The sequence below is a fragment of the Mytilus trossulus genome, chromosome 4, assembly GCF_036588685.1.
Source record: "Mytilus trossulus isolate FHL-02 chromosome 4, PNRI_Mtr1.1.1.hap1, whole genome shotgun sequence".
Taxonomy (NCBI): domain Eukaryota; kingdom Metazoa; phylum Mollusca; class Bivalvia; order Mytilida; family Mytilidae; genus Mytilus; species Mytilus trossulus.
Genome location: NC_086376.1, coordinates 73,386,279 through 73,530,457, shown reverse-complemented (window position 1 = coordinate 73,530,457; position 144,179 = coordinate 73,386,279). Strand labels below are relative to the sequence as shown.

Here is a 144,179-nt window from a genome sequence, read left to right as displayed (position 1 = left end):
TCCAGTTCCATTTATTGACTGATTTGTTTTTTTTCTGTTTTTTGTTGTTTTGTTTTTTTTATTTTTGCTAAGGAAATAAACATCAAGGTAGGACTAATTAATTTTATGTCTATACAAATCGTTTGTTCAAATTCATACCATTTGTTTCTCTATTTATAAATAAAATGTTTTGTCAGCTCCCATATAATACAAAATGCTTATGCCACTTGCTTTGTATAGACAGGGATACAGTTTGTCCTACCAGGTGTTTTTTTTAGCCTAAATGTTTCAACTGGAAACAATTGACGAATAGATAATTGACTAAACGCATGTCTGTTCTCGGATAACTTCATATCATCGTTACACTGTCTTTTCTATTAAAGTTATCAAAGGTACCAGGATTATAATTTAGTACGCCAGACGCGCGTTTCGTCTACATAAGACTCATCAGTGACGCTCATATCAAAATATTTATAAAGCCAAACAAGTACGAAGTTGACGAGCATTGAGAATCCAAAATTCCAAAACGTTGTGCCAAATACGGCTAAGGTAATCTATTCCTGGGATAAGAAAATCCTTAGTTTTTCGAAAATTCAAAGTTTTATATTCAGGAAATTTATAAAAATGACCACATAATTGATATTCATGTCAACACCGAAGTGCTGACTACTGGGTTGGTGATACGAGTTTACCTCCAGTAAAACACCTAGACAGACATGTTCATGCTTCATATTTTTAACTAAAGGATGTCTTTCAAAATATTGGTCAACAAAAATGTGATGGTGTTAAAATTCTTTCGAAAGGATGACTTCTACATTACCTGGTGTAGAAGCTGAAATGTCAGCAAGTGCCATGCATCCATAAAAACAATAATTATGTTGAAGCTTGATATTGTAAAAGTATTTGTACACGTTTATATATACTTATAATTGTATTAAGGGTGTGTAGGATTTGCTGCTTACCCTTCCGGAGCACCGGAGATCACCCATAGTTTTTGGAGTTCGTATTGCTATGTCTTTAGTTTTCTATGTTGTTGTGTGTTTACTATTATTTGTTTGTTTGTCTTTTTCATTTAGCCATGACGTTGTTAGTTTATTTTCGATTTACGAGTTTGACTGTCCCTCTGGTATCTTTCGCCCCTGTTAGAAAAAAAAAAGTTCTGGAATATAGCATTTGACTGAAAGGTAAATATATTCCATATACAGACGTATTGCTGTGTATTTTATTTTTTCTACATTGGCTTAAGGTATACATGTAGGAGGAGTATTGAGATCTCAAATACCATGTTTAACCCCGACGCATTTATGCGCCTGTCTTAATTCAGAAGCCCCTGGCATTTGTTACTCTTGTATGCCAACAATGGGTAAGCAAAATAAAAGACTAAAAAGGTAAAGACGCCAAAAATTGTGGTTCAGCAGTCAAATTTGTAATATTATCTTAACCACTATAAAAACAAAATGAAACATTCAACAAAGAAACACTAATGGCTTATAGACAAAGTAGTATGTATATGCACCAATCAACGTCAAAAGTATTGAATCAAAACTTTAACACATAATCTTTACTCATGAATTCTATAAAGAAATCTGAGTTGCAGATACAAGCGGTATAAAGAATGTTTTGTTTTCCGATATCAGAAGCGTCTTGAATTCTTGACTATACATATAGTCATCTATCAAAAACCGATAACGGCTGTTAGTTAATAGTTATCAAAGGTACCAGGATTATAATTTAGTACGCCAGACAGTTAATTTATTTTAAAATATACAAAAGATCTGTTATGGTGTAAAAGTTACTTTTTTGTTATGTTTCGTTTTTAAAGGTCGGCTTCCGTAGTACATATTCTATAAAACCATACATACAAAAAGTGAAATGTGCAATTCTCATGCTATGATTTTTTTTCAAATTGTTCAATTGCTTTTCAAGGTTAGTTTTTCGTTTTCGTCCAAGTTTATTGCTCTACGAAACAGTTATTCAGGATATGTTTAAAAACTTTTCTTGTTAACACAATAAAGGAAGCATAATTTTACAAAGAGCATCGTCTATTGTCCATCGTGTACCCATCCATCTAAAAAAAGGACATGTATTATCGTAAATTTCTTTGATTATGATTTAAGTTAGTCTTTAGATTCTTATAATTTCGTTGATTTTCAATTTTCTTGCAAATTTTGTCCTCGTTACCTGTCAAAAACGATAACAACACGTTGTAAATTTCATGCTCCCTAAAAGCTTTTCTGCATTTAACTTCATCACGAACGCCCAAAGCAAAGGATGCATAAGAACCTAAACAGTTGTCTGTTTTCAACCTTGAGATTAATTCATTTGAAATTCATATACCGATATAGTTTCCTAACTAATGTGAAAACAACTACCTACCGTAATTCAATTCAAACTTCAAGAATTCAATTTTAGACACGAAGGTAGGTGTTACTGCATATTATATGTAACTGGTAGAAAGCTAGTAAGTTTTCTTTTAGCGAAAAATATTCGAAAACAATAAAAAATATCTTGCAACCCAACGGCTCTGGGTTTTCATTCGGTTTAATTTTGTTTGGAAATCTTAAACATAAGAATCATTTTTAACGTGTGTAATAAGCTTTAATAGCAAAGCCTCTTCAATACCGTAATAACAATCTTATTCACGGATCATGTACAAAGTAGTGGTTGTATTACACTTAATTTCTGATATCTGAATTTTTTGTTGTTGTAGATCAGAACGCAGATTTTCTGTTTATTCTGTATTCCTTTGCGTTGCTAATTGCATTTTATTCAAATAAAGGACTCTTTTTAATGACGTATAATTAGAAACACATTTTAAAAGCCAATTATTTTTCATCACTGCAAACAAATTACTACTTGTCTACTCAGGTTTGTTCGATAAGGGTTTTTCATAACACAAACGAAAATCGAAATTGTGCTTTAAAATATGCATTCATTATGTAATGTAAATGAAATATTCAACAACATAAGTATGTCTAAAACTAATACAATAATCTATTCACTAAAAGTTAAACAACAGCTGCATTTGAGTCTTTTTTTTTCTTCTTCATTAAAGTCTATTAAAGTGCGAATTAAAAAAGAACATATTTTATGTAGATAAGCGATAGTTTCTTTTGTAAACGAGATGCGTTATGCAAAAATCGCGGACGAACATAATCATATTCGTGTTTAAGTACAATAACTTTTCCTCGTGCTCATGTAATCTTCCATGTTCACCGATTGCAATTCAATTGTATAATTCGACTTAAAAGGCTCTCCATTAAATCGCAGGGCAGACCAGCCATAGTTTATCAGCGGATCAAAGCAGTCGAGCATGTCTTGATTCATCAAACTACAAATAAATTAACTACATTTTGCAAAAGACATTTTCAAGTATTTCTGGTATGATTTCTGGATCTGCAAATTGTCTTGTGTGTTTATAGAATAATAAAATTGAGAATGGAAATGGGGAATGTGTCAAAGAGACAACAACCCGACCATAGAAAAAAACAACAGCAGAAGGTCACTAACAGGTCTTCAATGTAGCGAGAAATTCCCGCACCCGGAGGCGTCCTTCAGCTGGCCCCATAACAAATATATACTAGTTCAGTGATAATGAACGCCATACTAATTTCCAAATTGTACACAAGAAACTAAAATTAAAATAATACAAGACTAACAAAGGCCAGAGGCTTCTGACTTGGGACAAGCGCAAAAATGCGGCGGGGTTATAGAAGCACATTAACCGAGACACGATTTCCATTCGATGATCCGATGAAGTCATAATGTATTGATAACTATAATGCACTGATAACAGATTGTGTAATGACCGTCTGTGACCAGATAGGTTGCACTGATAAACTTGCTTTATGATATTTGATACAGAACATTAATCCATTTAATCTTCGTTCACATTTCACACAAAACACGTAGTTTCTGACATCTGTTGCCAGGGTTCAATCCAAAAAACAATTAATTCGTGCTTTCATTATATATAAGTTATTAAAACCAATTTTAATTATATACTTTTTACAGATTTACGGATACCATAAGGCCCTTTGTTCATGAGTTGGTAACCTACAGAAGCTGTGATCGGACTTCATCAATACATAAATATGATATCCGGTTCAATATTTGGCAATTTAAAAACCAAAAACTAGTTTACAAAAGGGATGACTGCAATATGATTGTTTTCCTATAAAGCAATAACAAAACAAAATGTTGTGCAGATTGAATACGCGGGTTATTTTAAAGTGCGCACCACATTTTTAACTTTTTAACGATAATACAGCAGAAATATTACAGTCATTCCTTGTAAATAAATTCTAAATTCAAATTTTAAGGCGGAGAAAATCATTAAATTACGTTAATGACGTCACAGTCGCATGACAAGGTAATGTCTATGATCTGATAAACATAACACTGTCAGCCAATCCGAAGACGCGTTACATCCAACTATAATTTATTAGCATTTGTTACTTTCTTCTAGAACTCATTCATTCAACAATATATTTTATAATTATTTGTTTTTTGGTATATTTACAGTACATATCTCAATATCATAAAGAACAAATTTAAAATAAATCTCGTGTCACAAAATATATTTATGTTCTAATTCGTAACCTCAACCGAACATAAAACATTTATCAATATAAGACAAAATTCTCACATGGGAGTAGCCACTTGTCAAAGTCAAGTGCATTTTTATTCAGGTAATAAGATCACGTAATTCATTTTATATCAATAAGAACTATGAAAATTGTCTGTCTCTAACTAGAACTGCAACATCAATATTTGCGACTCTCTTTGGAATATCAACCTGTAAATAAATAGTTTTCATAATTATTTATTTGGGAAAAAGCATCTAGAGCACTTGACTGCAATGACTCGAATGACATTAACTACTATCAAACCACCCGTGCATGAAATTCTTCCCGCATACTTTATATATCCAATCAAACAGACTTTTCTATAGATAGCATAAACACATGTTCCTTTAATACCAAACATAACAAACAAACATCGACATATGTACAACTTTGATAAATATAAATACAGAAAGAATTTATCCGTCTCCATTTATTTCTTCTAATTAATATATTTTAGGAAATTATAAAATATCAAAATTAAGGTTTATGTACCCTTTTGTAGCCATTTTTGTACGAACTTTTCAAACTTCAATTGTATCAAAACTACAAATATAATAAATAATAGAGATAGGTCATTCTGTACATATTCTTAGGGGAAAACTGATGCAAAGCATAAGTTTTTACTGTTCCATTGCATTTAATAGAAAAAGAGGACTCTATGGCAAATGAATCATGGAAATTAGGTCTACGTCAGTTGAAATCTGCTTAAAATCATTCCAAACACCAATAATATAGTTCATATACTTCTTAGAATATATATGCGAAGTAGACCTTATCAAGAAATTGCAACCATGAACTTGGATCAACAATGAACAAACCCTAATAAACGGACTAGCAGAATTTAATTATAACGTATACTAAATAAAGTATTTCCAATGCATTGTGTTCATAATTGAGATTTTCTATCTTCATTATATATTGTAGTTCATGAAATTTATGGACATGGACACACGACAGTGTGGGTTTCCATGGAGAGTTATATGCATGAATAGCAGGATACGTTTATCAAGTCGACGCCCGGACTGGTTCTTTTAACTTTGATTTATAAATGTTTGAGATTTAAACATCAATAAACTACTGTTGCCTCTAAATTGAATAAAGTTAACTTTATCTGAAAGAGTTGCAATATATGTTCAAGTACTTGTTTTATTGTTTAGGCTTTGCAAGAAGCCAGGAGACAAATACAACATTTAATTAATATTTTAGGACGACTGCAATTAACCACAAGGACATTCTAAAATGTAGAAATTTTAAAGGGTCTGTTTTTTATTTCTTTATTTTGAATGTATGACTTGTAGGACAAACGAATATTGAATATGAAAATGATCAAGCATTTCCAAAATTTTGTAAATAATTGTATATTTGAACATACATTCTAAAACTGAAGGCACTTCCAAAGACAACACGCTAAACACTCTAAAAGCGGAGTAAGCAATATTCGTATCCCTGGTTTAACTTTGTAAATTATTCGATGCTGCTCGCAAGATGATATATTCTTAAAGGCATGCTATATTCAACAGACGTTTATGTTCTGTAAATATAAAATAATTATCAAAAGCTTGTTGGTTGTAGAACTTTTTTCAGATCAAGAGGCATAACTCACATCTTTTTATGTGCATTCTCATTACTATCGTCCTGGTTAATAGTAGTATTCATTAAAATAAAAACGATAAAGGTCTACTTTCATGATCATTGATGATATTCATTATGACCTTAACGGTAGAAAATAGAATAATTTGAATACTGATTTTGTATCTATGATACTAATACGTATTTATTTACATCATCTTGTTCTTCCTTAGACGGTTTTGATGCATTGTTTATTAATTGAAAAAAAGAATAACCTTCAAAACAAACGTTACGTAAGTGGAATAAGTACTACTACACATTGTCAGCTACTGTCGTTGTCAGTTGTTTATTTTCGATTTATGAGTTTGACTGTACCTCTGGTAACTTTCGTTCCTCTTTTTCTTCTGCTGGTCTTTATTTAAAATATACAAAAACATGTAATATGCTAGAATATTATATATTAGAATATCATATAAATAAAAATATACATAGAATATGAAATCCTATATAACAAGGAAGATTTAAATAAACTCATCATAGATACAAGGACTAAATTTTGTAAGTACGCCAGACGCGCGTTTTGTCTACATAAGACTCATCAGTGACGCTCCAATCTAAAAGAGTTTAAAGGCCGAATAAAGTACGAAGTTGAAGGGCATTGCGAACCAAAATTCCTTATTTTTTTCCAAAAACAGCCAAGCACTCGCCGTTCTTTCCTTGAAAAAAATGAAATTTTTTTTTTAAATTTTGTTGTCATCATGTAAATTTATATTTGTAAGGTCTTGCATAATTGTTTCATTTTGCATATTATTTAATGCATGATATGACAATGGACGTGTTTTCAGTTCAGTAGTATAACACGCGCATACAGTTGTTTTCTTCACCAACCTAATTTTGTACTGTTATTGAAGTGTACGCTTGAACCAATTTTATCGACATGAGAATCATCACTTGCGATCGTATATGTAAAAAACCATGAAAGGTTTAGGTAAATTATATATCCTTGCTAATATCCAATGACATCCAAATATAACGTTAAGAAAAATTGGCACACATACATGTATCAATTAGATTGTTATGATGGGTTTTTTCAAATATATTGACACGAAACATATCTTATCTACCAGGATTGTTAAAAATGCGGCTTCCCAAATTGATTCAATGGCATTGTACTTTTATCTTGTTTTTTTGTAGGACCTTGGACTTTGTTTAAAGTCATTTTGGAGAACATTAGTACTAAATTCGGTCATTTAAACTTTGCTTTATTGATTTTATCACTGTTATGTAGACTAAACTAGGACAAAAATAAAGGTGGTGTAGATAGATAAAATAAAATATAGTAAAAAAACCATCAATCTGATTAAAACTAAATTCTGGCATTGCTTTTGTTCTGATATGCGCGACATATCAGAAAAAGAGCAATTGAAGGATTAAACTTTATACACAATTTAAGTAAAAATGGGATTGAAATGGGATTCAAGTATGTTTACATTACTAGGAATAATCTTTTCTGACAATTTGCATGAATTGAAAGTGTAGATCTCTGTCCAAGAATTGAGAAATTAGAAATATAAAAACAATTTGGTCTGTAAAAAAAACATGTAATCCTGTTATCTATGACGAGTTTATTTACACCAGTTTGAAAATCAACAATCATTAAGACACGGACATTTGAGAATTGAAAACCTTATTCTATTTTTAACATTACAAGCGCAAAAAAACTTTAAAATATCTAACTGACGACATGTATTAATGTTTTTTGGGAAACAAACCTGTCAAGATGAAAAAAAAACAGATGTAGTATTATCTGAACATAAATTATAATAAGAGGGCTGAAAATGATAGATATTGACAAATAGATCAAAGGATTGAAACTAACATGGTTAAGACGGTTGTTTGAAACAACCTAAAACTAAATAAGCTAGTAGGAAGTAATGTACAATTAAAAATTGAAAACCTAGTTTATCTAGTCCCAACAAAAAGATGGAAAAACCCCTTTTTGAGAAGAGTTGTTTAAAAAAAAAGATTGAAAATATGTTCAAAATAAATATATACCAAAAAATCAATGACAAAATGAATAAATGTTAAAATTTGATTGAAACACCACTTATGTATATTGCAAGAACACATAAGATTTCAATGTTATAAGATATTTATTTATGTTCAACCTATTATTGCACCATCATACATATTCAATTGTTGTTTTATTATTTAATACGTCTTTTGTGTGAAAATATCATTCTGTATACCTTTGTTCATACATGTTGTGCTAGTCTATTTGTTACAATAAAGAAAATTCATTATAAGAAAAAATCAATGACAAGTTTGTATCAGATTCGCTCAAGAATAATAATATCAAAAAAGGTACAACATCTATTTGATATAAGGACACGGTAGAATAAGGAAACAATGATAGTCATAAAGAGAGAGCCATATTACTTGCACGTTAAAGACACCCTTTTAGATTTCGAAAAAGGACAGGCTAATGGCGCTACATGGCATCAATCGCACCCACAAAGTGGAAAGGGATATTATTTTGCTCAATCTACTATCAATACATATGTTTAAACTAATTTATTTTAATGGGATCTATTTGATAGAATTTCTATAAGACGATGAGGGAAAACGTTTTTAATCATTTATAAAATAAAGTCAAACTTTCTTACTTATTATGTGGTTATTTCATCCACAAAATCATATAAAAAGCTATGAAGAACGATATATCTATGAACAATCTTTATTAGATACAAAGACCAATTGTTCCAAATATTATAAGAATATCTTATTTTTCAAAGAAAGGCCCGAAAGATATGAAGAATGTTTTATCAGAAATGTTTTTACTAAAGTTAGCTGTGAAGAAAAATGGTCCTTCACACTAAACAAAAATTTTGATAGGTAAACCGTGCATAATAAGTCTTTTTACTTCGCCAAATGCTCAATATCACTAGTTTCAGTATTGTTGAGATACACAGAACACTGGGCACAAATAATGTTTTATTTAGAATAAAACAAAGCAAAGCGAAACATGCACTTTCTGCAATGAAGTTACCGAAGATATTTAACACATATTTTGAACATGCTATGAAATAGCAGATATTCGGATAAGACTCGGTGAGTGGATTAATAATCAAACACAAACAATTTTCAAATCCACGTGCATATAAGTTTATTTTAAAAGTTAAGAAATAGTTATCAAAAACAGAAAAACAGAAAAACAGGGAATAAATGAAATAAAAAATGTATTAAAATTATTTATAAATAAAACAAAACAAAACTGAGCATTTACTGTATATATTGTTTTAACCTTCTCCACACCACCATATATATGTTTTATATAATATATTGTTATATGATCTTTATTGTTTTTGATCTTTTGTGTACCTACAACCACATGATCGTACGTTTTTAAAAATCTTTTCTGTGTTGTATGACTTGTTTTAACAATGCTAAAACACTGCCAAAAACCGAAATTTCAGTGATTTTAATTTTTCTGTTTCTGTTTTTGTTTTGTTTTTAACTTATTTTGTTTTTTATTTTAATTGTCATCTTCTCTCTTTTTCTTTTCCTTCTCTCTAAAAAAAATTCTCTCTTTATTGAACAATATGAAAATAAGCGGAGGCAAGATATCGTTCCTTTCTGTATCAATCTCACAAATGTGATTTTTTTTTATAAAGTATGAAAAATTAAATAAACCTAAATAAATAAAAAAAATCTAAAAGGTTAAGTCAAGTTTTACTTCTTGCTAATTTCCAATGACATCTAGATATAACGTTCAGATTAACGAGCACATATACATGTTTCAATAAGATTAAGCTATTACAATGACAACATAGAAAAGATATGCTTCTTACAGTGGTGTAGTGAAATTGTACTTTTATCTTAGGACCTTGGACTTTGATCGAGACTATTTTTAAGAACGTTCGCCCTAAACTCGGTCATTCGAACTTTACTACATTTATATGATGACTTTGATGTATTAAATAATAAGTTATGTTTGGCATCCTTTAATTCAATTACATAATATAAATCTCTTTTAAAATTAAATTCAAAAACCCTAAGAATAGAAAAAAAAATTAGAAAGAAAACAAACAAACAAAAACAAAAAATGCTTTTATTTTCCTTAATCAGTAATGAACTAATTGTGAATATAATATCAGATCAGTTTTATTTAATGCTAAATTATTCAAAACCCTTAAAATGATAGAATCACAACTCATTATTTGAGGATGGAGTGACAAAATCATGGAAATAAAACTACGAAAACACAAAGCTGATGAAAAACGAATAACTCTTCCGCAGCCACAAACTAATCTTGTGAAAAATAAATGCATATTCTGGAATAAAGAACAGTTTACCAAACGAAATAAAAATGAGTAATACAAATTTTATGATCGTTAAATATCGCTTTTTTTTTTAAGTGTGCACTCAAATATAAATTTCTTGTTAGAGTGAAAACATGCAGTGTTTTTAAACAAAACACTATTGCCTAATAGGTCGCTGAACGGATGTTAAGTAAAGGTTATCCCATGAGAACACAGTGTGTCAGTATAAGATCATCTCGATGTCCAAAAGTCAGAGGGTGATCTTACACTGACACACCAAGTTCGAATGGGAAAACTATTTTACGTCCCAAAAGAAGACAAAAAATAATTTACAATTCATAAAATCTAGTTAAAAACGCCACACAACCATTATAATATTATTCATATTTTACTATATAATAACATTAACGGTACCAATTTTCCTGCACCAGATGCGCATTTGGATAATACATGTCTCTTCAGTAATGCTCGTGGCCAAAATATTTGAAACCCAAAGCTTATATAAAAGATGAAGAGCTATAATCCAAAAGGTCCAAAAAGTATAGCCAAATCCGTGAAAGGAATCATATATAAATCTTATGACCCCAAACACGATATTTTAATATAGGTCCACGTCAAGTCGCCCAGCTGGTCAATCTGCCCCACACTGTATCGCAACTTTTTTTTTAATTTGCCCCACTTATGAAAAATTATAAACTATATTGAGTCTAGCAACTCGCCTTATTTATGTAAGTCAACTCCCTCCACTTGTGTCCAGTCACATAGTTTAGGGGTTTGATTTATGGGTTTATACGCTAAAGGCCTTGAATTACAATCCTAACATTGTCACTGGATTTTTTCTTCATGAATTTTTATAGTTAGTCATTTTCGTATAAATTATTCTAATTTCATGGTGGAATTGACATTCCAGCCAAAATATTACTGAACAAAGGAAAGCATTCAAAACAAAGAAACTAAAGCTGAGGTGATCTGGCAGGGGCAATCCGGCTCAGATCACCCCTGGTAGAACAAACGAGCTGGGATGTAATAAACCCTTTTGAATACTATTGTGATTGCCAAATACACGGATCACCATATGTAACAAAAAGGATCTTAATTATTCATTAAATACCAAACAGAAAACAAAAAAATGCGGATAAGATGGGACACCGCAACAAACAAAAATTGGTATTCTTTTATAAGTAGTACTAGTATTTCAAACTGATATCTTAAATTGGTTTTTTTATTGATATTCCCTTAAGTCTTTTTTGTTTATGTCCCTTCAAAATATCGTACAGTGACAGAAGCCAGTACAAGAAGAATCTGTAATGAAATTATTGTTCCTTAAAGTGAATACATGATATGTGTATGATAGAATAATGATAGCATTTATAGACAGGTAAACTTTGTACCTAACTACTTGAAATTGCATGTCTTATCAATATCACCGTGATTTGTACTAAAATAAATAAAAACTTCCTTGCATATTTTTGGTATAAAAAGCGTTTATCAGCGTTACTGTTCTTCATAATAATTTATTAATAGTTTGCTTAAGGTTATATTAGTTTATGCAGAGTAATAATGTATTCATATTCTATACTTATATATTTCACAGTTATATTGTCAGCTTATGGAACCATTCCATTTAAATGGAGTGATTGCAGTAAGTAATATTTAATTATATAAATGTTAGTTTTTCAACCAATATTGGTTTGTAAAGTCAAATGTACTAACTTTTGATCATGAATGCACTTATTAAATGTTTTTCAAAAATGTTCGGTTTTAGTATGAATAATAATTCATATTTTATGGTCATACTTGTATAATCGGAAATATTGGTTAAAGCACCATTAGTTTGAAGTTGCTACACACATGACAACTTTACTCACATCATGCATTGATGATGTTATCTGTCAACGAAAAATAAAACTAGAACCTATTGAGAAGATTATCATTTTGATATGCAATGTTTTTTTTTTTTATTTGCTATAAAAGTTAAATGCCAATGAGTTAAATATCTTATGTAAACTATCATAGTTAAACCATAAAATATCTAATCTTACAAAAAAACGGTAAATGTTAAATTTCAATGCGCAATATAAATGTACTAAGTCTTGGTATTATCATAGGTACAGACAAATCTTCACAGGCCATCCAAGTGACGTCAATTACTGCCAGTCCAGTTCCACTGTTGGCTCCAGGACCTCTTCATCTCACATTTTCTGCCAAAGTCTTAAAACCAGTACCTGTATTCCAGTTATCATTTGAAATGAAGAGACATGGATTTCTAGGAACAAGAATACATATTCCTTGTGTTGGTGGAATTGGCAGCTGGTTTGTATCTACAATCTTTTGATATTTTATCACGCGGGTTGTTTTTAAAGAAAATTTGATGTATAAGGCATATTAATATCGAATGAGTTGGTTAAAAATCCAGCTTAACATTTTGGTACAGTACAAAACAGAATTGATATTTTCATAAATATGTACTCGTCCTAAATGTGCATTTTGTATGGAACATAACTAAACGTTTAACAGACATAACTAATAATATCATCATCACGAATATTATCATCATCAACATTTAAAATATGAAAGTTATAAACAAAACAAAAAAGATAACTCAAATGACATAATTAGTAAAATTAGGAATTATTGTGGATGCGTTTATTTTAAGCTCAGCACTATCTATCAAGATCCTCCTGCAAATAATGCAAAGTTTTGTCTTAACAGATTTTATTTATATATAATATAGCATTATTTCTTTGTTTCATAGTGTCTTCGATGGATGTTCATTTGTTGACAGTTTGTTAAACTCTACTAGAACTAGTGCACAAAGTATAGCACATCAGGCTTTACAGATGATAGAATCTGCCAACGCAACACTGAAATGTCCAATACCAGTTGAAAGCATAGATGTAAAAAGCTACACGATAAATGTTCCAGATCTCGGTCCAATTGCACATGTTATTGGAGACGTAAGTGTATACCATACTAGTACCAAGTTCAATTACACAACAGATAAACAATTTTATAATCCGACATCCACAATTATCATTGTCATAGCAATCATACATAGATTATGTCAATTGGTACACAATTTGAATAACATCTTTGAACAATATGCAGTTGTGTAACTCTCACCTCTTTTTATCAGTTGTTTTGGAGAATTTTATTGCAGCGATCATATCAGCCTTTTCATCTATGTAATCTTTAAACTAAGTTTGGCACGTTTGTCTTCAACCAAAGATCGTTAAGTTAAGTATTTCTGTTATATTTGTATTCATGAATATTCTTTAAATCTTCTAAAAGTCTAAAATTGTCTAGAACATAACTAAGTTTGTAGAAACACCTAATACTTAATTTTTTTAATAGCATTGCACACTTTCATAACCATTTGCTTTTTTTGTCCTATGTGGTTTGTTCGACATATTTCAATTAAGTTGATATCAAACATCTGTTAATGCATTGTCTACATTTTTACAGTGTTCGTGAAAAACATATGAAACATGACATATTTGTATAAAGAGCTTTATGCCTGTTCTATAAGTTTTCTTTATCAAGAATTTCACGTCGAACAGTGCAATTATTTGCTCCTTTTATATTACAGGGTGATTACACAGTTATAGTGAAAACAAAAGTTCCAGGAACCAATGCACCCCTTGGCTGTTTGTCATTAGATATATCTCTTGGAAAACAATGCACAGGATTGTTTTGTGGTATTGGAAGGAAACGAAAATAAAACAATAACTTTGAAACAAAAACTGTTCTTATTACATATTAATGCTTCTTAATAAATATTAAAACACCAAAGTTGATATTGTACGGACATGTTTTCTACTTTATGTTCTATAAAAGTTGTTATATATATGCAACAGTCATATAACTGTCTTGGTACATGAACTCTAAGACTGACCCTTTTTTTTATCGCGCAGGCCTTACATATGAATGAAACAAAACATTAATGCATATATTGCTCCACAAATCAACGGAATATTCAACATGTTATATAAATTATTTAAAACGAAGGTTTTTACACAAAAAAAAACAATTGTAGCTATAATAGAATGTGTCTTTACTAGATTATTACGATATTTCTGTTCAACGGCGTGTTACATTTGAGTGTCCTCTCACTAAATAATTTAATGCTGGACGCATCTATCACATCGAACTGGACGTGAACAAAAGCATTAATTATGTCAGTCTGTTTCTACTACTCTTACCCTGTCTTTTCATAACACATTTTTTTGAATAATAATCATATTTCTAAGACGTGCGGAATGTAACCATTTGTGCACTTTGGTTTATTTTTTGTAATCTAAATATGTAGGTTAAATAAGATTTGTTTTGCTCATGTCAGTTTGCTAATTTAGTTTTGTTGACCCCAAATTCAAAACTGAAAATGCTTTATCAAACAGAAAAATCATAAGATCAAACACATCAAACGAATTGACAAAGTGAGAAGTTTAGTTAGCTTTAAATCCAACTTTAATTCACTGTTTTCTATAAACGAAAATGCCTGTACCAAATAAGGATTATTACAGTTGTTATCCATTCATTTGATGTATTTGAGATTTCGATTTTTTCATCTTATTAGTGACTTTCCGTTTTGATTTTCCTCGACGTTTGGTATTTTTTTTATTTTACTTTTGACAACGATGTGTGAACAAAACAAACAGACAAAACGAATAAAAATGTCGAAAATTGGGGTACAGTAGTCAACATTTAATTATAGTCTTAGTCACTATAAAGCAAAACAATTGAAACAACAAAATACAAAAAGGCATGAAGACATAGCACATATCATAAAAAGAGAGACACAATAATACAAACAAAAATACCATGGCACAATGACGGGATGCATACGTTCAGAGCAACGTCATATGTAACAAAAAAACACAAAAAAAATGGCATATAAACAAAGCACATTGGCAAATATGAAAGACACGAATACTAACATTTAACATAGCACAATATGGTATAATATTAGTTTATTTGATCTTTGCAGATGTAAATACCATATACATCTTTACATGTGCATATTCAGTTTATATGTATCTCAACAAATGAATATTTCATGTGAATCTCAACAAATATACAGTTTATATACATCTTAACAAATGTACAGTTAAGAGATGTAGAGCAAGATTACTTGTACTAAAGCAGGTGTTTATCTTAACCGATTACAAGTTAATCGACCACTTTTGAGTTATCAGGTCCAAATACATATAGTTATAGTCATCTATATTATCTTGTTCTCTCAATGAAGGTGATATATGACGAAAAAGCTTTTCTTTTTGGATAAATAAAGAATGGTAAACATTTGAAGTCATTAATTCATGTAGCTGTTTAAAACAAAATTTACAACACGGCATCATTCTATATAACAAAGACAGTCATTTCTCTGCAAAATATCCTGTTTACCTTAGTGAATCTGAATTATATGCCACTTACAGTGTTTTTGAATAGACATTTGTAAAGTCCGGTTTTATGCAGTCTGGTCTTTTAAAACAAATTTACCTAGAAAAATGGCAGTTTATTGTTAACATCTAACTTGGTAATTTTATAAAGTGAAATGTAAACTGTATTTGCCTTCAACAAAAGCGTTTTAAAATGGGTTTTACATAAATTTGATTAACTGACAGTGTTGAGCCAGTAAAGTTTACTGATTGTATGACGCAGACAAAACGTCCACCAGCAGTGGTATCAACCCACTAATATAATTAGTTATCAAAGGTACCAGGATTATAGTTTAGTACACCAGACGACGCGCGTTTCGTCTACTTAAGACTCATCAGTGATGCTCATTTAAAGCCAAACAAGTACAAAGTTGAAGAGCATTGAGAATCCAAAATTCCAAAAAGTTGTGCCAAATACCGCTAAGGTAATCTATGCCTGGGATAAGAAAATCCTAAGTTTTTCGAAAAATTCAGAGTATTGTAAACAGGAAATTTATAAAAATGACCACATCATTGATATTCATGTCAACACCGAAGTGTTGATTACTAGGGTGGTGATACCCTGGGGGACAAAACGTCCACCAGCAGTGGTATCGACCCAGTGGTGTAAATAGTTATCAAAGGTACCATGATTACATTACAAAGGTAATACCGGTGTGGTTTTGTTTTATCCAATTACTTGTCTAATTTTCTCCCAAAATACAACATTCCCCTGTTCATCATGCGGATATTCAATGTAGGATTGCTGTTGCACATGTTCTAATACAATAAGCGGGAGTTCCTTCGGTAGCATCTGCTCGTAAAACACTAAGAACAAAACATTTTGTCCGTTCCTGGAGTATATACTTTCCATTCGTGCCATGTTAAATTCAAACATACAAAAATGAGAATCTAAAAAATCTTTTGTTATTATACAAATTGTCTTTTTACTTTCATGGATACTTCGTGTGATGTTGTGATTTATTTCTTCACCAGGAATAAAATCGTGTTGATGAATACATAGCTTCTGATTGCTATTATTTTCTATCTTTGGTATCCATTCATTTATAACAAAATCTTTGTCGGTGTCAGCATAGGATATAAATGCATTGTACGTATGGTCGTTTTCTGTTTTCAAAGGCATGTATTGTGTGTATCTACTTTTTGTCATATAATACATGTACCTTATTCTCCAGCGGTATCGATAAACTAATCCAAAAACTAAGGTTATACATGCTGTTGATATAGCAATAGAAATGCATATTATAAGAGCGGTATGACTAGCGCAGTCTATTTTGAGCTGAAGGGCTATTTTTTCTAACTTTTCTAAAACAATCACCGTTCCATTGTCGAATTTGCATTTATACGATTTACTGTTAATAAAACTTGGAGAATTGTCAGCAATCCATTTTATGAAGTATTCCGAGTGGCAGCTGCACTGTAATACGTTCATAGATAGATCAATCATAAGATTGTTTGTCTTCATGAGAGTTGTCAACGATGCAAGTATGTTCTTGTTAAAAATGCTTATCTTATTACTTGATAGATCGAGCCAAAGAAGCGCTTTTAAACTTGAAATATTAAAAGTGATGTCTTGCAGAGCATTGTTACTTAAATTAATTTTTTCTAACAATGAGTGACCGTCAAATATCGAAGCATTTAACGTATGAATGTAATTTGATGACAGATTAATTTCTTTCAATGTAGTTATGTTGCAGTCCATATATGTATTTGTAGCAAGAAATTGCCCCAAATTATTATCCTGTAGATCAAGTCGTGATAAATATGTCATCTTGTACCGGATTTCTTTTAAATGGTTCTCAGAAAAATCTAAAACTTTAAGTGTTTCAGGAAATTTCCCTAGTGTATAAAGTGTAGCAGGTATTGCTTTTATAAATCTGTTATTGTTTAAAAGTAACTTTTGTACTCCTGTATGGTATAACAAATCGAAAAAAGGTTCTGGTAATTCAATTTTTGTAGACAGTATATCGGTCATAACTAATGTTTTAACTGAAATTGCTTCGAAATCGGCAATGAATCGCCAGAATTCGATGTAACCCAACTCTACCGATGCTAGACTTAAAAAGTTAATTTTTTGTCCACACATTGCACATCTTTCATACGATTTCACAATACATCCATATAAGTCTATTGAATCTAGATAAGGAAGAGCAGCAAATGTGATATTACTCAGAGTATCCAGGCTACAGAATTCTGTTTTAATTTTTCTTAGCGAAGTTAACTCTGAAAACCTTCTGCCGAACGGCACTGACTTCTGTCCAGAAGCTATTATATCTAAATTTATACTTTCTAGGGACGTTAATTCTGAGATAACATCGTCGGGAAACTTGAAGTGTTTATTTTTGTTGTGCATATTGTTGGAACCTACATCTAAATATTCTAGTGACGACAAAGGCCTGAAGATTTTACTGGGAAAGGAGATTGAATTGTAGTGTAAATAGTTCTTTCTCATCATTAACCGTTTCAAGTTTTTAAGTCCAAAGAATGCCTCCGGTTCTAATTTTTGCAGCATATTGTCACTTAAATCAAGTTTTACTAAATGACTTAGATTTTCCATGGACCTGTTTTGAACAGTTTTGATAGCATTGTATCGAAGATCAAGGCTACATACGTTCGACGGAAATATTGGAATTTTGTCCAGTACCATCTCGCATGTTACTTCCAAAAAATCTGTATTATTCAAACAACGACAATGTTGATTGAATGTGCACGGATAGGCATTTCCAGGGCTACTGTTGTCAATACACTTTACCAATATCGTCACAAGGAATATTGTGTGAAATTCCATGCTATCCTGCAAGAGTTTATAAAATAGTTGTTGTATACAGGAATATAGTTTACAGCTTAATTCATTAAGTTGCAATCATTTCCTTTTTTTTGTGTTTGGTAAGCAGGACACCTGAATCGACATGTCTCAATGTTAATCATATATGTGTTGTGATTGTGAGTTTGTCTTCATGTCCGTAATGTCGCAAAACAGTGTTAACGTTGTTTCCCGTATTTTTGACGTTGTGTGATAGTGACGTGAGGGAGAGAGATGTGTTGCCGGATGGACAAGATGGCTGAATGTTTGTACTATCGGAGTGTATGCCGTGTATTTTGTATTTTATGTAACGTCTGTATAGTACATGTCATACATGTAATGTGAATAAATCATCAGGACTGATATTTTCTACAAATATGGTGTTTACTTATAAATCATGAACGCTCGGAATTTTACGTTCACAACATATGATAAAAAAAAATAAAGGTGGAAAACGAAAAAAAAAAAAAGGAAACTAAACGATATCTATCGTTTGATATAAACTTAATTTAAACTCCATTCAAAACAGAGAAATAATAAATTGAAAATTTCACTTCTAAAGAATACGTAATATTCAAAAGCGAACTTACGGTTCATTTGTTGCTATAGCTTTCAATTGACATTTTTTTTTATCATTTTTTTTTTCGGTATAACGCGTCAACAAGGAAGTTAGAATGGATTCACCAATAAATCAAAATATTTGTTATGTCTTCCTCTTTGAAAATTAATACACCACTACTTTGTACTTTAGAAGAAATAAGGAAGGAGCTGTGTCATCCTTCTATAATGCAGGAAGATTAAAACTATTTAGGTATTTTGCTTACTAATATTAGTAAATTTTGTAACCAAACAAAAAACGAACTTGTGGAACAAGATACAAAATACAGACACAATTTTAAATGTTGTGTTTCTGGAACAAACTAGTTAGAAAAACAGAGAAAATGTCTGGTTAAATGTACAAATTACTGTTCAAATTATATAAAAATGGCAATAGAAACATGCTCTGGCCTAATTATGACAAATCCATAATTAGCCAGCCAAGGTCGTTGAAAACTTCCGTTTGTGTTGTCTTAAAAAAATTGAATGAAATGTTGAAAATATGAAATACACATTTTCCTACACACCTCTCATGGTTGCTTTAAAAGATATTTAAACGCTAGTAAAGTCAAACTGTAAAATTCACCTTACTTCATGATCTAGTACTCGGATAATACATAATCAAAGGCTTATAATTTGATACGCCAGACGCACATTCATTCTACATGAGACTCATCAGATAAAATTAGATAGAAAGCCAAACAGGTTGAAGAGCATTAAGGACCCAAAATTCAAAAAAGTTGTGACAAATTCGACTAAGGTAATCTATGCATAGAATGAGACAATCCTTCTTAGTATTTCGAATCATTCATTCTCTTGCCAACAGTTATCAATAAAAATTACATTTAAATTGATATTCATGTTAGAACCGAAGGGCTGCTTACTGGGCTTGTGATACCCTCGGGGCAAAACGTCCACCAGCAGTGGTATCGATCTAGTGTTTCAAATAGTTATCAAAGGTACCAGGTTTTTAATTAAGTACCCTAGACGCGCGATAATATATATATATATATATATATACAACTCGTCTAAACATCAACCTAACAATGTTAGATCTGTAGATTTGCTTTCGCAAATTTTTGGTTCTTCCCTCGCCGGGATTCGAACCCATGCTACTGTGATATCGTAACATAAATAGTTTGAGTATGAACTTGTGTATAACCTTTTGGAATTATATGTTATGAAATATTTATAGTTACTTTTAATAGATATGTTCTAATAACCATACATACAATACCTATGAATCATACACCCATCAAGAGAGTTAATGCATACAAAGGTAATTGTCAAAGTTGAATATGTACCAAACCATTTTTTTTTCTTATCTCATACCACATCTTATTGTGAAAAAAAACCACTGCATTACCATACATTACTTAAAACTCTTACACAATTCCTTAATAGATACAAAATGTGATTAGTAAATTTGACTGTACCAACTTAGAAGTGACATTAAGACCTAATGTGTATTTTTCTTTATTTGCCAAAACTTATGATATTCATAGACACACTTCGTATATATCATACATTAACATACATCGAATAACAACTGTTTATTTGTGAAAAATAATTAAAATTTATCGTTTGAAGATTTATAGAAGTTAGACGAACAACTAAAGATAAAAACGTCCATGTCGTTTATTTCAAAAGGAAAATTGTAAAGAAATAAATTGTTTAAATTCTATTTTTTATGTTTAAATATTGCTAAAGAGATGTGCATCAATATTGTAATAAAATGCACGTCCCCAGACTAATAAATTATAATCAGGTTCACGTTGTTAGTATTCCTAAGTAAAAACGTCCACGCCCTTCATTTTGAAAGGTAAATTCAAATGTTTGTTTTTATATTGTTTTGAGTCTTGTATTATTATTTTGATAAAAATTTACATGCCTATGCTATCACGTCCATGTACTTTATTTTAATAGGAAAATATGAAACTTTGCAATCTTAACTAAGGGTTTTTGCTTTTAATTTCAATAATTTTTAGAATATGAAAATTACCAAAACTAGAGGCTCTAAAGAGCCTGTGTCGCTCACCTTGGTCTATGTGCATATTAAACAAAGGACACAAATGGATTCATGACAAAATTGTATTTTGGTGATGGTGATGTGTTTGAAGTTCTTACTTTACTGAACGTTCTTGCTTCTTACAATTATATCTATGATGAACCTTGCCCATTAGTAACAGAGAAAAATATTTGGTAAAAATTTACATAAATTTACCGAATTAATGAAAATTGTTAAAAATTGACTATAAAGGGCAATAACTCCTTAAGGGGTCAATTGACCATTTAGGTCATTTGACTTATTTGTAGATCTTACTATGCTGAACATTATTGCTGTTTACAGTTTATCTCTATCTATAATAGTATTCAAGATAATAACCAAAAACGGCAAAATTTCTTTAAAAATTACCAATTGGAGGGCAGCAAGCCAACAACCGATTGTCCAATTCATCTGAAAATTTCAGGGCAAATAGATATTGACTTGATTAACATTTTAACTTCTTGTCAGATTTGCTCTAAATGCTTTGGTTACAGAGTTATAAGCCAAAATCTACATTTTACCCCTGTTCTATTTTTAGCCGTGGCGTCCATCTTGGTTGAATGTCCAGGTCATCGGACACAATTTTCAAACTAGATACCCCAAAGATGATTGTGGCCAAGTTTGGATTAATTTGGCTCAGTAGTTTCAGAGGAGAAGATTTTTGTAAAAGATTACTTTGATTTATGAAAAATGGTTAAAAGTTGACTATAAAGGGCAATAACTCCTAAAGGGGTCAACTGACCATTTCGGTCATGTTGACTTATTTGTAAATCTAACTTTGCTGAACATTATTGCTGTTTACAGTTTATCTCTATCTATAATAATATTCAAGATAATAACCAAAAACAGCAAAATTTCCTCAAAATTACCAATTCAGGGGCAGCAACCCAACAACAGGTTGACCGATTCATCTGAAAATTTCAGGGCAGATAGATCTTGACCTGATTAACATTTTTATCCCGTCAAATTTCCTCAAAATGCTTTGGTTTTTGAGTTATAAGCCAAAAACTGCATTTTACCCCTATGTTCTATTTTTAGCCGTGGCGGCCATCTTGGTTGGTTGACCGGGTCACGCCACACATTTTTTAAACTAGATACCCCAAAGATGATTGTGGCCAAGTTTGGATAAATTTGGCTCAGTAGTTTCAGAGGAGAAGATTTTTGTAAAAGATTACTTAGATTTATGAAAAATGGTTAAAAATTGACTATAAAGGGCAATAACTTTAAGGGCAATAACTCCTAAAGGGGTCAACTGACCATTTCGGTCATTTGAAATATTTGTAAATCTAACTTTGCTGAACATTATTGCTGTTTACAGTTTATCTCTATCTATAATAATATTCAAGATAATAACCAAAAACAGCAAAATTTCCTCAAAATTACCAATTCAGGGGCAGCAACCCAACAACAGGTTGACCGATTCATCTGAAAATTTCAGGGCAGATAGATCTTGACCTGATAAACATTTTTACCCCATGTCAGATTTCCTCTAAATGCTTTGGTTTTTGAGTAATAAGCCAAAAACTGCATTTTACCCCTATGTTCTATTTTTAGCCGTGGCGGCCATCTTGGTTGGATGACCGGGTCACGCCACACATTTTTTAAACTGGATACCCCAATGATGATTGTGGCCAAGTTTGGTTTGATTTGGCCCAGTAGTTTCAGAGGAGAAGATTTTTGTAAAAGCTAACGCCGGACGACGACGGACGACGGACGACGGACGACGGACGCCAAGTGATGAGAAAAGCTCACTTGGCCCTTTGGGCCAGGTGAGCTAAAAAAACAAGTCTAAGGACAATTTTCCTAGATACATAAGTGCCACACTACTAGCTAGAAAAACTTTGTTCTGGGACTAACATTCCTAGTTAAATAATAGCCTTGAACAAGAAAAAAGTCTGGTGAACAAATTTTGCTACCAGACTAATATACTATTATCCTATTTTATTTTTCTGCATTTTGTATTCAATATTCATCATAATCCACGGTGTTTATATATCTCAACTTGTACGATTCGCTCGTGTATGTAACAATGTTTTAGATTTTAACGAAAGAAATTTATGTATTACTATCACAAACTAGTCAAAATTTTATTTTCGGTATAAAGACATCATTCGTAAATATAGCTCAACATGCTACTTCTAATACGTTCAGGTATTTCACATCCAATTTTTTATGGAAATATTCTTTATAAAGCACAAAGGTGTCAGTATTCACCTCAGAAACTTACAAAACCTTTGAATAGACTTATTAAGAAGGGATGTAATTACGATACTGTTGTCAAGTCATTAAAGATTGCATATTTTGGCGTTAATATTGAGTCACTGATAAGGTCTTTGCATCGGAACTAAACACATTTATTCTAAAAACAGTTGTTGGCATGACACGGGTTGTGTTCTTCTCATATATGTTATGATGGTATGATGCTAAACCCCTAACGGGAAGGGTTGTGCCTGATGTTCATATGATGAAATCATAATCTTTCAGTCAGTTTAATTGAAGTCTGGAGCTGGCATGTCAGTTAACTGCTAGTAGTCTATTGTTATTTATGTATTATTGTCATTTTGTTTATTTTCTTTGTTACATCTTCTGACATCAGACTCGGACTTCTCTTGAACTGAATTTTAATGTGCGGATTGTTATGCGTTTACTTTTCTACATTGGTTAGAGGTATAGGGGAGGGTTGAGATCTCACAAACATGTTTAACCCCGCCGCATGTTTGCGCCTGTCCCAAGTCAGGAGCCTCTGGCCTTTGTAAGTCTTGTATAATTTTAATTTTAGTTTCATTTGTACAATTTGGAAATTAGTATGGCGTTCATTTTCACTGGACAAGTATATATGTGTTTAGGGGCCAGCTGAAGGATGCCTCCGGGTGCGGGAATTTCTCGCTACATTGAAGACCTGTTGGTGACCTTCTGCTGTTGTTTTTTTATTAGGTCGGGTTGTTGTCTCTTTGACACATTCCCCATTTCCATTCTCAATTTTAAATATATAAAATGAAATATTTTTCTGAATTATGGGAAAAAGGAAACAAACAGTAACTTCAAAAAATACAGTAGCTCTTTGACCAACTTATTTTCAAGTCTATTTTAAACAGTGAAAACATAAATTGAAAAACAAACGTTCCAATAGAATAGAAATATACAAGAATGCACTTACGTTTCATTTGCTATTGTTGCGTTTAATTGACATTTTTTATCTTTGAACCTCGTTATCATAAAACGTAAACAAGGAATTCACGTGGGAATTACATTGTAATCAAGATATATTATAAGTCCGCTTCCTCTTACAAATGCTGAAGTAAATTGCACTTTGACTCTTTGTGTAGTTTTAACAATGTATTAGGAGGGTTATAAATGCTTCATACTATTATAATATTCTGCAATTGGTATTCAATATTGATCAACATCCTTCAAAGATGGGTCACGGGCCTTTTTTTCTTGAAAATTAAAATAAAAATAAACTTTGTCTTATTAAATTCAATATAATAATTTGAATTTTGTCCTTGATTTTAAATGATTTTTATTTTACTTTTTAGTGAAACGACACATTATTTTAATTATAAGTTTTATATGTTTCTTTTGTATATTGAATGATCTTGGTAAAATAATTTTGGCCAGAAAAGATGTTCAAAGAAAGAAAAGTGTTACTACATGGACATATTATATGCAATATAAAGGATTAAATATCTTCTACATAATGGCAAAAACGAAATTATAATAAATTAAAAAACAATCTCCGTCTTTGGTTGACCCAAAGAAGTTGTTTTAAAGCCTATTTAAAACAGAATAAAACAAGAATGTGTCCATAGTACACGGTTGCCCAACCATCATAATTATTTTTCTTTTATTAGTGGACCGTGTAGTTGGGGTCAAAACTCTAATATGGCATTTAAATAAGAAAGAATGTATCATAGGAAACATGTATAATAAGTTTCAAGTTGGTTGGACTTCGACTTCATCAAAAACTACATGCCAAAAACCTTTATCCTGAAGCCGGACAGACGGACGAACAAGATATCGACACACAGATTAAAAAACATACACCCCTTGGAAGGTCATAAAAATTAATTGAAAATAACATTTAAAAGAAATACAAACAAACAAAAATTCATTTACAGTTCATTTGGTCTGGTTGCATTAAATGGACAGTTTTATCTTTGGTACTTAAGCAAACTTTGGTACTTAAATCAAAATATATTAAAAGTCTTCTTCCTCTTTAAGCGGAAATATTGAAGTACTTTGGCACTTTGCGTTGTGTTGCCAATGTATATGGAAGGTTTTGTGTCGCAGTGTCATAAATTTCTACAATTTGTATTCAATATTTATTATAATCCATTAAAGCACAAATTGCTCAATTAAATATAATATGATTGTCTGCCCTTTATTTTAAAAGATTTTTATCTGAAATTTTTTATGACACTTATAGATTTGAATCTTGTTAATTCTGTTGTGTATTGAAAATAATTCAGTTGAAATACAATTAATTTACCTAACTCCGAGGAAAATTCAAAAAGAAAAGTCCTTAATCAAATGGAAAAATCAAATCCTCAATCAAATCAAACGAATGGATAACAACCATATTTCTAGTCAATCATATTCCTGACTTAGTACTGACATTTCCTTTTGTAGAAAATGCTGGGTTAAACCTGGTTTTATAACTAGCTAAACCTCGTACCTGTAGGACAGCCGCATAAAATTCCATTATGTTGACAAATAGTTTCAAACCAATAAAAGTATTTTTGTAACATGCCCAGAAAGAATGTTAAAGTCATTCTACAGTATGGGGAAAAGGAACAATAATCTATAAAAAAAATCTTTGGCGCTCCCCTGATGCAAAATTTCTATTCTATAAAATACAGAGAAAAACATTCCGACTATATTCAAAAATATTCATGATATTTTTGCTTTGAAACTGCAACAAATATGTTGTTTTAGTACTAAAATAGATTCTTTATTACACATATTGCTGATTAACAACAGATACAATGTATAATTGAACAAAGATAAAAATCCATGTTCAGTAATATGTCCACGCTCCCTTTATAAAACACCTTTTGAATCAAACATCACCCTTTTAAAAAGCACCTTCTGAATCAAACATAACCCTTTTATAGGCCTTTCGAATCATACATTACCCTTTTTAAAGACATTTCGAATCAAACATACTAAATGAAAATGACACAATACTGCAGGATAAGCCTCAAATGTTGACTTACTTCTAGAAATAGACAACAACGGCCGGTGGAAAACAAAACACCAAACTTCAAAAGACATGATTTCAGCTTCAAATAATAAACACTCCAGGTCGATGCACCAACATTGCTGCATGCAGGTCCTAAATATGGAGTGAATATCATCCTCAATTCGTTCTAATATTCTCGAGCTTCAGTTTCCTATTATGGATATTTTGAAGGAGAATTGTTTCCAATAAAGAAGGCGTTGAACCAAGGTTCCAGTTAAGTGGTAAAGTTTAAGTCAGCTGTTTAATATTTCTACTGAAGCCATAACAATGTAGTTGATTGTAATGGAATAAATTTAACAGATGGCCACAAATAGATTCGTATATTAATGTTTGTAACAACCACACTACCTTCTTTTTCTTGATTATAAGACAAGTTTTGATATTTATCACCGAATTTAACTTACCATGAGCAACACAGCACATGCTTCACGAGAAGCAGGATCTGCTTACCCTTCCTGAGTACCTGATATCACCCCTTTTTCATGCCATTTAGTTTTTAGTTGTTTCAGAGTGTTTTGAAGCCTTTGTCTTTTTGTCAATATTGTCCTTTGCCATTGGTTGTGAGATTCTATTTTACATATGAGATTTTGACATCCCTTTCGTATCTTCTCCCACTTATTTAAGCCAAGTTTGCAATAGTCAATGTAGATGTCCTAAATACAATCATGGTGCAGCATAAAAATAGGAACGAAAAAATGAAATAACATTTTTAATTTATTGATACAACAAAAAATAATCAATAACAAAAACATTTACAAAAACATAGCTTTTTAACATATAAGGACTATTTAGTGAAAATGTATAAAAGAAATAAAACATATTACAAAACATTGTTTAGCTGACCATGCAAGTGCTGAATAGCCAGGCAATGTTGTTAAAAACTAACATCTTTGTCAACACATTGTATTTACAAACAAAATTTTTCCAACTCAAACTGACCTAAGTTATTGTTAAAAACAAAATCTGCATAAATTTTATAAACGTATAATGTAAAACTTTTACTGCAGGACAAACCAACTTGTGCACTCTGCTATGGTCACATTTCTGAAATCCTCCTTTTTTAAAAATGATGTTTTTTTTAATCTAAGACTTAATTAAATTTAAAATTTAAAATTATACCAATAAAATATTAATCGCATGATCACAGTAAAAGTTTTTCATATTTACTTTAAATTGTTATCAAAGGTACCAGGATTATAACTTAATAAATAAAATATGGAATATTGATTGCAAAATGTTGAGTCAGCATTTCATATGGAACTTATATGTTAGACAGTTCATAAAAATTATCTACAAATATTTAAATAACAATGTATCACTCTTAAAAACAATGACAATAAAAACTGATGTATCATGAAGACACTTCATTCATCATGCTCGCTTTATTAATTTACAGTAAAAGGAAAACATTACTCTATTTCTTATCACTCTTCAGTACTTTCAACAGATTATCATATGTTTTACTATGTTTTTGCTTCAGTTTTGGTTGGTATCTGTACCCATTGTCCATCTGACGGTACTTTAAAGAAATTTCTGACTCCTGTGTAAATGATTTTACATCAATTTTTCTGCTTTCACTCATGTCCTTATTTCCTGAGACATGTGTAAATCTATAGCGTATTGCACCTCTCTTGGAATTCATTAGATTCTCATTTAAAGCTTCAAACAAAGATTGTTTTTGTAATTTTCCATTGGTCTGTAAATGTTCGACTTTTTCTTCATACGTTTGTGCAAGTTCCATGTCTTCTGACTTGTTTATAGCTTCTTTCAGAGCTTCAAGCTGAAAATTAAAAAAAAACGTTTGACTTATTTACCAACTCAGTGTATCATCAATTAATCAAAAAGATACCTTAAATCTTTTAAGAAGAGATAGTGAGAGGCAAAATATACTAGATGGACATTCCAACTTAAAAATTGAAAATAAACGTCATTGCTAAAAAGGAAAATACCAACAGACATACAATAGTACACAAAACACAACATAGAAAACTAAAGACTGAACAACACAAATCCCACCAAAAACTGGGGTGATCTCAGGTGCTCCAAAAAAGTAAGTAAATCCTGCTCCACACAATCTTTTTAGGGGTCTTTTAACCCCATGTTCATTCAAATGAAATATTTGTGAACAAATTAGGTATAAATGTTAATGAAAAAAAGTTGATAATTCAGTATAATTATAGTTTTTTTTTCTAGATTAAAACTTAAATGCATTCTTACACAGTCTGGGAATATATACAATTGTTGTGCCACCGTCCCTACAGATGTCATTCGTACCAGTAGATCTAATGCTTGGTGTGCTCTGTCTAATTTTGACAGGATTATTATCTGAAATTGGAAAAAAAATAGTCTACACTAAATAATATATTAATTGCTTTTTTGTTTCTATTACAGATATATGTTGTTGAAAAGAATTATTACAGATAAACCAAAGAGTATCTATATATTGTCAGTTTGCTTACTCCTATCTTAATTCATCAAGTTACTCTCAGCTGTTCAAAAATTTGTGTATGATATTCATTGACAAAAGGTTGTTGAGAAAAAAGTTGAAAAAGCACATTTATTGCATTTGTCAATACTGTGCTTCAAAAATAAGTCAGGAATATAATGTTTGTTATCCATTCGTTTGATGTGAATGAGATTTTGATTGTGCCGTTTGTTTATGAACTTCACATATCAAATTTTCCTCAGAGTCCTGTCTTTTTGTCCTTTTACTAAATATTTTTTAGTATCAGATTTTATTAATAAAGTAAAGCGTGCCCCCCCCTCACTTGCAACAAAATAAAATCAGTGGCATTATTAAGATATATAGATTCTTACACTGCAACAAGTGTATTACGATATTTCTCCACTCAAGACAGTTAAATTTTATTAATTAAAGCGCGAGGCTTGCCGAGCCCATTAAATAATAAAATTTAACTGTCGAGAGTGGAGAAATATTGTAATACACGAGTTATAGTGTCAGAATCTGTTTCTCTAATGCTTTTTATCGTTCTTTTCAAAGATTTAAAAAAAAATTGTGCTCTTTATATGCTACGTCATCAGGCAAGGTCTCCTTTTTTCATGACGTCATAATAGGAAAATTAAAAACAAAACAAAACATTTTAACGTCATAATCAAATTTCGACTAATCATTTGCCGAGAACAGATTTTTCACTAGTGAGGAAAAATATTTTTCTCACACCAGTCAGGAAATGTGAAAACAGGACAAAAATTAGAGAATATAAAGTAAAACCATGCATGTCAAAACAAACTCACCTTAAGACTTTTGTTAAATACAGAAGGGTTGGTTTCAGACATGTCTATAAAATCTAATGCCAATTCTGTTTCATTCTGTAAAATAAACATAACAACTGTGAGCTCTAGCTAATTCATATAGCAAAAAATATTAAGCCTTTACCAAATTGGCTGTGATTTGAAGTTCCCAAGAAAAATACAATGACAATTTCAGTAGATGTATCTTGGAACAGAGGAATAACTGTTCAGATTAGGTGAAAGTTTAATATCAGTAACGTGACGGTACCCAAATTGCACCTATTTTGACAGTTTTTTCACCTACGTTTTTAATGATCAAGAAAAAAATGTCCATACTGTGTTTATTTTGTAGCCCTATCCTTCTTCATTGTATAGGTACACCAGTTTGATTTTTAATCCATAAAGAGTCATAAAAAATTGGGGTTGAATCAACCTCCAAACTATCCATGATTCTGTAATGAGGAGTACCCAAATTGCATCCATGCTTAAATTCATATCGTCAAAAGTCTAATAACCGAGCTTTTGTTTAATTTCTTCAACTATTTTGAACAATTGGATATTAGGCCATGCTTACTCTTCATATTCTATGAAATGGATACTTATAATATATTGTATTTGCTAATTTTAAAAAGATGACGTTTTGATGACGTCGCATGGTGACGTTTTCGTACATTTTGAATTTTCAGTAAACAGTCCATCTGTTGATAAATACTGTGAACGTTTTGTGCATATCTAAATAAGTTTACCTATGTTGAAATACGTGCATAGTATCAAATCCTAAAAATACAAATTGTTTAGTATCTAGGAAATGTTGTAAGATTTCCGTTGCTATTTTTTCTGAAAAGTTGCAATTTGGGTACTCGGTGCAATTTGGGTACCCTTACATTAGACTATGACTATTAATATAAGGGAGAGGGATGAATAATCTCCATGTCAAATGCAAATATAACTGTATCTCAAATATAATTATTTTACAATTAGTAGTTCCTCTTAAACTGACCTAATTTCAAACCTTATCAAATTGTTGTTAATCAAAGCTACAAAAAAACAGCAAACCTAAATCTTGTTGATACGAATATGTACTGACACTGATGCAATTATTCTTGTGTGATTAGGTTTCATACCTGATTAAGCGCCAAAGCTGCTGCAAATGCCCTGGTGCGATTAGATAAAAATCCTTCATCATCATGTAACTTTCCTTTAAGTAAATTCACTACTTTTTGTAATGACTCTTGTGAATTCTGAAAAAAAAATCATAACTAAAACATGATTACTGTCCATTTTGCTTAGTACTGTGTTCTGTCAAATCTAGTGACAAATGAAATAACTCTAACATACTGTAACGGGCCGGGGGAGGGGTGTAGTGTGTATTTTCTGGTTGTAAATATTACAGCTTTCTGTTTAGATACTGCTACACTGCTTTTCAGCTGGATAATGTACTTTGATATAACTGGATAGCTGTCATACACTGGAACTACTGTCTAGGATACTGTCAGCAGATGATATCTTGTTTTAGTTTGTGTTCGTAGTTCGTTTGACAAATATAGATTTGGGAGAGGGGTTGTAAATCCTATCTCTTAACTACTACGGAATAACACAAGCGAACTCATAAAAACGTAATGCAAATATAGAATAAATAACTCTTTTAATTTAGCAATAAATAATATTGCTAATAACCATCAGATGTAAACAATTATAATAACAAATATATTAATATTTAAAACCTCTTTCTGCTCCAGCTGCCTATGCCTATATAGAAATAATAGTGATTAAACAAAATACTTCTCTGGAATCTATTGTAGCTAAAACAGGGAAAACGGGGAAAGCTCTGGTTAGGAACAAATAAATATGGACATAAGACACATTCAAATATAACACAGACAATAATATAGACAACTTGAACCTCGAAAATATATACCCAAGAATATTATGCTCAATAATTCAGCGGAAACTAAAACTACAACTATTACTTTATACTTTTCTGACCAAAAGATGAAACAACTCAGCTTTACTAACAACGATATAAAAAGCAGGAAAAAGCGCCAAAGTGACTGACAACAATAATTATCTCGAATTTCAGCTTTTAACTCTGTTTAACTATTTCTCTTTAAAATTAATCAGGAAACGTTTTCAGGAAATTCAGCAAAAATAAACTCTGATTCTAACCTTTCTCTATCTAAATATAAACTCCGCAACTTTTTAATAACTGCTATAGGTCGTGCCCAGATGAAACAAGACTAAACTGGAACACTAGCTGTGCTTACTTTTATACTTTTGAAACGACACAATTTTGACTACAGACACAAACACGACAACAGTTTTGACGTTTAGACAACAGTTTGAGTGACGTCATGACACAGTTTGCACTTAACGTTCAACATACGGGTATTTGAAATTCCAACGTTATGTAAACAAACACAACAACATGGCGACGTCCATCTACGGAAAAGACCAGAGCTATATTTTAACAAGATTTCTTTCCTAATTAAAGTTTGTACATTCGGACATATTTAGTAACTACAATAAGATACCAGAGAATCACGTTAAATGTTTTCTCAACTGACATATTATATTAAACAAAGTAATTTTCACAACGTAGTTTTTAACAAGATAAAAGGGGGTTCACTTTCACACAAATAAGTTACATTCAGTTACATAATTCTCACTAGTCTATCACACAAAGTTACAAATTCATTTATCAGCAATCATTCATACTTCTTCAGATACGTTCAAATCATGAAAACCCCATTCCGTAACATTACCCCCTTCTAAAAAAAATATGTTCGTCCTCGAACAAAGTATTTTCATGAAATATCCTATACTACTTACTTGTAATAATTTTATAAATGAATTTAGGCAGCTGGTAAGCACATTAAAATAATAAATTTAAAAACAATTAAAAAGTTCTTTCAAAATGTCACATTGGATTCCTGTGTCTTCTGTTTGTACATCTGTCTGTGTTTCTTTAGCTTCCGTGGACAATTCTACCAATTCAAATTCTTCTATTTCAGATGCCATGTCTTGATCTGTTTGTATTCCCATATTCCTCCTTTTCAAAATTTCTGGATCAGGAATCCATGTTGATGTAAGTAGATATATTGCACCTGTCCTAAGTCAGGAATCTGATTTACAGTAGTTGTCGTTTGTTTATGTAATATATACGTGTTTCTCGTTTCTCGTTTTGTTTATATAGATTAGACCGTTGGTTTTCCCGTTTGAATGGTTTTACACTAGTAATTTTGGGGCCCTTTATAGCTTGTTGTTCGGTGTGAGCCAAGGCTCCGTGTTGAAGGCCGTACTTTAACCTATAATGGTTTAATTTTTAAATTGTTATTTGGATGAAGAGTTGTCTCATTGGCACTCACACCACATCTTCCTATATCTATATATGGTCCCATCAGGCAAAATCACTTTCTCTTCCTTCTTCACTCCTAAGTATCCGTCTGGTACTACCTTTATCTCTGTGTTGAACTCCCTTGCTTTATTCCTTATTTTCTTTACCCATGTTGCGTCTTCATTTTTGATATAGCTAGATGGGGGGCAACTTAATTGTAATCTGGGGTCATCTCTGCATTCTTCGCTGGGGAGCTGAAGGTGTGACCAGTCATAAGTTCTTCCATAACGGCTATTCAGATCAATTTTTCTGGGTGGGTAGAACGGTATCTCTTCCTTGAAGATTACTTCACGTCTGTCCATCCCTGGTGCCTCTGGATCATACGGTTCCACTTTGGGACTAGCAGGTGTGGCTGGTGGATTTAGCGTCAAGGGTGACTCGTCTAGTACAATGATCTCTTTGCTTTTCTTAGGGTTGTAAAATTCATCTATTGGAATTGCTGTAAAAATGGGTTGACTTGGTGGAGATTTCAGGGGTGTAATGGGAGCTGGTAATTGAGTAGTAGTTGAGTTGTTGTTGTTATAATCATTGAGAAGACTCAACAGAGAGACTGGACTCCCTGTCTGTCTTGGCATCTCAGGAAACAAGTTTGGCTGTATTATATTTTCTAATTGAAGGTCATCTGGTATCCCTAAGTATATTGGAGTAGGACTGGCTATTGGTGTGAGCTGAAAGTTCTGCACTGCTGGTGTTTCAATTTTGGCTGGAGGATTCTTCTTTTTGTGCTCTACCTCTTTCCTTTTATTGTCATGCATCTTTTCTGGGTGTTTTCTCTCTACATGGCCTTTCATCCTGTATTTAACATTTGTTGGGATTTCATATGGACAATACCTGCACTTTTCAAAGGTGTTACTATGTGCATACCTAGTATGTCTCTTTAACTGTTCTTCATCTTTGTAGTTTTTGTAACATATATCACATGTATGCATCTGAAGAAAAAAATATTAGACTCATAAGTTCTTGATATCAAGATGATAAATTTGGAGATTTGAAACTGCCTAACCAGAGCTATATGGGACGTTACAGGGCTACTAGACTTGCCACTGGATTCATTCAGTCTGTAACAGCTAGAAAATTGTGTTAATACATCAGTATTCTGGAACAATACTTGAAATCTGTATATCAGGAAAACAAACAAGTTTATATCACCTATAACTATCAGATACTGCAAACTACAACTGCCTAATAAAGCAATAATATCTATATTATTCTTTCAGCATGAAAGCTAAAATAAAGTATTAATATACATAAAGATATAAATATACAATTTATGAAAACAATTCAGACAGCTGGCGACTATTATATACATCTAAAACGGATGGGATTGCTATGAACTAAATCGATCGGGAGGTTTAGAATGCCTATTACTTCTTCGGGGCATTTTGACATGATCTTTTTCAGGTTCTTCAGTATAAAGACTTTCATCTGCAGTCTCGAAGATTGAAACTGACGACTTATTATTACTTTTCAGAAGCCAGTTGTCAAAGCTACCAATAAATGGTTTCATCCTATTATGATGTATTATTATTTCTCTTGAAAATTCAGACTTCTGAATTTTGTAGATTAGATCTGTAAACACTGCTATAATCAAATATGGGCCAGTCCATTGGCACTGCAGTTTTGGACTTTTCCCCTTTGCTTTAGATGGATTATAAACCCACACTACATCGCCAACTTTGTATTGACGGGCATATATTTTATGATCGTACTGCTGTTTTTGTCGGTTACTTGCAGCAGCCATTTTTTCTCGTGCAATATTATGAATTCGCCATAAATTTGGGATTAATTTGGCAAGATACTGGTGAGTAATGTTGTCCGAAATTTGAGGGGATTGCCCATACAACAAATCGACTGGCAACTCTATTTCCCTTCCAAACATCAACATGCTTGGGGAATATCCTGTACTTTCATGTACAGAGCTCCTATAAGCCATCATAGCTAATGGTAAGTGCAAATCCCAATCTCGTTGGTCTTTTGCAATAAATTTACTTAATATGTCTTCTATGGTTCTATTCAACCTTTCCACCATGCCGTCACTTTGGGGGTGGAGTGCGGTTGTTCTTGTTTTGTCAATTTTAAATGTTTGACATAATGACCGAAATAGATGAGACTCAAACTGTCTCCCTTGATCTGTGTGTACTTGTCTTGGTAGACCGAAACGGGCTATGAATTCGTTAACAAAAATTCTTGTTACAGTTTCTGCTTCTTGATCAGGCATTGGATACGATTCTGCCCATCGACTGAAATAATCGGTTATAACTAAAATATATTTATTTTTGTTCTTTGTTTCTGGTAAAGGACCGAGAATGTCTATAGCAACACGCTCCAGTGGGGCTCCAACTAAATATTGTTTCATAGGGCCTCTAGGATGACGCGTTGGGCCCTTTCTTGTACTACAGACTTCACAGCATTTACACCAAATTTCTATGGTTTCTTTATAACCTGCCCAGTAAAACCTGCTCGAAACTCTCGCTAGCGTCCTATGTATACCAAAATGACCTGCCACAGGATCGTCGTGTAACATTTTTAATACTTGATCATGCAAGCACAAGGGTAAAATTAATTGTTGGACATTTCCCTGAACGTTTGAAACCCATTCTCTATATAAGAGACCATTTATAACTTTTAACTTATCCCATTGAGCCCAATATGTTTTAACCTGTTTACTCTCAAGAGAAATGTCTTCCCACTTTGGTTTTGATTGATTTTCTAATTTCAATTTCAAGATAACTGCAATTGAATCGTCTTGTTGCTGGGCGGCTAATATTTCTTCTGTTGTCTTACTTTGCATCCAATTTGCTCCTCGCTCTGTACTTTCAATTTCAATTTCTTCTCTGATTGTAGAATCGAGTTTTGCTGTTTTAACTGCGCGCAAGTAACAACTCGGATCTTCTTCTGCATTAGACTCTTTTGTCTCTTGTCGTGTACAATGGGTGCATTGTGTACATGGACGACGCGAAAGTCCATCTGCATTTCCATGTTGTCTACCTGCCCTGTGTTGGATTTCAAAATTATAAGACGACAAAAACTCTAACCATCGGGCAGTTTGGCCTTCTGGATTTTTAAAGTTTAGAAGCCATCGCAGCGCACCGTGGTCTGTTCTAACAAGAAAGCTTGTACCATACACATAGTGATGGAAATGTTTGATTGATGCTACGATAGCTAACAATTCACGTCTTGTCACACAGTATTGCCGTTCTGTTTTACTAAAACTTTTACTGTAATAAGCTACTACCCTTTCTCCATTTTCATGGACCTGGGATAGCACAGCTCCTAGACCAAATCCGCTAGCGTCAGTATCTAAAATAAATTTCTTATTCATATCTGGGTAACTAAGTATGGGAGCTGACATGAGAAATTGTTTCAACTTTTCAAAAGATTCCTGGCAATCACTAGTCCATTTAAATTCTCGACCTTTTTCTGTCAATTTATGCAAGGGCCTAGCTGTATCAGAAAATTTTAAAATAAACTTTCTGTAGTAGGAACAGGTACCCAAGAAACTGCGAATGTCGTGAACAGAAGTAGGTGTTGGCCAGTCTTTTATCGCACTTATTTTAACAGGGTCAGTTGCTATTCCTTCTCGAGAGACTATATGACCTAAGAAATGTACCTTTTCTTGAAATAAGGCACACTTTTTAGGAGATATCTTTAGCCCTGCTTCTCTAATTTTAGATATGACCAACTCTAATCTTTCGATGTGATTTTCAAAAGTATCTGAAAATATTATAACATCGTCTAGATAAAGAAGACATATCTGCCAATTTAAACCTGCAAGTACACATTCCATTAATCGCTCAAAGCAAGCCCCAGCATTGCATAGGCCAAATGGCATGCAACGAAATTGAAATAAGCCTCTTTTGGTAACAAATGCAGTCTTTTCTTTGTCTGCAGGGTCCATCTGAACCTGCCAGTAACCACTCTGAAGGTCAATAGTGGTATAAAATTTCGCGCCTCGTAGTGCATCTAGACAATCTTCTATGCGAGGCAAGGGGAAGCAATCTTTTTTTGTCAAATTATTTATCCTCCTGTAATCTATACAGAATCTAACGGAAGTAGGGTCATTTTTCTTTGGCACGAGTACTATCGGTGATGACCAGGGACTTATAGACGGTTCTATAACTCCAATATCCAACATTCGTTGAACCTCGCGATCTGCAACTTCTTGTTTGGCCAATGGTAGTCTCCTCGGATTCTGTTTAATAGGAGTAGCATCCCCTGTATTTATCTTGTGTTTTATTAGGTCTGTACTACCTAATTCATTCTTGGAGTTTGCAAACGCATCTGCTTGTCTTTTTAAAACTCCTTTCATTTGTAATCCTTGTTCCTCTGTCAAATTAGAAATACTGTTTTCGAATAAGGTAACTAAATGTTCTGGAACCTCGTCTGATTTGCTCTCTTTTATTTTAAATACTTTACGATTCATTTGTTCAGCAGTATTTTCAATTTCAAAAATATTGCCACAAAGATGACATTCTGCTAAACATGTGCTCTTGTATAAGGTTCTCTCGAAGCTAGTCAAATTTGCTATACGTAATGGAATCCGCCCACTACTAGGGTCCACCAAAGCTCTAGCTACTAAAATTTCATTGTCCTGTTTCATTACAGGTTCTATCATTGCATCCATTAAATGACTAGAATCTCCAAGTACTTTACTCATTATAATAGTTTCTGAGTTAGGGGGGAGTATTACATTCTGTTCTGAAGCTATTTTAAAAATACTAGACATTTGACTTTCTTTTTGACATACTATTTCAAAATCTTCAATAGTTAACTTACTATGTCTAATATCAAGCTTACAATTTTTAGAATATAAAAAATTATAACCAATTATTGCAGGGGCATCAATTTCGGCGATCACAAACCGCTGTTTCCATATTTTACCATTAATTTTAATATCGAAATCGGCTTGGCCCATAGTTTTAATAATTTTACCATTAGCAAGTTTTAATTGAATGCCTTCATAAATTTTATCTGGTCTCTGTGATTCTGGGATAGATAAAAATTTTCTTATATGGATCACTGATAAAGTTGATCCTGTATCAATTAAACAATTAACGGACATCCCATTAATTTTTAACTTAAAATATAAACTATCGTTTAAATCATCATTTAATTTGAAAGATTTAAGCGGTCCTTCGTTAAATTCAATATTGGCTAAAGGTAGACCGTCAGCTTTAGCCTCTAAAAGTTTCCCGATTTAGTCTGGCCTCTGGTATCAGTTTGTGTTCCTTGTGACCATTTATTTCCCGTTCTATTATTTGGCACGTATTTGCCACTGTTTCTCATTTCTTGGAACTTTCTGCAATCTCTTTTATAATGTCCTTTAATTCCACAAAAATAGCAGGTAGCTTCTGATTTAAAACTAGGTTTCTGTTGGGACTGACTATTTTCAATTTTTGCTAATCTGTCAATTATACTATTCATGTTTATTTCGGGACCCTCTTCATCGTCTGATATACTTGACTGCATTCGTAATGCAGCTCGGCTATTAAACTTCCTCCTATGTCCTGAATTAAACGCTTCAAATTCTAGACCCATTCTTACACTGTCGTCTATAGAATTTGGCTTACCCTGAAATATTGCCCATTCTAAATCTGCGTCATTCAAAGAATCTATAAAACAGTCTCTAGCTAACTGTTCTCTTACCTCTATCGGAGCAGTTGGATAAGCTAACCTAGTTACTCTCTTAATGTCCTGGGCAAGTTCGGGCAACGACTGATCTTTATTTCTACTTTTACCTTTCATTTGGGCTCTATACAATTCTGCTTGATTACTCGGTTGAAACCGTGAGGTGAGTGCTGCAACTAAATGTGCGTAGCTTCGTCTTAAATCTGGCCTTAAATCACTCAAAATAGCTTGTGCCGACCCTCTGAGGCATGTAGCCAACTCTAAGGCTTTTGTATTTTCGTCCCACCCATTAATTTCAGCGATCATTTCAAAATGTACAATGTAGTCTTGCCAACTACCCAACCCGTCGTAAGTTGCCGCTGCTTTCTTATTACCCCGTGCATATGCACTATTACTGTTATGAGCAAAATTAATCAAAGGATGTGTCCTTAAATTATTTTCATATCTATTATTTGTTACATTAGAACCCTGGCTAAACCCTTGATTATCGCGATAACCAAGTACGTCCTCGTACCCTGATACTATCCTAGAAGACTCCCGTGCATGGCCATTGCACTCTATGGGATCTTCTGTACCAGTGCGGACCTTCCATGGATTAACCCGCATGCCTCCGGATGGCATTGCATTGGTCCATTGGGGACCTTGGGAGATACCCTGCAAAATACTTGCACCCTCTACGTCCATAGGGACTTGGCCCTTAGTAAAAACTGGACTCGAGAAATTTTCACGCTGATGGTTAAAACGCTGATCACCAAAACGATCTTGTACGGATGAGTCAGCAAAATAACCTGAAAATTTATCTCCCCTTCCATGGGATACCTGCTGATTGACAGTGCACTCGCGAGTCACTGAACCAGCGGCGGTTCCATCTCCTGAAGCCGCCCCGCCATTAATAGGTTCCTCCATTAAAATCAAATTATCTGCATTTTTGTTTAGTCTAATATTGCCCATAACTTGTCTTTCATCTCTCATTTTCACCCGCACCTGTACTTCTCCTGATGGGGTAGCGTCCATAAAATCATGCTGTACAGATGTGGGGAGTCTTGATCCCTGGGCACGTCCTTCTGGTATTAATTCTGCTTCTGGAGTTAGCAAGTGGTCAGATTTATCTGTGCCTGTCCAGTCCAGTGTACTATCTTTTTCTGCCATGATCAGTTATACTTACTGTCGGGTCCGTGAAGATAGCTTCTTTTTAATTGAAACTATCCCACCGCTGCCACCAGAAATGTAACGGGCCGGGGGAGGGGTGTAGTGTGTATTTTCTGGTTGTAAATATTACAGCTTTCTGTTTAGATACTGCTACACTGCTTTTCAGCTGGATAATGTACTTTGATATAACTGGATAGCTGTCATACACTGGAACTACTGTCTAGGATACTGTCAGCAGATGATATCTTGTTTTAGTTTGTGTTCGTAGTTCGTTTGACAAATATAGATTTGGGAGAGGGGTTGTAAATCCTATCTCTTAACTACTACGGAATAACACAAGCGAACTCATAAAAACGTAATGCAAATATAGAATAAATAACTCTTTTAATTTAGCAATAAATAATATTGCTAATAACACTGGCAGACCTATTTGGCAAATCACCGCGATTTTTGTAAAATATTCGGTGTTTTTTGGCCAATCTCCGCGGAACGGATAATAAATAGAGGTTCATCGTAGATTTTCCGTTTTACAGAATATTTTGCGGTTCTCCGGAGATTTTCCGTGTCTCAGGGAATTATCCGTTTGTCCGATAAAACGGGTGTGTATTGAGTCATTGATAGAACCAGTGATGCGTGAGCGACGGTTATTAAAAGGTCGGTTGTATAATCCGTTATGCGTGAGCGACGTTCAATCATTAATTGATCGTTGTAATATCCGTTAAGTGTGAGGGACGGTTGTATTGAGGTACAGATTGTAATATATGTAGAAGTTTACAGAACTATCATTAATCGATTGAGATATACGGAATTTTCAAAAATTTATCACATAATGTTTCTGTAAATTTAGAGAGAAACAGATTATATATTTCTCGGGGTTAAAGGTTTACTTGTATGATTGAAAAATACATGTGTATGTCTGAGGCAGAAGATCATTTAAACTTCATTGGCAAATAGGAATTTTTAAAACGATCTTGATCACCTGCTGATCCATTAATCTTTCAGAATGAAATGCACATTTATACCTCTTGGGGTTGAAGGCATATATTAGCAACATTAACAATATGCTACGATGAGATAATGACAAGTTGCGAATTTTAGTCCGAATGTGTATATATATGAGCATATGGACATACATTCATCTTTATAATTAATCAGTTCATCTGTCATTTGTTTTATTAAATTACTTTTCAATTGTGGTATAAATACAATTTTATCATTGTGTAAGACGATTTGAGAATAATGCTTTCATCGTAAATACTTCAGAAATTATAATTGATTCAAGAACCGTTTATTGGAACAAAAATAAAATGAACGGCCTATAGGAAGTTCTAACCTTAGTTTATATCAGGGGTCAATTGGTATAGCAGTATGTAACGTAATACAACGATCGTCGATGCATAATGTGCATATGTAAGTATATAGTATGCATGCAACTGGATTTCGACAACTCGTGGGTTGTCTTTTAGACAAAGAAGTTCCATTTTAAAGATATGAAAGTACGTCAATGCACGTCTTGTAAACTAATCTGTTACTTTTTGAAATATAAATAAGTTATATTTAAAAGATTGGATGGTTATTTCACACGTATTAAAGTTCTTCTGTCATCATTACTGTTTTTCAATTATTTTTTGAGAGTTCGATCTTAAAACTAAGTTCGTCCTGACATTTATGGAATATTTGTCACTGGAAGTTAAACAACCAACAATCAATCATCTTATTACAAAATTTAAAATATGCCTGAGCGATAATATTCTTTTAAATTTTAATGTGAAAGACAGTTTCTCCTTTTTATAAGAAGACACTTCCAGGTCTAATTTTAAGTGTATCTACATTCCGGGACTGAGATTTATTTACTATACTAGCAAAAAAAAAGAAAAGAAAAGAAATGATGATACGTTTTTTTTTTAATAATTAAATAATTAACGTTAAAAATATATGTAATTAACTTGATCTAAAACTTGACCTCGCTCATGATAGAGAATGTTAAAAATCAATTGTGTCGACTGCACGGGATTTTCCAACGGCGGGAAATACCCTGTAACTATAAACACAGGTGATGTTATATACTGACCGATTGTGGAATGTCAATTCAGGGTTAAAGTGATGTGTAATGATTGACATTATCGTGCGCTTGGAAGTTGAGGCTCTAGTAGGTTCATTTCAATTGATAATCGAAAATCTAAAATCCTTTTTTTTTCAAATCAACGATGAAGTTTTGGATATTATGGAAGGGATTTTTTTAAAGACACCGGAGGTACCTTAAAAGTCTATAGGAAAATATACAAATAAAATAATATAAAACAATTTCGAAGGTCACAACTTGTATCTTATAAATCAATGATAAAGCGACTTCATCAGTATTAACAGTTATAAGATTGCAATCAGATGACTTTTAATTTTGTTTGTGTTTCAGGACTGGGAGTGTATAAGATTACCTTATATTACATTGTATTTACAAATGTTTGTTTATATTGCTTGACCCTTATGGGTGTAATTTTGAAATAAAGATTAAAAATATATACTTAGGATGTTCCATTCTCGGCATTGTTTCTTGTCTGTCTGTTCGTTTGTTCGTTCGTCCGTCTGTCCCGCGTCAGGTTGAAGTTTTTGGTCGAGGTAGTGTTTGATGAAGTTGATATTCAATCAATTTTAAACTTAGTACACATGTTCACAATGATATGATCTTTCTAAATTTAATGCCAAATTAGAATTACCTCATTCCGTCAGTCCACTCAGGGACTTTCTAGTCCCTGGTCTGTTAAACATAGAAAATGATAGTGCGGATTGGGCATCCGTGTATACTAGTGACACATTCTTTTTTTTAATTTATTAAACTTGTTCTCAGTGGCAGATCCAGATTTTTTTTATATATAAGGAGAGGGGAGACTAACTGATAATGTCATGAGAGGACCAGCTCCAATCATTCTCAAGTGATTCCCTACATAATCAATATTTATTTTTCAACAAAAGGGGCGGACACCGTGTCATTCCCCCTTTATAGCCGACTGAGAAACTCAAAGGGCTGTTTAGGCAGTCAATGTCGTCAAAAACTTCTATGTGTTGTATAGCCAGTCATTGTGTCAGTGTAAAACTTCCATGTATATCAATCAATCAAATCAAGACTATTAAAAACTCCTATCAACGCCATTCCCCACTAAATCCGGTTCTATTAATTTCATTACTTCTTCAGCATACTAGTATCGGTAGCATGTGAGTATGGTAGCACTCCGTAGATAGGTCTGTAGTTTTGCATGTATCACACTAACAGTTGGCCTAACGTATTAGAAGGCCAGGGTTGGAATGTCATTCAACATTCTGTGGCTCAATTGCAACTATATTTTCTGTGAAGTGCTACCTAAGCCGTGGCCAGCTGAACCCTACCCATTTTTTTCAAAGGATTTTCCAATAGCACATCGAAACACTTCAAGCATTCTATATTTTTTTCACCAAAAAAATTGTACCTCAGCATAATACAGGTCATGAGGTACATTTGTTTGAGGAGGGGGTTTCAATTACTGTTCTTAAGTTTAATTTTCGGGATTTTTTTTTTATCAGATTTGCCCTGTTGTCTTTTCTTTTAACTCCGTGTAAACCCTCACACGCGATGTTTACAAAATTATTTAATTGTTTCAAAAATTAAATTTGTTGTATTACCTCTTTTAACAAAATAATATTTAGTTAGCTTTATTTGCGCCTTTTCAAAGTCCAAGCATTGAACATTGCAAACACATATAGATATTTTCAAATGAATTAGAAAATATCTTCCCAAATCGACAGAACGTACACAGAGATATTTGCCACTGGTCTTTACCCAGTTAACGATTCACTCTTTAATGCATTTCTCAAAAAACGATGGGAAACAGAAAAAAAACAGACTATATCTTTTGGATAAACAGCCAGGGACATTTCCAGACATGAATATAACTGCATGGACCATCGCTTACAAGTTTTGTGACAGAACAGACTTACAACTTTACTATAGTACATGTACAGTGCTTAGAACTGTCTCATAATTTTACTCCAGTTTACATAGTGCATTCTTTTATGTTTTATGATAACAGAACTGTGTTTTATCAAGGTTTATCATAACTTGTATGGTTTTATGATAACTGATTTCTGAGGAATATGTTTAATAATGCAAACTTTATTTAAAGATACGTTTTTTTCCAATTGGCGCTAAAGAAAAGCACCATATGAATATTCATGAACCTACAACGATTGCTCAAAATCGTTATTTGAAAATCCTGTTTGTGAGATGTAGATTCATTTCAATACCGAAATTTCGTCTATATATTAAGTTTCACAAGTGTATAACACGGACAAGCTATCAGAAGGTACATTACTCCCATTTTGTTTTGGTGTGAACCATCGATGTTTACAGCAATATCAAAGAATAAGACGATGATGGTAGAAAGAACTATGGGCGTCATGTGGCAAATATTACATGCATATCGGACCATGAGTTGTCAATCTGTATGAAAATATTTCCAATACAACCATATTATTGAGAAGGAATGTTTACATGCTATACTCTCGTACTACGTATTACAGGGTTCTTGTGTCGTTCACCTTAAGGGAGCTACCATTTGATTTTTATGGGGGGGGGGCTAGGATGAAAATTTTTGTCCTGCATTTATTTTTTAGCTGTAATCTCTGTCCTGCCTTTTTATTTTTCACTTTGTTCGGTCCTGCCTTTTTCTTTTTAGTTTATCCTGACTTTTTTTACCTAAATTGTCGTCCTGACTTTTTTTTGTGCAAGTGTCTCATCCTGCCTTTTTTTTTACTCGAAACTCCTGTCCTGCCTATTTTTTTCAAATTTCATCCTAGCCCCCCCCATAAAAATCAAATGGTAGCTCCCTAAACACATGTATCTTTTTAACGATGTATAAAAAAAAGACAGAACCAATTTAATGTCATATATCCCTATTTTTTAATATAACTATAACAAGAATACCCCTATTTAGCGGACAAACTGTTTATTCTTTCTTCTGTTATTGAATATTGAATACCAAGAAGGAAAATAAATCCCGAAATTAATTTGAAACTTTGATACTCAATAGTTTTCCAGCAAAATATTCACATCCCTTGGGGATAATTAGTGTTTGTCCAGTGGCATATATAACATGCATGTCGGAACAGGAAATTTGGCATAATGTACTTTCAGAACCATGTTCACATCATTATACATTATAGCCAACAATTGTGATGACGAACTCCTTCCTTTGTTCGAGAACAATCTTGTTGAAATAGAAATCTGTGATTTTACTATGTCCATAACTTCGATGAACCCAAGGCAAGTTAAATATCGACCTGTATTTAATTCAAATAAGTTCTCTTCTTCTTCTTCGTCCATCGACATCCCATGATAACATACTGTTGTCATACGAGGACTAGTTTATTTACAAAACTTTTAACCCAAATAAACAAAATGTATGTTTCTTTCTTATGTTCAATGTAAAAATGTATATTATTTTGAATTGCAACTATCTATAGTTCCTTAACTTTCTATCAAGGCGTATAAAAGAATGGTCGATTAGTGCGTATATTTTTGTTAAATCAACATTTCTTGTATGTTTCAAACTGTCCTTCACTTTTGAGAACGAGTACTTTCATTTCCCCAAATTTACCCTAAAAAATGTGAAAACAGATTTTTATTTTATCAAATCTTTTTTTTGGGGGAATTATTTAGATTTTTATAAACAATATTCTTTACACCAGAAATGTAATTTATAAACAAGCTTATGCGTTTAGTAATGACTAGTATACCAGACACGCAAGACAGAGATTTATACTACATGTACTATACACCTGATAGTTCAAAATGGAAAGTTTCAAGTTATCGGTCGTATACACTGATCAATACCCTTAGAAGTGAAGCGATGCATGAACTTGAAAGTCCGACAGGAAATCGCTTGAATACCTGAACGTGTCACACGTTCAGGTATTCAAGTGCTGTCACCTCACAATACATTTGGGAGTGATACCTTTAGCCATGCTGGTGATCAGACAAGGGAAGGTACGAATTTATTTAAATAAGTTTATTACATAAAAGAATTATGAACAAATTAGATTTTCGAAAACAATTTTCACGGAACACTTATTTACGCTCATTTATGACTTTGAACTATGACTTTTTTACCAATTCCCATATAAACAGTTAAAAACGACAGACCTTGGTTACTTTAAAAAAAAAAACACCATTTTCCGTTTCAAGTTAGTTAGTCGGACAAAACAACCGTACGATTGACACGATATCGACACGCGATTACGACTACATAAGGCTACTATGGTTTTGGTCCTTTGTGGTTCATAGACATGGCGACACGCAGAGAATTGATACTCTAAATTTAAAATCGATGGTGATCTCTTATCCAGCAGAATAAAACTTTAATACCTATAATTTTTAGCATTTTTATACAGAATGCAGGACACAGATCCTCCTTTGCTGGAAAAGAAAATTTGTTGATTATAGAGGGAATAACTGAAGCGGCCGCCCCGCCCCCTCTTATGCATTTAGTGCATATGAAATTTTCTGGATCCGCCACTGGTGTGCTAGCTAATAACTTATATATTTTCACTACTTTACATTCTTAGCCCGTCTGTGTGAAATGCTCTGAGCTTCATCAGGGCCACGCGCGGAGAAATAGCTGGTATCCCTCGATCGTTTAATAAATTGAATATTCATGTGTGCCTAAATGGTCATAAATATATTTCATTTTACAAATTAAATGATTATTCATCAACCTATGATCACCTATGGTCCGGTAATAACTTTTATTTTTTTTATTTTCTTTTTGTTTCAATTACAATTTGCCGTTCGTTTTTTGAGAAAAAAATTACACGGCTAATCATTTTAAGACAAAACCTCGGAAATGTCCATCTCTAATATTTCTTTTGCATTTGATGTTGGTTGATATAAAACAAGTGAAACTGCGAGCTACTGCTCACTGATGATACCCCCGCCGCAAGTGGATAATATTAATTGTGTAAAAATATGCACGTGTTCGGTAAACAGGAAGTTTTCGAGTGATAAATCTGAAAACGCATCACACGGTATAGCTGACTTATATTAACCCTTAAACCAAATTTCAGAAATCCTTGTATTGTAGTTCCTGAAAAAAATGTGACGAAAAATTTTCCACTTGGCTATCATGTGTAAAATCAAACAAGTGTTCGGTAAACAGGAAGTTGTTGAGTGATGAATCTGAAAACGCGTCACACGGTATAGCTGACTTATATCAAGCCTGAAACCAAATTTCAGAAATCCTGGTAGTGTAGTTTCTGACAAAAATGTGACGAAAAATATTCATGGGACGGACGGACTGACTGACTGACTGACTGACAGACTGACGGACTGATGGACTGACGGAAGGACAGACAGAGGTTAAACAGTATACCCCCCTTTTTTCAAAGCGGGGGTATAATTAAATATCTTACAATGCAAAGCTAGTTGTTTGCGGTGATGCGTAGCTGCATGGTAGATTACTACGTGAATTAGATCATTTTGATTATCTTTGAATTCACTAACACGTGGCTGTTGACACATTACACACAATATACTTAAAATACCTGGGGCAATTTACACTTCTGGTTTATTGTCCCTTTAACCAGCCAGTGAATCTGTGTATGATGTATTTATCTACCGTGCAAGGGTTGTGTAGCCAGTCAAGGTCGTTAAATGTATCTCTGGCTCCATTGACAGACTACCATAATATATTCGAAAGCGGATCCCGGATTTTGAAAAAAAAAGAATGTGGAAGGACGTAAAGACAACATTACAAATTGGACTAGTGTACATGCAACATTCAATCTATTTCTTGTGTGACAGTTTACTGACTGTCAAACCCGTGTTCAATTTATTATTTTGATAGTGCCTTGAAGATAGCTGAGTAAAATAAATATTTTTTTAAACAAGATATATACATGTAGGGAGCTCTATTTTTACCAACCCGCTCATGAACAGATTCATTTTTTCTTATATTTACTTCCTGAATGACACGACTCTAGAAATGTTTGCCACTGGACATCAATTTAAAAATTAAACAGAATCAGACAGTCATGCTCGAGCAAATAACATTGAGAACGGAACTTTATAGCAAGATATATACTATAGTGTATACAGATTGTATTTGAACACATACGAGGGTCTTGAATATTGTCTTATAGTTGTAAGTAATTTTTCTGTAGTCTTCATATTTTCCCCCATTATTCTATATTCTTTGTTTTCTTGGTGTCTATTTTATTTACTTTTTTGGCCCTTTGTTGTGCACTTTTTGTCCATATATTTTCTCTTCTTCTATATAAATCCTATTCAAACCCAAATAAACATACACAATCAAAATGTTCAACTCAAAACCCCAGTTGACTTGTCATCCATGGAGTTTTTCTCAACCGTTGAGAATAAAACAAATGCTAAATGAGTCCGTTTAAAAAAAAGATGTGGTGTGATTGCCAATGAGAAAACTCTCGATAAGAGACCATATGCCACAGAAATTAACAACTATACATGTAGGTCACCGTACGGCCTTCAACAATGAGCACAGCCCATACTGCATAGTCGGCTATAAAAAGAGAAAAAGTCTAGGAGTCCTTTGCTGATATTACATATATATAAGATTAATGTATCACGTATACGTCTGATGCTTAATTGTTGGGGCTCTGCTGGAAGGCAAAATATTTAGCTCTTTACTGACTAGTATTTAACAACTGAAACTAGATAAGTTAAAGTCTAAGTTATGAAATTCAAGGAATCTATACATGCTATAACAGCAAATTTGAACGGAACCAAAACGAAAATTAGTAAAATAATAAGTATACAACTTGCATTTCAGCATTTTAATATTGGTAATTATTAATGATGTAATGCGTAAATAAGTTATCCTACACAGTGGAACAAATGGGAAGCCAAAGTACGTTAATGTCTGAATTAATCTTCTGCAAAAACAATGTCATTTTGTTTATTTTATCTGGTTAAATCTTCTGACATCAGACTCGGACTTCTTTAGAACTGAATTTTAAATATGCGTATTGTTGTGCGTTTACTTTTCTACATTGGCTAGAGGTATAGGGGGAGGGTTGAGATCTCATAAACATGTTTAACCCCGCCGCATTTTTGCACCTGTCCCAAGTCAGGAGCCTCTGGTCTTTGTTAGTCTTGTATTATTTTAATTTTAGTCTCTTGTGTACAATTTGGAAATTAGTATGGCGTTCATTATCACTGAACTAGTATATATTTGTTTAGGGGCCAGCTGAAGGACGCCTTCGGGTGCGGGAGTTTCTCGCTACATTGAAGACCTGTTGGTGACCTTCTGCTGCAATTTTTCTATGGTCGGGTTGCTATCTCTGGTCATTTTTATAAATTTTCTGTTTAAAAAACTTTGAATTTTTCGAAAAACTAAGGATTTTCTTACCCCAGGAGTAGATTACCTTAGCCGTATTTGGCACAACTTTTTGGAATTTTAGGTCCTCAATGCTCTTCAACTTTGTATTTATTTGGCTTTTTTTAACTATTTTGATATGAGCGTCACTGATGAGTCTTATGTAGACGAAACGCGCGTCTGGCGTATAAAATTATAATCCTGGTACTTTTGATAACTATTTGACACATTCCCCATTTCCATTTTCAATTTTATTTCAATAAACTGACTTAAATAAAATTCAAGCAAGTTAAACTGTAAGCTTGCCGCCGTTGATACCCCCGCCGAAATATTTCGGTTCACAGGAAGTTGTTGAGAAATGAATCTGAAAACGCACCACACGGTACAACTTACTTGCATAAACTCTGTAACCAAATTGATAGATACGAAAAAGATAGATATGAAAAAAAAAATACTTAAATAAATGTTTAATTTACATGTAATGCATCTTTGTGTAAAAAAACGTTTGAATTGGCTGATCTTTTTGTAAAGCATGCTATTTTGACGGTTACGGATTCAGACTCATTAAGGATGCATTTCTTTCTAACACAAACGATGCAAACGGCTAAGCTCGCACATGTTTTGATCATTTCTTTTAAACATACGTTTGCAAATTTTACAGAAACTTTGAAAAACTATGCAAACCCTAAAAATACGTCTACAGTTTGTCGTTTGTTAGTACAAACGCTGCATTTGTTTCAGTACCACAGTACATAGAGTAATCAAGGAAGCTGGCTACACTGCAAGTGCACCTCGTTATTGTCAAATGATCCGCGAAGTCAACAAAGTCAAACGCGTAGATTTCTGTAAACAGCTTGTGTTAGATAATGACAATTTTAATGACATTGTATTCACCGACGAATGCACAGTGCAACTTCATGATAACAAAGTTGTTGTTTATCGTTTAAGAAATGAATCTGCTACACCAATTCCACAACCGAAGCATCCATTAAAAGTGCATGTATGGGGAGGTATTAGTCGTAGGGGAACCACACGTCTTCTGATTTTCGACGGGATTCTTAAGTCCGATTTTTTCGTTGAAAACATTTTAGAAAAGACTCTTCTGCCTTTTATCAAATCTGTTTATCCAGATGGTCACCGTTTTCAACAAGACAACGACCCAAAACATCGCTCCAAGCTTGCCAAAAGTTTCATGATCGACAATGGCATTCAGTGGTGGGACTGCTGGCCCTCCGAATCTCCCGATATCAACCCCATTGAAATGGTATGGAATATGCTGAAACGCAGACTTGCTAAAAAAAACCTTAAAACTAAAGATGACCTTCAGACAGCTCTACAAGAGTTTTGGACCAGAGATCTTACTATTGAGTACTGCAACCGCTTTTTTGACCATTTATATAAAGTTGTCCCAGTAGTAATAGCATTAGAAGGACGTGCAACAGCCGATGTACCTCGCAAAATATTTCCTGAAAGGTCTTATGGTAAATCGATAAGTTACTTCAAAACCAAGTTAGATGACCCCAGTTTCACCAAGAAGATCGAACACCTCCTACCACACTAAGAAAACCAAGTCAAGAACTACGAGAGATGCAGCAGAAACTTTTTCATAACAGTCTTTTTCAAGGCTACACAAATCATTCAAAAAGATATCTTTAATTTGTTGTACACTCAAAGGGGGGCTTCAAAGAGTTTTACTAATTATACCCATTGCCTTATCAAGTAGTGACCCTCTACTGTTTGTGACTGATTTCTAAAACGTAAAGATTTTTTATCCTACAATAGTCTTGTTCTTCAAGAACAAAAGAAAATATCGATTTTTTTTGTAAACACATATTTACGCTATTCAGTAAGTTTTATATTATAATTGAGAAAATTTGCTGCATTTTATTTTACCTAGAAAAAATCTCGTAAATAGTTTTTTTTGCTGCAAACTATTTTACTGAGAAAAAAATCTCGATTTTTTTTTTTTTTTTTATCTTAGAATTTTAAGCCAGTTGAATATGACGTTGTGTTTTTTTTTTACAAAGAATACACACTGGACATAGTTACATGCTAGTCTAATAATATCTTTTATAATTTTATCAATCATAACTACTCTCGCTATACAGTACAATAATTATTGAAGAGTTATTTCTTCGTGCAAACAAAAAGCCGGCCGAGTAGTTTTATCCATGAAATTGAACAGGAAACCCCTAAAGTTTTAAACACATGTACACACGTGATATTATCGTGTCAACCTTGACCCCGCTTTCACCAGCAATGCATTTAAATGTTCGATCAAATTCTCTTCCAATCCAAACATTTTATTACAATAAAAATAACCATCGTATCTTACAAACGAAAAACTAGTTTTCAATAATAGACGTTTCAGCAGCTGTTTCATTCGTGTATTTCTTGTTACAGTAATATTTCACGTTTTGAGAATATATAAGAGGGGGGATAGGACCTTTATCGGGACTCCAGGATCGGGTGTTTTTAAGCTTGGGATTTCAAGAGTAACACTTTCGGGTACCGGAAATTCTTTTTCGAATTAGGGGACCTCGGGATTTCGTGATTTTAAGTCCGGGATTTCGGTATTTTGTTTTTTAAGCCCGGCATTTGGGATCGATCAGGACCCCTTCTTACCCTCCCTTACATGACGTTTTCAAATATGGATAAAGATAGGAAACTCATGTCTTTTAAAAAGAAAACTAATCTACGAAATTACTAGAACATATAACTCGCGACGAAATGTAGAAATAATGAGAAAAGAACGGATAGGAAAAGATATTTTATTTTATATTCGAATCGTAAATAAAAACTGAGAAGATAAATAAGAGAACAATAATGTGTAGAATGTTTCTTCCTCAGACAGACCTGAAAAAAATCGATTTTATCTGTTACATTATCATAACTAATTACATAATATTAAGTAGCATGTGCGGCCGACCATGCACGCTTGGCTGATTTTATTGCACTTACTATCAGCTGATGATTTGATTGACAACAGGTAATCAATCATCGACATTTAAGTCGCTGATGCTGAGCCTTTTTAAAACCTGCGACATTTTTCAGACCATGTCACGGAATGTACTGTAACTTCAACCTGATTAAACGAAGTATTTGTTTCTACGTTTGTAAAAAAGTCTGGTTACCAACAACATTTGCATGCATTACTGAAAATTCAAACAGGGTCATTAAAGATTTATCAAAAGATGTATTTGTTTCTACTCGTGTAGCGTTTAGAAAACAGTAACACACGCGACGTTTACAAAATTCTTGTTAGAAAGAAATGCGGCCTAAGAAAAATCTTTTTAGAATCACAAGAAGTTCTGATAGGTCGTAATATAAACTTCCCATCACTTTATTCTTTTCACATGTCAATTTAAAAAAAAAAATCGCAACGATGTCATAATTGAAAGCACGAGGAAGGCTGACCAAAATGTTCAACTTGAGGCTAGTGATTGACAGGTATGATTATATCTTGGGGCTCTTGTGGGGAGCGTGGTGTCGGACGGAAAAAAGATTTCCAGTATTCATATATATATAAATGTCGATCTGATGTGGAAAATTGTGAGGTTTTTAATTTTTAATAGCACAAAGAAAAAGACGTCAGAAGAGTTAGAAGAGTAACAATGTGTAACTATAAACGTATTACTCGTTTATAATCTACGAGACTGATCAGATCGAAGTTTGATAAAAAAAAACCAAAAAAACATTCAATATCAAACCTTCTTGGTTGGAATAAACATGTTCAATGTATACCTGCAAATATGTCTTAATAAATTAAATTGTGTATTTAAATTATCTCTGTTGAATACAATACAATTTATTACATGTATCTATGATATCCTCCATAAATAAATATCTGCACAGGTAAAGTTAAATTCGGATCAACAGATTGATTTACGACCTTCCGCTTGTCCATGTTGTATTGCAAAAATATCACAGCAGGTGTTACTCACGGTAGACAAGTGTCAAATCAGTATGACATTATGTCGGATTACGGCATCTGCAGTAATTAAGACCCTGTTTTTACTGTTTTTACAGGAACTGATTTATCTTAACATGACAATAAAGAAGAATTTTGTAAGGTGAACATATTTGTAGTATTGCAAAGTTACCACGTGCATTTTCCTGTTCATTGGTCACATTTAAATAGATTATTCTTTATTGAACTAAATTCGATATTTAAATTGCAAGTAACTTTAATATCAAAACCACCGATTTTTATTTCTCGACTGAAAAGGGTAATAAGACGGTTATTTTTATCTGACTGTAAACAGTGTATATAATCACAACGATCTATTAATAACCGCTGCTCACAGATAACGGATTATACAACGATCTATTAATAACCGTCGCTCACGCATCACTGGTTCTATCACTGACTCAATACACACCAGTTTAATCGGACAAACGGATAATTCCCTGAGACACGGAAAATCTCCGGAGAACCGCAAAATATTCTGTAAAACGGAAAATTTACGATAAACCTTTATTTATTATCCGTTCCGCGGAGATTTGCCAAAAATCGCGGTCATTTGCCAAATAGGTCTACCAGTGTAACCATCAGATGTAAACAATTATAATAACAAATATATTAATATTTAAAACCTCTTTCTGCTCCAGCTGCCTATGCCTATATAGAAATAATAGTGATTAAACAAAATACTTCTCTGGAATCTATTGTAGCTAAAACAGGGAAAACGGGGAAAGCTCTGGTTAGGAACAAATAAATATGGACATAAGACACATTCAAATATAACACAGACAATAATATAGACAACTTGAACCTCGAAAATATATACCCAAGAATATTATGCTCAATAATTCAGCGGAAACTAAAACTACAACTATTACTTTATACTTTTCTGACCAAAAGATGAAACAACTCAGCTTTACTAACAACGATATAAAAAGCAGGAAAAAGCGCCAAAGTGACTGACAACAATAATTATCTCGAATTTCAGCTTTTAACTCTGTTTAACTATTTCTCTTTAAAATTAATCAGGAAACGTTTTCAGGAAATTCAGCAAAAATAAACTCTGATTCTAACCTTTCTCTATCTAAATATAAACTCCGCAACTTTTTAATAACTGCTATAGGTCGTGCCCAGATGAAACAAGACTAAACTGGAACACTAGCTGTGCTTACTTTTATACTTTTGAAACGACACAATTTTGACTACAGACACAAAAACGACAACAGTTTTGACGTTTAGACAACAGTTTGAGTGACGTCATGACACAGTTTGCACTTAACGTTCAACATACGGGTATTTGAAATTCCAACGTTATGTAAACAAACACAACAACATGGCGACGTCCATCTACGGAAAAGACCAGAGCTATATTTTAACAAGATTTCTTTCCTAATTAAAGTTTGTACATTCGGACATATTTAGTAACTACAATAAGATACCAGAGAATCACGTTAAATGTTTTCTCAACTGACATATTATATTAAACAAAGTAATTTTCACAACGTAGTTTTTAACAAGATAAAAGGGGGTTCACTTTCACACAAATAAGTTACATTCAGTTACATAATTCTCACTAGTCTATCACACAAAGTTACAAATTCATTTATCAGCAATCATTCATACTTCTTCAGATACGTTCAAATCATGAAAACCCCATTCCGTAACAATACATTGTGAAGGAAAGAGTAAGCTACAGAGTTTTTTCTATCTTTCTAAGTTGTAATTGCCATTTTTTTATCTTCTTCCTGTTTTTGATTCACATGATTTATTTCATAATTGGATTCATCTTTTATGTTTATTGTTTTCATTGACTTTTTCATGATTGGTATCTCCTTTTACTTGATATAGTAATGTTAGATTTTAAAGTGTCCAATACAATAGCAGTAAAGTATATAAAATATATAAGTACCAGTTTGTACAGTGCTGCCACTGTTATTGTAGTATGGTTCATGTCATACAATAGTAGACCTGCACTTTTCTGTTTACGTTTGGCTCTTTCGAATATTTCTTTGAATGTGTTCTCGTAAAATTCTACCACTTTCTCATACAATCCAGCTTCATAAAGGAGATCCATGTAAATAAGACATGTGGTTGGATGATGCAACATTTCTTTTAAATCCTAAACAGATATGATATAATTTAACATGAGATTAACTGTGCTATTTCTCAAAGCAAGTAATTGTGCCCATAGGACACTATATGCAGCAATAACACATTTTAAATTTCCATGTTCAGCAAAATGTCAAATTTTTATCAGGACCCTCATTTGGCACATTAGGTCGTCTGAGAACACACTGACAGTTATAGTTCTTTAATTTTTCGTCATCAAAAGGACCACTGGTGATATTCATTGTGTATAAGTTTCATAACATTTTGTTGAGGGCAACTTATTTAAGTTAGAGAAATCTCAAACTTGATACATGTATGTGTACTGTGGTAATAAGCATTGTAGCACGGTATTGTTTCTTAGGGCAAACTCAACTTTGAGAATGGAAACGGAAAATTTCCTATTTATCCATTTGTAAAGGGGCAAAACTCTAGAATGGTTAATGTCACCAAAATTCAAACATCATCTGTGTTTTCAGGTAATAAGCATTGTGTATATAAAGTTTCATAACATTTACTTGAGGGAAACTTAAGTTAGAGAACAGAAATGTAATATTCTCTTGATTTATCATAAGACTTTTATTATTTTGTTGTATAGTGTCATCTTTTATCATCCTGATTAAGCTGGTTTAATTTGTATCTATATATATAGCTACATTGTCATGGTTGTACCTTGTCCTCCATGAAAGAAACAGCTATATGAGGTTTCCTCAAATTATGTAGCATTCTCATCAGTAAAGGACCATAGTTGAATTGATCAGTCATTGTAGGTTTGTTTGGAATTCTAGGTCTGTTGTATGGAGTTCTGTAAAATGAAAAAAAATATAACTAATTTTTTGGTACAAGTTTATTTTGAATAGAAGCTTTTTACTTTTTTGAAAAGCACATAAAATTTTACTCAGGTCATGTGAAGCCCAATTAAAGAAATTTTGTTGATTTTATAGGTATACATTGTGTACATGGTGTACATGAACATTAAAGCAGAACATTATGAATTTAATTTCATTTAATAGATTTTTTTTGTTATTGTGTCACAGCAATTCATTAATAGTACATCCATGAATTTGACAGAATAGCAGGAGGTATGAGGTATGATAAGAGACATATTTGACCAATCAAATTGCAAATTATGTAAAACTTTTTTTATTTAACTTAAGATTCTAAAGAGCCTATTTCAGGCAAGTGCATCTTTTACAATAGCAATTTTGGGGGAAAAATCATCATGAAGGGCAATAAACAAATAAAGTGTAAACTGACCATTTCAGTCATTTTGACATATAAGTAGAATTTGTCCTGCTTATTATTGTTTTTTAAAGTTTCTTTCTACATTTGAATCTATTGCACTTTTTAAGATAATAAGCACACAGACTCCAAAAATTGGTAATAACATTAGTCAAGGGAAATTCTTTCAATAAGGCATTTAAAGAGTGGCCTAAAAATTTCAAACTTGAGCCAAAGAGAAACTGTTTTGATCCTCTCCTTGGAAAAATAAGATGCATACACTGAAATTTGTTTTACAACATAAATTCAAAAAGGTTAAATTAAGATTCAAAGCTGAACTTATATTAAAACAAGAATGTGTCCAAAGTACATGAATGACCCACTCATACTTTCTTTTTCCATGTTCAATGGACCATGAAATTGGATAAAAAATATAATTAGGCATTGAAATAGGAAGGATAATACCATAAGGAACATGTGTACTAAGTTTTAAGTTGATTGGACTTCAACTTCATCAAAAACTACCTTGACCAAAAACTTTAACCTGAAACATGCACTTTCATTTTCTATGTTCAGTGGACTGTGAAATTGGGGTCAAAAGTTTAATTTGGTTTAAAAATTAGAAAGATCATATCATAAGGAACATGTGTACTAAGTTTCAAGTTGATCGGACTTCAACTTCATCAAAAACTACCTTGACCAAAAACTTTAACCTGAAGCGGGACAGACGGACGAATGGACAGACAGACGAACGGACAGACAGACGGACAAACGGACGCACAGACCAGAAAACATAATGCCCCTCTACTATCGTAGGGGGGGGCATAAAAACTGATATTAAAAATGCATTATTTGAGTTGACAATCTGCAATATATTGCAATACACAGTTTCCTACTTCTTAAATGGGTAGACAAAATTAAAAACACTATAGTACCCTTAAATGCTGACCACTTTCATAGACTAACCTGTTTGCTATTTCTGCACAGACCTTGACCTCTTCATCAGTGGTTGCTATGTAGATCATGTTTAGAAGATGTGAATCTACTTCATCTTCTGGAATTGTTTTACTATTTTTAAATAAAATGTCTGAAAAAATTACATATAAATACATATAAATTAAATGGCAAAACTGATGAATTTATACTACTTAAATAAAGAAGATATCTGTTAGTTTTTTTCCAAACAGCTTTGGGTAGACGAAAAGGTATGGTTGACATACTTGGTGAGGCCTGCTATGAATGGTTCCGACAAAAAAGAAGATGTGTTATACTCCATTGTGTAGATAAATTAAATTAAATTTAGAGGTGAAGTAGATGTTAGACATGCTGGATATTTAGAATCAATAAAAATTATACATACATGTAGTTTGTTTTTTTCTAATTTACTGATAACAAGTGTATGAGGTAAATAATAACCAGGACCTATGCTCATTGGTAAGAGGTATAGGGGGGAGGGGGGAGATATCAAAAAACATGTTTAACCCCACCACATTTTTAGCACCTGTCCAAAAAGTCAGGAGCCTCTGGCCTTCGGTAGTCTTGTATGTTCTTAGTTCAGTAATATGTTTTTCATTTTAGTACGACATCCATTTTAACTGAACTAGTACCATTTTTAATTAGGGTTAAGATGAGGCCCACCTACGGGTGCAGGATTTTCTCGCTGCCTTGAAGATCCACCAGTGGACTTCAGCTGATATCTGCTCTTTGGTAGGGTTGTTGTCTCTATGACATGTTCCCCATGTCTATTCTCAATTTTATGTCTTCTTTATGTTGTACATGAATTCAGATGGATTTTTTTTTAAATTATGCATACCTTTCCTCACATTTTCCTTCTTGAAACTTGAGCAGGTTTTGTCAACATTTTTTCTAAATCTGTCTAACCCTAGGGTGACATCAGCCATTAACCACCTTCTACCTAAGAAAATAATTGTTTTTCATACATGAGAAATAAATGTGCAATCAGATAAAAAAATATGTATGTCATGTATGTATGTAAGAATTGAATGAAATAAACAGGTTCTAAATTGAAGCACTTTTTAAGATTAATATTCACCAGGAACACTTAAACCTAACCATTTCAGCAATAATGAAAGCCAGAGATGCGTTCAGAAGCCAAAATGTTAGGAGCTTCATATAAATGACCAACGGAGACTTCAACTGTATTTTTTATTATACTTGTAGGACTACTCAGAGTCTAATTTGAATTCTCTATCAAGGAAAAAAATATGTTTCACTTTGTGTCAAGTGGCTGATATTTTAGGATATCTTTCAAGTCTATACAAAAAAAAACTGATTATACATGTATGTTTATCATTCTATTTCTGGTCTTTTCTGTCTACCTAAGACATTTTTACACTTGACAAAAGCAATCTTGATAACGTCTCCTCTGGCATTGTGACTTGGTTGATAACTTCTACTCTCACATTTTGATGTGGATGATGATGCCTGTTCTCGATTTCAGGCCTAGATACAAGAATTATGGAGCGACAGAGCAGGGTGATGTAGGCTTAGAGAAGGACAATACTAGAATATATCTGACTCCACAATGAAAAAGTAATTGTTGTATGACGTCAAAAGTTAAAGCTGGACAGATTCTCAAGTCAAGCTGGCAGATTTCCAAATAGTAATAAGGTGTATTGATATAATTTCTGTGCCCCTAGAGGAGAGAATGATGCAAAATAAGGGGGTCAGACCCATAATCAGACAGTCCCATAATCCGACAGTACTGTTGTCCCACAGTTCTATAATCCGACAGACCAATAGTCCGACAGCCCGATAGTCCGACACATAGTCACTTGTCTCTGAAAAACATGCCTATAATAACATGGAACTATTGTAATTTATTTTTTTAACCAAAAAAATCATGTGTCAAATCGATCAGTAAGACGTCTTTCCCTGAGGGTATCACAAACCCAGTAGTCAGCACTTTTTGTGTTGACATTTATTGTAATTGATATGGTTATATTTATAAATTTACTGTTTACAAATTTTTGAGTTTTTTGAAAAACTAAAGCTTTTCTACCTGAGGCATAGATTATCTTAGCTGTATTTGGCAAAACTTTTAGGAATTTTGGTCCTCAATATGCTCTTCAACTTCGTACTTTATTTGGCTGTTTTAACTTTTTGGGATTTGAGCGTCAGTGATGAGTCTTTTGTAGACGAAATGCGCGTCTGGCGTATATATACTAAATTTAGCCCTGGTATCTATGATGAGTTTAATCATACCTGTAACCTAACCCGTACCTTGGGGTGTAACCTGAGAAAATTAAATAACCCGGGAATTCTGAAAATGACCTGATTTTGCTAGGTTTAAAGCCTTCAGACTGATTTCATAAATGATTGCAATGCCGGTGAATTTGTAATTCTCCTTGGACAAGGAGTTCAACTAGCTGTGAAAACTCAAATTACCAGACTCGTTTCAGTGCATGGCTTCACTTGCATGACTTGACAGCTTTGGTGTCAAACACTCGCACACAGTTGTTTTAAAATAATAATTTGAGTTATTTCACCTTTAAGGATATACCGGTACTCTTTCACCTTATGTTTTTTATTTTTATTTTAAAAACATTAAATTTAGAAGGAATTGAATGCAAAAACATATCAGACCAAGAATGTGTCCCAAGTTCACGGATGCCCCATCCACACTATCATTTTCTATGTTCAGTGGACTGTGAAAATAGGGTAAAACATTTAATTTGGCATTAAATTTAGAAAGATCCTTATAGGCTATCATAAAGAACATGTTTCCTAAGTTTCAAGTTGATTGGATTTCATCTTCATCAAAACTACATTGACTAAACTGTTAACCAAAACTTTAACTTGCAGCGGGACGGATGAACAGACGCACAGACCAGAAAACATAAAACCATAAATGGGGCATAATAATACTTTCACTATTTGTCTACCTTAGAACAATTTTAAACAAATAAAAATATTTTAAAATGACTTTTTTCATCTATTATACATCCTTTACTTATTTAACTTTATTTTTTATTATAATCTAATATCATACTACATAGCAAGTCAAGGTTGGTAAAAACTTCCACTTTTTGAACATTGGAAACCGACCGTGTATGGACTCTTTAGCCAGACAAGGCCTATTAAAACTTCAAATATAAGTAAAAGCATTTTACTGACCATGCATGAATATGGTATATGCAGTTTAGATCATCAATACATCCATCAGACATATAATAGTGTCTCTCCTTCAATATAATTAGTTACATGGTGTGTTAGTGCCCTAGCTAATACGAGATATGTGGGGCGAGAGCGAAGAATCCGCACTTCATAAAAAATGTACTTTGGTTAACGCTTTTACACCCTAATGAAGTTACAAAATGAATTCAATTTATATAGGACAATATCTATATGCCTTGCAGCAGAAGATCGATCCCCCTACCCTCAGCAGAAGAACTTTTTGTCGGACCATCGGACTGTCGGATTAATGGACTGTCCGAATATCGGACCATCGGACTACTGGACTGTCAGAATTTAGGGTTGTCGGATTATAGCTACATGTACGCTCCCCAAAATAAGAATATCTCTCATAATATAGACACTCAAAATGATTTTTTTAAATAAGGGACCTTGGGTTTTCATGTTTTTAAGCCCAGGGTTTCAGGGGGATCATGACCCCTACAACACCCTACCTCATTTTTAGTTTGGACTGTAAATCACTGTATTTAAAAAAAAAATCACATATGAATTAGTTTCTCTTTCATATGTAGAAACGGAACAATTACACGTAGGTTTACATGCTAAACGGGTGCCTTGATTAATGTTTTTCCATAGAAGCTGCTTAACAAGATATTTCATGCTTCATTCTGTCTGGGACTCCTATAACACAAGTCTCAGATTCTGATGTTTATGTAAGAAAAGTTTGAGCATCTTTACAAAAAGGGGAATGAAACTATTATATCTATTACATGTTTACCTGTAATAAAAAAAATATCCTCCTATTCCAGGAGAACCATCAAACTTATGAATCCGAACTAGTTTTAAAGGTATAACTCTTAAAACCATAAAATAGACAGTAGTCACCTTCTTGGGAATTTACAGTTTTTTTAACATTATTCATGATCCACTATAAAAAGGATTTGTATAGCTTTAGTATACAAATCCTTGCATAAACCATCGTTGCTATTTCATATAAAAAGGATAAAATACCAATAACTATATTTAATCACAATTATAAGGTAACAAACAAAAGGTGTGAAATAAGCCATAAATAAGTTGATCAATCCAATATAGTTAGTGATGACAGTAATTATAGTTGGTTTTTTTTTAAATATTTTTAGAACATTAAAGTAGAAAGTAGTAAAGAAAGGCCCCCGACTTAAACGACTGCATGCTGTCGGTGGGGTTCGTGTTGCTTAGTCTCTAGTATTCTGTGTTGTGTTTTATGTACTATTATTTTCTTTTTCTTTATTTTAGCCAAGGACGTATAACTAACTAATCTAATATACGTCCTTGTTTTAGCCATGGAGTTGTCATTTTATTTTCAATCTTTGAGTTTGTGCCTTTGGAATCTTTTGTCCTCTTTTGTACGTCGCTTAAATAACAGACTTGTCTTAAAAAAGTTCTTGTACTGTTATGAATCATAGTTTATGATTAACTTAAAGTTACCTTGATGATATTTGATCGGTAAATAATCAAGACATTTTAACGATACTGCTGAAATATTGATTTGATAAATAAAATCTATCATTTTCAACAAAAAAATGTTAACATTAAATGAAAAAAACATTTTACCCGAAGGTTATTAAACATAAAGAGTTATAACTGCCCTTTCCTATATATTTAGATATTTCAGTTTAATTCAGTTAAACTTACCAACCCTTTAAATAAACATATTCTTAAAGGTATGTAGTTAGTTCTTTCAAGTCTTTCAATATTGCTTTTATTGGTATTAATATTGATGTTGTTATCAGTAAATTAAAACCAAACTAAAAAATAAAACATTAGTATTGTGTACTTCTTTAAAAGCACAAAGTCATTAATGGCAACAATGTCGATATATGTATATTGGCATTGCACAAGGTTTTTCTCTTACGACCGTGTTCGTAATTCAATAAAACCTTGCCTTGAATTTTTTTTTGCATGGCACCATGATGATAGTATAAATTTTGTTATTCAGAACACAGAACAATTGGAAGAGGTAATAAAACCATTCGTACATAATGTTATAAGATTGCACTGCTTTGCGGTATTTAACTATAGCGAAAAAGTAAAAATCTAAGAACTTGATAGCTCCGAGGGAAAGAACATTTTTTTCGCTATCCAATTTAACTTCTAAATATGGCCATTCAGTCAACTATGAAAATTGTCAACCTCCTTGGGACAGAGCTATGCATCCACATTCACAATATAATTATGTTTCTTACATATGAAAATATAAGTTATTTTAAAAAATGGAAGTCTATAGTTAGCAACATATTTAAAATGTGAACTGTCTGCAAGCTTACAATAGTTCAAGAAACTTACACAAAGAACAGTTACCATAGTTCAAAGACTTACACAAAGAATAGTTACCGCTGTAACATAATGTTTGTTTGTTAATTTATAAATGTATCATTGTCATTTTGCATAGCTTTTTCTGTTACCTATTCAGTGACGTGGAACTTTATTTCACTGAGTTTGAATGTGCGTTTTGATGTGCGTTTGTTTAATCTACATTGGCTAGATGTCATGATAGGGGTAGATATCTAACCTCGTCGCGTTTTTGCGCCTGTTCAAAGTCAGGAGCCTCTGGCCTTTGTTGGTCTTGTATGGGTTTTTTTTTAAATTTTAGTTCATTTATATTTTCGGAGTTTAGTCACAGTTAAACGTCCATTTCCACTAAACATTTTTGTTCAAGGGGGCAGCTAAAGCCCGCATTCGGGTGCGAGATTTTTTCGCTGAGTTGAAGATCCATTACTGGCCTCGGGCTGTTTCTGGTCGTTGGTCGGTTTGTTGTCTCTTTGGCACATTCCCTATTTTATTACCAGTCAATTTTCAAATCAAAACATAGTTTGTTCATGTATATCATCAGTCAAAATTCAATAATTGTGATAGGAAATACACGCTATGACCAAGGAATATTTTATACCAATTTACGTGCCTATACTTGTTTCATTCCGTTAGTGCTATCAGTATTGCAAGTATTTTTTATTGAGACTCGGTATTCATACTGTTTTTCGTCATAACATGGGAAAGGAAAACTTGTCTTTGTTGAAAAGAACGTTCCTGTCAAATCTAGCTAGTTTTAAGTGTAGTAAATCACTTTGGATGGCCGTGAAGATGGTTTACACTGAGTAACAAATCAAAAGACATAATCAAAGTAAATAAAAATAATTGGATGTTTTTTCTGTAGTTTTTCGATTGTTTTATGCATCATTTAAAGTCTAAGAATTGCATCCAGTGAATATAGTTTACACAATTACAAGAAGGGTTACAAAAAAAATCTAAGAATTTTCTATCGGACACCATACAGCTCACCAATTTTGTAATTACATGTGTCATGTTATTAATTAATTGTCACTTAATTCTTGTGACAAATATTTCATGCATTTTCTAGTCGCAAATATGTCATGAATTGTCTAGTAGCAACTATGTCATGCACTGTCTAGTGGCAGATATGTCATTCACTGTCTAGTTGTAAATATTTCAAGTAGTCTAGTGACAAATATTTCATGAATTGTCTCGACGCAAATATGACATATATTATCAATGACATATAATACAATTATTATATGTCTCTGATATTATCAAGTGACAAATATATCATGTTTAGTCTAGTGACAAATATTTTATGCATTGTCTAGGGGCAACTATGTCATGCAATGTCTAATGGCAAATATATCAAGCATACTCTAACAGGAAATAAGACATGTACTGTTTAATGGCAGATATGTCATGCAGTCTAGTGACAAAAATGTCATGCATTGTCTAGTGGCACTATGATATGCACTGTATAGTGGTAACTGTTCTGTGCATTGTCTAGTGGCAAATATAACATGCATTGTATAGCGACACATATTTTATGCATTATCTAGTGGCAAATATTTCCAGCATTGTATAGTGGCATATATTTGATACATTATCTAGTAGAAAATAATTCATGCATAGCCTAGTGGCAATTTTTCATGTATAGTCTAGTGATAAATATGTCATGCATAGACTAGTGGCAAATATAACATGCATTGTCTAGATGGCATATATAATGCATTGTTTGGTGAAAATTATTTCATGTAGTCTAGTGACAATTATGTCATGAATTGTCTAGTAGCAACTATGTCATGCACTGTCTAGTGGCAAATATGTCAAGCATAGTCTAGCGGCACATATGTCATGCACTGTCTAGTTGCAAGTATTTCATGTTGTCTAGTGACAAATATTCATGAATTGTCTCGACGCAAATATGTCATATCATCAAGTGACAAATATATCATGTATAGTCTAGTGACAAATATTTCATGCATTGTCTAGTGGCAACTATGGCCTGCACTGTCTAGTGGCAAATATATCAAGCATTGTTAAGTGGCAGATATGTTATGCACTGTTTAGTGGCAGATATGTTATGCACTGTCTAGTGGCAAATATGTTATGCATAGTCTAGTGACAAAAATGTCATGCATTGTCTAGTGGCAAATATGTCATGCATTATCTAATGGCAAATATGTCATGCATTATCTAATGGCAAATATGATATGCACTGTATAGTGGTAACTGTTCTGTGCATTGTCTAGTGGCAAATATAACATGCATTGTATAGCGACACATATTTTATGCATTATGGTGTAACACCACTAATTCGGGCCTGGCCAGAAAGCACATACCAGAAAGTAGTACATATTAAACGCAAAATAGTTCCTACGCATGAGTGTAACTTTCAAAATATGTAAGATATTTAGGTATTTTTGGCATCAAATGAAAGCTGAAGGACTGGTAATCATTGTAGAACACTTTTGGACTTTTAATTTTAAATATTTAAAAAACTGCAGCAACTTTTAAAAAGAGGGTACATTAGGTCTGTTTGTAAGATCTGAAGTACCTGTTTTGGTACATCCAAAGTTCCGGAAACCAGTTCTTTCTTATATGCAATGTAAGGTATGCTGATTTTTTCAGTAGAAGACACCATAAAGTGTTGCTTTGACATGCAATGATTGCCACATTATTTGAACTTAAAATGAAAGAGGTGTGCCTGGTTGAAATGGAGGAATTTAACATAGAAAGTAATGGGACCATGAATTAGTGGTGTACTTCCTATTACAGAGAATCATCAGAAATCCAATTTTTAGAAGTTGTACCTATTCCGATGAAAACAAGTCAAATTTGATGTTAGTAATCATGCACAGTCATCTTTTTTAGGTTAACAATTTTGTTTAAGGGAAATTTCAGCTCTTAAATTGGCATACTAAGGTAGTTTAGCCTTTTATGGTCATACAACATGCATGCAGTTAAGACTTGACTCCAAGTTCATATTTTAGCATTATTTGTGATTGAAATCAATAAAACATGTATATTATGACTTGTGTATGGTACAAAAAGGCTCTTGATCAAATAATTCTATGATTTTTTAAGTTTTATTGTTTTTCTTATGGTAGCCTTTTACAATCTAGGCAAATGGCAAAATCTTATATAAGAATTCCAAAATCTTACTGTACATGCAATTTTGAACCAGTTTAGCAAGTTATCTAGCTGAGGGATATATAAATTGCTGTTACTAATCTATGTTTAACCACATAAGTCTGGTTTATAAAAAAAAAATGCCCATTTCAAATTTGAAGAAAAAAGGGGGGACAATATTCTCAATTATGTCTGAACTTTGGACCAATATATTTTTTTTTAATGAAGTATCTCTGATAAGAATATGACTATTGGTAAGCACATAGCCTTCCTAAAAGATATTAATAGATAAAACTATGATATTGAGAATAACTAAAGGCTCTAAAGAGCCTGTGTCGCTCACCTTGGTCTATGTGAATATTAAACAAAGGAAGCAGATTGAAAATTGACTACAAAGGTCAATAACTCCTACAGGGGTCAATTGACCATTTCGTTCATGTTGACTTATTTGTAGATCTTACTTTGCTAAACATTATTGCTGTTTACAGTTTACCTATATCTATAATAATATTCAATATAATAACCAAAAACAGCAAAATTTCCTTAAAATTACCAATTCAGGGGCCGCAACCCAAAAACAGGTTGTCCAATTCATCTGAAAATTTCAGGGCAGATAGATCTTGACCTGATTAACAATTTTACTTCATGTCAGATTTTCTCTAAATTATTTGGTTTTTGTGTTATAAGCCAAAAACTGCATTTTACCCCTATGTTCTATTTTTAGCTGTGGCGGCCATCTTGGTTTGATGGCCAGGTCACCGGACACATTTTTTAAACAAGAAACCCCAAAGATGATTGTGGCCAAGTTTGGATCAATTTGGCACAGCAGTTTCGGAGAAGAAGATTTTAGTAAAAGATATATAAAATTTACGAAAAATGGTTAAAAATTGACTTTAAAGGGCAATAACTCCTAAAGAGGTCAACTGACCATTTTGGTCATGTTGACTTATTTGTAAATCTGACCTTGCTGAACATTATTGCTGTTTACAGTTTACCTATATCTATAATAATATTCAATATAATAACCAAAAACAGCAAAATTTCCTTAAAATTACCAATTCAGGGACCGCAACCCAAAAACAGGTTGTCCAATTCATCTGAAAATTTCAGGGCAGATAGATCTTCACCTAATTAACAATTTTACCCATGTCAGATTTGCTCTAAATGCTTTGGTTTTTGAGTTATAAGCCAAAAACTGCATTTTACCCCTATGTTCTATTTATAGCCATGGCGGTCATCTTGGTTAGTTGGCGGGGTCACCGGACACAATTTTTAAACAAGATACCCCAATGATGATTGTGGCCAAGTTTCAAATAATTTGGCCCAGCAGTTTCAGAGGAGAAGATTTTTCTAAAAGATTACTAAGATTTACGAAAAATGGTTAAAAATTTACTATAAAGGGCAATAACTCCTAAAGTGGTCAACTGATCATTTTGGTCATGTTGACTTATTTGTAGATCTTACTTTGCTGAACATTATTGCTTTTTACAGTTTATCTCTATCTAAAATAGTATTCAAGATAATAACCAAAAACAACAAAATTTCCTTAAAATTACCAATTCAGGGGCAGCAACCTAACAACGGAATGTCAGATTCATCTGAAAATTTCAAGGCAGATAGATCTTAACCTGATTAACAATATTACCCCATGTCAGATTTGCCCTAAATGCTTTGGTTTTTGATTTATAAGCCAAAAACTGCATTTTACCCCTATGTTCTATTTATAGCCATGGCGGCCATCTTGGTTAGTTGGCGGGGTCACCGGACACAATTTTTAAACTAGATACCCCAATGATGATTGTGGCCAAGTTTGGTTAAATTTGGCCTAGTAGTTTCAGAGGAGAAGATTTTTGTAAAAGTTAACGCCAGACGACGACGGACGACGACGACGGACGACGCCGGACGCCGGACGCCAAGTGATGAGAAAAGCTTACTTGGCCCTTTGGGCCAGGTGAGCTAAAAAAGTATATTGACCAAAATCTAATATCCATATGCAGTTTTCTTTGAATAACCCATATATTACTACCAGTCCAATTTGAGCTTAAAATTAGTAAAATAGTATTTGGACTAAAGCTTTATATGTTTTTTATTGCTTGAAATAGGTCATAGAATGAAATAAAGTAATGCTCAAGTCAATATAGCAAGTTTGGTTCTGTTATAGGTATAACACCACTAATTCAGGCCTGGCCAGAAAGCACATACCAGAAAGTAGTACATATTAAACGCAAAATAGAGTGTAACTTTCAAAATATGTAAGATATTTAGGTATTTTTGGCATCAAATGAAAGCTGAAGGACTGGTGATCATTGTAGAACACTTTTGGACTTTTAATTTTAAATATTTAAAAAACTGCAGCAACTTTTAAAAAGAGGGTACATTAGGTCTGTTTGTAAGATCTGAAGTACCTGTTTTGGTACATCCGAAGTTCCGGAAACCAGTTCTTTCTTATATGCAATGTAAGGTATGCTGATTTTTTTCAGTAGAAGACACCATAAAGTGTTGCTTTGACATGCACTGATTGCCACATTATTTAAACTTAAAATGAAAGAGGTGTGCCTGGTTGAAATGGAGGAATTTAACATAGAAAGTAATGGGACCATGAATTAGTGGTGTACTTCCTTATCTAGTGGCAAATATTTCCAGTATTGTATAGTGGCATATATTTGATACATTATCTAGTAGAAAATAATTCATGCATAGCCTAGTGGCAATTTTTCATGTATAGTCTAGTGATAAATATGTCATGCATAGACTAGTGGCAAATATAAAATGCATTGTCTAGATGGCAAATATGTCATGCATTGTGTAGTGAAAAATATTTCATGTAGTCTAGTGACAAATATTTCATGCATAGTCTCTAGGCAAATATGTTATGCACTGTCTAGTGAAAACTATTTCATGTATATTCTAGTGGCAAATATCTCATGTGTTGTCTAGTTGCAATTATTTCATGTATAGTCTAGTGACAAAAATGTCTTGCATTGTCAAGTGGCAAATATTTTATGTATTATGTAGTTACAAATATTTCATGCATTGTCTCGAGGCAAATATGTCCTGTATTGTCTACTGACAAATATTTCACATATATTGTACTGAGTGACGAATATGTCATGCATTGTCTTGAGGTAAATATGACATGTATTGTCTAGTGAATAAAGTGGCAAATGTTTCCTGCATTGTCCAGTGGCAAATATTTCATGTATAGTCTAGTGACAAATATTTCATTCATTGTCTCATGGCAAATATGTTATGTATTGTTTAGTGGCAAATATGTCTTGTTTTGTCCAGTGGCAAAAATGTTATGCATAGACTAGTGGAAAATATTCAAAGTCATGCAAATCAAGATGAGAACAAAGTTGTGTTGAATACCCTTTGGTTGGGTTGTTGTCTTTTTGACACATTCCACGTTTCCCTTCACAGTTTTAAATATAATACGAAAGGTAGGTTCTGCAAAGTAGGAATATTGATTGGGATGAAGGGTGGACTGCTACTGAAAATTGAGGGTATGTTGCATTGAGTCAGAATTTCTGTCATGCACAAGGCCACCTAAAGACCCCTCAGAATTACAGACTGAGTGTGGCACTTACTGTACGTAAGGCATCTGCTATTCCTTTCCCCTATGACTAGATGTGGCTGCATATTTATACATTGGTACAGAAACACATAAAGGTTGTACATTGGTTAACAACAAATGTGTGCTTAAATATTAAATTCTTTGTATGTCTTAATACAAAATTCTTAATGAAAGGAATTTCTCGCTTTAATGAAGACCTGCTGGTGACCTTCTGCTGTTGTCTGCTCTATGGTCGAGTTGTTGTCTCTTTGACGCAGTTCCCATTTCCATTCTCAATTTTATTGTCCACTTTCTGTCCCCAGAGGTGGAACTTGAAAGAGGCAGATCTCCAACATTGTGGCTCTAAACATGCTTAAGGTTAGCTGGTATGATAGTCAACTAGCAGTGCTATTAACTAATAGCAACAAAATTAAAGTAAAAACAATTAATCTTCATGCTGATGGCCGCTTTAAGTTTGTTCTATTATATTTGTTAGATATAAAATTACTATATATAACAGATAATGCTTTATTCTAGAAAAATATCACAGACAATCCATAAACAATGTTCTGAGAAGTCAAAATAAATCACAATATAGTTACAAATAAAGTAATTATAATATAAATTATAAAATAAATTACCCCCCATCAATTCCCTCAAAAAATCCCTGAAATGAATATGTAAAATTTATATCAAATTTAAAAAACCACCTCCATAAGCATTATGCTTAAAGTAAAGATATACAATTGGCCTCGACAAGTTATTTAACCCTTGGGTGGTTGTTTATAAAACCTGACAGATTAAGTATGTAAACAAATAAATATTTTGTTCACCTTTATTTCTCTTCAGAAATGTTTTATATATTTGAAGAATGCTGTGAACAATACAGTGCGGAACTTCCTTTGAATTCATAGATACTTTTGCGTATGCACAATTATTTAGTACAATAGTTTAAAATACTGAAAATGTACAATGTTATATAGTCATGTTAAATTACATCTTAGTACTAATAATTAATTACTATCATGACTATTAGTAAATTCTACAGAATAACATAAGTACAATAATTTTTGAAGTACTGGTCTCGCAAGCATTGTGATAATAAAACTGTATCATTTAAAAATGCTCCTAAAAAATTTACAAAACTGTACAAGATTTGGACTTCTTTTTTTCTTTTTCCTGTTGTGGAGCAGCGTTCTGTTTATTTTGCTGCGCTGGCTCTGGTGGAGATGAAGCCACTGTGTAGGTGGCAGCCAGTGGCTTAGGTTGTTTGACAGGAGATGGTTTATTCTCTGTTGGTTGTGGACCACCTGCCCCTCTGGTATTTCTGGAACTGACCGGTCGTGGAGACATACTCTGGTTTGCTGGTTTTGACTCTGTATCTGTATTTCCAGATTTTTTATTATTATTATCTTCTTCCTTAGCTGGTTTCGACTCTGGTTCAGCACTTTTAGATTTTTTATTATCATCTTCTTCCTTCGTGCTGTGTTTTTCTCCATTTTTATCCTCACCTTGTGTAATCATTGGCATATGTTCTCCTATTTTCTCCATTAATTCATCCAATTTTGGTCCAGTCCATGTCATTTGTACCTCTTCATCACGATAAAAGTTGATAAACAGGAGCTGAGTAAAGACCATACTCATTGGCCCAGAAGGTGGCCAATCCATTTTCTCTAACAACAATGGTATAATTGGTTTTTTCAAAGCATCCGCCAAACTAACTTCTCTACGACAGTTAGCTGAGAGTGAATACTTTTGTGTGATGCATGTCAGAACTACTTTACACCCTCGTACACCAGAGTCTATTTTCTCATACAATGAGTCTCCTCCTCCCATTTGGTAGATATCCATCCAACAACTCAGACCCATTCCTGTCAATCTCTGGTAAAAGGCCATAATCTGTTTCTGTTTACCCCATTGGTAGGATATAAAGATATCTGGTGACTTCTTGTCCTAGAATTATAAATAAGGCCTAGTTCAGCTTCAACAAATAAAACTTTGTAAATGTCATTTACATGTGTTTACAAATCACATCCAGAACTAGATATAATAAACAAGCACTGTATGCCAAATTAAAATATCCTGCCTTTAACATCCAGTATAACAAGTATTCATAGTGATGACCAAAAACTGTCAATTTTAGTTTTTTGTTTTGTTTTGTTTTACCTTTTTTTTTTATCATTTAGCTCTGAATCTGACACCAATTATTTACACTATAGGTTTTAGGTCTAGAAAATATTTCTGAAGTCACTTTAGTTCATTATTTTTGTCAAACATGTTTTTTCCCCATGCATTCCATTTGGAAAAGGCACAGACTTTAATATAAACTGAACAAATGGAAAAAAGTGCCAGCCTAAAAGTAGTAAGCCTTACTTGAATCAATGACCAGTCAGCATTATAAGTATTTCTATCTTTCCTGGACTTTATAAGTAGTTTCTGATTTTTTCACTCACTCAGAATGTGTACAATTACATTTCAAGTCAAAGCATATATGGTCTGAGACCACAATTATTTCATAGTTCATTTCTTTTAGAACATAAATGAAAATAAAAAAATCCCACCTGTGCTTTCTCAAAGAAACTTTTAAAGTGTGTTGTACTACTTTTGGAACAAATTATATCAAAATTATAGAAAACTTCATTGGCTCTAACTCAAAATATGGACAATTTTATGTTTATAGGGCGTCTTGAAATCTTTTGACAGCTCCCGAAGTGCTAATTTCAGCCTTTTTCAGCTGGACCAAATCACTACTTCCTTTAAAATTCTGAACCCAATTTTTTTTACAGTGTAATTTCACCTCCTACTTGCAATTTGAGACATTAAACATGGAGAAATAAATTTGGAAGGGGTATAAAAATTAGTGGCAAGTAACCCACTTTCAACACTAGGGACTATATTTGTGAACAACGAAAATCAAGGGACCACAATTATGATCTCGGACCATATAGCTTTTCCAACATGAAACCACCATTTAAAATTTAGGATACACTGAGGTACTTCATAATGGTTAGATTTACAACACAGGAAACATTATACATTCCACAAAAAAACAGTAAAAAAAATGTCTTTATGCATGATGGCTTAATACATTTCAACCATCTGAAAATTAGTCTTCTGTAGTGATAAAGACCTTTCAAGCTTAAAGACAAGAAAGGTCAAAGCATTGGTATTACTTATGAAATGGCTATTCAATTATTTTGATTACAAGGGATAAGATCACATGGTGAAATTGCATAATTTATGCAAGTTTTACCTCATCTTTGATTTCTTTCTGTTTGGCCTCACTCTGACTTTGTTTCTTCTTATTTTTGTCTATCACTATAACTTCCTGTACTGGTATCCACCATTGTTTGTACACTGTTAAAACAAAATAACTAAGGTTAAGAAAAAATTGGGTGTCATAAGACATTCTGTGTGTAACTTCTGTTTTACTTTGTATGGACTAATTACCATAAATGACTAGGGTCATAATTACCATGCAATCATATTTTTCTGTTGACTAATACAAAGTAATGGGGTTGACTATAGTTTCAAAATATTTTGCTTTCTCAATTTTTAGACACACAAAAATCATATGACTACATACAAAACCAAACATTACCAGGAATCAAATTGTAATATTAGGCCAGGATTTTTTAATTTGTTGGTTTACGGATCCGCCGACCCGATTTTGCCGATTTCCAAAATAAAAATAAAATCGAATTTTCAGGCTTTTTTTTATTCTCGCCGACCCGAACAAATGCATTATCCCTAAAAAATAATTAAAATATCCTTTTTTATGAAATGAAATGTATTAATCACTAAAATATCCTTTTTTATGAAATGAAATGTATTAATCACTAACAGAAGTGATGACACTTTCTGTTGTGAAAAATGAAACTTTCAGTTTACGTTTCTAAAAATAGACAAATCAATTATTAATGACCTTGAAATGTCGTTTGCGCAAATAATTTTGCGGAACGAAACCTGTGTTTAAAACCAATTACACAATAAGTTCGTTTCCCTTAATTGTCACCAGTCCGTAAGATGCATGTTCTCATATAAATAGACTTGTCCAAATGTGGACAGGTGGAAGTTCAAGACGTCAAGTTAAAATACTGAATTTTAACAAATCATTTGAAATTTTCTTGTTTTATAGAAAAAAAAAAAAATATCGTCCATTTAGATAAAAAACGGGAATGCATGACAACAGATTATTTAACCTGATATTCTCGTTTTTCCAGTGGACGAGTCTATTACGTTTTTGACACGTGTTTTGAAACTTATTTTCGTACGACGTTTTTACTTTTTTTTTTCTTTATCAGTTTAAGTGCTTATTATTTTTCACCAAGTTTTGATTAAAAGCTAAGTCAAATAACTGACGTGAATCTGTTTTTCTTGTTTGTGAAATGACGATTTAATTTTGTCTTTGTCAGTGTACCCCCCTTTTTTTACGGGAAATTATTAGACAATGTCATGCGATGTTTACAGCTGAGCAATAATATTTCATCAAATTTAAATTTCAGAACGATGAAAAAATAGTATGACAAACATATTATTAGAAAGGTGAAATATATTTTATTTTGCATATCAGTTTTCTGTCTTGAAAGATCTTTTTTTTTCTTTTTTTTTCCGACCGACCGACCCGACTTTTTCATGGAGAAAATCCGTAAACCAACAAATTAAAAAACCGTGGCCTTACCTTGATACATTTTAAAAGTATCATATTTTATGGAGAACATATATTCTAGTGTGCAATTAAATCATCAACAATTCAAATCACAAACTTTTATTCTCCAAATATTTAGACATAAAACTTCAAAAGAAATCAAACAAATAGGCAATACTATAATATGTATAATAGATAATTTTCATGGCAATTTCATTTTCTGATTTGTTTAACACACATTTTTGATTTCGATTTCTTTGGAAAAATGAGCAAATTTTTATTTCATGTATAGCTCTTGTAATGAAAACAATAAACTTACTATCATCAATCAATGTTTCATCAGGTAGAATACCATAACAATTCAGCTGCATCAACATTTCCTGGAACTTGGCAACAGGCCAAATTCTGTTATCATCAGTCTCTTCTCCAGCTCTCTGGAAAAACCTGACAAAAAGATACTCGCTGAAGATAGGTCCCATAGATCCTTTAGGTGGCCAAGCCATTTTCTCCATTAGAAGGGGTATCATTGGTTTACCCAGGTTAACTGACAAATTGACCTGAAACAAATTTAGAATTAATGAATTATGATTAGAGGCTGTAACAATAGTCTTGGTAGGACAGGGAGTAAGGAGAGAGAAGCAAAGCACTCTAATTAATTGTAGATGGTTGCATTTTACTGCGAATTTCATATCATGTGTGGTTTTGGTCTAAAAAAAGTGCCTTTCATGCATATTATGCATTCAATTTAGGTACAGCCATAAGCTCTATTGTTTTTTTTATGCCATTATTAAATAATTGTATGAACAAACGAATTAACACCTGTCTAGTAAATTACCTCTCGATTACAATTTGGAGACTTGGCATATTTTTCTGACACACAACAAATGATGACTTTTGCTCCTCTGATGCCATTGTCAATTTTCTCAAATAATTTATCTCCTCCTCCCATCTGACCAATGTCCATCCAACATTCATATCCTGCCATTTGTAGGTGGTTACGGAGTAATTTGACCTCCTCCTGATGACCCCACTGGTAACTAAGGAACACAGCAGGAGGGGAGGTGTACTCTACTTCTTCATCTTCTACAACATCAACTGAAAAAAAATGATTATTTTTAAAAAGAGTTTTATTTGGCAGAAAACTGTTTTATATTTTTCATTCAACATCGATGAAAAAAAAGGAGCTATCATAACAGGACCAAATATTCTTATTTGACAAAAATCATTCCCCTTATCTCCTGCCTTTAAAACATATTCTATAAAGACAGCACCATATATTGTGTAACTATAAAAAAGAATATGTGGTATGATTGTTTAATGAAACAACTCTCCACAGGAGACCAAAGGACACAGATATTACACAACAATAGGTCACCAATACAATGCCTTCAAAAATGAGCAAAGCCCATGCTGCATAGCTGTAAAAGGCCAAGAAATTACAAATCATGAAATGTAAAACTATTCAAAAGAAAAAAAACTAATGGTTTAATTTATATACAAAAAAAAATTAAAAAAAAAAACAAATGACAACCAATGAATTACTTGGGACAGGCACATATATACAGAATGAGGCAGGGTTAAACATGCAAGCGACTCTCAAACCATCCCCCTAACCTGGGACAGTTGTGTAGCAGTACAACATAAGAATTGTCTATAAAATTCAGTTGAAAAAGGCTTAACTCATCAGATGGATACAAATAAAAATACTACACTTGTATATCTTTTTGTTCATAGCCACTAACAACTAATAAAACAAGGATGTGTCCATAGTACACTGATGCCCCACTCGCACTATAATTTTCCATGTTCAGTGGAACGTAATATTGGGATCAAAACTTTCATTTGGAATTAAAATTAGAAAGATCTTGTCATAGGAAACATGTGTTCTAAGTTTCAAGTTGATTGGACTTCAACTTCATCAAAACTACCTTGAACAAAAACTTTAACCAAAACCTTAACCTGAACTTCACACTATCATTTTCTATGTTCAGTGGAACTTGAAATTGGGGTCAAAACTTTAATTTGGCATCAAAAGTAGAAAGATCATATTATAGGGAAAATGTGTACTAAGTTTCAAGTTGATTGGACTTCAACTTCATCATAAACTACCTTGACCAAAACTTGAACCTGAAGCGGGACAGACGGACGAACAAACAGACAGACAAACAGACCCAGAGACCAGAAAACATAATGCCTTACCAACAGCCTTCATAGCATTCTCTACAATAGCAGCACCATCCATTCTGTTCATTTCCTGTAGAGCTGTTAAGACAGCATAGTTTGCCTCCCTTGTTTTGTTTGTAGCGTACCATTCACTGAGAACAGCCATACAAGGGTCATGTTGTGATGCCCATGCTCTGATGTCATCGTTACTGTAACCAAGACGTTGGGCCAATAATCTCCAATCATGTTCTGTTTGTGGATTCATTATCTTTGTTAAATCTCTTGACCATCGAGGTGCATTGGTCATTGTCTGAAATGATAAAATTCGATTAGCTGCTATAAGTATCTCAATTTGGAAATGTATAAAGGAACTGGTGCAGTAGTTTTCTCTTCTAATAAGAATTTTTTTTTTTAAATATTCATGTTCTTTTAAATATATTAAAATATTAGTTTTAAACCTAATTTCAATATACATCTCAATACCTTCATGTCAATTTCTTCCACTTTAATGTTAGTCTCCTCAATATGTTTCTCAGCAAAGTCTACCCTCTGAGTGACAGTATCAAGCCCCTCTCCTAATTCTTCAATGTTTTCCTCATTTTCATCAACTCGAGTCGTCAGCCCTACTACAGCCCCCTCTGTACTGGTCACTCTTTCGTCTAATTGGTCCACATCCTCCTGAGTTTCCTTTACATCTTGGGCTACTGTTTCCAAACTGTAGTTGTAAATTAAACATAGTTATATAATTAACAAGAATATGGATGTGCAAGTACCAAATTTTTTTAACACATTGTCAAGATAAACTGCTGTATGTTTGAGTTTGTTGACACACACAAAAAATGACATCATCAATCTAAATCTGATGTTCTTTATTTTGAGTTCACTGAACTTTAAATGAGACCTAAATGGAATCTTTAAATAAAATTTCTAATAAAAAATAAGGTAAAACAAGGCTCTTATTGCACCATATCCTTTATTACTAGCCTATACAATTTGATCATATCTATTTTCTAACCTTCGTCCTTCTATTTGATCAATCAACGCAACTATCTGTTGTTGAATAGTTGTACTTTGTTCATTCTGTTTTTTCTGTTTAAGATAGTCCATATGTGGACTGAACATTTCTGGTCCATAGACCACACACATATCCTGTAGTCCTATCAATGTCACTGAGACCTGAGTGACGTCTGTAGCTACCTTCAGCACACTCATAAGATAGTTGAATACAGGATCTTTGAATTTCTGTAAAACAAATTTTGCATTGCAATCTCTAGCTATTTATAAATGGATCTGCTCAGATAGCAATTTTTAGGATTACAGAGCAAAACAATATTTAAATGTAATCCTAAATCTGTTACTTAACTGTAAGATATGCAGATCGACTTGTTTTTGTGGCAAGATAAACACATTTTTTAAACTAGATACCCCAGAGATGATTGTGGCCAAGTTTGGATTAATTTGGCCCAGCAGTTTCAGAGAAGATTTTTGTAAAAGTTAACAACAACGACAGATGCCAAGTGATGAGAAAAGCTCACTTGGCCCTTTGGTTATATCTTAATGTTCAAGGCAGCAGCTGTACAGAGGCTTTTTATTGCTTACAATTTGTCCATACCATTTTTCCTCCGATGTTTAGTTGTCTCATTTGTAATCATACCAATAGAATTGATAATTGGAATATATGTCAAAAAGACAACAACCCAACCTAAGATCAAATAACAGCCAAAGGCCACCAAGTAGTCTTCAATTTAAATTGTGAAATTCCACACCTAGAGGTGGGCCATAGCTTGCCCCTAAATAAAATCTCATTTTTTATATGATGTATCAAATATTAATAACAGAGCAAAGACATTATAAATGCAAGATGATGTTTTTTTAGACTGTTTTTATGATCAAATGTCAAATTACCAACCTTAATTTCCTTTGCCACATTCACGATTGTATTATTCACAAAATGCTGTTCCATTGGTGCAACTGATTTATCTCCAATCAACTTGTCCATATATTTTTCAAAAATGCTTGGGTTGACTTTAGTGGCTTTCTCCATTATCATCAGGACTTGTATTCTGTTATCGCTATCACTAAAATGATAGTTCATCAATGTGTCTGCCACTTTCTGAGTTATCATCTATTGTGAAGACCAAAAATTTAATAAATTACAAAGTCGATCCTAAAGATAACATTATATGGTATTTCTACCACCTTTCAGCAATAAGAACCAAGATGGAAAATAAAGACTATTTTAATATATAATTGTTACAATAAATCTATTTCTGACAAATAAAACATAAAGTCATCAGAAACACTATTATTAGTTAAGTCCAGTACTTAAAAGTACACTAAAAATACAGTTTAAAACATTTTATAGTGAGATAGGACCTTAAATTCCTGGAATACATTTTTAAAGTGAAATATATCAGTGTTAAATATATACGATTTGAGAGACAGTTAACTGGCTAAATAATGTCTGTGTCATTTTGGTCTCTAGTGGACAGTTGTCTCATTGGCAATCATACCACATCTTCTTTTTTATAAATAAACTCATTATAGATACCAGGATTGACATTTTGTATGCCATGCCTTGCGGTCATAAAACTTTCAAGCACTACTTTTGTACTCAGACTCAAGAATCAACCAATCAAAATACTGGATTTTGTGTTTGGAGCACTTATTTTGTACTTGGAGTATTGAGTGAAGTTTCATGACTGAGAGCCTAGAAGCACATTTCATCTAAGAAACATCAGAATTTTAACAATTAAAATTAACCTTTGACATCATCCTGTTGTAAAGAATTTTGTCTTCTGTCCTTGGACAGTTTAGACACTCCATATTCGCTAACTAAGAATTTAAAAGACATCAGTTTTGAATTAATTGAATTAATTTCAAATTTTAAAACCAAAAATATTTTCATTTCATTACAACAGTATTCCTACATGTATCTGTCCATATCAATCTAAAAGCATTATTAACAATGCCTCTTACATACCTCTGGGTGTTTATTTGACAGAGCAAAAAATACTTGGATCTGAAGAGTCCATGTATCTTTATCATTTTTACAGGTATCAAGGAATTTATCCATTCTGCTTTTCAAGGCATCAGGATTAAGTTCAACAATTCTATAAAAAAAACCTGAAAACCAAAAAAAACATACAGCACTTTGTATACTTAATAACAATGTTGTGTTTTAACTATTGATTCACATTTTTTTGACGGGAATTTGCCCCAAAGTGGGTCAACAGGTGCAAAAAACGTCAATTTTGTCGATTTTTCACCCCTTCTCTTGACCCAGAAGACCCAGGGTTGCTGGTTAAGGTATCCAGCTGTAGCCTGCGTGTAGAGGGGACCCTAGTGAACAAATAGACCCCAACAGTTGTTAGGTCGGAGTGAATCTGATCTTGATTCATCGGTCTACAGAAGGTCATTTGGACCCAAAATACCGAATTTCACGATTTTTGCCGATTTTTGACTTTGAATGGACCCAAAACCGGAAGTAGTTGTTTCCTATGCGTATTTCAATAATAATAATGATCAGTAGTTATATGGCTGTGGGTTTGCACTATCTTTGCCAGTTTTATGCCTCTGAACTTCTTGTGTAAGATACAGATGTGAAGCCTACCCCTCCAGAAAACCGAGTTTTAGCCAATTTCAATTTTCCAAGTCCGTATTTGTGCTCAAAATGCTACTTATACATGAGAAACGTGAATATGGATAGCCTCAGATTGACGGAACATGCATAACTTTTAAAATAAGTATCATAAAGTGGACTTCTAAAAGTATGGAACGCCATTAGAGCCAAATAACGGTTATTAGGGTCCGCCCGTCAAAAGACGGGTACCGCATGGTAAGGGTTAAGACAATTCTACATCTTTTAAGGCCTTGTTGATAAAAATCCAACCATAAATGCCCTCAAAACAATTTTTTGAAAAAATGTGCTTTTATATGAATAGATAGCAAAAAAATGAAGGTGACGAATACTTTTGGCCAGGTACTGTATGTTAAAAAAGCATGGTACTCAATGAAGCTATAATATCCTTTGATAAAGTGTTTTTCTATAGGGTTTCATTTAGACCTTATTATATACACCTGTATATTTGCTATTGATATTAAAATTACTGAATAGGACAAACAAGGAAAGCAATATATGCAGAGTTGAACAGTACAGATATTTAATGACATTGACTTTTATAAATGGTCACGTATACAAGGGTCGTAATTGGGGTACCTTCATGACGAATTACAGTAAAAATTCTTGCCATTTGACGTTAATGGTAATTTTTGGAGTATGAAGATAAAATGTACACTTTCTTTTAGACAATAAAAACATCGACGGATTTTGACGAATCACATTAGTTTTTTTCCAAAAATGACAGTTACTATAATTATTTGAAACCTCTGACGAATCAGAATAAGAATATTTTGATGAACCATGTTAAAATTTTAACCAATTTGACGCTAACAGTAGCCAAAATTACTGTTTGACGCCTGATGTTAAAGGGCATTACTACCCTTATGTACAGGTGTACAAAGTCTTTAAATAAAGGGCATTACTACCCTCATGAACAGGTTTACAAAGTCTTTAAATAAAGTTAACTATTCAGAGTGAAATAACATACTCATCAAATCCGTTAATGGTTCTTCAATATACCAATCCAACAATGGTCCAAAAAAATCAGCACATATTTCAGGACATATGAGACCAGCTGTTCGCATTGAATTTGTGCATGTTTCTCGCAGGAATTCTTCTTCTGAGTGTCGATATTTGAGAAATTTCTCTAAAACAGGTATTACAACTTTTCCAGTACCACCATTGCAATGCTAAAACAAACAATAATAGTATGTGCTAACAAATAAAATTGAGAATGGAAATGGGGAATGTGTCAAAGAGACAACAACCCTACCATAGAAAAATACAACAGCAGAAGGTCACCAACAGGTCTTCAATAAAGCTAGAAATTCCCGCACCCGAAGGCGTCCTTCAGCTGGCCCCTAAAAATATATACTAGTTCAGTGATAATGAACGCCATACTAATTTCCAAATTGTACACAAGAAACCAAAATTAAAATAATACAAGACAAGACAAAGTTCATTATTCAAATGCTTATTTTAAGCACTGCTGAAAATAATTATTGGAAGGGGGACAAATGTCAAAAGGCAAGATACAATTCCTTAATAAAGCTTTTATATGCAATTCCAAATAAGAATGTGATTGAAATTTCATTCATGGTTATTATGTGTAGGAATACATAAGTATTTGGAAAACAGAAAATTGACAAGTAATGTGAATGTGAGAATACATGAATGACACTGAGTATTTAGTATGTTCACATAATGCTTCATGATCTAATTTGTACACTGAAACATCTCACTTGCTGACAGTACATGACAATATATAATAGCTATGAATATGTAATACCTGCACTTTATAATGATAACTTTCAAGAGGATAAAATGAATACCAATGAACTTACTTCATGTATTTTAAAAGCTAAATAGAGCTTATGTCATGTTATGTTCTTGTATACTAATTTTACTCTAAAAATGTTATTAATTGTTATTGATATTTAGCATTTACTTTGAACTTAACTCATCTACTCCATACCTTGGCCACTAATGATTGTGCATTACGAATTAACATTCCCCAAACAGTTTCTGAACCATCCTCTAAATTGACCAGTTCTCTCCCATCCTCCATACAAAAATTAAGAATTCTGATCATTATCTGGTTTATTTCATCTGGTATGTCTTCTGAGGATCTGAAAATACAGATCTGTATATACAGTACATAATCTTGGTCACCAATGATTCAATTAAACAACTCCTGTTTATAATTTTGGAAGTGTTTCAACCAAAATCAAAAGAGTGAAACAGTCACTGTGGTATATTTAGAGGAATAATTATAACAAATTTCAGGGTCATCTAACAACAGTATTAAATTGCGCAGGAACCATTTCATTTAGAAAAGGAAAATAACATTATGTTTCCATGGGAGATAACCTAAAACATTATTCTTTTGAATAAGGACTCTAAAAAAAAATGATTATCTTCCATGGAAACTTCCTAACCAAGTATTGCATTTCACACTTATATTACTAAATATGCAATACTTTAATTCAATTGATTTCTGATTCTTATGAATATAACAAAAATTTGGAAGAAAAACTAAATGAAAGCTTAGTGTTGACATTTTTAAAGCAACTCAAAATTACTACCTATCACTTTTGCATGGAAATGACTATAAAATATCTATACAAACTGATTTACTGCTTTTTTACAACAACATTAAAGTGGAATTAAAACCATACAGGTTTGTAAGTATTTTATCAAATTGCATTTTCACAACTTGGCTGTGGTTTTCTACAGCAGTTTGTTCAAATTTCTAACCAGTTGAACAGTTTTGTTTTATTAAAAACAAATTGCAACTTGGTCAGATTTTTTAGTAAGTTGCAATAGGTGGAAGGCAACACTAACAGTCAAGTCACTGTAACAAGAAAAGCCAAAAAAAGGAAAAACATTTCACTAAAATTATTGAGTACATATATGTGACTTACTACAATTAATAAAATTTGTAACAAAATAACTTACTTGTAAGATTCTGTAAAATAGTTAAATAAGTCAACCCCATTACTGCGAACCCAATTATCTAGCCATGGATAGTCTTCATCTGTTATTAAAGGTTCAAAACGCCTTGCTAACTCTGGAAGAACATCTGTACATTTCTGCAAAATATATCACAGCTTAAGAAGGTTGACATACAAACAAGAATATGTGTCTATTGGACACCATTTGCCTTAAATCTTAAAAAAATCGCATAAAAAATCAACCTTTGTACTTACTTTTTAGTCCATGTGACCTTAACTTTGTGGTTAACTACCTTATTAAGTCCTTTTTTTAAAAACTGAAGCAGATCAAATGGACAGACAAAGGGATGGACTGATTATTGGAATCTTAGAAATAAAAACAATCTGCCTAGGTATTATCGTAGGTCTGTTAGGTTTATGGAGTACATTTATAATGTACCAACTTTTTGTTTAATTCATGGTGCCTTCATCTGGGAAAGTCAGTACCAAATGAAAACATATTTTCGATTGTTCCTGAATATGTTAATCATTACAACACAAATTAAAAATACAAAAAACCAACAATGTTTTCACAAGCCACAAAATTTCTTTAAATTATTTCAAAGTTTCAATTTGGAAACCTTGCAAAAAATAAGTATTTCAACCCTAACATATAGAGAAAGTTCTATGGGGACAGATTTTTATGGTCACAGATTGTAATATATAATTTTATTCAGGTTTCTTCTGGTTAAATTAATTAATTAATTAATCCAAAAGTGTGATATATAGGTATGCTGTTTCCGGCGTTGTCAACAATATATTAGTTTGTGATTAGGTCTAGTTTATGGTGAACTACTAGCGGTAGGTCAATGATATTTGGTATGCAGTTGTATTTGCATTGACACATCTCATTTCCATGGAGATAATTTGACCCCACCCACTCAGTCATGGTCTTTTGACTTATTTAAGTTTTACTTAGTTAACATGGATCAGTTTGCGATTAGATCAGTTTAAGACAAGCTACAAATGATATTTTGCATGCAAATATATTGGTTTTTGCAAGTCTTGTTTCCATGGAGATTATATAGCCTCACCCCTCAACATGGTCCATTGACTTTGAAACTTTTACATAGTTTAGAACTTAATGTTTGTGTTAAGGTTTGTATGTTTGTAAAGGGCATAACTAATGACAAGTCAATGGTATTTCTTTTCTATAGAAACTGTTTATACATGTACCTTCAGTCATTTTTCATTGACTTTGAATATCTGCATAATTAACATCAATTCATGTTAAAGTATTGCTATTTTATTTTAGCATTTGCATTTTCAAAATTACAAAAAGTAGAGACATATCTCTGTGATGACAATTTATTATTTTTCAATGAATGTAACGAAATCCCTTATAAAGTAGTTACAGAAGAGCAGTTATCATAACTTTACCTGAAAGTCCATATCTCCAAAGTATTGTTCGACCATATAATTCTGTAGAATTGACCTCTTTTCCATGCGTGACAAAGACATTCTTCCAATGTCAGGCATAATAAGGTGCTCTATTTTCAGTATCCTGGTAAAGAGAGAATAAATCTTGTTTAAAATCTTTTGATTTCAAATTCCAAAATATTTTCTTTAAAAAAAAACTCAATTCTCTTAGGAGCATGTTCAAATTTTTTTCCATCTTCCAAATTCTCATTTTGAAGGAAGTTTATCACCAGAATTAACTTGAACCCCAAAATAATGTTTCTTGAGTTTTTTGTTCAACTACTAGAAATAACTGTAACCTGAAGCTATTGAAAAATGTTTTGTGGATTTTTAAATGAAAAGAAAATTATGCTTTATTTTCAAATGAAAAGAAAATTATAATTTTATTTTCTAAATAGGAAAGTGGAACAATGCAGGTCTTGAGAAGCAAACATTATTTTTGAATGGCTGATGACATGATTTCTTTTATTTTCTTAAAAGTGGTAGTATTTTTTCCAACAAGATAGGATTTTTTTTAAATGTTTTTTGCTTTAAAATCAATTAACATGATAAAATTTTCTTTTAACCACTAGTATACAGTGAATTACATTTCAAAGTCAGTGAAATATGGTTAATATGGTGGCACCACATATTCTCCTAAAATAAAGACACACAGACAACAAAGCAATGTAATATCCATTATAGCATTAAATAAAGCTGATGTATATAAATATTTGTTTAAAAAATGCAGGTTCACAACTTTTGATGAATTTATGCATATAAGGTTGAAATCTGTCAAGCAGTTTGGAATCATATTTTGCACTTCACAGACTGCACTCCAATAATATTTTTTAACATTAAGTCCTTCTTAGTCCTAAAATAAAATATTGTTTGTTTCCCCAATCCCGATGGACCCTGCAAAAAGGGTACTACTCATAAAATTTTATTGTCAAAATAAAGTTGAAAATTATTTTATTCATTTTAGATTATCAGGCTTGCAGCATGGTCCAATACTATGATACTATTCAGGCTTTTTGGAAAAAATAAAATTATTTCCTTACCTACCTACCCACACCTTGCTTGGCAGGGTCCGGACTGGGGAAACAAACAATATACTAATTTAGGCCTTACTTGAACATTTCTATGAGTTCTTTGACAGCACAGCCACATTCAGAATTAGCCTCTCTTTCATCCCTACTGTCTCCCTCTAGTGGAAGGTCTACTTTCTCTGCATTAGCTATCATGTCTTTGGCCTCTTGAATATTTTCCTGAAATTAAGTTAACAATAATTTATCTTGTGTCTCTCCTATTGTCATATATCTGGCTTTTTCAAAAGTTAATAAACAGGCTCAAAACTAATTCTTCCTAAAGCTATGTGTTTCCATTGAAGAATTTTATCACTTTTTTTGCAATTTCTGACAGGGGCTTAATAATGGCTCTTATTTAATAAGTTATTAATCTAAAAAAATGTCTTACATTAGAAAGCTGCATAAAGATATATCTACAAATCCCCTACACATTGTCACTCTATGTTAAATATATAATCAAGTTTCAAACCATAATGAACATTGTATATAATCATTCCTTTAAGTAGATATGGAGGAAAACATGTGGTTGTGGCATGGACTAAATATTTCACATTTGTTTTACAAAATGAACGCTCAACTAACTATTTTAAAGAAATTTTAAAATTTCATTTCATCTTTACTTCCATTTATCTTTCTGCAAACAATGTTTTGGACTAGTCTTTATTGTTTTAGAATAAAAAGTTCATAGTGATCGAGTAATTAGGCATATCACATGATTTTAATAAATATTAAATCAACAGGAGACTGCCCCCCCCCCCCCCAAAAAAAAACTCTCATTGGAAAAAAAAGTCTCATTGGCAATTATAACACATGATACACATCTCCTTAATTTTATAAACACCTAGAAACCTTCCACTCTCAAAAACAGTATTGAATTTACTTTAATACTCCACAAAGCATTTTTTAAAAGTCAGAAGCAGTTGTCTGAGAAATTCCTACCTTCCAGTTCCACATCCGTCTGAACTTGGTATCATCCAATACTTTCTTAACTCTATACTGAAACTCCTTGGTAGGAACTAACCACATAGCTTTAAGTAGAGGAAACCAATACTTCTCATCTCCTCTGTAATATATACATCACAATATTGTATATAATTAAAACAAGATGTAACATTTAGACAGTAACCAAAGGAAGATGTAACATTTAGACAGTAACCAAAAGAAGATGTAACATTTAGACAGTAACCAAAGTTCATCAAATCTAAACACCTGTTGGTGACCTCCTGATGTTGTCTGCTCTATGGTCGGGTTGTTGTATGTTTTACACATTCCCCATTTCCATTTTCAATTTTATAAGAATAAAGTTGAAGAAAATTCCTCCATACATTTATTTACATTTTCCTCATTAAATTGTATGAATTATGAATAAGCTTGCTAACACAGTGTAGGTTTTGAAGGATGTACAGCATCATATAGTTGCTAAATTCTACATCATTTGTTCTCTAGAGGATATATATATAGTTGTCTCATTGACAATCATATCACATCTTCTTATTTTTTATAGAAGCCATAAGAAGCTTGAAGCTTGAACTAACATGATCGACACTACAGTCGAGCATGCGGATGAGAGCGGATGTGAACAATTTTGCAGAGAGAATCCTTGAACATCATTGAAATTGTTTTGTCAAATTAGTTTCATGGATAGATATTATTATCCTTACATTGTATATTTTATAATTTGTATTATATTTTTGTTGTTGTTGAGGAAGGTTTCTGCAGATATTTTCAGGTTTGTTTGAGAGAATTGTGGTGAGAAGGCCCTTCCTTTGTTAGCTTGGTATAATTACACAGTTCTTACTTGGCTGGTTTATATTTATCATCCATATCAGATATCATTCTAGGAACTACTTCATCAAGCAATCTGAAATTCTCTATCTTCTCTACCACCTCAGTTACAGTTTCTGCCCAGGACTGAAAGATCTTAGGATTCTTCTGTAATGTATCATACAAAATGAGACAAATATACATAGGTTGACAACTGTGTATCCCGATTACAACACAAAGAGAATATTGAAGAAAACTAGCCTAGGTATATGGCTGCATTTTTTAAAGGTGTAGAATTAAAATCAAATGATGCACACAGCTACAAATGTTTATAAGCACCTTTGTCACAGTGTGATGTCATCATATGTGTTGGCCATATGAGCTATTTATTAGAAGATATATAATACTATGACAATTTTTTTTTATCAAAATGATGATATATCATAAGCAGGAGAAGCAGAACTTTTCTATTACACCAATTTGCTCATTTATATCTGACATGTCCCTGTGATTGACCTTTTTATTTTCATAAGAGAACATAATTTATGAACAAAGGCACTTTAAACTTTTCAAAGGATAAAATGATTGTTTCATTCTTTGGAAAGTTCAAATTATATCAAACTTTTCCAAATATATCATATATTTTATGACATGACTCTAGAACAGCCCTCTAAACACAGATTTTATGCAATATCAAAGACGAAACAAGGAAAATTAAAGCCAATGGTGCTTTGAGTTACCTGAATAGCTTTATCATCCAGCTTATCAAACAGGTATTTGAATCCTTCTATCATCTTGGACATTTCACTGGCCTTCTTACACAAGCTGAGAGCTTTAAATAAAGCCATCATGTCTGGCCAAACTTCTACTAATGTGTCTCCTCTGAAATATATACAATAGAAAATTGAATATGGAAATGGGAAATGTATCTAAGAGACAACAATCTGATTAAAGAGCAGAAAACAGCTGAACGCCAAATGATGGGTCTGCAGTACTATGTGAGAAGATCCTGCACCTGGAAGTGTGCTTCACCTTGCCTCTAAACAAAAATGTGTACTTGATGAGTTCTGAGATTCTCAAAGGCAAAATCAAATCCTCCATATACCATGATGATACATGAGAAACAAGAATGTGTCCATAGTATATGGATGCCCCACTCGCACTATCATTATACATGTTCGATGGACCATGAAATTGGGGTCAATACTTCAATTTGGCATTAAAATTAGAAACATATCATAGGTAACATCTGTATTAAGTGTCAAATTGATTGGACTTCAACTTCATCAAAAACTACCTTGACCAAAAACTTTAACCAAAACTTTAACATGAGCTTCACACTATCTTTTTCTTTGTTCAGTGGACCGTCAATTTGGGATCAAAACTTTAATTTGGCATTTACATTAGAAAGATCATATCATGGGGAACAAGTTTCAAGTTGATAGGACTTTAACTTCATCAAAAAATACCTTGACCAAAAACTTTAACCTAAAGCTGGACAAGCGGTGCACGGACGCATGAACAAACGGATGTACCAACGGACAGAGGAAGGACACACAGACCAGAAAACATAATGGGCCTCTACTATTGTAGGTGGGGCATAAAAATAGTGTGTATATATATATATATAATACACTGTTCTCACATTCCTCATATATAGTGCTAATACATGACTATAGAAAAAGAAGTTATACTTTCACTGTACTCATCAAATCCGTGTGAATACAAGAGCAGAATCATAGAAAGAGGAGAAATTTTTGAACTATGCTCAACTAAATCAGTAAAAAGTACATTTTTTGCAATTTAGATTAATTCTTAAAATCAAGTATAAATTATACCAATGACCATTGAGTATTGATTGTTATAGCATTATTACCATGACTTTTTTTCTTGAGAAAAATCTTGGACATGCATCTAAACAAACTTGACCACAATCTGAAATACTAGCTGATAATCAGCATTCTACGACAATAAAATATTTGATTTGATTTGATTTGGTTTGTTATTATCTTACTCTATTTTTGCCATGTATTCCACATAATCAGTCGCCACTTCAAGCTGCTTGCCCCTGGGAAACTCTGGTGAAAGGATAAATGCTGCCAGTTTTTGCATGTGCTGTCCAAGAACCTTTGTGTCTGGAAATCCCTACAAAACATTTACAGGTAAACAAAAGCAGTATATTAGTGAGAAACTTTACTAAACAACCAAAAATAGACTTCTTTACCTTTATATCATTTAATAGACTGTTCCATTCTTTATGTGCATACTATGTCCCCCCCTCATTTTGCACCACTGTGCACTGAACAGGTCATTAAAGATAAAATTTATAATAATAATAAGATAACTGAAGCTTTCTCAAATCTTTACGATATGTTCTCCCCACAATTTTCAGATTAATGTTTATTAAACTTCTGTCATCAATAAAAAGTTTAAACACATGTCATTGTAGAGTTCATAATCTGATAAATTTCCAAGCAATGCTAATTTGTAGAGTTTCAAAGTTTTCACAAAATTTCCATCCAGGCGAACAATCATTTTGCTTTATACGTCTCACAAAAATATTTTCTTATTGGAATAATACTTTTATCTAAAGAAATATACGTAAAGCTGACTTTGAAATTCCTAACTTACGAAGGTACTTATACACGACCAGGGTGTTAAACAACCTAAAAGCTACCCATTTTGGTGTCAACAATCAGACACATGCCAGGGAAAATGATTTTTTGTTCCAAACATTTAAAAGTAGGAAATATATCATGCAGGTACAAAAAGTAAGTCTCACTTTATATGGGTTTCTGTCATACAGGTACCAGAAAGTATTACCACAGTACCCCAGGGCTTCATGTAATTCATCTGGAACATCTTTTGTGTGAAGGAGGTAGAAAAGATATAAATCTAGGAAAACAGTCCATACTTCTGGGTCTCTAATATCTTCTCTATCCCTGGAAACAATATATAAAATAAGTATATAATAGAATGAAACAAGAATGTGTCCAAAGTACACGGATGCCCCACTTGCACTATCCTTTTCCATGTTCCATGGACTGTGAAATTGGGTAATAATCTAATTTGGCATTAAAATAAGAAAGATTATATTATAGGGAACATGTGTACTAAGTTTCAAGTTGATTGGACTTCAAATTTATCAAAAACTACCTTGACCAAAAACTTTAACCTGAAATTTCCACTTTCATTTTCTATGTTCAGTGGACCATGAAATTGGGTAATAATCTAATTTGGCTTTAAAATTAGAAAGATCATATCATAAGCAACAAGTGTATCAAGTTTCAAGTTGATTGGACTTCAGCTTCATCAAAAACTACCTTGACCAAAAACTTTAACCTGAAATTCCCACTTTCATTTTCTATGTTCAGTGGACCGTAAAATTGGGGTCAAAAGTCTAATTTGGCTATAAAATTAGAAAGATCATATCATAAGAACAAATGTATTAAGTTTCAAGTTGATTGGACTTCAGCTTCATCAAAAACTACCTTGACCAAAAACTTTAACCTGAAATGGGACGAACGGACGCACAGACGGACGCACAGACAGACAGACAGATGGACGGACGAAAGAAAGGAGCCACAGACCAGAAAACATAATGCCCCTCTACTATCTTAGGTGGGGCATAAAAACATAACCAGAGTTATTTCAGCCATTATTTCTCAGCTTATACATGAAGCTATAAATAGAACCTTTTTTACAAGGACAAGTGAATATTCATGAGTAAATGTATAAAATTGTACACATTGAACTTTTTGATACACACAAATAGACTTTTGTGGTATTGATTTCATAAATGACTGGAAAATCTAATTACAAATTGTTCCTTAAGGTGGTACCTAACACTACAGGGAGATAACTCTGTAAAGTCAGCTAAAAGTTTTAATTACGTTGTGTTGTTAAAGGAATATTAAGCTTCTCAATGATCAAAATTGGTGTATGTCAAACTGCTATTTAACCAGTGTAATTTTTCTGACAAAACACTTGGTCCGAGTACACAGTTATCGTCCTTTGATTTTTGTTGTCCACGAATAAAGTCCTTAGTGTGAACAGTATGTTACTTGCCAATGTTTGTTATACCCCTTCCAAATTTATTTCTCCATGTTTTATGCCTCATATTGCAAGTAGGGGGATGAAATGACACTGTAAAAAAATTAGGGTCATAAATATTAATGTAAAGTAGTGATTAGGTCCAGCTGAAAAAGGTCAAAAATTAGCACTTCGGAAGCTGTCAAAAGATTTCAAGACCCCCTCAACATACAATTGTCCATATTTTGAGTTAGAGCTGATGAAGTTTTCTATAATTTTGATATATAATTTGTCCCAAAAGTAGTACAACACACTGTAAAAATATTATTGAGAAAGGGCATGTGGGATTTTTTTAATTTTCATTTATTGTCTAAAAGAAATGCACTACCAAATAACTGTGTACTTGGACCTAAGAGGTGAAATCAGGAAATATAGAATCTGTACTTTGGCAACTTCCCTGAATGATTTGATGGTTTCAATTTGTCAAATAGCATAAAACTAAAGGATTTAAATTTTTAATTGATAGAATTTCTGCAAAAATGATCAATTTTGGCATTATATGGTCAAAATAAGCATTTCATAGCTTTTTCAATTTTGATGCCTAAGTGGCATTCTGACTTTCTATCTGACATATTTTCATGTGTCAATATTTGTGTTTCTATGCTTTTATCCAGTTGTATTACTCATTTGTGAACTCTGAATCTTAAGAAAAGAAGATTATCTCAGACAATATGAGCAAAATGTGTTGTATAAATGACCCTCGTCTAACGCCCTGTTTGGATCAAGTTAAATGTTAGGAGCATGGCACATAAAAGTTGAAGTCCATAATAAATACCTCATTAAATTAGTATAAAAAGCACTTAACAATGTCTTTTGTACCTGTTTTATTTCCCATAATATCTCTCTTTACTTCTGCATGATAGCATGTGGTTCAAATATAAGCCTGTTGAGACTAAAATTGCATGCAATTTTCACTAAAAAGTGAAAAATCTTTGTATCAGACCATACTGTCTGCTAAAAAAGTTGAATGTAAGAGCCTTTTTGTGCTCAGATTTATTGTATCATGTCACTTGAGTATAGAAATGATAGAAAAGACACAATTTTTTATTTCCTATAGCTTCAATATGCATTTTTAAATGTAAATATGTGCTACGGCCTAAATTGACACTAAATTATTTTTAGTCTTACTTGGCCTCAGACCCTTTTAAACTAATATAATATGTTATTTGTAAGTTTTCTTTCCATTCAAAGTACATTGAATACATGTGTAAGGATTATTAATAATCAAAAAGCTTCACAAATTTAAAATTGCTGGAAAATATTACATCTTCATGTAAGGCCCCCTTCATTGAAAAAACTCCATTTTTAGGCACAGGCTCATATAAATTTGACTTTTGAAAAATTATGCTTAGTTTGATATATCAAATGAGTACTCTATTGCTTTAAATACATAATATATTATATATTAAGGCATTTTAAAAGTATTTTTTTGCAATATTTCAATTTTAAAAGCCCCAAATGTTGATAGTTGAAATTTCTCAATTTTAACATCTAAATTTAACACGCAAATTTGAATATAGAATTAATCATATTGTCTTTAATATATATCCTTTTGCTATGAAACTTTGTTAGCAGTCTTATAATATATTAAGCTTAAGTCATACCAAGTTTTATTAAGATTGGTCAACTTTTTCTATCCTATTAGGTCCGAGTACATAGTTATCGTCCTTTGATTTTCGTTGTACACGAATATAGTCCTTAGTGTGAACAGTATGTTACTTGCCAATGTTTGTTATACCCCTTCCAAATTTATTTCTCCATGTTTTATCACTCATATTGCAAGTAGGGGGATGAAATGACACTGTAAAAAAATTAGGGTCATAAATATTAATGTAAAGTAGTGATTAGGTCCAGCTGAAAAAGGTCAAAAATTAGCACTTTGGAAGCTGTCAAAAGATTTCAAGACCCCCTCAACATACAATTGTCCATATTTTGAGTTAGAGCTGATGAAGTTTTCTATAATTTTGATATAATTTGTCCCAAAAGTAGTAACACACTGTAAAAATATTATTGAGAAAGCGCAGGTGGGATTTTTTTAATTTTCATTTATTGTCTAAAAGAAATGCACTACGAAATAACTGTGTACTCGGACCTGTGGTTCAAAATTATTGAAATTTTTATATTTTTGTAAAAGGGTCAAAGTAAATACTTTGACAAAATTTTATAAAAATTAAACGAGCCAAATTAATTTTAGACAAAGTGTTGGGTACCACCTTAAACTGCTTTAGATTGACATTTATTTTACTATACCATACTTTGATACTATTGGTCAACATTTCTATACTCACTCAGTAAATGTTGAGGGAATACGGGACATGTAAGAGTTCATCAAACTTGCATAATCCTCCAGCTCCATGCTTTCTTTGGTGTATTTGTGTTCCTTTACAGCTGAAGCCATTTGTTGAAGTTTTTCTCCTTTTAGATTCTGTAATAAATATAAACAAGGTATACTCTTTTGCTTATTTCTCCTTTAACTAATTTCATAACTTTTTTCATCATCAAAAGTTCATCAGTGATCCCTAGTTCTTTTCAATAAAAAAAATACATAACATTTACAATTATTTTTGGTTCAAGCTATGTGTAGGAACCTTTTTTTTTAATAATTAGTAATTGTTCTCTTTCAAGAACCAGAATGTTATTTCTGCTAGAACCTTTGATTAAGTCATTCTGCAACATTATTTTAAACACATCAAACCTTTAAATAGTTGTCCATTTCAATGCATTCTCCTATCTTTTCTAGAACTTCATAATGTGATGTTCCAGGTCCTGCTCGTATAATGGCCAAATACAGATCAAACATACAATCATGACAATCTGATTTTGACACTTTCTCTTTCTCTACACCAGTGCTAAAATAATCCACATAAATGTTTATTCTGTAACAGCAAATAATTCAAATACTTTTTCTTAAAAATATTTCAAGTCTACTTTTTTCTTCTTTTTTATCAAAATGTAGATATTCCTTTGACCTGATATAAGAATTTCTCTTCAAATATTTTTCAAATTCCATGATTATAAGAAAAACTTATTGATCAAGTTTGTTTAACACATATTTTGTCTTCATTTTTCATGTGGTTAGCTGCCTCCAACCAAGGAAATACCAACTATCCATTAAAGTTAAAGCTCAAAGTAGATGCAATTCTTACTGCCTTTACCAAGTTTGCAAAAAAATCTCTTTAACTTGGGAACCCATCAGTCCCTTTTTGGAAAGATTATAAAAGATATCAAAACCATATTCATTTTGCCTTCTAAAATTTCTAATAATCCATGTTCAGTATACTTCCATATGACCTCCTACAATCTTTTCTGCTTTTTAAAGTTTTCTCAGGATTAAATTAAGATAAGGTATGCAAAATTATACTTTCTACGCTGTCTCAAAAATTTAAACAATAATCCACTGACCTAGTTTTTAATGTTTAATGTTTTTAATATGCAGAACTAATATGTTAAAAAGTATCTTTTTTCAAGTGCACATTTTTTTTTAAATATGAGAATACACATTTCTAGATATTTTTATAAATCATTTTATATCATGTACAGCCCAAACATATTATTTGACACAAAAAGAATTGAGAAAATATAGTCTATAAGGAAAAAACATCACCAATTCAAAATCCTTCTGTGTATCAGAATTGAAACCAAATCTGGGTTGCAGGGATTTCTATCTATTTTGTTGATGATCCATCAACATAATTATTAAACTCCACTGTTCACTGCACCAACTTTGTCATAGTCTCCTAAAACATGTTTACTATAATTTTGGAAGGTCCGGTCGCAAAAGATTAATGTAAAAGAAATGACAGAATGTTTTGTTCTAAATTACGAACTCACTCTATAAGATCACAGAGAGTCCGACAAGTCGAGGTAGCCATATAACAACCAGGAGAATCTCTGGGTACTTTCTGTACAAATTCCTCCGAACAAATCTTCTTGATGTAGATATTTATGATGTTTTTAATGTCTGATATCTTGATTGTCTCCCCTATTTCATCTATATCAAGGTCATTAAGTTCATCTTGAATAGCTGATTCAGTATCATCATTTCCATTGGCGTAATCATATTTTGATATTATTTTTTCCATCTTGTTTAGCAAGTACTAAATGCTGAAAATGAAAATAGATTATACTGTAAATTTAGAAATTATCGCAATGTTTTTATTATTGCGAAAAAATGCGACAGGGTTAAAATCACAATATATTAAACTGGCATATGAATTAAACAGGGTTTACAGGGTTTTCTCAATATTGCAATAATTAAAACCACATTTTAGTCAAAAATGACAAAATCGCAATAATAAATGCACGCAATAATTTTTGAATTTACAGTATCAAATAGTCTTATTTTGCACTAGTTCATCATTAATATAGGTCAGCATGCATATTCTTTTTGATTCAACTGTTTTATATTCACTTTTAAGTTCACTATTTATATAGGTTACTTGATTTTTTAGGTTGATAGTCAATTCAAAACCTCATAGGGAAGATACATTTAATTTTCATAAAAGGACATAAAATTATTATCTGTGGTGAAAGCATTATGAAAAGTAAATAGCTAACAAAGTATTTTGTTCCTTGCACAATTCTGTACAATGCCTGTTGCTATTTTGGTATAAACATAGGAAAATTGTTTCTAACCATTTAATATATTTATTGATTTTTGTCTCTACATTATAACTCAAGATTTGCATTGATAAAATAAAAAAAATAAAAATCAAGGCAAACTAATTAAACCAGATATTTCACCGTCACCCGAGTTATTATCAAAATACTTATTTAGAACAATTATACATGTCCTATGCCAATATCTTATCAACTGACATATTTATGAAGTGAAACCAATAAAATTATGAGTTAAAGATCATATTGATCGATTTAAATTAAGTACAGGGTTAATATGATGTACCTGAGAATAAATTAGTCTATTTTTAAACCTTACTTGTAGAATTATGAATACCTTGAATGCATTACAACAACTGAATAATAAACAGAATATTTTACTTACCTTTATTAAATCAATTCTCTCTGTTAGGAATCATATATCCTTAATTATTTCTGTAAGAAACTAAAATAGTCTTATTGCATGCCTTTGTAGAAAGGATGGTCAAGTTTCTGAAATGAAAAAAGTCTGTCAGCATTAAAAATGTCTATAAGAGTTCAATAAATAGATCGTTGAAAAGGTAGTTCAAATATTACCAATAAGATCTAATTCAAGACGTAACCTATTTTTTTTTTAAATAGTTCAAAATCATTTAAGCTGAGACATGTTCGATAGCATAGCATACATACACTATCTATTTAAATACAAATCGTGTACATTATTCTTCAAAGTTTGGTTTTCCAATAAAGTACCTACTAAGGTATATAGTACACAGGAATTGTCAGAAATTAAACCCTGAGCTTATTTAAACGAACCTATTGAATTCAAATTTGTATTCAAGGTTGGTTTTAAACTATTTCAATCGCTGATTTTTTTTTTAAGACAAAAATCAAGATTATAATTTTTAAAAAGAATTTAGCAGAATGAAAACATATTTGACAGATTTCTAACTTTATTGCAGCAATACAGAATAGCAGCAATTCTAAAACTTGATGTTGTTTAAAACTGTGGGGAAAGAAACATGTTTATATGTGTTTACTAAATCAAAGAGTAATACATTATATGGAGGTATTGGTCTTGAAAGATCACATCAGTTATTTTGTAGTTGAGAAATGATTCTGTCTATTTGCTTTATGTTTAAAATGTAAATTTAAATACTTTGGTCATGATTAAGGGTCATTTAGTGGTTTTTATTCATGTACTATATATACTTAAATCTCTCAAACTGTGTCTTTCTATTTGTTTGTTCATTAACATTTGTGTACATTAGATAATTTACATAAAATTACTAAAATATAAAACACTAAACAAACTGAAAAAAACTTTTCCTTCCTTAACTGTTAACTTTAGGAGAATAAAATCAACATTTCAGAAGAGAACTGTAATTTCATTTCAACAACCCTCGTCGTATATTTGTGGTCATTGCAGGCCATCAACATTTTTTTCTCACAAACATTTGTCAAATAAAGTGAATTCCTAATTTTTTTTAAAATAGAAACTAAATATGGGCTATTCATGGTAAATTATGAAAACAATACAGCTGAAAAATCTCTAATCATTAATCACAAATCAATTGTAAGAGTGTTAAAAAATTAAAAAAAATTGTTTTGAATTTTTGTGCCAAATTATGTTCTTTTATTATGCCCATTATTATCAACAAATTATCAACCCTACCATATGACGGAATATAATTGATGTCCAACATGTTAAAGGGGAGATAATCATATTCATTATAATATGAGTTTTCTCAAGGTTCCACTTGTAGTAATTGGATTATAATCTTGACTGATATATTGATTCATATTTAATACTTTATCTAGTATAGGTTCCTGATAGCCAAAATAACACTAATGGTGCATTACTTAAGTAACCAGGTTTCAATTCAAAACTAAAAGATTGGAGGGCATTAAGACTGTACTATAGAATCATAGAGCTAGAATTCAATAATTAGCATGGAAATAAATGTGATAGCTCATGTAGACCGAAATTATTTCAAATTATACACTTTAAGATTTTTTTTTCTAATATAATGCGGTGTTCACACATTGCCGATTATTGCTCCCGTTTGAGATCAGACAGTGATACGAAATGAAAAATGAAAAAGTTGGATTACTATCCTCAATTATCTGGAATGTCCTATCATTGTCTGAACGCAGTCGTTTAATTTCGTAACAGATTCCTACGGGTCGGGAAAGGTCCGAATAGTTCGGCGAAGCACCCCGACAGTTAGGGGAAACTCAGCCGATTTAGTCTAGTCAGATTACAATCATGACTATGTCGTGACAGATTCTGCTGTATCGGACCAAAATCCTAACAATGTTCTGTGTATTCTGGACGGTGTGCTGTGAAACGGGAATGATCTGGAGAAATTTTTCATTGCTGTTTTTCTGCCGATTGAGTCCAGATTGCATCCAGATAGAGCGGATCTTAATAGGATAACATTCTGACAATCAGGGCCGTAGCGTAATGGAGGCAAATGAGGCAAATGCCTCACTTTTGAAACGACGACCAAACTTTTAAAGTGTCATTTTTTTTAATTATAGATTTTACATTATCAATATGCAAGTTTCGCGTTTCAAATTATCTACCAGCACACTACTACATCCAATATGTTCAATCTGCAGCAGCGATTGCAGCTTTTACCATTGCGAATCGATGACGGTAAAAAAAATAAGTGTTCCGAATACAAATCAAAATTAAAAAAAATGAAACAAATCTTAATGTCGTTACAAAACTGGTTGAAGATGGGTATTTTAAAGAGAAAAATATGAAAAAGGTAACTCATGAGTATAAAAACACCCCTATAAATATGCTGGCTTAATACTTTCCTTGGTTTATTTTTAAATCGATTATAGTTATTAATCTTTACAGTAAAATAATTCATTGGCCAAAAATATAATAATTATTCATAATTAATTTAAACAAAATCATGAAGCGCCTTTTCTATGGAAGTCTTAAAAATGTATAAGGCAATTCTTAATTTTTATTTATCTTTAGTAAAAGTAGGAATGATATATTTTTGGTATTGTTTGAAAATAATTTTTTTCGTGTTTCTTTTTCTTTTTATGATCAGCATTGTCTGGTTGTATGCAAGCGTGTTCCATTGATTCTAGTGCGGTAGGTCGTGGGTTCGAACCGCGGTAGGTCAAACCAATGACTTAAAAAATGATAGAATAATGTGTCCAAGTAAAGGTCTTCCATCAGAATAATGTGTTCAGATAGGTCTTCCAGCGTAATGTTTACAGATGACTTGTGATCACTTGTGACATTAGAACGTCAAAAATCCGGTTAAGTAACAATGGTGGTCTATTTTTCTCTGTACCTATTCTTATGGTTAATGATTATGTATAATAAATATATTCTTATTGATGCTCGTCTTATAGAAGCTTATAACTTGATGTTGGACATACATATATAGATATATATATATACATAAGTCAAGAACGTGTGTTGAAGCAGTACAGGTCACAGGAGAAAAGGAAAGTTTTAGTTGACCAACAGAGATTAACTTTAATATTGAAACTTGATTTGTTACTTACTAGGCTAGTTAAAAAAAAACCCGCATTTCTGTTATATTTTTTAATTTTTTATTATAGATGGTAATGCTGGAAAAAGCTTCTCCCGTACATGTCAGGCACCCGAACCACCCTAAAAAAAAGCCTCACTTTAAACAGACCTGCCCTACGGCCTTGACAATACCTGCTCATCCAGATTATGCCGACAGTTTTCGAACGGATTTCTTCCTTCAGCATGGGTTCACTGTCTGGTCACTGTCTGATCTCTGTCGGATCACATTCGGTAAAATCGGGACGCAGTCGTAACATACTCGGTCCAATTTTACCTGGAGAAAGATACAAATTGGATTAGAAGCCAATTGACAATGGGATTATCGGGATAAATTCGCTTCGAAACGGTTGAAAATCAACGCTTTCTGAACAATATCTGATTGTTGTCATGATTAAATTATTTGTTTTACAAATTTTAATTAAAGTTTGAATTTTTATCCACGATTCACAGGATCTTGATCAGACTTTTGACAAATTTTAATCGGAAATGGTCCTGTCAATGACGGCAGTATAAATCATGAATGTGTGACCCCAGCTTAAATGATTTATTCAACTAGTAAAAAGTTTTACCATGTTTTGGTTGTTACAAGACATAAAACTAAAGACTGATCAACAACATAAATCACACTAATAACCAGAAGTGATCTTTTATAAATTATCTGGAAGACTAAGATAATTCTGCACCTGGTGCACTTGTGGCACCCATTATAACTTGTTTACACTTAATAATTTGTGGTTTGTCATACACTTTCGATTGACAAAATAATATCAGGGTTGAGTCCAAAAGTATTAATGAAATGTTCAAACTATAAACATGTATAAATAAGACTTTTGACACGATCATTTCTAGTTATAAGTGTCTGAATAGTTGAATACTTAAGGTATAGAAAGACAAAGGAAAGAAGAAAGATTGAATGTGTGCACATAAGACTTGTTTAATACAACCACATTTTGATCATGAACCACATCAGGTTTTATAGACATTGCATTATTGTTTTGTTCGCCTTTGTTCACTTGTCACTTTTTTCAAAGAAGTCTTGTGTTGGTTCTGCTGTTCAGAAATATATTTTTTTTACGGTTTATGAACCATCTAAATGACAGTACATTGTATTTTCATATCTGTACAACACTAGGACTCTTCAGATAGTTGAAAATTTTACCTCATAAATCAAATACCAGAAGCTCCAAATTTTCTAATAATATGATACCATATATCTGGATGCCTTTAATTATCTTTGGTTGTTGCACTTAAATTTAGATTGTGCATAAATAAATGAGAAACTTACGGCATTAGGGTTCAAAATAGATAAAAGTTTTGTAAGATTGGACAATCATTTTTTGGCAATATTTGGCTCTTTCTGTTAACTCAGAGCATGCGCATCTAAGGAGAACGAAGGTGACTAATATTTCTAATGTGCCTTGTTAAAAGCATATTAATTCCCATACCAAGTCAAACAATTACATTTGATGACAATTGGCTGAAAATGGAATAAACTGTAAATAATATTAATTATCACTTTATTATTTTTTTATTAAATTTAACTATTACATGCATAAAATATTGCATCTACAGAATGTAACAAATGTTTATGTAATAAGTTATCACAGTTAGAAAATTAACATGTATTTTCATAACAGGAAATAAACAAAGAAGTAAATGTACTTTAAAATTTCGTGAGCACAGCTCAAATTTCAAACAAGATTCTTGTAAAAAGGCAAAATAGAAAGATCACAATATAGCATTATCTGGTTGAAATTGTGAGAAATTTTAGATACATTATATTCAACAATATTGACTTGCTTATACATCTTGTCTTGTGGATTATTTATCTATTCAAAGTTTCTCTTTAGCTCATAATTTTCCAAAAAAAAGTAAGCATTAATGCTAAAAACTGGTAAAAATCATCTTGTAATTGCAAAAATTCCTTAAAAGAGTTATTTGACATTTCTATCTGTTTCTATCTATCTATGATTTTTTTAAGTTATAGGCAAAAATAAAATCCTTACAGTCAAAACAGCTGCAAACAATGTTAACTAGTATCCTGAGGAATCTGAACAAAAAGTTTTTGTCAAAAAACTAGACTCATGATCACTGCGAATAATTAAAAATATGCTATAAAAAAACTTGTAACAGAAATTTGGTAAACTAAGGAATTCGTCTGCAAACAAAGAAAAATAATAAAAAATAAATTAAAAAATTTTCTATTATTCAACTATAAATGCCAAATTATTTTTTGCGAGACCTATCTGGTATCACAATGAAATTTCAACAATGATAAAAACAGGTGAAAAAATTAAGCGTTTGTAGCAATTAAAATATTTGTATGGATTGTCTAATATGACAATTAATAAACAAAATTCATTTTCATGAATATTATTCTATTTAACTATTATCTAATATTGCCATAAAATTGAATGTGATAAAGAGTTTTAACCTTATAAGTTAATGAAATCATGAGGTTACATCATCAGTTAAAATGCTTTTGAGATAAATAATTTACTGTAAAACAACTTATTTTTGGTGACTTTTGCAAGTAAAAAAAATAACTGGAATATAAATCAGAGAGCGGTGGTGAAGTGGTTAGTGCATCTGACTAATAACACAAAGGTTCCTGGTTCGAATCTGTATCATCATGCAAATTTCAGGGACTGAATTTTCAGCTTTCCCTTGACACATTTTGGGAGTATGGTCTTGAGGAAAAGATGATACACCGTCGGAAGGGGACGATAAATGGCTGACCCGTGTTAAGAGAGAGTGACAAGTCTTGCACATTAAAGATACCGTTGCAGATTTCGAAAAAAGAATAAGCTTATGTCGCTACAAGGCAGCACTCGCACCCGCAAAGTGAAAGGAATTAATATAAGTTGCAAAACATGTTTACGAAACCACTTCGGTCATGTTGACTCATTTGTAGATCTTACTTTGCTGAACATTATTGCTGTTTACAGTTTATCTCTGTCTATAATAATATTCAAGATAATAACCAAAAACAGCAAAATTTCCTCAAAATTACCAATTCAGGGGCAGTAACCCAGCAACAGGTTGTCTGATTCATCTGAAATTTTCAGGGCAGATAGAAATTGACCTGATCAACAATTTAACACCATGTCAGATTGCTATAAATGCTTTAGTTTTTGAGTTATCAGCCAAAAACTGCATTTTACCACTATGTTCTATTTTTAGCCATGGTGGCCATCTTGGTTGGATGGCCTGGTCACCGAACACTTTAAACTAGATACCCCAATGATGAGTGTGGCCAAGTTTGGTTTAATTTGGCCCAGTAGTTTCAGAGGAGAAGATTTTTGTAAAAGTTAACAACGACCGATGATGACAGACGACGCACGACAACGGAAGACAGACGCAAAGTGATGGAAAAAGCTCACTTGGCCCTTCGAGCCAGGTGAGCTTAAAATAAAGTATTCATGATAATAAGTTGGTTTACAGTAATACCCTCTATAAAAATCTACTGAAAATTTATTAAATTATCTAAAGCTGAACATGAAAATTCTAATGGTTCTATAAAATAGTACAAGATTTAGATTTTGGTTCCTGTAGTTTGCCATTGTCTTGAGATTGTGTTTTTCCCTGGTAACCTTTATGTTGTTGCTCAATTTTCTGTTCTTTTGGTGGCTGATGCTTTGAAGAAACAGCATTTGTGTGGCTCACAGCCACAGGTTTGGGTTGTATTACAGGAGATGGCTTGTTATCTGTCAGCTTTGGACTACCTGCACTTCTGGTATTCTCAGGGCTGACAGATCTTGGAACTGTATTTTGGTTGGCAAGGTTTTTCTCATTGTCAATTTCTAAATTAGAATGTTTGCTGTCCTTTGTAACTTCTTTATCCTCATTTTCTTCAATTGACAAATTCACTGGAATATGCACTCCAATTTTTTGCATTAATTCATCCAATTTTGGTCCAGCCCATGTCATTTGTACTTCAGCATCTTGATAAAAGTTTATAAACAGTAACTGGGTGAAGACCATACTCATTGACCCAGAAGGTGGCCAATCCATTTTCTCTAACAGCAATGGTATAATTGGTTTCTTCAAAGCATCAGCCAAACTGACTTCCCTACGACAGTTAGCTGAGAGTGAATACTTCTGTGTGATACATGTTAGAATCACTTTACACCCTCGTACACCAGAATCTATTTTCTCATACAATGAGTCTCCACCTCCCATCTGATATATGTCCATCCAGCAACTTAAACCCATCCCTGTCAATCTTTGGTAGAGGACCATAATCTCTTTCTGTTTACCCCATTGGTATGATATAAATACTTCTGGACACTTATTTACCTATAAAAAACAGAAAAGAAAATCAATGTGAATGGCTATAAAATATATACATGTAAAATGCTAACAGGTGCTTGCTCTTACTGTTTATAAATAAGTGGAAGGAAATTAGAAAAAAAACCCATAATCCTATAAAAGTCATATCTTCAACATGTTAAGAGATTGAACCTATGATCCCCAGCTAGTATTAAAGTAATCATTGAGGCCTTTGTTGAAAAAAGAAAGAGAAAAAAATAATTATATAGGTATAGTTCCTAATTTAGATAACTTCATTGTGTTTTCTAAAAAAAAGTCCATGTTATACTAATCTTATCTTTTTTTCAAACAATGAATATGACCAAAGAAGAAAAACATATGTTTTATAGAAGAAATGTAATGAATTTAGAGTCATGACTTGAAACACCAGATCTCATCTATTCCATTAAATTATCTGAGCTACTCTCTTGTGATGGCTAGAACATTATAAGGGGCTTAAATTATTTTTATAGTAAATAAATCTTTTCCACAAAATTCAAAATTGATTTTAATTTGGTTTAACAGGTTTGTGGTTTTTTTTATAAAACCTCTTTTAACAACTCCTTGTTCATTTTTTTTTTGTCTTTCTGATTGTATATTATGCCAAACTGTTGTCTTAATTATTTTCACTTTTCATACATCATTTCCCTTTGTGTTGATAAAGTCTGTATTCTTTTGTGCAAAACTCATAGCACTAGTACACAGTATAACATGTGTTGGGTTTTTTTTTAGAATTATCTCATGGTGGTAGGGATTTCGTTTCTTGGATTAATCCATCATTAGTACAATATTACAAAACATTACATAAACATTCTGTTTAAAGTTGTGCAATATTTAGTATCACTAACAATTTTTGTAAATTTTTCAGTAAACGATTCAAAATATTTATATCTTTTGTATGAAGCTAAATAGTTGAATATAATTATCACGCTGTAATCTGAGAAACATACCTCTTCTGAGATTTCTGTCTGTTTGGGTTGTGACTGGTTCGGTTTTTTCTTTGTTTTATCTATTACTATAACTTCTTGTACTGGTATCCACCAATCTTTATACACTGTTGATATAGAAGAAAACAATCACTGTTCAATATGATTGTGCAGGCTTATAATGAAGGTTTTCATGAAGATATGTAAATTATGAAATTGTGGGGAATTTGGGTGTTACCTTCAAATAGATGGGATGTGCATTTATAACACGAAAGACATAATAAAAGATCGTATATCATTAGTAAAAGAAAAAAAGTTATTTCCACATAAAACATGTTCCAATACCCATTTAGTCCATCCTTCTACTTCATGTACTTGTGAACGCTCTGTAAGCGGAACACTAAACATGGCTACAAACAATCTAAGGAAAAACAATATACTTACTATCATCAATCAATGTTTCATCAGGTAGAATACCATAACAATTCAGCTGCATCAACATTTCCTGGAACTTGGCAACAGGCCAAATTCTGTTATCATCTGTCTCTTCTCCAGCTCTCTGGAAAAACCTGACAAAAAGATACTCGCTAAAGATAGGTCCCATAGATCCTTTTGGTGGCCAAGCCATTTTCTCCATCAACAGTGGTATCATTGGTTTACCTAAGTTCACTGATAAATTAACCTGAAAGAAATCCAAGAAATTATAAAAGATCAAAAGTTTTAGTTTTCAATTTGTACTTTTAATGAGCTGAAAGTTCCTTTAATTCTATAGAAATTTTGGGCAATTTTTGACAAATAAGTGGACATTCTTTTTTGATTGTGACAATGCAGATCTTAAGTCAAAAAATGGCCTTGCATTCCACAAATTATGCAGAGAATTGATGCTAAATACAAATTAAAAGGGATTAAATATTGCAACAAAGAAATGCAATACATGTACCACATTGCATAATCGAATTTCTAGTTTGAAAAAAAGATTTAGTTCATAAATAAAATTTTATCAGAGATATTAAAATGTAATGTGAAAATTTCAGTAAATAAATGGGGCATGTCCATGAGACACCGATGGTGCCCCCATTTGCATAAAATGTTATAAAGGGGCATAACTCAAGAACTGTAAAAGTGATGCTGCCTTAATTTGAACTTGATCTGAGTTTGTGGTAAATAGCAATAGCATAAAAAGAGGCTCTTATACACTATGTTCCTTTTTTTTATATTTACCTCTCTATTACAATTTGGAGACTTGGCATATTTTTCTGACACACAACAAATGATGACTTTTGCTCCTCTGATGCCATTGTCAATTTTCTCAAATAATTTATCTCCTCCTCCCATTTGACCAATGTCCATCCAACATTCATATCCTGCCATCTGTAGGTGGTTACGGAGTAATTTTACCTCATCCTGATGACCCCACTGGTAACTAAGGAACACAGCAGGAGGGGAGGTGTAGTCTACTTCTTCATCTTCTACAATATCAACTGAAAACAAAATGTAAAAATCTTTTCATCACTATATTTATTCATATAAGACAAATTTATTTATTTATCTTGGTGGATAAACTCTACAGAATCAACCTTTTGTATTAATTGCCACTTTGTTCTTGTTTTAAATATACATAAAATATTTGTCACTTGACATTTGACAAGCAATGATGATTCAATTATTTTTTTTGTCGCCTAATTGTGATCAAATAAATACAGCAAATACCTCCCTCCCAACTATGAACTGTGTTATTGCCTTACTTCATAGCATTTCCCATAATGACTTTGTCACATACTCTGGTATTTAGTTATATTGTTCATGAGTTACTTCCCTTACCAACAGCTTTCATAGCATTTTCCACAATAGCAGCACCATCCATTCTGTTCATTTCCTGTAAAGCTGTTAAGACAGCATAGTTTGCCTCCCTTGTTTTGTTTGTAGCGTACCATTCACTGAGAACAGCCATACAGGGGTCATGTTGTGATGCCCATGCTCTGATGTCATCTTTACTGTAACCAAGACGTTGGGCCAGTAATCTCCAATCATGTTCTGTTTGTGGATTCATTATCTTTGTCAAATCTCTTGACCATCGAGGTGCATTGGTCATTGTCTGAAAAGATGATTAGATATATAAATAGTTCGTTAACGTGGTCACTATGAACTCACTGTGACAACTCTGCCAGGTGGTCTATACTTATGACCTTAAAACTATTTCTTTTAAACCAAAATGTTTGCTTCTATAATTCTTTCATAATGATAAGTAGAATATTTATCCTTTTGTTTCTATTCAGTATGAAGCATATTACTCAATGTGCATTCTATTCAAAAAAGATATTAATAACCCTTTTGTCTGTGATGTTTAGCAATGATATTGGATGAAATGGCTATGAAATATGCCACATATTTAAGGACAATGGTCCTAACATATCAATTGACATGGACATGATGAAGATAGATGAGGGTCATATAGGAAGTACCTTCATAAAAAGTCTTGTCGAATGAAGTTAAAGGTAGTTTTTAGTGCATGACAATATCAAGTTAGATTTTAGCCAAAAATAATGGTAACAATAATTTTTTGAAACCTCTGATCAAATCATGATAATGATATTCAGAGGAATCATGGTAAAATTTTAACCAATTTGAAGCTGAGGTAGTTTTAAATGACTGTTTGATGCCTTATGGTAAAGGGCATTGATTCCTTCATAGATGGAAAACTTAAAGACACATTTCCTTAAACTACAAATTGAGTTTTACAGCTACCTTATCATAACAATAACAATCTATATATATATAGTTTATTTCTTTATAAAAAAAATAGTAGTGTTTCGGAAATACGTTTTGAAAGCACAGTTATAAATACCTTCATGTCAACTTCTTCCACTTTAATCTTAAGTCTCCTCAATATCTTTCTCAGCAAAGTCAACCCTCTGAGTGACAGTATCAAGCCCTTCACCTAACTCTATCATGTTTTCATCATGTTTGTCCACTCGAGTGGTCAGCCCTACTACAGCCACCTCTGTACCGGTCACTCTCTTGTCTAACTGTTCAACATCCTCCTTAGTTTCTTTCACATCTTGAACTACTGTTTCCAAACTTAAAAATAATCATATGCAAACTTTATGTTGATACAAATTGTTTTCAGTCTTCTACAATATTCAACTTCTAACAGCAGTGAATATCTATGCCAAGTTTCATAACCCAATTTAATGGGTTTAAAAGATTATAAAGAGCAGAAAATATTTTGTGACTGTCCCACAAACCCATATATCCATGGAAAAGCTAATTACTATAGGCTACCAGCTGATTAATCAGTGGCACTCTCATACCTGCCAACTTTTCAAAATGCCAATGGGGGTTTTGTGTGCAAGATTGCTGTCATAGTCCTAAATGTCCATCAAGGGGGCCTTCAAATGCAATTTAATGTTGTTTGTTGGCTTCTTCTTACTTTTATAAGCCTATATCCATTGTAAATTAATTCTTTTGTTGAAAATTGTGGACAAAATTGCTCTTTCAAAATTTCCATTTGGGAGCCTCCATGGGGAAATCCCCACAGATAGTGACAGTCGGAAGGTATGCACTCTCATTAAATGAATTCATACTTTCAATTCCTTGATCTTACATGTAAGCTCTAGAAATATCCAACATAATCATATTTAATTGATCTGACAGAGGCAAATTTTCTAATGTATTTTAAATACCTTCTTCCTTCTATCTGGTCTACCAATGCAGAAAACTGTCCCTTAATATTTGTTTTCTCTTCAGTATCTCTTCTCTCTACAAGATATTCCTTGTGTGGTCCAAACATTTCAGGTCCATATATTCCACATAAATCACGTAGACCTGTTAATGTACTTGAAAGTTGAGTATCATCTTTTGCCACCTTCAAAACACCCATTAGGTACTTGAACACAGGATTCCTGAATCTCTGTAAAAAAAAGATATGAAACAAGTAATCTTAGAAATATTCCATACTATCTAAAACATTATCTGAAAATGTATTTACTACATCTGTCATTTTTACACATTTTTGTTTAATTTGGGGAACAGTGATCGGGAAGGACGTGCGCCCTGCGCCTATAGCGCATATTCACCAGAAATGGCGCATAGAGTGACAAATGTAAGCGCCCACGTGGCGCACAATATTTTTCACATCGTTTAGAAATGTTTAGATATCGTCAAATAGTTTTGCGATCGTGTTCCGTGCCGCCATGTGTGTGTACACAACTGTATAATGTTCCTCCAATCATAGGAGCACCTATATATTTTTAGGACGTCTCGGGTGTTTTCCTATGGTAATAGAACCATGCGGTTTAACGTCTCGGGTGTTTTCCTATGGTAATAATAGAACCATGCGGTTTAACTGATAACCCAAAAAACGCAATTAACCATCATTCATGATATAATTTTTTATAAACAACTTTACATTTGTGAAATTTGGCTATTACAGACGAGATTTAACTCTAATAATAATCTTTTAATTTAGTTAAGCTTGCTTTTATTTCGATTGAAAATCCCTGAAGCCTTTTTATGAATATAGTTTTTGTCTCCATAAAAGGTGCTTAACTGTCCCTGTCATTTTTTGGTCTTTGGCTCGTTTTGACATTTTGTAAACATGACTTCAGCGAATTATTGTTTGTTCTATCAATTGATGGTACTCTCTACTGTTATTCTTGTCATCTTGATGAAGTAATAATAATAATACAAGAAGTGCAGATGACGTTCCTGAAATGTCCTCTAATACGGAACGTCTGGAATGAGTATGGTATCGACGAAGACCCAAATTTAATGTTAAAAAAACATGAACATGAACAAGCCAAGGCAACAGTAACAGTTTAAACATTGTAAATAAAGGTTTATCTTTAATATTGTCCGTTTTGGAAGAAGTTATTGTTTATTCATTGAAATTACAGAATCACAGGAACAATATTATTTAAAATCATAGAGGTAAACTTGTACCAACACCTCTTTGTCAAAACATGAGAAAATAATGATACTTTTTATTTTTTTACAGAAGTCAATTCGAATGGCCCACTCATTTGACAACATGGCCCATTATTTTTTAAAATGGCCCATTGAAGTTATTTTTGAGGGGCCCTGGGCCCATAGTGAAAAAAACCTTCCAGATCACTGGGGGAATTCATAAAAAATTGCATGACTGTGTCCCCTAGCAAGATTAGCAGGTTTAAAAAAAAAAGGTTGATGCCCAATCAAACCTTTAGAAATCATATCAAAATAAGATTTTTTTCATAAAAAAATAAATATAGTACTTTGTTCTCTTGTTCCTAGATTAATTCTAATTTTACAATAAGTCTGTTTGTTGCAGTGTCTATCTTTCCTAACATTAAGATGATATAAACAAAAGTGATTCAAAATAGCGCTGACAATGGGATATGTGGTATATGATATATAAAAGACGTACCTCAATTGTTTTTGAAACATTTACTAGGATACCATTAACAAAATGCTGTTCTAATGGCTCTGTGTTGTCTGCCATCAGTTTGTCCATATATTTCTGAAACACTTTAGGGTTGACTTTTGTAACTTTCTCTATAGTCATCAAGACCTGTATTCTGATATTCGCATCACCATAATGATTATCCATCATAACCTCCACCACTTTATCTGTTATCATCTGTTGTAAATAGCATGAAGTCACTTTTAAAACATATAAAGGATAAGATACAATGGTCAAGTTTAAACATCTCATCTCTTATTATTTTTCAAACTTTATCTTAAACATCATGTGCTTTAATATTTTTAAAACTTGTGCACACTGGGTAAAACTTTTTAAGTAAATTAAACTCTTACTCAACAAAATATCAAAACTAGACACTTTAAAGAGCCTGTGTTGTTCACCTGGTCTATGTGAATATTAAACAAAGGAAGCAGATGGATTCATGACAAAATTGTTTTTTAGTGATGGTGATGTGTTTGTTCATCTTACTTTACTGAACATTCTTGCTGCTTACAATTATCTCTATCTATAATGAACTTGGCCCAGTAGTTTCAGTGGAAAATGTAATAAAATTTTACAAATTTTATGAAAAATTATTAAAAATTTACTATAAAGGACAATAACTCCTTAAGGGGTCAATTGACCATTTCGATCATCTGAACTTATTTGTAAATCTTACTTTGCTAAATATCATTGCTGTTTACAGTTTATCGCGATCTCTATCTATAATAATATTCAAGATAATAACCAAAAACAGCAAAATTTCCTTAAAATTACCAATTCAGAGGCAGCAACCCAACAAAGGGTTGTCTGATTCATCTGAAAATTTCAGGGCAGATAGATCATGACCTGATAATTTTTTTTACCCCCATGTCAGATTTGCACTTAATGCTTTGGTTTTTGAGTTGTAAGCCAAAAACTGCATTTTACCCCTATGTTCTATTTTTAGCCATAATGGCCATCTTTGTTTGATGGCAGGGTCACCGGACACATTTTTTATACTAGATACCCCAAAGATGATTGTGGACAAGTTTGGATAAACTTTGGCCTAGTAGTTTCAGAGGAGAAGATTTTTTTAACAGATTACTAAGATTTACAAAAAATGGTTAAAAATTGACTAAAAAGGGCAATAACTCCTAAAGGGGTCAACTGACCATTTGGGTCATGTTGACTTATTTGTAAATCTTACTTTGCTGAACATTATTGCTGTTTACAGTTTATCTCTATCTATAATAATATTTGAGATAATAACCAAAAACAGTAAAATTTCCTTAAAATTACCAATTAAGTGGCAGCAACCCAACAATTGGTTCAGTAGTTTCAGAGGAGAAGATCTTTGAAATAGTTTACGACGACGACCACGGACGCCAAGTGATGGCACAAGCTCACATTTCCTTTTAGGAAATGTGAGCTAAAAATTATATTATAATAGAAAATATATTACAGATGATAATACTTGTACAAGTTGAATTAAATTGACAACAGAGGCCAGTCATAAAATTAAGCCCTATAACTTATACCACATACAATGTATACACTGAGTACTTGAATTAAAATTCAACATTGAAAAAAATTGAAGAAGTTATACAGCAATCATAAAAATCAATTTACATAATTGTCTTTATTTATTTGTGGGATGAATTTCTGCAGTTTGTGTTTTTTTGGGTTTTTTTTGGGAGGGAGGAAATTAATTATCATACTAATAAATTAATAATAGCTTTTTTAAAGACTTCTTTATATTTATAAATAAGTATATCTGAACAAACCTCTGAGTGTTTATTGGACAGACCATAAAATACTTGAATCTGCATGATGTAGGTTCCTTTGTCCTCTTTACAAGCATCCAGGAATTCATCCATTCTATTCTTCAAGGCATCAGGATTAATCTCAATTATTCTATGAAATATCTCTGAATAAAAAACACTTTAGCTTTTGAATTTTCACAGAAAAATTACCTTCCATTGATTTGATTGACTCAATGATACAACAATCCTGCCATTTGCCTACTTTTCACAATATTGATTGTTTGGTGTTTATTGCCTCTTTTAAGTGCCACTTTTGGTTTTTTTCGTGGCAATCAGTTTATATTGGTGGAGGAAGCCTGACATGCCTGAGTGCACAGAGATCACCACCTACCTATGATATGAAAAGTGGCAATCCTAGTCAATTAAGATTGGCTTTTCACAAGTAAGAGACTGCAACTTCATTGAATTCAGTCGTGTGTTTATAGTAAATTTGTGAGTTTCAGTGTAAAATTAAGCAAATGTTCCTAATCGATTTCTGGAAACTTTTTAAATTTTCGGTTCCATAGATTTAAAAAAAAAAAAATATCATTTAAAAATAAGAAAATAAGAATAAGAATATTTCATTTCCAGTAAAAGGGCTCTATAAAGAGCTTTCATCACATTACATACAAGTACATGAGATTATACATACGCATCAAAGCCATAGATGGTTCTTCAATATACCAATCCAATAAAGGTCCAAAGAAGTCTGCACATACTTCAGGACAGAGATTACCAACAATCTGCATGTTATTTTTACAAGCTGACCTTAAGAATTCTTCCTCTGCATGACGAAACTTCATTAACCCCTTCAGAATTGGTGTACAGACTTTGCCAGTACCTCCATTACAATGCTAGCAACAAAATGAAATATAGACATTGTTATATTTTTATGTTATGTAATAATATTTATCAACTTATGGCTATTAACCCGAGGTGTTTTGCTCAGTGAGAGTGTTAAAAGATAGAAAGTGTTGTTAAATATTTTTAAAAGGAAAATCTAGTAAAAAATTTCAATTTGTTTTATTTGCCTGTAATAGGCAGATGAATAGAAATATGATACAACTGTTTAAACTTTCTCCTGCTAATAATTGCTTAAAATACTCAATATTTCTTACATATTGGTTAACATCAATCCCTTTACCTTAGCAATAAACATGATAGAAAGTTGTATAAGAACTCCCCAAATAGTTTGTCTTCCGTCTTCTATATGGATCATCTCTCTGTCATCCTCCATACAAAACTCTAGAATTCTAATTACAACCTGGTTTACCTCATTTGGTATGTCTACTGATGACCTGGAAAATTGATGGTTTCTCATTATGAAAACTCTGGAATTATTTTTTTTTCATAACATTGCCATTTTTCTTTTTCTTAACTAGTTAGCTTTCTCAAAAAGAGTGTGGTTTCATTAACCTCACAAAATCTTTACTCAAAGTATAGTTTTAATCTGTAACAGTTATTTAAATTCTTGTGCTTAATACTTATTCACATAATTTCTAACAGCAAGTGTAAAAGATTTGCAATCAAACAATTTTGATTGTCAATTAGTGATTTTAATTTGGAAAATAATCGATGACAAAATGTACAGTAATATATTTTTATGCATCAAAACCATTACTGAGATTCATGCTGATACAACCATTTTGTTTGTAAAAACTGTTCTCTCTATACCAAGATATTTACAACAATATTGACTTACTTGTATGGTTCTATTAAGCATTTAAATAATTCAATGCAATTACCACTGCACCAACCATCTGACCATGGATAGTCAACATTCTTTATAAGAGGTTCAAGACGTATTGCTATCTCTGGGATAACTTCTGTACATTTCTGAGGAAGCAAAAACTTTTATGTCAAACACTTTTGAATAAACTACTCTTTTTGGATCTGACATGAAGAAGTTGTGAGAATTAAGTGAGAAGATCTTGTTTACTTATGATTGTTTGCTATAACATATTCTTTTTGCTATTTGTAACCTGATACATCTTTTTTGTTTTGTTTCTATTAATTTTAAATATAACATTTTATATTTGTTTCAGTAACACATTATCATTATGTAACTCTTTATTTTTTATCTTTTGTACCCTTAATTTTTCACCTTTGACATATATCATAATTATGTAATCTTTCAAATAGAGTTCTTTATCATTTACTTTTTAAGTATGGATTCCCACTATTGCTAACTCAATCCAAATGGAAGGTAGTTTTTGCAAGCTAGGGGCAATTGACAAAGAGTAGCAGAGTCATTAGTACGGTTGTTTGAAGCGTTATTAGTTGTAGGCATGTAGAACAATGACTCGTGTGCATTCAATATTACATAATAAAACAAATTAACCTAACCATGTTTTATGGCTGAACCAATTGAAGTCAGGCTATTATCATTAATGTATGTACTACTACTAGGTTGTTGAACTGTACAATAACAATATATTTTTTTGTAATTGTGGTTTATACCATTTTTATGTATTATTCTGTAAAAGGGTAGCTAATACAACAAGCATCAAAGATAATTATGATCACAATTTACACTTATATACTAGTGTTTGTTAGTCCAACATCTAAACCAAGGTTTATCTTTATTAATTACTTAAATAAAGGACATATAAGTTTTGCAACCCTTTAGGCACAATACTTATACATAAAGTACCTGAAAGTCAATTTCTCCACTATATTGTGTCACCATACTATTTGAGAGGACAGTTCCCTTCTCCATGTGGGTCATAGACATTCTTCCAATGTCTGGCATGATGTGGTGTTCTAGTTTTTGTATTCTGTAATACCAAATATTACCAATATATATCAAATTTTTTCATCCAATGAAATATTTGCCACTGAAGATTAGGCAATCAACAACCGATTAATCTTCATACAATGAAAATAACAAGCACTTATATTGGCATCTTATAAGTTTACCTTTGTCATCTATACAACCATTATTAAGAAATTGTTAAGAAGAAAATAAATAACAATAAGGTGAACTCGAAAAAAAAAATTCTGAAGGTAAAAAATTCACAGCAGTTATATGTTTGCTATACATTCACAAAACCAACAAACACTTGCCTTCATCAGTATTTAACAGGTTTTAACTTCATTAAAAATGTCATAATTATTTGAGGGGAATTAACTCTGAAAAATTCTGTGTTTTTAAATTCATGACATCACAAAAAAGAATAGACAAAGGATTAATGGCCATGATGATCACTATAGATAAATTTTATATAGTAATAAGGATAACATACTTTAGCATTTTAATGAGTTCTTTAACAGCCTCCCCACAGTTAGAATTACTGTCTCTCTGTTCCCACTCATCTCCCTCTGTTGGGAGGTCTACTTTCTCTACATTAGCTATCATTTCTTTGGCTTGATGAATATTTTCCTGAAATTGAAAATTATTCTAAATATACCATCAGGTTCATCAATTGGCAACAATACAGACATTTGAATGATATTAGTTGCCCCTTGTGTGAAGTTATGAAGTACCTAAAAACCATCCCATTAAGAGACCTGTTACAAAATTCTGAAAAATCACTATATATTGAATCAGTAATGTTTAACTATTCAATGTGAAAATTGTTAATTAATAAAATAATGATGTTGTTATCCTAAATCGTCATTTAAAACACACACATTTTAGCGGGGCGTTACATTTGTGCAGGTTTATCAGGTCCTACATTTGCACAGAAAAACACATTACGTTTGAGCGAATTTTACCTGTTGAAAAGTTACTACATTTACTTTATAAAATGAAAAGAATTAATTAATATACAAATTTTCTGACTATTTAGTAGAAAATTACGTTACCAGCAACTCAAATTTCCATCAACAATGTAGATGGCTGTGCCCAGTGAAGAAACAAAATGTACCAACATTACAATGAGCCAAACTCTTTTCATACATTTAGCTACCACAATGAACAGTTTTAGTCAACTCATCCAGCCATCTACACTTTTGTTGAGATTATTTTTCAATTTTACAGGACTACTTACATTAAAATTTGCGACAGCGATAACCAAGCCCTTGTAAAACGCACAGACAAAAGAGAAACTCAGTTTACCGTTCAACAATTTTAAAAATTTCATAATGGTTAAATTCCCTGTAAATGCCATCTCAAATTGCAAGGATACGTTTGTACCAGATAAGTACTGAACTACATGTATATATAATTTCTATATATATATCATCTGCATGTTTATTTCATTTTATTCATGACTATATACTTGAATTTTCTTTTCCAGGATAGTCCCTGTATCTTATTCATAACGTTTCTTTTACATAAATGTAGTGCTTTTAAATGTTTATATAAATAAATAAAGACTTGTCTTATATATGTTTATCAATAAGATGTGGTATAATATTACATCAATTTATGTTCAAAACAATAATAGAAAAACAGATTACAGGTAAGTTCTTGCAAACATAATACCATTCCTCAGCGCAAATGTAAATCATATGTGTGTCATTTAAAATCCGCGAACATGTAGGTCGCCTTATTTTAGGACCTGTAACCAAGAACTTCAAAGGCAATATGTTACTACCAGTATTTTGCAATATCTCTTTGTGTATGTGGAAAGTAAAGGAAAGGAGATTTTTCTTATATTTTTACCTATTTCTCAAATACAATCAGCATTTAGTGCTTCTTTCATGCTTTATAAAGTATATTTGTTATTATACATAAAGTTATATTACATTATTACCTTCCAATTCCACATCCTTTTATATTTAGCATCTTTAAGGATGGTTTTTACATTCTTACCTTCCAATTCCAAATCCTTTTGTATTTAGCATCTTTAAGGATGGTTTTTACATTCTTACCTTCCAATTCCACATCCTTTTGTATTTAGCATCTTTAAGGATGGTTTTTACATTCTTACCTTCCAATTCCACATCCTTTTGTATTTAGCATCGTTAAGGATGTTTTTTTACATTCTTACCTTCCAATTCCACATTCTTTTGTATTTAGCATCTTAAAGGATGGTTTTTACATTCTTACCTTCCAATTCCACATTCTTTTGTATTTAGCATCTTTAAGGATGGTTTTTACATTCTTACCTTCCAATTCCACATTATTTTGTATTTAGGCCACACCAATTTAATTTCTTGTTCTACGGATTTTTCCACTCCAGAAATTGGGGCGAGCGAGCGATTTGAAAATTTTAATAAAAAAAAAATGAAATTGAAATTTTTTGAGGCGAAGCTTAAAAAGTAGAGGCGAGCGATTAACTTTTTTTTTGTAAACATAAAATCAAAGGTTCTGACAAAAATAAAATGGTTTGAAACTAGAATTACCACTTTTACATTGATATTTGCTAAATTTCTCAACTGCCTCACATTTTATTTCAGCATATTTATGACTTCTTGTATTTAATACCATTACTTTTTGATGATCATGATGATATCAGATCTTGAACTGAATAAATGAATAACTTCAACTGCCTTATAAATTATCTACATGATGCCGCTAGAAACACAGCAGTGTCTTGCAAGAAGCAGGAACTGTTCATCCTTTCCGAAAACCTGAGTTTACCCAGTTTTTGGGGTTCATGCTGTTCATTAATGGTTGTACTTTCATTTTTTTTGTATTAAATGTTGGTTTTCTGTGTCTCCATTGTTTTTGGTGTTATCTTTTTGTCCTGTTGATATAAATAGGATGTAGTACAAGTGCCAATGAGACAACTCTCAATCAAAGTACAATACAATGTATTTAAAGTTAACAATTATTTGTCAACATACAGCCTTCAATCCAAAGCCTAGACAAAGTACAATACAATGTATTTAAAGTTAACTATTATATATGTCAACATACAGCATTCAATCCAAAGCCTAGTCTCATACGAAACAGCAAACTAAAAGGGCCCAACAATTACTAGTGTTAACCAATTCAAATAGGAAAACCAATGGTATAATTTACATGCAGAATAAAAAATATCTAAATGAGTGCAATTGTTTAATTTATCTCTGATATCAAACAAATTTACACAATGGATGCCCCAGCTTACAAAGTTAATGCTTTGCCTTTTTCCCAACAAATTTTTTTCCCCATGTTTTTGTGTCCTTTCCTGAATTTCTACACACTTCACATAGAGGTCGTACGACAGAATATTGTTCGTAGAGTGCTGATATATACGGGTTATTATCATCTAGGAGGTCCTCAGCTGTTCCGCAATGAACACACACAGGGGGAAGATAGTGCTTTAGTGAGGCACTGTAATATGTCGTTTCAATTGGTGAATTACATGCCAGTGCCTCTCTAACAACAATGTCAACAGTTTCTGAGTCATCTTGGACCAAAGCCCCACCACATGTGTAAAAGGAATCTTCTTTTAATCTGAGAATCAGTTCATCCTGAAATGATAAAAATTGAAATGAAAATATCACAATGCTTTATAATTGACCACATCCTAAGAATACCAGTATATCATAGTAAAGCTTACACATACTAAAAAAAGAACAAATCTCTTCTATAATATTAAGAATAAATAACATGTAAAACATTATATTAAACATAGAGAATCTTCATTAAATACGAACCCAGTTTTTTGTATGCAAGAATTACTTTGAAGTCTTTGTCACCTTGTTACTGAGTCAGAGATATGAAAACATTAAAACCTTAACCAAGTCAGAGAACCAAGACATATGGTTTAATACAATTGGTTATTGAAAAACCTTGTGTAAAGTTACATTTGTACTGACTATGTGTTATGGGCCTTGCTCATTGTTGAAGACTGTAGTGTTCTACAATTAATAATTTCTGTGTCATTTGGTCCCTTCAATGAAAAGAGATGTCTCATACCACAATTTTTTTTTATATTGTGTATATGTAAAGACCTTGTAGGACATCTATACATCTTAAGAATGTATAAAAATATTCTGATGATTATATTATAGGTGTCATCGATGTAAAAAAAACACCTGCAGTATGAAAGGTATAATACCTGTTCCCTGGACAATTTCTTTTCACTGAAAATACAGCGTGGTTTTGAGCATTCACTGCACAAAATTACTTCTCGGACTTTGTTGTTTTTGAATAAATCTCTACGTTGTTTATCATTTTCATTCTCTTCTGCTTTATGTGCCGCCCCCGGTCTGTGTTGTTCCTCTCCAGTATTTTGTCCATAAAGCTGTAATATATAAAATGAATTTACTTCATAGAAAAGCTAATTTCTTGGCATGGATAAATAATGCATTGACAAGTTGGTGCAGTATGAAATTATTTTACTTAGGATATTCATAAATACAAGAACCCTTTGTCAGATTACTTTATAGTATAATACTGTCATATTGTGTTATTTCTTTTGTTGTTAAAACATTGACATTGTCTGACATGAGACTATATTAAGTTTAGGTTTGCTGTGTCAATAGGAATTGACCATTAGTACATGTATGTCTGATGAAGGTTAATCCAGAAAAACAAATCACACATAGTTTAGTTTCTTATATATTTTCTTTGAAAGTTGTGAATTGCTGTCTTTCTGACATGTATTTATCATGTTTATACTTTTTTTTTTAATCATGTAAGATCATGAATGTAGTCCTTGTCACATATTCTTAACTACATGTACATCCTTTACTGACCTCTGAGAAAGACTTATATTGGTTGTTTTCTCCAGGCACAGGGTTGGGTAGGAAATGCAGGTCCTGAAATTTGTCCTCTGGTATCCTTGGGGGGTTGATTTCACAGTAAGGACAATCATTGCACTTTTTCAGCTGGAATGCATAATGACTGCTCCTTCCATGCCGGGCTATAAAATCCTGAAGTTGTGTAAAGAAAAAAACCTCATATTATTCAAATGAAACATAAATAGGTAGCATGAACAATGTGCATATTAAAGTCTTAGAGTAACTAACCTATCTAGATAAGTATAAGCAGTCAGAGGTGACCCTTGGGAACTCAATGATAATTTTATAGAAATAAAAATGGTGTTGAATATGAGAATTCAAGAACATCTTTTTAAAAAAGATGATTGAACTTTTATTTTGTTCATGTATTTTTATGCATGTTGCCATTGAACAAAACAATTGAGTATCATAAGTCTAAAGTACAAGTATCAGTATTGTTTTTGTTTTTTTTAATTATCTTATCCTAGACTATTGACATCAAATAACATATTTTGCGGTTTGTTGTGATAGTAAATTAGAAGTGTGAGCTGCATGAGCTGTATATGGTATGAACGCATAGTAGTATTATATATAAGCATCTTAAATCTTAACAGAAGTGATCAATATAATATGCAGTACATGTATAAAATGTATATATGAATAAAATGTTGGATCACATGCCTGACATATATGATTGTATGACATAAAGAGTGTATACATGAATGCAGTGCTAAAGATATGGGTATATTACACTAGCTATTTAATGTCATGTTTATTTAGTTATACTATACTATTTAAAAGAAGCATAAAGCTATAAAATCAATTTAATATGTAGATTCTCATCCCTATCCATCATTTTTACATCCAAATTTGAAAATAAACTGTATTCAATCATCAATTAATAAGCTATTTAATTAATGACAATATTTAAAGCAATTGGCACCAAATCAATAAAAGTTAGACTGCAACTTGCATCATTTTGTTCTGGTCATGTAGATGAGAATCTATAAATTAAATTACTATTTGGTCTACTCATATACTGTACATGTATCAAGTATTATATATATATATATAAAATATAAATTTACACTGTTAATAACAATGTAAGGGACAGTCTAGTCCGTGTTTTATCATTTTTCTGCAACGCATCCCTAGTAAATGACAGGTATATAAAAATCTTCTCTATGAGAAAACGCTTCAAAAATTACCTGCACTTGTTTAACCTTGCGCAATTCTCCACTAGACATGTCTACCTTTAATTCTTTATTCAAGACCTGGCAAACCACTTCAAGAGCATCCATGATCTGGTTTTCTGTGACTCCTTTATAAGTTGTGAGGTAATCATCCTTAAATCTCATCCTCTCAAATCTAGAGTTAACTATATCAATAACACTTTTGATAGATTCATCATAAGCCTCTCTGAACCCAGTTTTTATGAAGGCCAAGTTTCTGACAGCTGTAAGAGTGGACTTGTGTTTAACTGCTTTTTCAAAGGTCTCAGGCATCTCTTTCCTTGAAAGTGCACAATGTTGCAGGGATAAATTTAAAATTGACATACAACGCTCTGCTGGATTCATCCAGCTGTGATTCGGTGCTGTTCTTAATGCTATGAGCATATCTAGATCTAATGCGATAAATAGCTGAATCAGTGATAGCTGGACAGTCCCGAAAGTTACCCTATGATCAGGACCTCCATCTGTCATTAAACATAGTATGGGTGTTTCTAGATTGACATCATCATCAGAGTAGTTCTCTCTTAAAATTCTTGTTAGCTCAGTTGCATGACGATAAGGTGTAGATGCTTGGAAAACTTTATCTTTAGTTGTAACATATATATGTCCATTGAAGAAGCTATCATTTGAGTTCTTTGGAATATCGCTTACAAAAGCCACAGAGGGAACAAGGCCACCAAGATGAAAATCGTGATCTGTGGCTACTAATTTCGGACCATCTGCTGGAGCAAGCACTTTGTTGTGACCACGAACTCCAGTGCTAATTGGTACACCAGGTTCTCCAACCGGAACAATAGCTTTGTCATCTAAACAAACAAATGTGGAATACTTCCTGTTTTTTACACAGAACTCTTTGAGATATTTTAATGATGTGGCAACATATCTTGCATCTGGGTGCGAAACTCTTGCTTGTCTTGTCTGAACACGGAATTTTACATTAAATCTACATGAGTATTTTAATGCTGATTTTTGAAAAGCGCTGTTTGGTTGGAATTGTAATCTTATAGTTTCTGTACAAGGTATAGGTGTGTCATTAGGCAATCGTTTCACGATCTGGTTTCTTAGATCTTCCAATGAGATAGCCATTGGTAAATATAGCTCCTGACCTCGTCGCCTTTCATTTACCTGAAGAATCTGTTCATCAAAAAATTTACCCATTTCCTCGAAAAATGTCCCAAATTTGGTATCAATATCTTTTCCATTCAGTGTCCTATAATCAAGGAGTAGGTTTGAATCATCACTATTAAGCAATAGTTCAGTTACGCGCTCATCAACTTCTGCTTGCTCCTTGGTTTCAGATACAGCTTCACAACCAGTTAACTCAAAAAAAATATTTCTCAATACAGACCTAGGTGATTTTACAAGTTTACAATATCTGTTTAAAAAATCTCTGCGCATAGACCTAGTGGAAAACTTGGGCAATGTTGCGTTTATCTTATTTACAATTTTGACATTTCTTGTTTCACGATAACTACTCTGTTCCTCTGGTACCTTCCATATAAAATTTAAGGTTCCAATGGAGCCACCATAAGCCATTCTATACAACATTATGGGTACTTCAATTTCTAGATTTTTTATGAACATCCTTCTTTTAACCCTATCTTCAGGTGCATATTTATCAAGGTCAACAAATCTATAGTCATCAATTTTATTAAGGTCAGATTGTAATGTTCCATAGGACTCACGACTCTCAGTAGTTGGAGGTATGTATTTCAAAGATGTATCGGATTCAAGAGAACGCCTTGGTGTGTCACCTGACTGATACGACTCTTTATGTTGAATATTGTCCTTGTCTAAACGTGTTTTGTATTTAGTTATGCATTCCAGAAGTTGTTCTATGTCATCACTGAATTTTTTATTCCTTGAAGATAAAATGGAGGGAAATGATAATGATTTTGACAAGTCAACAGAGAGCTCATTTAATCTTTGAGATGTGATGATGGGGGGTCGATGATGTATCTTTTTGAACTCATTATAACCCTGAAATTTATCAAAGATCTTTGGAACATGACAAGCACTATCTGATAGTTTTTTATGGGCATGGTCGATGTACCACAATGTGTCTCTTAATGACTTTGCAACAAAGTTAGCTGTATCCAGGCAATCTACAGTCCAGCCACATCCTTTGGACTCCATTAGGTCAATTACATGACATAAAAGTCTTTGAGGGCCAGAAAGTTTCTTGGCACCATCTGTCTTAGGTTTGTCTGGTAAAACAACTTTACACCTATTCCCCATAAGTATACTAAATGCATTTGTGCTAGGCCTACTGGGTAAATTATTTGAAGCTGAAGCAATGTTATTTATAATATTAGTACAAGTGCTAGATTCAGGACATGCAGATCTACGTATAATATACTCAACAAACTTACAACCCAATGCTGTGGTTAGATCCAAAACGTCCATGTCAGCGTTATCGGCCGCTATGTGGTCTGACTTCATACTCTCTTTCAAGTACACTGCTGTTACATTGTCAGATGAAAGGCTGAGTTTTTTAATTCCGACGCAATACGTAAAGAGTTCAACAAAACTGCCACCGGCAAACGATATTGCCGTGGACGGCAACACCTCCCCTCCTTGTGAGTCCTTAATTCTTACCACAAAAATCGGCATGATACTTGTTGAAATTATTTGTTTTTGACTGTGATAAGAAATCTGTGTTTTAGATATAAACAGTAAAATCATTGCGATTTGCCGTGGACTAAAACACTTTGGCGATTTAATTGAGTTTTTATAAATTTTTTCGAAAAAACCGATGCGGGAAAAAGACACGATTTTGTTTCCGGATGCGGGAAGCGGGAAAATAAAAAAAATATTTTTTTTCTGTTTAGAAAAAAACACGTGCGCGCGGGTCCGTCGAACAAGTAATCAAATTGGTGTGGCCTTAACATCTTTAAGAATGGTTTTTACATTCTTACCTTCCAATTCCACATTCTTTTGAATTTAGCATCTTTAAGAATGGTTTTTACATTCTTACCTTCCAATTCCACATTCTTTTGTATTTAGCATCTTTAAGAATGGTTTTTACATTCTTACCTTCCAATTCCACATTCTTTTGTATTTAGCATCTTTAAGGATGGTTTTTACATTCTTACCTTCCAATTCCACATTCTTTTGTATTTAGCATCTTTAAGGATGGTTTTTACATTCTTACCTTCCAATTCCACATTCTTTTGTATTTAGCATCTTTAAGGATGGTTTTTACATTCTTACCTTCCAATTCCACATCCTTTTGTATTTAGCATCTTTAAGGATGGTTTTTACATCCTTACCTTCCAATTCCACATTCTTTTGTATTTAGCATCTTTAAGGATGGTTTTTACATTCTTACCTTCCAATTCCACATCCTTTTGTATTTAGCATCTTTAAGGATGGTTTTTACATTCTTACCTTCCAATTCCACATTCTTTTGTATTTAGCATCTTTAAGGATGGTTTTTACATTCTTACCTTCCAATTCCACATTCTTTTGTATTTAGCATCTTTAAGGATGGTTTTTACATTCTTACCTTCCAATTCCACATCCTTTTGTATTTAGCATCTTTAAGGATGGTTTTTACATTATGCTGCATCTCTTTAGTTGGAACCAGCCACATAGCTTTGATCAGTGGAAACCAATACTTTTCATCTCCTCTGCAATGATTGTAGAACAAATGTACATTTTTAAAACACCATTACCTTAATTTTTTTAATCAATTTTTCAAATCAATGCAAAATCTGTCTCAATAATTTTTAGATTGATTTTACTAAAATTTCTCTTTGAAAACAAAACACACATCTACAATATTCAAACAAAATGTGTTTTCTGTGTATTTCAGACTGGACTGTAAATAAATCAACTAAAAATAACATTTTGCAAATCAATTTCATTACATGACTGTCCCATGAGATGAAACAACCAATAATGGTTTACAACTTAATTATCAATAATCATGAATAAATTCTTACTTTGCTGGTTTGTACTTTTTATTCAGATCATATATCATTCTTGATATCACTTTATCAAGCCCCTTGGCATCTTCAATCTTTTCCAGCACTAATTTAACAGTTTCTATCCAGCATTCAAATAATTCATGATTTTTCTACAAATAAATGTAAGCAACAAAAATAAATCAAAATGTTAAACAGTTCAAACCATAATACTAACAACCTGATTTATGATAGAACAAGAAACACAGCACTTCAGGAATATGGCGCCCAACTTATCAAAAAGATGCACACACATTGCAAATCACCAATGTTTAGGTGCTGACTACTTTTAAGGTCATATTATATATTCTATTCAATAGTACAACTATAAATTATTTGTTGATTAATTAGTGACCATCCTTTGTTCATCCTATTTTCAAAAATCAATATGAGCCAGTGAATGTCTTTTTCATGTTGTCATGTCTAAGCACTTATTAACTGTTTATACATGACTTAACCATAACATCTACTGGTGAGCCAAACAAATTTATAAGATAGTATTTTACTTATATTTTTATAGGTTTATGCAAGAATTGTGAAAACATAAAACTTTACCTCAATAACTTTATCACCCAATTTCTCAAACAAAGATTTAAAACTCTCAGCCACTGCATACATTTCTTGAGCTTTTGATGACAAAGATATAGATTTAAACAAAATCATTAAGTCTGGCCATAGAGCTTCTATCTGGTCACTTCTTAAAATAAAACAAAGTCATTAAGTATGGCCATAGAGCTTCTTAAAATAAAACATTATGATTATATATATGCTGCAGTCAAAATTAAGACATCTACATTTTTTTTGTGGTTCAAACAACTTTGCAATAGCAAGTAACTTGAATTATTCAATCTTTCAGAATAAGGGTGAGACTAATTTTTCTGTATAAAATTAAGCTGAAATAAAATGGCTCCTTCTCTAAAACATGCCAAGTAAATCCATTTTTTTTTGGCTTTCAATTACAGAGCATCAAACAAAAGCAGAATAACGCAAAACTTAACATTTTTGATATTTTGATATGATTTTCAGAGAATTGAAGGTGTGTTTTTTTTTAAGAACAAAAAAGTGTCTCTTGCCATTTGATTAATTTATATATATATTGCTGAATGCATTAATATTAATTTAGACTTACTCCATACTTGTAAAATTGTCTACATATTTTTTCACTTGCTTCAGTTGACTTCCTCTTGTGAACACAGGAGAAGTAATAAAAGTGGATATTTTCTGCATATGTTGACCAATAACCTTTAGGTCTGGATATCCCTAAAAAATAATAACAACATATGATCATGCTCATTATCAAATGATGAAAAAACATGGGTAATATTATCTCATTACATTTGGAAAAAATTTACTGATTCCCTCAATATACTTGACAAGGCAGTGTATACATTCCTGTTCTCTGTACTATATTTAAACTTTTTAAATAAGCTGATATTATGTTGGTCTTAAATTTATAGTCCAGTATGCTTCTCTTATTTTCTTAATTAAGCATATATATCATTTGGTGTTGTAAGACATTTAATATTTTAATACACTTATCAAATTTCACAAGATTCATTTGTCAAATATCAGTAATTAATATTGTGTATGTTTGTGTCTGTCAGACAGTTTTCAAAGTGTTACATGACAACAAAACAGACACCAAATTGATTGTGTGGCTACCTACAGCTCCAGAATACAAGACAACACATTAAAATTAGTACAGAGGAATAGTGTAGTATTAACTCTCTCTCACTTTATATGGATTTCTGTCATAGAGGTTAGATAAGGTACTGGCACAACTATTCAGAGCTCCATGTAATTTATCTGGGACATCTCCTGTGTGAAGGAGGTAGAAAAGGTATAAATCCAGGAAAACATCCCATACTGCTGGGTCTCTAGCATCTTCTCTACCCCTGAAAATATGGTTCATTTAATAAAAATACAAATTTATGCTATATTGAATGACATACAGAGTATCAACATGATCAAGATCTTGAAAATCATACTTTAAAAAGCCAGTTGAAGGACGCCTCCAGGTGCGGGAATTTCTCGTTACATTGAAGACCTGTTGGTGACCTTCTGCTGTTGTTTTTTCTATGGTCGGGTTGTTGTCTCTTTGATACATTCCCCATTTCCATTCTCAATTTTATCAACTAGCAAACCGAATCAGAGTTGCATGAGCCGATAAGGTATGCATCATATGTAAAATTTTACCTATTGTGATTTTTTAGATTTCAGTGAACAATTAACATGGTTTTAGTATATGATAAACTTTTGTCAAGATTATGCTACCATAGGTTCTTTAAAACCTTTGCTTATTTGTTTCATGGGTGCAAGCATTTCGGTTTCAGAGGTTCTTTTTAAGGTGTGATATGTGAGAAGACATGTAAATCTGTCTAGATAGCTACATTTCAGGATCTGTATACTAAAGATACTTATACTTTTGTCTAGCACAGGGTTGTTGCCCAGCATAGGGTCATGCTTTTCCAGGGCTACATATGACTTTTTTGCACTGATGCCATTGGAGGTATATATACTGATTGGCATTTTCGTCCTAGAGGAGAGGCCATGGTTTGTTTGCTGTTGATGTTGGGCTTTAGAATATCTAAAGATGACTGGGATACTCTCAAGGGGGTGGGGACTATAGAAACTATCATTATATGAGTCTAGAAAAAATGTTTTTAATAAATGCAATGAAATTTAACATACAATTGCAGTTTTGTATCTGTATCTAGCTGTATTGCATGTAATATCCCTAATTTCAATTCTGTGAAATTGCTAAGGCTATGAATCCTTTTGAAGTATACAAGATTCATTGAATGTGTTAACTTACTTAGCAAACACATTAGGAATACGTGGCATGTAAGAGTTCATCAACTTTGTGTAACTTTCCATATCCATGTCTTCTTTAATACATTTCTGATCCTTCACAGCTAAGGCCATTTCATTCAATTTATCACCTTTCAAGTTCTGAAATTGTTAAGTGAAATGAATTATTTTTCAATTCAAAATATCTTTTCCATTCTCATTTCAAAATATTTTTAAAAAAATGATAGCAACTGAGAGATCTAAAAAGCAACTTCACATTATCCCTTACATCTTACAAGTCATCTCTGCAAAGATGCAGACTAAATAGAAAGTCATTCTTCTTAGTTTTTTTTTTTTTTAAATTCACTCAAAAAATTGAATCAAAGAACAGAATGCTCTGAGGGATACGATTGCCATAGTTTTCATTGACACATGTATAGCAGTTCTGCCAAATTTTCATTAAGCAAATGCGTGAGATTTGGCCAAAATTGAAAAGATCAAAGAGGAAAAAAATAGATCCAAGGATACTGCCGCGAAAAAGCATGAACATGCGTGAGTCTCAAGCATTTTATGCTGCAGCAACCCTGGTACAGCTGTATAGTATTATTTTCAAAACTAATTCAACTGCACATGCAAAATGTAATAATCAGAATAGTCACTCAACTTTAAAAATAGCCAATCCCGGTTACAAGAGTATGAGCAATGTACTTATTGTGTTTTATCGAATTATAGTTATCCCGTACCATTGTAAATTCGTATGTACCATTAAAAAAAACTTGTACCAATCATATCCATCTATAGCAGTCATCACTTGACTTTTGTGAAGTCACACATCACTCGTACCAAGCCCAAGTGAATTGAATAGAAATGCATAGGGGCTTTCTGGAATCGATGAAATACATTACTTTCAGTTCATGATATTAAAAGTGTGGGTCTACCAGGATATAGTAATTCCTCATATATTTAGAAATATAAATATTCCTTTTGGAAAAGTTTAAATTTTGATCTTCTCCCTTCCAAATGCTATTGAAAATTTGTCTTGTTGCCTCGATAGTTCACACTGTTAAATCATACAACTACGATAAATATTGGATTTTCTGTCATGTTCAACCTTAAATTGCGATTCAAACAAAACAGATGGAATAATTGTGGGTCTATGTGCTTATTACTATATTCATAAATATTTGAAATATCGTATATGGAATAGTTTAATTTTCTATTATGTCCCTTCCAAATTGACTTGAAAATAAGCTATTTTCAGAAAATCTGGCATTATTTTTCAAGATGGCGACCACATTGACAGCGTGGGGCGACATGGTAAAAATATAATTAGTAAGATTTTTCAATGAAAATCAAATAACTGATGGATGCTCACGTTTTCAGTCATTGTCTTACCTTAAAGCAGCATCTTACCGAATATTGGTTCCTTTTGATTAAGCTTAAACATGCTGTTGTTATTTTTATAAAATTTTGAAAAATGGCGACCAAATAATTTTTAAACATGGAGGATGTTCGACATTTGTTTTGTCCATGCACATAATTCAATTTGATGTCACTGTTTATATTGCAATTAGATATGACACGTTATTATCACAATAGCCTTGGGCATAGCTAGATTAAGTGTTATTAATTAAGTCATAACATCAACGTGATCAAAGAAAACAAAGATGGTACCTAATCACGATATAAGTTTTGACAATATCTATGTAGATGTAAGTTTTGACAATATCTATGCAGGTTAATGTTGTCCAATTATCAACGCCATTCATTGCGATATTATTTTCAGATTTATAAAAGAAGACCTGGAATGGATATAAACCGAGGTGAAATAAATATATTTTTAAATATTCTTTAAATCATTCATCAGCTTACAGGTAACCAGTAAATTTTACATAGTCCTAATTGAACCAGTAACATGCAGAGTTATCGAACGTTATTATGACTGTAATAGTTGCATATGGCAAACTCGTACCAACTTATTCAAATGCATTTAAATGGTGTTAAATGATGAATATACATGATATATGTTACTTTCACTCAATACCTCTTAAGTCTGTAAAATGCATATAATTTGAAAGAACAATGACCAATTTGAAGCTAATGTTTTAACTTTCTTCTAGATTAAGTTCTACAGTGGCGGATCAAGAACTTTTCATAAGGTGGCCCGCTGACTGACCTAAGAGGGGGCCCACTCCAGTCATGCTTCAATGATTCCCTTTATAATCAACCAAATTTTTCCAACGAAAAGGGGGGGGGCCTGGATCCGCCTTTGTTCTAGTTTGAAAGATCAGTTTAAACAATAATGCTTAAAAACATTTTTTAGTTTTGCCTATAAGTTTTCATTAAAATCCTGTATAAAATTCAAGTTATTCAACTTTATTTTTATTAAGTTTACAAACAAAAACCCATAAAACATCATATTTTTTAATATATTTTTCTGAATGGTATGACTTAATTCCCAGTGGTACAAGTTAACTTTTTGCTACGAGTTACCGTGGTATGAGTTAACTTGCTTCTGTATCTTATCACCGTAATTCTAGGAGGAACCCTAAACTGGACCCCTGTTGTGTTCACTTATCGCTACACTGACCTTCGGTGTGAAGCTATATATAGAATAGTGGACCAGTTTAGGAGGAACCCCATTTCTTACTCTTTTAATATTGAAGTACCTTTGGGTCAGAGGGCATGACTCCTTTCCCTATACTGTTTAAATTGAAATTGTTCTTAATATAATACGACGTTTATCGGCATTAACAAGTTATTTTTTCTTGATGTATACTTCTGGAAGGGAGACAACTCAAAACGATAATATGGAAGACTCCATTTCGGCTGAAGGGGTGTTATAGGTAATTTTTACGATGAAGCATTTATTTTAATTTAAATTATGCATATGATTTAAATTATGCAACAACAATAACCCTCAATAGCAGACAGACATAGAAAGAATCCCATGAGTTTCAAATTAATCAATGAAGGGGGAATCACTCAACCTGATACCCCTTGAAATCAGGAAAACTATATGCATGCCCATTAATACATAAACAAACCGCGACTTGCGATTTGGAACAAGAACATTTATTAAATGATGTGATGAATGGTTCTACATTTCTTTATGAGAGTACAGTATCAAATATCAGTTTCATAACGGTAAAATATAGAAATACTCCACTTCAGTTCTTATGACAGAAATAGATTTATCGATTGGATTTCAAAGAACTCTTGCAAGTTATCACAAGAGTGCACACACTGAAATGTCTCGCCTTCTTTACTAATCCTTGATACTATCTTCATAGACCTAAATTTAAAGCTTTATTACAACTGTCACATAAACTCAACATTAACCAATAAAATGAAACATTGATCAATGAACCATGAAAATGAGGTCAAGGTCAGATGAACCATGCCAGGCAGACATGTACAGCTAACAATTCTTCAATACAACAAATATAGTTATATACTTATTGCTTAAAAATAAAGAAAAACAGACCAAAACACAAACACTTAAAACTAAGCAATGGACCGTGAAAATGAGGTCAAGGTCAAATAAAACCTGCATAACCGACATATAGATCATAAAATATTTCCATACACCAAATATAGTTGACCTAATGCATAAAGTATTAGAAAAATAGACCAAAAGTAAAAAACTTAACTTAGACCACTGAACCATGAAAATGAGGTCAAGGTCAGATGATACCTGTCAACTAATCATGTACACCTTACAATCATTCCATACACCAATTATAGTAGACCTGTTGCATATAGTATAAGAAAAACAGACCAAAACACAAAAACTTAACTATAACCACTGAACCATGAAAATGAGGTCAAGGTCACATGACACCTGCCAGTTGGACATGTACACCTTACAGTCCTTCCATACACCGAATATACTAGACCTATTGCTTATAGTATCTGAGATATGGACTTGACCACGAAAACTTAACCTTGTTCACTAATCAATGAAATGAGGTTGAGGTCAAGTGAAAACAGCCTGACAGGCATTAGGACCTTGCAAGGTACGCACATACCAAATATAGTTATCCAATTACTTATAATAAGAGAGAATTTAACATTACAAAAAATCTGAACTTTTTTTTCAAGTAGTCACTGAACCATGAAAATTAGGTCAAGGACATTGGACATGTGACTGACGGAAAGTTCATAACATGAGGCATCTATATACAAAGTATGAAGCATCCAGGTCTTCTACCTTCTAAAATATAAAGCTTTTAAGAAGTGAGCTAACAACGCCGCCGCCGTAGCCGCCTCCGGATCACTATCCCTATGTCGAGCTTTCTGCAACAAAAGTTGCAGGCTCGACAAAAACTGGGGAATTCCCTCTGACGTGACTAAAGACTTCTAAATTTATAAAAGCACTAAATATAAATACTGTTTAATTCTCATTGTTCGTGTTGTTAAAAACATGCATATAATTCAAGGAAAATATCACACATGAAGATTATGAGAAGAACATTACAGGAAAGTTTTTTATGTTCAATCCTTTTGCTTGTTTTTACCTTTTTTAAAGCAAGACAATCATTAGAATCTGAGATGGTGCTGAATGTTTAGAATGAAACGAATGATGTGAGGGAATGTAGCATGAGTCGACGGTAAAAGTCTACAGATTGCTTGAAAGCAATCGTATCCCAAAAACAATCAACATATCAGCAAAAGGACAGCAGGAAAGGGACAAAACAATAAATACTCCTCTCCTAGAGTGTGGAGAGGGAATGCATTAGAGACACCTCTCTTAAGAGTGTAGGTATAATGATATAAGTCTCAATAACAAACCTTTAGAAATTCCTTCATGTCAGCTGTTTTGTCTATCTTTTCTAGAACTTCATAATGAGATGTTCCAGGTCCTGCTCGTATAATGGCCAAATACAGATCAAACAAACATTCCTGGCAATCTGACTGGGGTATTCTGCCATTTGCAATACATTTTCTGTAAAAAAAAAGCAGAAACCAAGTTATTCAATCTACAATTTATATCTTTTTATACAAGAAAACTGATAAATCCCTTAAATTGATAATCAGAGATATTAAATTTCATTTTTTGGCTATGAACAGGGTTTCCGCTGGCGGTCGCCATTTTCGCAATTTGCGAAAAAATAATAATTGTGGCGATTAAAATTCGTCATTGGCGAAAGAATTTGGCGAAAGAAATATATATAACGATTTATTTTCAGACATCTTGTTTATTTACTTTTTTCGGGTTTCTCAGACTTTACCGATCAGACAATACTCGGAATTCACCTTAAACTCGTATAAAGATTTTGACAAAATCAATAATCAGCTGATTGCATTCATAGCTATCGACATCAAAGGACTAATTAATAAAGGTGTTGATTGTATGATATGACAAAATGAGATGATTAAATGGCTTCTGTCACATGTCACAAAAGGGATTTATTAACCACTTTGCGACGCACGTGTTTGAAGCAAAATTAAAATATAAATTTGTGTTACTTGGCGAAAAAAATAATAAAGTGGCGAAAAATATATTGTTTTGGCGAAAGAGGTGGCGAAAAAAATAGTTAACCCAGGGGAAACCTTGGCTATGAAATAGATAATCTTTTTTTCAATTATTTATTTTATACAGCTTTTTAAACCAATTCTTATGAATTCAAATTAAATATCTTTTAATTGCTAATCACATTATCAATTCCCATAAAAAAAATATAGAAAAAAATATCAAAGCAAGCACCAAACAAGGTATTACAATATTTGACTGTTCATTAGGTTTTTTTTATGACAGTTTCTCTCTATGCAGTAATGTTTACAAGAGATTATCTTAAAATATTAAAATTGTGTCAAGGGAGATAACTGATATTTAATCAATTGATAGTTTCTGTCATGGAACTGCTGTATGTACTGATGATCATTTTTAAGGGCAGCATCTCCTGTAAGGCATGTAAGGAGTCATCTCATAGTATTGGTGGACATGAGTAGAAAGCAGAATCTCTCTGAGAACAACAACAGACAATGACAAATGTCAAGTGATAGCTAATATATATAGATTATGGTTAAATTGAGATAAAAAGAGACAGCAATTAACAACCCATCCATAGATTGGTAATTTCATAGCAGGTGGAGTATCTACAATTATTATAGGAGTCTAGGTTAATCAGTGCAACATCCTACGAGAGTACCTTACAAACACATTGATTCCAAAAAATTGATTCACCAATTAATCAATATTTTTTTATGGAGAGGTACATATACTCCCTGATTCTCAACAAGGATGCAGGTTTTGATAGGGTCCACTATTTGAGACAGACATGATTTGAACTCAGTTTTCATACTTTTGTCACTGTGCTGAGATGTAAGAAAGAAAGAAGATCCTTTTAACTCTTAATCATTTAAAAAATATCTGAGTCATCATAAATCCTCAAAATTAATAATGATATAAAAGTATAACACTAGACATCCTGCAAAGATCATAAAGCTACATAAAGCTTTAAGACCATTACGATAAGTCAAAATATTTAGAATTTAGTTTAACTCCTACTGCAAGCTTCAATAAATGATAATAATTTGAAGAAAAAAAAGTGCAAAGAATTCATGTAAAACTTGTCCATAGGGACTCAAATATAAGTATGTGCTACTTGTAGTAATGCATGTTTCCTTTCCTTACTCTGCTATTTTACAGATACACTGGCAAGTACCAATAGCCATACAACTTCCTGCTGAATTTCTTGATACTTTTTCTGCATATTCCAGTACACAAATCCTTTTGATGAAGACATTTATAATGTTCTTTAAGTCAGACAATATCAACTTTTCTGACAGGTCATCTTTACTAAGGTTTTTGAGTTCTGCTTCAAAGGCGAATTTGTTCTCATCAGTACAAGTAATATAATCATACTTTTCTATCAATCTTTCCATTCTGAAAATTAAATATTAAAATTGGAAATTGGTGATTTAAATATAGGTTTTCCTAGGATATATATTGAACTTTTTAATGTATTCATTTTTTTGAAGGCATATAAGGGGCCTCAGTGGTACCATCAATATTATTTGCCAGTCAGGTTATCCTCTTCTCATCACCTGTGTAGGTAAGACCTATTCATTTTGAGCCTCAATTCAAAGCCATGGGTCATCTTTCTAAAAATTGGTCAGTTACTTTCAAATACATATTCTGTAACATATGCCTACTCCAGAGAAAATTTGAGAAATCTTTGAGATACAAATGTAATAGAATATCACATTTAAGAACTGATTAAGAAGACTCTTAATTTGAATTCAATAACACCCATAAAAGAAAACATGAATATTTGTGTTTGTACAATATCAGTGGGTTAGATTCTAATATATTAATTTGACTCATCTGTTACTTATTTGGTTATAAACACATAATTGTTGCTATGGTGTCTATTGATTCAAATATGCACACTAATTATTAAAACAGTTTAATAAGTCAACAAATGAGAATATAAATTGAAACTGATAGTAAATTTGATTTACCCTTTTAATTTTAAAATCATAACTCCATCTTTTATAATAATCTAATTTGGTATATAGGATACAGGTAAAATTTAAATTGAAACTACATTTACCTTTAAAGTTCAAATAAATCGATTTCCTATAAAATTCTGTCATGAATGAAGAAGCATACCAGATGATAATTTAATTGACTTGTATAAAAATAGAAATAACAGTACTTGAAAAGTTCAAGATTAACTTATGGTCCTCTTACCTTTATTGATGATTTAAAACCAGCTATCTCCTTCAGTTATATGGCTAGTACACAAAGTGTCAGTGCTTTACATCTAAAATTTAATTTGTTGCATAATAATAATAAAAAAAAAAATCTTAGTAGTTTCGCATATATTCTTCTTCTACATTTTTCTAGTCCAATAAACTTTATCAATGAAAATGTTTTAACCAATAAAATCAAAGCTACACCTTACTTTTCAATTTTTTCAAAATCAATCCAAATCAATATTATATAATAGTGGCAAATTGTCAGCAATTTAAATATATACTTAAAAGCTGTTTATTTTCTCAGTTCAATATCAACTTTACTAAATTATCATGATAATTTACGCTTAAAAAGGACACATTGGATGTATTAACAAAGGACACAGATGGATTCATGACAAAAATGTGTTTTGATGATCTGTTTGTAGATCTTACCTTACTGATGAACAGTCTTGCTTGCTACTTAAAATTTTCTTTATTTATAATAAACTTGGCCCTTTAGTTACAGAAGAAAATATTTTTAAAATTTACATTTAGCAAATTAATGAAAATTATTAAAAATTTACTATAAAGAGCAATAACTCTTTAAGAGGTCAACTTATTCGTAGATCTTACTTTGCTGAACATTATCACTGTTTACAATTTATCTCAATTTATAATAGTATTCAAGATAATAACCAACTAGAGGCTCTAAAGAGCCTGTGTCACTCACCTTGGTCTATGTGAATATTAAACAAAGGAAGCAGATGGATTCATGACAAAATTGTGTCTTGGTGATGGTGATGTGTTTGTACATCTTAATTTGCTGCCTACAATTATCTCTATCTATAATGAATCCAGTAGTTTCAGTGAAAAATGTAAGTAAAAATTTACAAATTTTATGAAATTTTAAAAATTGACTATAAAGGACAATAACTCCTTATGGGTCAATTGACCATTTTGGTCATGTTGACTTATCTTTAAGTCTTATTTTGCTGTACATTATTGCTGTTTACAGTTAATCTTTATCTAACATAATATTCAAGATAATAACAGAAAACGGCAAAATTTCCTTAAAATTACCAATTCAGGGGAAGCATCCCAACAACAAGTTGCCTGATTAATCTGAAAATTGCTCTAAATGCTTTGGTTTTTTGAGTTATATGCCAAAAACTGCATTTTACCCTTATGTTCTATTTTAAGCTGTGGCAGCCATCTTTGTTTGTTGGACAGGTCACTAGACACATTATTTAAACTAGTTACCCCAAAGATGATTGTGGCCAAGTTTGGATTAATTTGACCCAGTAGTTTCAGAGGAGAATATTTTTGTAAAAGATTACTAAGATTTACCAAAAAATGGTTAAAAATTGACTATAAAGGGCAATAACTCCTTTAGGGGTCAACTGACCATTTTGGTCATGTTGACTTATTTGTGATCTTACTTTGCTGAACATTATTGCTGTTTACAGTTTATCTCTATCTATAATAACATTCAAGATAATAACCAAAAACAGCAAAATTTCCTTAAAATTATCAATTCAGGGGCAGCAACCCATTCAGATTTGCTCTAAATGAATTGGTATTAGAGGTATAAGCCAAAAACTACATTTTACCCCTATGTTCTATTTTTGGCCATGACGGCCATCTTGGTTGGTTGGCTGGGTCACTGGACAATTTAAACTAGATACCCCAATAATGATTGTGGCCAAGTTTGGTAAAATTTGGCTCAGTTATTTCAGAGGAGAATATTTTTATAAAAGTTAACGGCGATGGACGACAGACGAAGGACGCCAAGTGATGAGAAAAGCTAAATAACTTGGCCCTTTGGACCAGGTGAGCTAAATTGGCAAAATTTCTTTAAAAAATACTAATTGAGGGGCAGCAATCCAACAACGGGTTGTCCAATTCATTTGAAAATTTCAGGGCAGATAGATATTAACTTGATAAACAATTAAACCCATGTCAGATTTGGTTTTAGAGTTATATGAGCCACAATCTACTTTTTACCCCAATGTTCTATTTTTAGCCATGGTGGCCATCTTGGTTGGTTGGCTGGGTCACCGCACATATTTTTTTAACAAGATACACTTATAATAATTGTGGCCAAGTTTGGTTAAATTTGGCCCATTAGTTTCAGAGGAGAAGATTTTTGAAAAAGATCACAAATATATATGAAAAATTGGTAAATAATGACTATAAAAGTGCAATAACTCCTTAAGGGGTCAACTGGCCATTTTGGCGGCAATGTTGACTTATTTGTAGATCTTACTTTGCTTACCATTATTACTGTTTTCAGTTGATCTCTATCTCTAATAATATTCAACATGATATAAACCAAAAAGGGCAAAATTTCCTTAAAATTACCAATTTAGGGGCAGCAACCCACCAACCAGTTGTCTTATATTCATTTGAAAATTTCAGAGCAGATAGATCTTCACTTGATAAACAATTTTACCCCATGTCAGATTTGCACTAAATGCTTTAATTTGGTTCAGAGTTATAAGTCAAAAAGTACATTTTACTTCTTAGTTCTAATTCTAGCCATGCCGGCCATCTTAGTTGAAAACTTATGGTACGGTTTCTGGAAATTAGAGATATGGGACACGCAGTGTCCCATCCAGTCTCTTATAGCGAGGCTGCATTACAGCAGGGGGTATGGGGGCCGCTAAAGCCCCCCCCCCCCCCCAGAAGCTCTGGGGTTTATAGCGTTAAAATCCTGCATTTTGAGAGTTTATGGCACTAACAATTGTTTTTGAACAGCAGCATTTTTTACAAGACAATTTGAAAAATAATGAATGTCTGTTTCTTGCGGGTTTTGTAGGTTTTTTCCTATTTTTGTGTCATTTACATAGCAAGATCGGTAACTGAGAACAATACTGTCATACTATACCTCGCCAAAAATCATTGCGCAAAATTCAAGATGTATAAGTGATTTCTGTCAGTTTATTACTATACTATATATAAAAATATTAATTTTCGCGAACCATTTAGGTCACGGAAATTCCAAAATATGGCATCAGTAGGGAGATTTGTGCAAATAATGTGAATACACAGAACCCCCATCCAAATTATCTTTAGCTAAAAGTATTCATCATTTTCTATTTTATATGTACTAACAACATTCCATTTTTCTATAATTTCGAATAAAACATTTCAAAATCTGAGTTAAAATATAAATAAACATTGTCTGATTGGTTGAAGTACTGTGGCGTCAATGATAAGCATAGCAAGCCTCGATGTAAAGCACACGCTTCACACGAATAAGGAGAGTTTTACAAATAATGTGAATACACAGATCCTCCATCCTATTTATGGTTTGCTAAAAATGTTGCAGTGTTCATCATTTCTGTTTTGATTCTACTCACAACATTCCATTTTTTCTATAATTCCGATTTAAATATGTGGAACCCGCAATAAAAATAGATGGCCTCAATCACGTGGCCTCAATGATTTAATAGCAAGGCAAACGTTACCCCGAGTTCTACGATGTTACATTAGCCTGGGATCCGGTCCAATCTAGCTGCGCGTCGTAAGGTCAAGATTAGCCAGGATCCCAGGCTAATGTTACATAACCCAAATCACACATACAGAACTTTGCGCTCAAATGTAATTCTTGGTGAAGTATACGGGTAACTTCGTTTACGAAAATTTATACACACTTTATCATTAACATATTACCAGGCTTTTGCATATTCACGTTTTTTTATGCTGAACTGTAGTCGAATTCAATTCTATACATTTTTTTTTTACGTGAAGCAATAGGAGTAAGAATATTATTTCGCGCCAATTTAACCAGCATCATGATCTACAGTACAGACCATCAACAAAATTATTTTCCGTTATTTTTGTAAAATTTCAGTTATAAAGTTTATCAATTAGAGAAATTTTGGTAAGTATTACTTATTAATGTTAAGGTTCTACTGATGTGCTTCTCTAGACCTTTATGACGGTCCGTTTTATCCGTTTTATCTCAATACTATCTCCGATGACAGAAATGTCAACTCGACCTATTCGTGTCGAAAGTGAAAATCGCATCTATTTGATGAAATAATTGCTTCTTCAACGGTTCATGCATTATTTCTGTATTATTTGATAACCAATCACATTCACGTTGCATGTTTGCATGAAAATGGTTATTTATTTATGTATTTTGTAAGGGCGATGCAACATGCGAGGTCAGTGCGCGATCACGTGACATTATTATTAGTAAACAAACAAGCTCCCCGTGTAACACGTGTCTGAATTATCCTTTCAAAGTGTTATGAATCTTTCAATCACTATTTCATGATATATTTCTTTTTGTTTTTAGGTTTGCATATCAGTAGTCCAAGTGAATAAGAAATAGTTCTGAGTTGTGTGTTTTTTTTTTTATAGAATTAAAAGGTAAGGCTACATAAGTTATATTTAACTTAAGTCTAAAAAGATGACTCCACTTTCCCTCTATATTTAAAACCCGCTTACTAATTTAAACAGCATTTGCTCCTCTTGAACGTTAATTTGCCCCTTCCCCGTCATTTCCCTTTAAAGGAGTAAGTTCGGTAAGGGCCATATTTGGCCCCAATTATAAAGTTAATAGTAATAAGACCATATATTTTCGCGAACCATTTAGGTCACGAAAATTCCAAAATATGGCATCAGTATTTAAAGGAGAGTTGTACAAATAATGTGAAAACACAGAACCCCCATCCAAATTTTCTTTAGCTATAAGTATTTATCTTTTTCTATTTTAAATGTTCTAAAAATATTCCATTTTTTTATAATTTCGATTTAAATTTGCCAAAATCTGAGTTCAATAGGGTGAATGCCCAAAATAAACATTCCCTGATTGGATAAAGGCCTGTGGCGTCGATTTAAGGCATAGCAAGCCTCGATGTAAGCACGCGCTAAAATTTTCCATTATTATGTTAACATCTTGAACTTCGACCCTGGATTCGCTAAAATTTTCCGTTAATATGTTAACATATTGAACATCAACCCTGGATTCACAAGTAGAGATTTCTTTGCGCTCAAATGTAATCCTTATGAAATGTACAGGTAATTTCGTTCACAGAAATATATACACACTTTATCAGTAAAATATTGTCATGCTTCTGCATTTCACATTTTTTTTATGCTGAACTTTAATCAAAATTAATTCTATACAAATTTTATTACGTAAAGCAATAGGAGTATGAATATTTTGAGCGCCAATTTAACCAGCTTGAACATCGCCATCATCAAAATTATTTATCGTTATCATTGTGAAATTTCACTTGCATAGGGTTTATTAATAAGAGTAATTTTGGTAAGTATGTCTTATAAATTATAATTTTCTCGAGATGTGCTTCTCTAAACATTTTTGACGGTCAGTTTAATCCTAATCCTTTTTATCTGAATATTATTCCCGATGACAGAAATGTCAACCCGACCTATTCGTGTCAAAATCTACATGTATTTGATGAACCAATTTCTTCTAAAACTGCGTGCACATGCAGTAATTCTGTATAATTTGATAATCAATCACATTCACGTTACATGTTTGCATGATAAACCTTGGGTTCTGAAAGAGTGAACTACATGTATAGTGTATGCAAGATCAATGCAATTGTGACGTCAGTTCGCCTACATGTGACATTATTGTTTTTAAACAAACCGGCTCCTCATGTAACTCGTGTCTGAATTATACATTTAAAGTGTAATCAATCTTTCAATCAATCACTAATTTATGTTATTTTTGTGTTGGTTTTTAGCTTTGCATATATCAGCTGATCAGTAGTCAAAGCAAACTAGACATACTTACATCGTGTCATTGTTCCTTTCTGAGTTGTGATTTCTATATAGTTTTAGAAGGTAAGTCTAAATAAGTCATTAGAGCTCCAGATAAGCTGCGTATTTGCGTGATCACGCAATACAAATAATAGAAAACCCAATGCAATTGTCCATTGAAGGGTTCAACAACCCAATTCATTCAACGGAAAACCCAATTGTATGCCAAAATCATGAGTTCTCAACCCTTTTATTGGCTACCATTTGTGTTATTTACCCTTACAAATGTATCTGTTTACAGTCGTCGCGTAAACTAATTTTATAATATTTATAATTGGAAATTTCCTGTCGTTCTAAAAATAGATCCCTGCATCAACTGAAATGGGTCCCTGTTTGAGTTTTCCGTTGCTCATTAAGGACACGTGTTTTTGTAAACATTTCGATCTTCTCGGTGTTTATCCAATTAGCGTGTGTCATGTAGTCATATTTTTTTCGCATTGCTCGGGATTTTTCATAACATACATTGAATTAAAAGAAAGTGAATGTCCGGTTAAAATATTGAATAGAATATAGATATAGGAAGATGTGGTGTGAGTGCCAATGAGACAACTCTCCATCCAAATAACAATTTAAAAAGTAAACCATTATAGGTTAAAGTACGGCCTTCAACACAGAGCCTTGGCTCACACCGAACAACAAGCTATAAAGGGCCCCAAAATTACTAGCGTAAAACCATTCAAACAGGAAAACCAACGGTCTAATCTATATAAACAAAACGAGAAACGAGAAACACGTAAATATTACATAAAATAACGACAGAAGCATGTTTTCGGCTTCTTTTGGAAAACTGAGGGAAAGTTATAATGATAACAAGACTCAGCCAGTGTTTTAAGGAAGCGTCCATCGAACGCAAGGGCGTGTGTGTGTACCATAACGAGAACACTGCTAATAAACACAGGGTTTCATCAAAAACGAATCAGTCAGTTGGAAAAAGTGAAAGGCAAAATCAATTATGAAATGATAAAGCATCAGAAACCAAAAGTTCTAATAAAAGACAACTAACCCCAGATTTATGTAAATTGAATAAAAGAAAATCATTCAAGTATAATTAGAGTTTATATACTATTTTTTATTCATTTTACGGTTAATTAATGAATACGCACACCATGCAGACAGCCACTGATCAGGCACTGGTCTCAGAATTTATTATATTAAGGTATAAGACGAGTGTCTGTGAAAACACATATCCTTTTTTGTGAGAAAATACAAAATTGGCAAAAGGTTTGAAACGGGACACATATTAAACCTACAATTGCTCCTCAGTGAATAAACCAAATAAAACAGCTAGCAAATAACCCTAACCATAACCCTAAACCAAATAAAAGAGCTAAACAAAGACAGAAACATTTTAATTTAAGATGGGTTATGGACAAAAAATGGGGTTGATATATTGCATAAATATTCAATATTGTGTCAATGAAAAAACCCAATTCATTAAGGAGCTTGGTGGTGAAAAAAACCAATTTGATATTAACCTGAGGGGTGAATTTGAATTGATAATGCAATTGAAAAACTTTATCACCCAATTATTTCAGAAAATGATGGGTAAAACCCCAATTTATGAATTCTTATCTAGAGCTCTGAGTCATTATTTAAGAGTGGGATCGGATGGGTCCTGATCCCAAAATCCTGAAATTAAACATGAAATCCCAAAGTCGCAAATTTCAAAAATATCAAATCCTTCAATGCTCCATATCGAAATTTTAAATAGACATCCAGGATCCCGATAGGGTCAATAGAACAGGGGTTTTAAGTCAGGTTCGTTTGCATGAAATCTCTAGTCGAAAAACGCCAGTGATAGAAAGATAAACAGATAAGCAACTGCCAAATAATGGAGGGGGAAAAGCCAGTGTTAATACTATTTTGCAGAACGATAAACAGATACGTAGACAGACCCAGGGGGTGGTAAAATTTAGTTGATTATATTATATGAAATCATTTGAATCATGAAGGGAGTGGGCAACCCTCTGGTCAGTCAGAGCCCCCCCCCCCCCCCCCCCACTTTATGGAAAGTTCTGGATCCACCAATGAGATTTGCAGGTTTTCTTTGCAAAAATACCTTAAAATATCACCAACTCTGGCTGAGCACAAAATTTGATTCATTTCAGCTCATTAGCTGGGCTCACTGGTTAAAAAATTTCATTACAGTTCACTGGCAAATATGTTATGATATTCATGTGTAGATACATGTAATCTGGTAATTTATCCATGTGTGTGAGGAGAAGTTGATATTTAGCTGGCTTTGGTCTTTAAAAAATGTCATAGGCCAAGTTGTGGAGGTGAAAAAGCCAGTAACAGAACGATGAACAGATGATCAGGTTTTCTTCGTATACAATGTAGATCCCTTGAAATTTCCCCCACTGAGGACACAAATTGATTAACAATACCTCATTAATTGCACTCACTCACCATTAAGTTTATTGCGGCTCACTAGCTCATATGTGGAAAAGCTGATAATATGTACATACATGAGGGAGTTAATGCCCTTTACTGTTGGGCATCAAACAGTCATTCTCAGCTACTGTTAGCTTCAAATTGGTTAAGATTTAACTGTGATTAGTCAAAATATCCTTAAGTTGATTTGAGAGATGTTTCAAATAATCATCTTTACGGTTATTTTTGGAAAACAATTGTCAAATTCAGCTGAACTTTTTATCGTCCAGGAAAAAGTGTACAATTAATTGTCATGGCTTAGAATTACTGTTAAATCTTCATTTGGCAAGAATACTTCAGTAACTTAAGGTACCCCCATTACTACCTCATACATGTATATGGTCAGATCATACATGTATGTTATCCTATGTCATTTGAAATTGTACTTGCATGCC

General features: G+C 32.5%; 4 protein-coding genes and 1 pseudogene across 5 annotated transcripts; 1 reads left to right on the top strand and 4 right to left on the bottom strand.

The window, feature by feature from the left end:
* The first annotated feature begins 12,001 nt into the window (after positions 1-12,001).
* LOC134714168 (ganglioside GM2 activator-like) lies at positions 12,002-14,290 on the top strand. Its single transcript, XM_063575409.1, has 4 exons — positions 12,002-12,140; positions 12,607-12,811; positions 13,254-13,455; positions 14,088-14,290. The coding sequence occupies exons 1-4, from the start codon at positions 12,059-12,061 to the stop codon at positions 14,217-14,219; spliced, it is 621 nt and encodes a 206-aa protein (XP_063431479.1). The 5' UTR covers positions 12,002-12,058; the 3' UTR covers positions 14,220-14,290.
* Positions 14,291-27,321: 13,031 nt separating this feature from the next.
* On the bottom strand, positions 27,322-61,618 carry LOC134715939 (pentatricopeptide repeat-containing protein 2, mitochondrial-like). Of its 2 annotated transcripts, none has more exons than XM_063578505.1 (9): positions 61,471-61,618; positions 58,530-58,631; positions 57,683-57,803; positions 56,168-56,300; positions 55,299-55,508; positions 31,002-31,118; positions 29,881-29,955; positions 28,843-28,950; positions 27,322-28,405 (listed from the first exon to the last, which is right to left on the bottom strand). In XM_063578505.1, exons 1-9 carry the CDS (start codon positions 61,529-61,531, stop codon positions 28,040-28,042), a joined length of 1,293 nt encoding a protein of 430 aa, XP_063434575.1. In that variant the 5' UTR covers positions 61,532-61,618; the 3' UTR covers positions 27,322-28,039. The 2 variants fall into 2 exon arrangements, with proteins under 2 accessions (XP_063434575.1, XP_063434574.1); XM_063578504.1 differs by having other exon boundaries at positions 61,459-61,612.
* An 8,904-nt stretch (positions 61,619-70,522) lies between these two features.
* On the bottom strand, positions 70,523-96,790 carry LOC134715938 (uncharacterized). Its single transcript, XM_063578503.1, has 23 exons — positions 96,646-96,790; positions 95,475-95,747; positions 94,339-94,492; positions 93,932-94,068; positions 90,334-90,493; positions 89,566-89,696; positions 88,292-88,433; positions 87,586-87,719; positions 86,727-86,850; positions 85,831-85,967; positions 84,682-84,805; positions 83,267-83,400; positions 82,284-82,437; positions 81,297-81,498; positions 79,670-79,812; positions 78,596-78,811; positions 77,702-77,928; positions 77,170-77,401; positions 76,723-76,996; positions 75,359-75,618; positions 74,843-75,080; positions 73,129-73,232; positions 70,523-71,828 (listed from the first exon to the last, which is right to left on the bottom strand). The coding sequence occupies exons 2-23, from the start codon at positions 95,723-95,725 to the stop codon at positions 71,013-71,015; spliced, it is 4,494 nt and encodes a 1,497-aa protein (XP_063434573.1). The 5' UTR covers positions 95,726-95,747; positions 96,646-96,790; the 3' UTR covers positions 70,523-71,012.
* A 4,592-nt stretch (positions 96,791-101,382) lies between these two features.
* LOC134715937 (uncharacterized) lies at positions 101,383-135,770 on the bottom strand (annotated as a pseudogene).
* LOC134715936 (uncharacterized) lies at positions 118,206-123,418 on the bottom strand. Its single transcript, XM_063578501.1, has 4 exons — positions 121,079-123,418; positions 119,847-120,023; positions 119,207-119,392; positions 118,206-118,616 (listed from the first exon to the last, which is right to left on the bottom strand). The coding sequence occupies exons 1-4, from the start codon at positions 123,338-123,340 to the stop codon at positions 118,275-118,277; spliced, it is 2,967 nt and encodes a 988-aa protein (XP_063434571.1). The 5' UTR covers positions 123,341-123,418; the 3' UTR covers positions 118,206-118,274.
* Positions 135,771-144,179: the final 8,409 nt, after the last annotated feature.

Coding starts and splice junctions, on each gene's coding strand:
- LOC134714168 (XM_063575409.1), top strand. CDS start 12,059: ATGTATTCATATTCTATACTTATATATTTCACAGTTATATTGTCAGCT. Junction 12,141..12,606: donor ATTTAAATGGAGTGATTGCA/GTAAGTAATATT, acceptor GTATTATCATAG/GTACAGACAAATCTTCACAG. Junction 12,812..13,253: donor GTTGGTGGAATTGGCAGCTG/GTTTGTATCTAC, acceptor TTTGTTTCATAG/TGTCTTCGATGGATGTTCAT.
- LOC134715938 (XM_063578503.1), bottom strand. CDS start 95,725: ATGGAAAAAATAATATCAAAATATGATTACGCCAATGGAAATGATGAT. Junction 88,434..89,565: donor GAATACATGGCAAAAATAGA/GTAAGATAATAA, acceptor TATATATTTCAG/AGGAGACACATTAGTAGAAG. Junction 79,813..81,296: donor ACCATTAACGGATTTGATGA/GTATGTTATTTC, acceptor TTTGGTTTTCAG/GTTTTTTTTATAGAATTGTT.
- LOC134715939 (XM_063578504.1), bottom strand. CDS start 61,531: ATGAAATATCTTGTTAAGCAGCTTCTATGGAAAAACATTAATCAAGGC. Junction 58,632..61,458: donor TTTAGCATGTAAACCTACGT/GTAATTGTTCCG, acceptor TTATTTTCTTAG/GTAGAAGGTGGTTAATGGCT. Junction 55,509..56,167: donor TTTCTTTCATGGAGGACAAG/GTACAACCATGA, acceptor ATATCTGTTTAG/GATTTAAAAGAAATGTTGCA.
- LOC134715936 (XM_063578501.1), bottom strand. CDS start 123,340: ATGGGGAATAGGTGTAAAGTTGTTTTACCAGACAAACCTAAGACAGAT. Junction 119,393..119,846: donor AATATAAGTCTTTCTCAGAG/GTCAGTAAAGGA, acceptor TATATATTACAG/CTTTATGGACAAAATACTGG. Junction 118,617..119,206: donor AGAAATTGTCCAGGGAACAG/GTATTATACCTT, acceptor TTATCATTTCAG/GATGAACTGATTCTCAGATT.